Below are 143,056 nucleotides of genomic sequence, written 5' to 3' on the forward strand. Positions count from 1 at the left end.
CAGGTGTTTGTATGGGCTGCATTCCACAGCCTGGCCCATGAGAACTGCAGGAGTTCAAGGCTCCAGTGGACAGCACACAGCATACCCTAAAGGAATATAAAGGAGTGGGACTCTTCCTGGAGTACGTCTGGATTGGATTTTAGAATGAGCTTTTTGGAAGCGTAGGGCCTGCAGCTGAACACTGTTCTGGGGAATGGAGGAGGGAGGCAGTGCCTGCAGGGCTGAGGCCTCACCTCGCTGTGTTCCACCTTAGGCTGCAGAGCCGACGTCAGCCTGTTTTCTCTTGGAATGCTTGACCTTGTGGCTGAATGGCTGAGAGCTGATCCAGATACCACGGCCTCCTCACAGTTAGAGAATCACAGAATCATTGAAGTTGGAAAAGACCTCTAAGACCATCTACTCCAAGCACCAACCCATCACCGCCATACCCACTAACCATCTCCCTTATCTCCCTTTGCTTGCAAACCCAGTCAACAGCTGCACAGTGAGAATTCTGGCAGTGCCAAAGTGCCAGTTGGGCACCATGGCAGCAGCCGCTGCCCCAGAGGGCCAACAGGGCCACTGTCACTGCTGCAAGGAGCCTGGCACAGAAGAACATCCCTGGAGCAGGTGGATGGCACCATTGCCATGAGGATCCCCAAACAGACAGAACAAAACTTGCTTTCATGGGGCCACTGCATCTCCCAGTTAGAATGAAGGTCAGGCATAAATTACAGCTCTGATTCCCTGGGGATTCCTGCCTCTCGCTGTGTTTTGGCAGCTTAAGGCCTCTTTGATATTTGAGCGAGGCCTTTCCCTTAGCACATCTGATCCTGATTACGGTTTATGGCAATGGTAATTCTTTACCTCCCCAAGGCAGCAATTTTGAGAAGAGAGAGGGAAAACAAGTACAGTGTGATCATTTAGGAGAGGGGGCACACTGCACAGCATTTTAACCATTTCTCTCTTTCACAGCCATGGCTCTTCCACACAGACTACCACTATCGGTACCAAGCACTTCCCGTGGCAACACCCCATATCCAGCAGTGAAATCACTGCGCGTGGAGGCAAAAAAAGAATGAGGTTGTGTATATATGTATCCAGACACTGAGTTCTGAACAACACAGCTGTAGCTTGGGTAGATTTTTTGTCACTTCTGTTTTCTGGTGAGCACAAAGCGAGCAGGCATTGCTAAGTGCCAGAGCTCTTCTGACTGCAGCAAATTGCCCAGGCCCCAGCGGGTACCACCATCAACTCTCTCCTGCTTTAGACTTGAAGGGGAGCCCTGCTCTGTGTCTGGCAAGCACTGGGCACATCTGGGACAGTACGGAGGTGGCAGGAAATAAGCACTGCTGATTTGCTTTTGTGATATGTCAAGGCAGCGTGTGATATAGGCACTTGGGCACACAACAGGAGGTTTCTCATGCCTGTTCGTAACATGCTTCATTCCCTTGTTGCTTTGGCTTCTCTGCCTTGGTTACATCATGAGCTCCCCAGGTTCACTGAGGCTCTTTAGAGGCCACACAGGGGCTTTACAATGTGGAGAGCTCTTGACTATGAATAACCACTCCTGAAACATGAATAGCCTCTCCTGAAGCTGGCACCATCAGCTTGCCCTCAGACAAAACATCACAATTCACAAGAAGCACCAGAAGCACGATTCACAAAATGATTCCATTACCTGTCAGCGCTGCAAATGCCTCCAGTTAGCAGAGGGCTGTGCTGGGTACAGTTCTTTGGTGGAGGTGACCATAAACACCTCACAGGGAAGTGCACTGTATTTGCTCCTGGAGCTAACAAGGAACAGAGACATTAATAAAAGACACTTGTAATATCTTTGCTAAAAAAAGGACATTCATAAATCCCAGTCCAGAACCCTTTCCAAAAAGTAACACAAAACTGTCACAGCGCAGGAGGGGAATGAAGCAGCACCAGCTCTCAGTATTGCTGTGATGTAGTGAACCCCCTCAGGGAGCGTTTTACAAGACAAAATTTCTACTCAGTTAATGCTAAGGAAGGGTCCAACATGAGATTTTTTTCCCCTTACCATCAGTATTTTAATTAGACTGTCATATTATCTTGGGATGTACAGCTTACGAGGAAGGGGAAAAAAAGCTTTATACCTGTATCTCCCTGTATGTTTTCTTTGTGTGAAACAAGCAGAAATTTGAGAGCCCAGGTGGGCAGCGGGTACCCCAACTCAATGGTAACACCGCAGCCTGCGAGCTGCATCTCACGCTCATAAATCAGCCCAATTATTCTAACGAGGAGAGCTGGGTCCTTCTGCTTCGAGCCCTGCTGGTTTACAGAGAGAGGAGAGCAAATAAGAGAGAACAATGGCAGCTTCCCCCGGAGGGGGGGCAAAGGCATGAGGGTCAGTGGGCGATGCTTCTCACCACTGCCACTTCAGGAGGGCAGCAGGGCAGCTCTGCATCAGCCCCAGGAGTTATTCCAGATCAGAACCAAAAGCGGTTCCTTTTCTTGCCCTGTATTAAGTTTTCTTGCAGTGGTGAAAACTGGAACTTGTTTTTCTGCAATGACAGTGCAGGTTCTTATTTACTCCATGAATCTGGGAGCTGAAGCTCCAAGAAAACCACAAACTACCATGAGATTTATTAATGAAAGATGAGAGCCAAAATTATGAGCGGCCCCATTCATTGTTTTCTATGTTTTCATCCTAGTCCCTCCTATTGTCCCCTCTCAGTGATGACTGAAACAAATCATTCAGGTCTAGATCTCTTATTATGATGCCCACAGAGCCTCCTTGCTATTGTTCTGGCCAAATGAAAAACATTTGTCAGGGGTAATTGTGGAATGGCATAAAAATTCATCTCTATTTTGCTGACGAGGACCTAATTACTTCTATTCTATTGTGATAATTTTTGCACTGAGTTCAGATATTTTTTAATACAAAACATTTTTTGAAATGGCCAGTTTTGGCCTTCCTTGGGACATCCTCCTCTCAGGAAAATTCTTCTTGATTTCTATGGATGTTCTCAACGGCTTATCCCTCTTTTCTAATGTCACTTGTCCTAAATTGTCTTCTTATTCCTGCCCCATACACAGCCTAAGTTGTGTCCATATTTTCAGCCTTTCAGGCTCCAAAGAAAGCTCTATAATTACTTGATAGTCGTCATTCCCTCTGTGTTCCCTGTGTTGATTTCAGTGAGCTAAATGCATTGAGATGTCTGGAGATGCCCCCACCCCATCTTCAGCCTGAAGCACCACAGAGACCCCCAGCTGCTGCAGAACAGAATGAAGCTGCCAAAGCTGCCCCCACTAATGGGGGAGCTGAAGGGTTCATAGACAGAAAGTAAGGGGTGTGCTGTAGTGCCTACAACCATGGATTGCAAGAGTGCCCTTCTTAAAGCCAACAAAATGGCATCTTTTTTGATGGAAATATAACAGTGGGACTTCAGAGCATGACCAGCATCCAGCATTCAAAACAGCATGCGTCAGGCCAGACACAAACTGTGGGACTATCTTTTAAGTCATTACAAAGATCCAGAATTAGTCATATTTACCTTTTATTTCCGAGCCTTTCATGTTTCCCTGCTTTTGTGTTTTCAACCTTTCCTTTACTGGGAGCAGGATACAACTTCAAGGGAGAAGAGGAACAAAGAAGACACCTGGGTTTGGGGTGCTGGGCCTCTGTGCACCAAGAGCCACAAAGTCCAGAGAGCCAGCAGAGTATGAGACCCACAGACTTTCAGTAAGCCTTGTGATATCAAAAAACATCTCTGGAATTCATTAAATCCTTAGTATTATCTCCAACTTTACCACTCATGTTTTAAAATCAGCTTTGTTATTTCCTTCTTTGCACCACAGGTGTTTCAACAGTGCTGCCATGGGGGAAACACCACCAGAATCAGAAGTTACAGGGGGGAAATGTCACCTCTTTGAAATTCGGTGACAAGGCACAGCTACTTTGTTCTGCTGTTTTTAAGTACTTCTGCTTCTGTTAGTGAGACTATTTTAACTACATGTTAAATCAGAACCTCCTGATGGAGCAGAATCAAGCAGCAAAGGCAGCGCTGAATGGCTCAAGCAGCCCAGACGTGTGTGTACCGACCTTTACTCTTCGCACAGAGCAGAAACAGAGATGAGAACCCCAGCTGCCCTGACTGCCTGTGTGCCCCAACTACGTGCAGCATCACTGTCTTCTCTCACTACCAGATTGCTGTGCTTGCCAGCACCATGCAGCACCTCATCCCACATGCTCACCTGTGTCAGGTGGGATTAAGGGGTTGGGAAGGCTGAGCTGAGAGTTCCTGGCTCAGAACAAACACTGTCCTTAACACACCTGGCAGGTGAATTCAAAGACAGAGCTTGGAAAAATGTGAGAAAATGATTTCTTCATGTCCAGCTGTAGCAAAACATTCTCTGCCTGTGTAGCCCTGGTGCCTTAGAACTCCCTTCTGAACAGTAAAGCTAAGGAGAAGACAAGCCATCACCTATTGCCATATTTAAATCCAACCACTTTTTCTTAGAGCTTCCACTTCAGATCTGAGGCCAAACCACAGGCACGGATGGTCCCAAAACAAAGAGAAGCTTGCAGTGACCAGAGCTCCATGGGAGGCAGAAATTAGAAGTGCTTTCGTAGAATCACAGAACAGCTTGGGTTGGAAGGGACCTTAATGCCCATTCAAACCCCAGCCACGGGCATGGGTAGGGCTGTCACACAGTGGGTCAGGCTGCCCAGGGTCCCATCCAGCCTGGCTTTGAATGCCTCCAGGATTGGGGCACCCACAGTTTCTTCAGGCAAAACGCTGCTTTACTCAGGACACGTGCTGTTAGCCAGAACAAACGTCTCAGACCTCTTTACAGCATTTCCCACCAAATAACCAAATGCAGAAGTTATTTTAAACAAAAATGTTCCTGCAAGGCAATGAGGGAAGATTTAACTGAAGTCCATGGGAGCCAGCTCACACCTCATTGTGTTTCCTTGCTGCTGACTTCACTAACATCTAAAACTATAAAATGCACATTGGTAAAGTTAAAACGGCCATCGTAATGCTTCAGAGCTACACCAATATAAGAATACATGGTTTTACTAACAGCTATGGATTTATTTCATAACTAAATCATCACCAATAAGTCTACTGCATCACCAAGCTCACTTAAAATAAATAAAAAATGGATTTTAAGATAAACAGGCTCAAGGCCAAAAATCCACATTCTTTGTAACCAGGGAACTGCACATATGAATGCAGCTATTGGAAGAATAATTGGTCCACAGTTACAGGCAAACACAGCATTTTGTTGTTTCCCCTTCCCCTTCAATGGCTGCTGGATTTTAGAATTTGCATGATGACTTTTTTTTACTGAAGGAAAAAAATAGAGCTCCCATGGGGCAGCTTTACCCACCTCCCTTATGGAACTGCCTTTTTTTTCAGATTATCCCATTTATTATTATTCATACCTTTAAAGAGAAAGAAAATTCTTTCCATACTCAGACCTATAATGATGTAGGGGGGAGGGAATTAAAAAATAAAAAGCCCACTCACTTGCTACTTCTGCCAGCAATTGAGATCAAGGCCAGCGATTTTGTCCTTTCATGCTTTTCCTTCTGTGTGATGGAGGCCGGCACCAGACACCGCTCTGCCTTGGATTCCTTCACAGCATATAAGTCTGCTCTACCCTCATCAGAGCTGCAGTGATGCATGCTAATAAAAGAAAGGAGAATTTTCTGTGGTCCAGAGGAACCAGTTTGTCACCAAATCTTTGCTATTAATTGATAAAAGTAGAAACCTACGTGCAAACCTGTAGGGTTTTAGCTGGTGTGAAAATGATTGAGCTGCTGTCCTCTTTCAGAAACTGCATTTGGTCAGCCCATATAGCAGGAAAACCAATTGCTCCTTAAAGCATTATAAAATTCTGCTCAGAGGCTGTTGGTGCCCAGAGATTTCACAGCATGCCATGCGTTAATTGCCTCTCCTTCCACTCTGTGTCTGGAACATTTATCTCTAATGCGCCTTACTGAGGATTATATTAGTTTGTAAAGTGGAGAAGGACCACAAAGAAAACTGCTGAATACATACAGTGCCTCAACGTAACAATTTGCAAGTAGCCTTACCGTGAGCATGTCCCGCTCTACCTTTGTACAAGTTTTCTCTTTTGCAGTATAGGACGCATTCAGAAAACTAGGTGACCTTTAAGGTCCCTTCCAAACGAAATCATTCTATGATAGAGCGTGTGAAGAATTACACGGCTTCATCAATGAGATCATTGATTTGCAAGCTCCAACGCCGTGCTCCTTTTTCCTCTTTTTAACCCAATTATAGCCTTTTCTGAAACACAGTGTAGTCATTTCTGGCACAAACTCAAGTCACCCCTGCATATATCAGTGCTATCAGCATCTCTTCCAGGAGGATCTGCTCCATGATCTTCCCAGGCACAGTGGTGAGGCTCACTGGCCTGTACTTCCCCTGATCTTCCTTTCTTGCTTAAAAATGGGAGTAATGTTTTCTCTTTTCTAGTCACCAGGGACTTCACCTGACAGCCACAGCTCTTTAAATAAGGTGGAGAGAGGCCTAGCAACCACGTCAGCCAACTCCTTCAGAACCCTGGGACGCATGTCATCCATCCCTGTAGTCTTGTACATATTCAGTCTCACGAAGCAGTCTTGATCCTGCTGCACTCATACAGTGGGAGGGACGTTGCTCCCCTGCCCCCCACTCCCCTTTGAGATTCAGGGACACGAGATGCATGGGAAGCCTGACTGCCAGTAAAGACCAAGGCAAAGAACTCACAGAGTACCTCAGCCATCTCTGTGTCTGTCGCAGCCAGTTCTCCCTTCTCATTTATCAGAAGGCATATACTCTCTTTGGCTATCTCTTTTGACCAATGTACAATGGAGCCCCTTCTTGTTATTCCTCACATCCCTCACCAAGTGCAGTTTGACCTTGGCTTTCCTGATCCCACCCCTGCACGTCTGGATGGCATCCCTGTATTATTCCCAGGACATGTGTTACCACATCCCATATTTACTTATTTGCAGATGTCTTTAAATGAAGTCCCAGTCAGCTGGTACAAGGATATTCTCACTGACAGAAAAAAAACATCTTTTCTTTGATTTCCAGAGTGCATCAGGAAGATGAAGAGCAAGGTTCCATCCACCTACCCCCCTCAGCCTAAAAGCCAATCTTGTTAGCATGGGTTTTTTCATAGCATACAGCTTTTCTCAGATCAGGTGTCTGTCATTTCTTTGCCAAATAACATTCTTACTCTGTCCAACCTTCGTGGCATTATCAAATGAAGTGAAATCCATTTATCTTTGCAAACAGGTGGCTTTTTTGGCGTGTTTTTTCTTCCTCTCCAATATGCCCAAACACATCTGGTCAACATGAAGATAACAAAAGTATCTCCAACCCACACGTGGCAGAAGAGCCGTGTGTTTCTGGTTGGCAGATTGGGATAACCAAACATGATTAGTGAGGGGCTAGGGACTGGGAGAACTGCAGGAGGAGAAACAAAGCAGCTGACAAAAGCCAACACAGCATGAAAAAGAGGAAAGGGCTACAAGTGAGCATTTAAGCAGTAAGGCTATAGGGATTCCTGAAAGCAGAGGTCATGTTACCTAATGAAAGTAATTAATGACCAATCTATTTAAGTTGCCCTGTCTAGTGGCAGATAGTACTGAAATACCAGGCCAGTTTCTACCTAGAGCATTTGATACTTAGTGAAATACTTTACATATATATGTGTGTGTGTGTGTGTGTGTTTATATACAACTATATATTTACTGTAATGTGCGAAATAAGAGAATACTGCTGTCAGGTGTCATCTGTCCTGTAGCAAAGTTTTTAATCTGTGTTCATAGAACCAACTTATTTTCTCAGTGGAAGAGCCATATCCATCCACATCACTAGCTCCTGACTTGCCAGGCTACTCCAATTCCACAAACCCAAAGCAAAAGCTGTAGTGGAAATGGTTGCCATACAGCCTGCTGCTGTTACATAAGGTCAGAACAGTGCTGTAAGGGACTTGAATGCAGATCCACTACTGAATGTAAACATCAAAGAGCCTCAGTGCTCAGAAATCCCTCAAAGGATGTTGGTACAAATGCCTGGTGGCATTACTACACTAACAGAAGGTACTAAGTAGCTTGTTGAACAGCTTGAAAGATGGTGGGATCTATAAAGACAAGATATCCGAACAAGGTTAGAGTTGTGAAAGTAATCAATTAGCAATGACTGGCAAGTCTTTCTGTTCTGTGACCCACATCCCATAGTCAGCTCCCAAAGGTCTGCGAGCAGGGGCTGGAGAAGACAGCACTGGGAAGTGTGAGGGGCTGCTCTGGAACGGGGGCGGTTTGTCATGCTGGATGTACCCATGTAGAAGTGAGTAATACTTTGAAATATCATCATGGCACTGTATAAAATGTGAAATAATAGCAAAAAGCACGTGCTTGTTCTGTTCTTTCTGTCCTTCCCCCTAACACACAGGTTGAGAACGTATAATCCCACATCAAATGCTGTAGGCATGGCCCTGCAAGTCCAGTGACTCCTGAGTGCACAAGATATCATTGCCGTTCATCCTGCCAACTGTGTTTTGGCAGGGTAAGGTAACCCTTTCTGGGCCCATCGCTGCAGCTGATGCACTGCTTTTGGTTATACCTGGGTTCCTGCTTCTAAAGCTAACTTGGTTGTGATCAGATACCACATTCCTTGTGACTGACAGCATGGACTGGGTTTGCTCTTTTTCAGCTTGCTTTATGAAATGTGACTGTTATAACCACACGCTTTGAATTGCCCCATAACCCTTTATGATGAGCTGCACTAACAACAGTGCCCCACTCCTTGGCCCACACCCCTCAGGGTGAGGCATCTCTTCCTTTAAGGCCAGCAACTATTCTTGATGAAGGACTGATATTAAATGAGAAGACCCTCATGTTTGTCCATTCCGTCAAGCACTCCCCTTAGAAAGCAGCACAAATCTCTAACAGGATTTCTGCTACTGGACAATTGTATGAAGAATTGCTGCTACTTTCTTTGTTTTTCAAACATCTTAGAATACAGTTTAGCTCTGAATAATGATTATATAAAAATGCAACCCAGGAGCTCAACTATCGTGCTGGTTTTCATCTCCAGCGCTCTGACTGTTCAAGAAAGAAAAGGCTTTAGACATTTTAAAGCCCATAGAATACAAAAAGAAAGAATTTGTCTCTGGAAGAGAGATTCATAATCACATTTGATCAGAATGGGTCTCTTCTATCAACAGGTTCATAAAAATATAACAGCAAAAATAACACTAATAATAGTAATTTGAACATATTCTGAGGATAGATAGGGAGATGACCTCACGTGCTTTGGGGTGAGATATGCCTGAGAAACCAAAGCTCCTGCTCCCAGCGGTGGAACCATCATCAGTCACACCTCCAGAGGGCGATGGTCGGGCTGCTCTGCGCCTCTTCTCCGATGTGGTGGATTTGACACCACTATTTTCAATGCTGCAGCTAAAAGAGATATTCAAGTCCATGCTACAATTTTATGTCTAATTGACTGTAGAGTGGTAGCTGTGGCATGCCTGTAGCCTTGCCTTGCAGAAACAGACCAAATGCAGTGATTGTACCATCCCACAAGATCTTGTGAGACTGCTTTTGAAACTGCTGCAAAAATGAAACTGCTTTTTATGAGCCTTTACCCATTACAAAAATGTGATTTTTATAAGATCAAACCAAACACCTCCGACTCCTTTCAGCACAAATCCCATCAGATAAAGCTATGAAACAACATACAACCCCCTCTTCTGCAGGCCTGAATCTCTCCATCACATGACTCTAACAGTTAAATACGTCCCCTGCACACATCTGGTTTTTACATAAAGCTGGATACTGCACGGAACTTTATCTGAAAACCAGCTGAGAAATACAACAATCAAGCAACACAGTGAGACCACAGAAATTAAATACAGGTTTATAAAGCAGTAAGGGGCAAAGAGCAAACTAAGGGCTTCTGGTTTTAAAAAAGGTATAAAGCAGTTATTGGAAGTGGTACACAAAACAGCTAAATGAACTCTTTGATTTTAGGATATAAATATATATATATAGGATGCATATCCATGCATCAGTTAGCTTAAAAAAGCAACCAAACCAATATCAAACCATCTATTCACCCTCACTCACAAGAAGAAAAGCATTATAAAAAGAATAAGTGTTTTATCTACTTCATATGTAAAAATCCAAGAACTCAGGATCTACTCAACATTAAGGGTAATTTCAGCCATTGATGCAAACTACATCTTGAAGTTAAGGATAATTTCAGCAACTGCCTCGAGCTACATCTTGTAACTCAAATTTCTTCCAACAAACAGAACCCTCTAAGGAGTAATAGATACCAGTCTTCTGCGCAGGACTCATCTAGAGTTGAATTAACAGTAGACATTCAATCCTTTCACTAACAGTCTTTTGAATACTCTTGTTCCAGCATAGATGTCTTGTTCCAATTTAACTTAATCCACCTAATCCATTTGGAGTACGGCTCATTTATACCTCAAAAACTCAATGGAATTGAGATACTAAATTCTGGAATTGCGGTCTAAGACTCACTTGTCTGGTTAGATTACAGCTTGCTTCATCATTTGAACAGACAATTCTTTGGGCACCTGAAATTCTATGAAGCCTGATGAAACCTCATGCAATCACCATGTTCAGAATCAAAAAACCTGACATTCCTCAAAATCAATCTGAAAAACACACTGAGTGCATCTGATAAACTGGCAGGATTTTGCGTTCTTTGTCAAAGCCAATAGTGCACCAACTGCTGTTCCTAGGAGCTACCGAGGTAGGAGACAACAATAATGAGTCTGACAGCACATGTACCCAACAAGCTGGAAGCTCAGGCTCGGTGCTCTCTCACCTTGCAAGGTGCCAAAGCATCACCTCTCTCAGGACACTGCTCTGCTCAGATCCTCTGCTGCTCTGGACAACACTCTCTGTAGCCTCCTGTTGGAGCTGGCCACTGCAGAGCAGAACCTGCCAACTTGTTTGGCCAGGAGAATAGAAGTCCAGAAAGAGGGAATATAAGGGAGGTGGTTCTGACTTATGATCAGCCTTGGTTGATTTCCAAAACTGGATTTATTGGGTAGCAGCAATTGCAGGTTGTGGCTCAGCACAAGTGCACTCACAGCTGAAACAGAAATTAAGAGGAGGTAAACATCAGTTTCTATCATACACTCTTAGGACTTATCCTCCCGGACTAGGACATAATCTGTAGTTTCTCCCTGCTTTCCACCCCTAAAATTAGCACTCGTCCCAGTCCATTCACTCCTGTTCCTACAAAGCAAGTAGCAGAAATTCCATGTGGGGCCTGAATAGAAGCATCTCTGCAGCCAGTTATGGATGGAGTGTGACTGTTTGCTCTCAGCTCTTTATCCAGTGGTTTGTGTAACCACCTCCATTCAGAAAATTACTTTCAACATAGCACCCAAAAGTTTATTTGGTAACCACCAAACACCACATAAATCATAAACTTAGTTTACTTGGCAGGAGTTAATACTCCAATGTTTTGAAAAGCCAGCTGATCACTGGAGTTGTCTGTGGTAATTTCATACTTAGAAACATTGCTTCAAAGGTGGGAAATCATCACCTCTCCTCCAGTTTCACACTGTTACTTGGAAGCCAGGTGGAAGCACCATGACGTTAATTCAGGAAGTGATCCCAGTGCTCTGGATGTATCTGAATGAAGCTCTGAAACAATCACAGATAAGCATTTCAAAATCCACGTCTCTTCACTCAGCAAATAAGGCACAACACACCCAGCACAGTGCTTCTGATCCAGCACTGCAGCTCAGTAACCCAAACTTTGCCATTAAAGCTTCTAGCTTGCAACAGACATGTATTACTGGGTCTAACCCTCAAAGCCATATAAAAATCAACAAAACAAAACAAAAAATTAAGCTAGGAATAAATACGATGCTCTAGATTTATAGACTGTCTTATTATTTCAGGCAAACTTTCCTTTGCAGGCTAACCTTACACAGCTGCTGTCACCACCACATTACCAGTTCTATATTCTAGCAATGTCTTTGTTTTCTAAATAAATTAATCTAAATAAACTTAAGCTTTAAGAAAAACTACCTGTGCCAAGATTTACAATATACCTGACTTCTGATAAAAAGACAGAACACCTGTGCACTTGAAAAGGGCTTACAACTTCAAACAACAAATGCATTAAAATAATTTGGGTCAGTACAAAATATAAAGGCAGGAGGCATTTCTGAGCTACAGCTCCACTGGTGCACTTCACAACGACTGCCAGGCTGCAGTCATTTGACAATAGCCCCGGAGATAGACTACTATTGCTCTCCATTTATGAATCTGAACTTAAATTCCCTTCCAACTCGCACGATACTATGATACTATGAAATACAACATTTCCAAGCATACAGCTGCACTTGGAGGCAATCAAGGTTGTGAGATAAACATCTGTAAAGACTTAAAATGCTTTGTTTGTTTTGTTTTAGCATCCTAATCAAAACAAGGAGATACATTATTGTATACAATGTATTGATACATTGTTTAGCTTAGAGAAAACTCCTGGGAGACCTCATGGTGGTCTGCCAGTACTTGAAGGTTAAACAGGAGGGGGAACACCTGTTTACTAGGGTGGACAGTGACAGGACAAGGGGGAACGGTTTTAAACTGAGACAGGAGGTTTAGCTCAGAGATTAGGAGAAAGTTTTTCACTCAGAGTGTGGTGGCACACTGGAACAGGTTGTCCAAGGAGGTCACGGATGCTCCATCCCTGGAGGCATTCAGGGCCAGGCTGGATGTGGCTCTGGGCAGCCTGGGCTGGTGGTTGCCAGCCCTCATATGGCAAAGGGGTTGAAACTCGATGATCATTGTGGTCCTTTTCAACCCAGGCCATTCTGTGATTCTATGATTATTTATGGCTCATGATCATTTGAAGACAAGCAAACCAATAGTCATTAGATAATACAAATTAACTGCACTGCTCTGTCAATCTGTAAACAAACTTCCCATGATATAAGTTTGTTCCTGTAGGTAATTTCAAACTCCTTTTTCTATAGTAAGATGAATCAGTTTACATACTGTTTTTTGTTGGTTTGTTTTTAAGTCCTTGCTGTTTAAATCAGTACCTTTTCTGAGATATCCTATCTTGATATAAACTAATGACTACTGTAACCAGACTAAGGGGACAGAGACTGCCAAGAGGCAACCCAGCCAAATCACCTTTTTGCTACTAAAAGAAAAACAACATTTTGGCTTTTGTGTTTCACTTCAGTATAAACAAAGCTGCCATGAATCCTGTGGCACTACAACAATAGCAGTACTCCTGAGATTATCTAATTTTATTACCTCAGCATTACTCAGGGGAAGCTGGTGGCAAAGCTATACAAGTAAATTGTTGATTAGCTCGGTCTCGCTAATCCCCGCTGCAGAAGATGTAGCATGGCAATCAGGATATAAAATGTTTATAATTATTGGTGAAGAGCTATTACTGAAGCTATTCATATCTGCATACTCTATACTTGCACCTGAGAGACACAGTTATCAAGAAAAGAGATTGCAATCACATTTCCTCCAATTTAGCGAATTGTTATGAAGGTTTGACTTAAACATAAAGCTGCTGTCATGATACATGAATGAGCAGGAAAAAATGCATGCGCACACATATTTAGTAACTACCAGAAATAGGAAACAAGACTGAGATTTCTGCCATAGTCTTACCTCCTCTCCATTCTCTGACTCGGGTTCTATTTAAATCTCACCTACAAGAATGTCTAGCAGCTGCATGTTTACTACTAACCTAATTCTAACCTTTCACATGCATTTATTTCTCTCCATTCCAGGTCGTTCACTATTCTTTCCAGCCTTACTGCAATATTAGTTGGCCCTCATTTATATGGTACAGCTCCCTGCAGCACTGTGCCCTGCAAGGGCATGCCTCCCACTTGCACTCAAATCCATCTCTCACCACAGTATAACTCCTTTCTACTCAAGGCTTTAGAGTACAGCTTCAGAAGATACATAAACCTGACATAGTCTGTGAGTTTAAGCTTTCATACCCTGCTTAAATCACATTTTCTCAAATTACTCCTCCAAAATTCCAGCTGAGTGAAAGATGATTGTAAACAGGGGCTGCACGTGGATCACGGAGAGAAGTCCAGACTCCTCAAGAAGGCCAAAAAGCTAATTCCTATTTGGTCCCTAAAAGTAAAGCAACAAGCATAAGCTACTTGCATTCATTAGTTCTACAGTGGTTTTCTTTCTACACGTGTAGATAGGGGAAAAAAAAGCATATGGGAAAAAGACAGCAGGATCTTAGAGAAGCCATGAACACAGCTTCGGGTAAAAGAGCAATGGAAAAAATGCAAGCATTCTGTCCAGATTTCAAGTAATATTCTATCAAAAAGGCATTCCACAGAAACCACCCAAAAGCTAACCAATAAAACATTTCTCCTGTTTTTCAGAAGAGCCTTGAAGCATAACCATGTCCAAACTGACAGCCTGAAATCTAGCTCAGCTATGTATTGGCCATTTAGTTTTGCAGTGATTTAAGAGCAATTATGATTATGAACTTTCTTTAATAAGAAAACAGCAACTTTATTTCATCTGTTCTATCTACAGTGCTTCTAATGTATTTAAAAATCATGGGAAAGTGGAAAGGTTGGAAGAAAGCCCCCTCAGCTCATACTGCTGTCACAGGGTTCTGTGTCTGACCGCTTCTCACCTAGTGGAATTTCAGAACTGGGAAGTCCAGACATTTAACAGCTTCAGGTTACATTACTTTTCAGTTCTGGCGTGCGCTTTAAGCTTCCCACTTCCTTCTTCAGGACACTAAGCAAAGTTCTGGAACTATCCAAAATCTTCATGTAAGCAGCTTCAGTTTCAGCAAGAATTTTATCAAGCTCATTCCGCGAAGCTACCTTCTGAGCCAGGTTTTCACACACACACTCCAACTGTTCATTGAGGATTTGAATTTCATGCTGGAGTTTACTTTTTTCCTCTTCTGCTTGCTGGATCTGTTTGTTCAGCTCCTCTTTTTGCATACACAAGTCTTCAATACACTTCACGAGCTCATTGTTGTAACCCTGAAGAACAGCTCCCTGCTGCGTCATCCTCTGCTCCCGTCCCTGAGCCCTCCAATGGCTTCCCGAGGTCTCCTCTCAGCAGCAGCCTTCTGCACATTAATACAAAAACAAGAACAGAGAGAAAAACTATGTAACACAGTTATTCTGTGATGCTATGTTTAAACGCAGTGTTGTGGGGAAAGATGTACTGCTACAGGCCAGTAGGCCAGTTCTGAGGTGTGCTTGTCACTTCCCTTATCAGAAAGGAGGCAGGACAAGATTCAGGCTCTGCATCATAGTATGGTTTGGGTTAGAAGGGTCCTTAAAGACTATCAGTCCCAACACCATGATATGGGTAGAGCTCCCACCCAGCAGCTCAGGCTGCCCATCCAACCCAGCCTTGAGTACCTCCAGGGACATTCACAGCTTCTCTGGGCAGCAGTGCCAGGGCCTCACTGCTCTCTCAGTGAAAAATTTCCCCAACGTCTAATCTGAATGTCCCATCTTCTAGCTTAGAACTATTTTTCCTCGACCAATCACTACCTGCATAAAAAGCTCATTTCCCTCCTGCTAACCAGCTCCTCTAAGCATTGCAGTGCTCCCATCAGATCTCCCTAGAACTTTCTCTTCCCCAAGGTGAACACTCCCAGCTCCTTCAGCCTTTCTTCACACGTGAGGTACCGCAGCCCTACGAACATCCTGGCCTCCTTCGGACCCACCCCAACAGCTCCGCACCGTCCCCACGCCTGGACCCGGCCCGGCCCAGTCACGTGACCGCGGGGGTCCCGCCGGCCCTCGGCGCCCCTCGCGCTCACCCGCTCCCTCCACGCGTGAGGTGGCCGAGCTCCGCCACCGCCGCCTCAGTGGGAGCTGCGAGGGAAGGAGGGAGGCGGCCCGGCCAGCCCGCTCCCCAGGGACATTTTAACAACCACTCCCTACCGAGCGCCTCTCGCTGAACCCAACGTACACAAAATGGCTTCTGCCTATACATCAAGGCGCCGGGCGGAAGGGGAGGGGGGAGGTGAGGGGAGACCTTCCCTTTCCTATCCCCCCCAACACCGCCGCTCCTCTCGCTGTCCCCCCCCCCCACGTCGCCCCCACCTGCCTGGCGCTGCCGCCCACTCGGCTCGCACCGGCCGCCCCGCCGCGGGACTCCCTTCGCGCGGCCCCCGGTCGCTCCCCTCGGCCAATCGGCCGCGCCCCGCCAACGGCCGAGCAGAGCGGGAGCGCCGCCGAGCCGCGGGGTGAGGGGTCACGGAAATAGCCGAACAGTTCCGAAGGCGGCGTCACCCTGACGGGAGCGTGAAAGCCTCTGTACGGAAATAACCGATGTTTTCCGAAGACAGGTAGCGTTCGGGAGAGGAGGACGAGGCGGGCCGGCCGGCCGGAGGGGGGGGGAGGAAGGGGGAGAGTTACGGAACGAGCCGATGTTTGCCGAAGGGAGAGACTGAAGGGCGTTGGGCTCGGCGGAGACTGCCGATGTTTGCCGAAGGCAGAGTCGCCCGAGAGCAAAGGGGACAGAGGGGACGGAGCGCGTCGGAAAGAGCCGAAAAGAGCCGACGTTAACCGAGCGCGGCGTCGCCCGAGTTTCCCGGATGTAGTTGGAGGAGCGGCGACGGCGGCGGCGGCGGGCGCAGCGGGGGGAGGAGGCGGCCGCGGCGGCAGCGACGGAGTCCGCGCTCCCGGAGCGCCTCAGCGGGGCCGAGCTGCCGGCGTCTCCCCTCAGGCTGCGCGCGGCGGAGATGGGCCCGTGAGCGCCGCTCCCAGCCCAGCTGCCGAGCCGCCCCCTCCCTCCCTGCCCCCTCCCTGCCCCCGGTCGGCGGCGAGGCGGAGCGCCGCTCCCCTCCTCCCCCCTCGGCGCCCGTGGCCCGGCCGCGGCCGTCCCTTCCTGGTCCCCTCACACTCACACACACAGGCCGGGCATTGATGGTAATGTATGCGAGGAAACAGCAGAGACTCAGTGATGGGTAAATCCCCCTCCTCGGCCCCCGCGGCTCTCCCCCCCGCCTCCGCCATGTTTGGGCCCCTTCCCGGCGGCCGGTAACGGCCCTCGCTAACGTCTCTCTCTCTCTCTCTTTCTCTCGCCTTCTCCGCAGCTGTCACGACCGCAGGGGGGACTCGCAGCCCTACCAGGTACCGCCGCGCCGGCCGCTAGGCCCGGGAGGAGGAGCAGGGAAGGGAAGGGGGGGGGGAGCTACTCCAGCCCAGGCTTCGGCCGTCGCCGCAGGCCGCGCTGCCCCGCGCGGCTCCCGCCCGGCCCGCGGTGCTCTCTCGGGCCCGAGGGGTGGGGAAGGGGAGAGGCGCCGGCCCGCAGCCGGGAGAACGGAGCCGCCGCGGCGCTGCGCGGGCCGGGCCGGGAGGAGAGGCCTAGCGCGGGGCCGGGGCCTAGCAGCCGGGAGGGTGCGAGCCCAGGGGCGGGAGAGCGAGGCCGGGTCACGGGCGGAGGAGCCGAGAGCCGGGGGAAGGCGAACGATTTCTTCCTAAAAACAAAAGGCGACTTGTTCGCCCCCCGCCCCCCTCCCCAAGGCCCTTCTCCCCAAAACTGCTGCTGCGGACTGTAACCTGAGCAGGGCATGATTTTAGACCCTGAACTGGGGTTGCCAGTAGGGCTTCGTCTCTACAGTTGCCAGTCTCTACAGTTGCCAGCTGCTAGGCGTGCTCAAAGACATCTAGATCCTCTGGCTTTTAACAATAACTTCAATTTAAGTATGATGAGCCCCATAGTCTTCTGCCTATGAAAAATAAGGAAGAATAAAAATAAGAAAAATAAAATTATACCATAAGGAGGGTGTGAGTCTGGGGAATGCAGTGTGTTGTGATACTGCTCTTCTTAGGGCACGTAACTAAACCATTTTATTACATTTCTGAGTGTTTCTATCACTGTGAATTGTCATCTGATGGTCCGAGGCAGCTGTCAGTGACAGTTCATGTAATATAAACACTTGCCACTCATAAGCTTGCTCTGCAAAATCAAGCAGATCAAAAAGAGACAGAACGTGTTAGTTTTGGTAAATGTTCCCAAATGAATTGTCACAATATGTTTTGCCCCCTTGCACACCCCTCAAAATTCTAGATTTTATTGTATCTGTTATGGGGTCGCTAGTACTGTAGTCTATCTGCAGAAGCTTAAGGTAGATGCAAAAGGAAGTGGCCTCCATTACAGTATGGATATTTACAGTTTACTCTGTTTCAATGTAACTGTCTCTTTATTTCTTTAATACCAGCTGCACTTGTGCTTGTTTTGAGTGTCAGAGGTATTGTGCCCCACTTACTGCTTAAAGTATGAAGTCCTTCACTGAAAATATAGGAAGAAATTAGGCTTATCTTAACAGCAAATGTCACGTTGGATGTCGTGGTGAGAGCAAATGGTTTCAGTCCTAATTACAGAACTTGTTGCTCTAATGTAGGTAATTAAAATTAAGCGGATGAATAGTGGTTGTTTAAATGGGAAATAAAAATTAATTACTTCAAAAAGTGTTTTAGAAAAAAGATCTAAAATTTATGACTGATGTTAAAATGTTCTTTCTGTAACTTTATATCTAATGAAAACGCCTGTTCTCTTGTGATCTGTTTCAGGCTCTTAAGTACTCATCCAAGAGTCACCCAAGTGGTGGTGATCATCGTCATGACAAGATGCGAGACACCACAGATCCTTCACCACCAAATAAAATGTTGCGGCGCTCTGATAGCCCTGAAAACAAATACAGTGACAACACAGGGCACAGTAAAGCAAAAAGTGTGCATACTCACAGAGTTAGAGAGAGGGATGGTGGTGAGTTATCTTTAATTAACCTTTATTTGAGCAATTACTATTTTCTCATAAAATTACACAGTTGTCACTCAGGTGAAGGGAGCATTGAGCCAAGCGATGTTCTTTGATGCTTGGAAGACTGCTGTGAAACCAAAAACCATGTTTGCTTGGAAGTAGGCATTGTAACACCTGTTAGCTGTCTTATTTTTACAGGAATGAGAGTTCTTGTTTAAACCACGAAGATTAAATTAACTTCTTTTTTTTTTTTTTAATGAATGTGTCTGACTTATTTCAGACATACTGCAACGTTCAATGAGATGAAACCATATTCTAGAGTTTTAGATATCGGCAATCTTAGACATTTAAGTTGCTATTTTATTAAAAATAATGTTGTGTTTCTGTAATGTAGTTATGTGCTTCCTGGACTACACTCTGAGAATGATAAAAAGTAGCTTTAGATCTGGTTGCTGTGTAGAACTCCTAACAATGTTAAAATCAAAGATAGCTCTTAGTATAGTATCTCTTGGCAGAAGCTTAGTCAGGTAGCCTCCCATCTTTTTACAGTGTATTTTAAATGATAATAGCATGCTCAATAGTTTTATGCTGGTGTTATTTTCTATTTCTACCTCCTAAAAACACCTAAGAGTAGGGTTTTCCTTTTGGTAAAGGATAGTAACAGCTGGAGGTTTATAAAGTTTGTTACTGACTGAGTTTGGAAGCCTGTTTTGTAAGTATTCTATTTGTTCTTTGTACCGGGTTATAAAGTATTCAGGGACAGAACTTGAGACAAAGAAGCACCAGGAAAAGTTCTCTATAAAGTTAACAACCTGTGATGTACAGGTGTGTTTATCACTGCAGTATTGTTACTTGTTAAAGTAACAAATATAATATCTTTGTGTCCTTTAGAATATATTAGTTCCATACCACATGTACATTTATGGCGCTCAACTGTTCTTAACAGTTCTTACATTTTCCCACTTTTGGGGATTAACAGTAGACCACTGATGCTGAGATGTTACTTAGTAGAAGGTTTGCAAAGACTTGCAGCATTTTTTAGTACATTGGTTTTCATTATATTTGCCTGTACTTGAAAACACAGTAATCTCAGGATGAAACGCAATGTGAAACTGGTAGACTGCTATTCCACATTACTTTCCAATACACAAAAGTGCCTTCTCTTCCTTTTCTACCTATCCAAAGGTACTTGTCCTACCTCTTCCTCTAATTCTTCTGTGTTCTGGTACAGTCAGTAAACTGATTTCAGTGAAGCTACATTTAGTGGAGTTATGCATATATGACAACGTTTGGAGGATGAGCCTCTATGTGGGGAGCATATTTGCTTATTTTAGTACTAAAAATGTTTTTGAGGGTAGAGAACAGATTCTGAAGCTCTCGCTGAGTCTGGACTGAATAGTTGGTGAGTGATCTGAGGTGTGGATGTAGACAGTAATGATGGAGAAGGAATTATTGGTAGCTTTGTAAGTGTAAAGAACACTCTCCCACTGCTGTTCATAGAGTGAAAAATGTCCTTTATTCTATCTGAGAGTGGTCTTGTCTAAATTATATATCAGTGGGCTGGGAGAAGGAGGTCATCTTAAACAGTTTGAGGGAAGTTACAAATTTTGAAAGAGCATCTATGTTATTCTATAGAAAAGAAGAAATAATTTTTCTTGTGTGTTCTTCATAAGTTTAGTTTGGCGGCAGTTTCAGTGTTCTAACATATACTCAAAACAACCAAAGAACAAACCAAAGTTAGTACTGTATATTGCTGAACCCAAGATAGCCAGATGTGAGCCAGGAGAATGCCAGCCTTGTCTTCCAGAGTAACTCCTTGCAAGTTTGAAGTTGTTGCATCTTATTCTCTATGTCCCACTAAGATTTACCAGATCTTTCTCTCATTGTAAATTAAAGGTAGGTGTTAGAATGTAGGTGAATATGGACACTTGCATGTTGCTGATGCCCAAAAGACGCAGTCTAATAGTTTGCAGTGTTCTCTGTCAAATTACTCTGAGGTACTGTTTTGTTTTATAATATCCCCTCAGTTTTGCAGGTACAGATGTACCTTGGGGGGAATAAGAAAAATCTTGCTGTGTTTAATTGAGTATATGGCAAGTAAAAAAAAAAAAAAAAAAAAGAATGCTAAAAGTTTTCATCACAGTTGTCCTGTGATTTGTTTTTCAACACATTGCAGTGACTTCTTGGGGAAAGAAAAATCGGCTTGTTTGTTTTTGTAATTGTTGTACATTTCATTATTTTAAAATGAGTAGTGCTTGATTTGAAGCTGTTAGAAAGGTATCATTGCCTTCCTGTGACCTGGCTGAACTTAGCAAAACAAACCTCATTCAGAAATCTGCAGTAGTCATTTCCCCAGAAAAACCTTTGTTTTTCTTTTCTCTTAGAAATCAAATCAGAAATGTGGGGTATTACTGCTAAACATAAAGATGAATTAACCTGATCTTCTCCCTTTCAAGTTTGTGTTATAGAAAGTGCTCTTAATGTCACCTGTGCTAAATTTTGCTCTGGATTGCTACAAAAAGATAGCTTCATCCAACATGCTGATAGGTGCCGGGGACTCATTTAGTCCTGATTGACTCACATTTTTGTGGTAAGGCCGGGAAGGGCTAACCCTTGTAAAGATTTAAGTACACACAACGTGAAAGGGCTGTGATTCAATTAGTTTAAAATGAATAAAGAAAGAAATGCTAGAACCCTCCCACTGTGAAAAGCTTTGCTGCCTATATAAAGGTATTTATCATAGCTTATACTGGGAATCTTTTTTAATTTGTAGAAATAGATCCATAAGAAATTTTATTCCTGATAATAAATATCAACAATTGATAATTTGATCAATAATTAAGGTTTTAGAACTTGGGCTAGGAGTAAGCCCTCCATACCAACACACTGAAAACAAAGCATTTTTCAGAGTTGCTTCCTACATGGTTTCTGTGGAAAGAGAACACAGAGAGACATTAGTTACTCTGGAGAGAGACCTCCAAGTTTATCTTGTGTTAATGGTAAAGTACATGCAAGTTTTTGTCACATCCCTTATTTTCAAAGAGTTCTTGTAAGTCTAGCATATCAGAGTGCTGGAATAACTTTGTTCTTGCTTTCAGGTCCCTGTGCATGAGGATATTATCTGTATGTGCAAGGGTTTGAAATCTAATGAACAACCACCCCCTTCTCTGTATCTCTTATTTCTAGGTCAGCTGCTATAGGCAACATGGAGCTGTAAGAGATCAGGAGTCTTAGGAGACCAACTCAAGTGCGAAGTTCCTGAACAGTAACAAATAGGGAGTTACAGCCAGCATTGTTTACAGGGAGCAGAGCTATGAAGGGCCTTGTAAATGTGGAAGAGTGTTTCCACTAAGGAGAAAAGGGAAGTACAAAGATTTTAACATTATAGTGCCCAGGGATGGTAGATGATCTTTGTAAGCCTTTTTGAGGGTACAAACAAGGTAATGATAATGCTGAAAGTACAGTAAAGAAAAACCAAAGCGCTCAGATATGTAGGGTGGAATATGTTGGGAGTGCTGTGAGGGGGAGGTGTGTGCATATATGTATACCAATCATTTAGGAGTAAAAACAAAGAGATGGCCTTCAGAGTTTTGTTTTGTTTTTAGAATGCTATTTCTTTTTACTTAAAGGTTTATGTGCCAGGATGACCAACAAGTGATAGCAAAGAATTGTAGCAAAACTTCATGCAAATAAAAATAATTCAGTTTAGTTAGTTGATGTACACAGTTGTTCCGTGCAGTGCAGATACTGAGTTTTTCTCTACATTTATCGCTAGGAGGCTTCAAAACAAATGTGTTCTTCATGTTGGGATCTTAATGGATTCTTTACAAGAAATGGAGAGCATAAGTATATACAATGTGATTTTTTCTTTTTAATTTTTTTTTGCTGGACAGTATGCTGTGTGTGCTGTTTTCATGGAATTTGATTGTAATTTGTTACTTAAATTCCAAAATATGACCAACAGTGAATGTTTCTTTTGCCTGCTTTTTTAACTGGCAATTAAGAATACTCTCATTAATGGCTCTCTCTGCTCTGTCCTAAGGTTCATAATTTTATTGCTGTTGGAGCCGGTGTGGAACATTGCATGCGTTCCTAGTTTTAAAGAACTGTTGCTGGGAACTTGTGTCGTGAGTTACCCTGCATTGCTTTTAGTGGCTCCTGAAGGAGTCTGCAGTCCTTGTTGCAGAAGGAATGCTCAACAGTTGGATGCAGGAAGTGAACTTTTTCCTGTGTTAGCAACCCTTGTGGCAGAGGAGGGCAAGAAACAAACTGCTGGTTACATTGGTATCATTGTTAATTAGCTGGCAGAAATAAATGGCGTTAGGGCAGGTGGAAGAGAGTGGAAGCTGCCGTGGCAGCATGCATTGCAAAGAGGAAATTAAAGGACTGCTGAAAAGAGGGAAGTCTGAGAACAGCGAAACATAGTGCAGAGCAAAGGGGTTGTGGAAGCAGGTGGTGTAGATGCCGGCTATTTAGTCAGTGCTAACTGCTATAAGTGGTCAGTTTTCTTCACAGTCACCACTCACCTGGAATGAGTGAAGTTTGTGATTCAGATGAGAGTGTGGGTCATCCATGAAACAGGCTTTGTAAACTGCACCTCATCCCCAACATCAGAGCAGTTATTTATTTATTTATGTATTTATTTGTAAGTGTAATTTCCAGGACCACTCAAATCTTAAAAGCTTTTTTGTTGGATTACAGGGAAGAAAAAAAAAAAGAGATGGGAAAAGTATTCTGTGATTTTCTTTGGGTCTCTAATTTGGAATAAAAGCTTTCTTGTATATCTCGCTAGTAGGAGAACCTTCGGTTGGGGATAGTTCATTTTTAAGAGTTTGCTATAAAAGTTTGGAAATTACAGATAATACAGTTGTAAAGAATGGAAAATAGCTTTAGATCTGCTCTGTATGCTCAACAGTGTTTCTGAAATGACTTCTTACTGGCTCAGTTGTATTAGTTTTTTATTACGATTTGGTGGTTAGGGCTTGGTTGGCTTTTTTACTCTGCTGTGAGAATCTCAGGAAAGAAAGGGTAAGTGTAATAATAGTATCACAAATATGCCTTGTGTGTACACTCCTGTAGTTTAGATGTTCGTAATGTTGATGTTCAAAATTACTTTTGAAAACTACCTGCAACGCTTGCTTTTAAAAAGCATGGGATGGAAGATGCTTTTAGCTTCTTCTGCTAATAATAGTTGGTAAGAATTGTGCTATCAAGATGACAGTATTAAAAGCTATGGCTTTAAGGTGTGCATTTAGATGGGTGAAGTGCTCTAGTAATGAAGTTAAAGTATCTGATGCAGTTTGAAAGAGAAAGGCAATGTACTAATGGGAGACGATCCAAAGTGGGAGCTCCAACACATGGCAGCAAGTGATGCTGCTCGTTTGCAAGCTGTTGCTGCAGCCAATTCCCAAAATCCGTTGTTGTGAGGATCATGATGCTGGGAATGTTATTTACCATCCCCATTTACTAGTATGTGAAATACAGATCTGTAAATAGATGAATTCAAGGTTTCAGTTTGGTTGATGGAACATGTATCTCTTAGTGTTGTAAGAACTCATAAACATTTTGGATTGTAAGTGTAATTTGTTTAAGCGATTCTAATAGCTTGACCTGATAGGATTTTACCTGCAAATGTAGTATTTGGAGAAGAAAAATATTGTCTGTGAACAAGTTTTGTTACATTTGCATATCTCTGGTACATAGAAAGGACACTCCCCTGTGATCAGTGTACTTAACTGTCGTGCTTTCTGAAGGTTTGATTCCAGGCTGAGTTTGCGGAAGTAAAGTTTTGCAGCCTACAATCTGAGCTTCTGTACTTCTGGATTGCTCTTCAGGAATTGGGAAGTGGCAATGAAAATGGGTAGACCAGTTGTCTGCTTCCAGGCAACAGTGAAGAGAGCAATTTGTAAAATGTGTGGCATTATTTACTTGAATTACTCTGTACTCTCTAATGGCCCCTGATTAAAGATGGTTCCTTAACTGCTGGTTGGGACACAACTCTTTTCTCTGAAGAGAAATACTGTTTCTGACAACTTAGATTTTTCTTCCTTGCTGTTTCTGCCCTTTCTGTATAGACTATCAAATAAACCTGCAAAAGTCACTACATTATGCAGGACTTGCTGACAAAGCCCGGCCTCTGTTCTGGCTGAGGGAAGAGGTGGTTTCATTGAAATGTGATTTCTTTTCTATATTCTGTCTTTTAACTCAGCGTGCTGTAATATCTTTGTGGTGGAAAACAGTAATTCAGGGGTACTGAGCGTGCAGTATTAACTACTTTTGTTTTTGAAGTCCACTTCTGTACAGCTTCCACAGACACTTCCTGGGAAGATCTTTACTGTTGAAGTAGAAAGTATTCCTTGTACAAGTTCTTCAGTTAAGGGGAAAAAAAAAAGCACTCCTGTTGAAAAGCAGTTCTTAACAGTGATGCTTGGAATGCTTTTGTTTCGCTAGCGGTTGGTTGCAATGTAAAAATGAATTTCTGGACTTAAATGTAGCACTTGAAGAGGGAAGCATTCCGCTGTGTTGAAGATATTAGTGTTTTCTCTTGAATTACAAAGGATGCCAAAACGCGGCTGTACTGATCTGCAAATGCTTCTGTCGCAACTTCAGTACAAGAAGATTCAGTTTCCTTTCTTGAAGGCCTTTTGCCGATTCCCTGAAATGTCTCTGGAGAAGTTCTGTTGGGGAAAGATAACTTAAGAATGAGTTTGGTGAAAGAATACTGGCAAACGCTCACTGTGCTCAGGTTAGTGAGTCTGAAAGAAACACTTTTGTATTCATTCCATTTCTCTTGCACAGTACTGGATTTTTCTTCAAGCTTGGGAGATTGAAATGCAAGTTTTAAGATGATTTACACTTTATTTCTGACTAGAGACTGAGGAGAAGCGGACTCTTGGAGCAGTATTCAAGAATAATGTCCAGTTGGAATGTCTGAATTCCAAGTTAGTGGAAGGGCTGGAAAATTGTTGAGTGGATGACTGACAAGAGACCTCATTATTCATTTTTATGCTGTCTGGTAAATGGTTGTGGCTTCAACATGATTCCATGCATGCAGCCACCGTACTGTGCTGGAAAAGAATGAAGATACCTTAATGCCTTCTGGTGACTGGGTCTGTTTGGAATAATGAGCTCCTTTCTGTGACTGTTGTAATGAGTTGAACAGCATATCAAAGTTTAACGCTGTAGTTTTTCTGCTGCATTTTAAAAAACATACCTAATTTTGTTTCTGCAGCAGCAATATTGATGAAATGTAACTTAACTGCTTTGCCATCGCTCAGAAAAGGGACATAGTGTGGACTCAGAGCAACACAGGCAAGGTACTCAGATATGAACAGCTGGTTTCCAGAGCTAAATTCCTCACCTTAAGAGTGTCTGAGGTGTGGCTGGAGTCTTGACAATGCTTTCCTAAGCTTTTGTTATTGGTATTTTGATATGTGGAAGCTAATTTCTCTCTGGTGTTTCTTACCAACTGAGTTTAAACACACAGAGATTTTGAACCAAGAAAATATTATTTACATCATTTTACACATTGAAAACTGAGAACTTATTTCAAAACTGCTTCCAAAAGTATCATTAAGTATGTCATTTGATTGTTTTTGCTATGTGCGAGGATTTAATCTTGTACATGAATAGAAACATTCTCCTCTCTGGGGAAGGAATTGTAGGATTGCTCATGACTTATCAGTAATCTACAACTGAATGGCAAATAATGAAAACTATTCAGTAGTACAGAGCTAGCTAAGTTACACTAAAGGGAAAATGCTGATTTCTTTGCAGCTAGAAGTGGTCTGTTGTGTGAAATGTTACAGGAAGGAGAGTAAGCATTAACAGAAGGAAAACAGCTATGTATGGTGATGACTCTTAAAACAGATGTGAAACTCCTGACACAATTAAGAGCATTAACTGCTGAGTGCAGTGCTAGCCAGAAAGTTACATGATCAGGGGAATATCGAGCAGCACCAGGCAGAGATTACCTCTCAGTGCTGATGTGACAGCTACTGGAATACAGTCTCTTGTTTTGTTTTTCACAGTTGAGAAGAGATACTGATGTGGAGGTTTTCAGAAAAAAAAGGCAAGGAAATGACTGCAACTGATACTTGGACATTTACAGGGACAGATTTGAAGAGCTCTCGATTTAGTTACAAAGGAAGCATTTAAGGGTTTATTTAATGAATAACTGCAGGGAAAAAATATGGAAAAATACGGAGTTCTTTAAGGCTGCAAACAGAGATGCAAGCACAATCCAGTTAATTTAATAAGTATTCAGTAAATAGAAAAATTGGCACAATTTTCAGTGTTTTTACAGCCAATTGGAGTAACTTAACTGTGGCAGTTTTTGCAGGGCTGAAAGTTCTAAAGTGGAATGACTTGGTTTTCTAAGGTTTCTCTACTGCAGAAAGCTGAACTAGCTGTTCAGAGGTCCATTGGTAGGTAAAACATTAACGTGAATATTTATAGTTTACATCTTCTAGGCTTGTGGCTTGTTCAAATTAGAATGGATTAACAATTGTTGGTTCACTTCCTAAGTATCCTTCCAGTGGTAACCCTTTGTTTTTTTTGGAGTGGTAGAACTTGGCTCCTGGAATGTGAGGATTATGAACCTGTGAGTGTGCTTTGCATTGCACTGTAGGATTTGGTCATAGAGAGCGTGCTCTTTGGATTGTGGTTCTGAGATCGAGTGAAACTATGCTAGATCTGGCAGTGTGTGCGCAACTTGCTTCACTGCTTCATATGTTTGCCAGATTAGATTTTAGTTTGAGTTGGCCATAACCACGAGCTTTGTCTGCTTGAACACTATAAGTACTGTGAAATGGCTTTTCTGTTTTAGACCTGCAGAATGTCTTCCTCGCCAGAAGAACTTGTTGCAGAGAGGTTGTCATGCTTGTCTCAGTTGCTTTCTGAAGACCTGCTTATAAGGCCCTTCTGTTTTCCCCCCCATGCCATCAAACGAGTTCAAAATTAAATTTAGCAATATGAAGCTTAAAGAGTAATTGATACATTCTGTAAATAAAGATTTCTGTTTGGGTTAGGGATAATAGAATCATAGAATGGCTAGGGTTAGAAGGGCTACCAGCTCCTCCAACCCCTCTGCTGCAGACATGGCTGCCAACCTTCAGGTCTGGTACCAGACCAGGCTGCCCAGGGCCCCATCCTACCTGGTCTTGAACATCTCCTAGAGGTGATGCTACAGATGTGCTGCACTCCTTAAACTCATCATGTGTAAACCATGCTTTTGTAAAATAATCTGAATTTGAAGAATAACTGGAGTTAAATTCATCTTCCCCTCCCATTTAAAAGCTTTTTGAGGTGTATCAGTTCCTAGCGTTTCCTGTACTTTTTTTGTTTGCCATGATTAACAATTTTAGAATCTTTTTGTTTTCTGAATTCTGCTACAAAAGTTTTCACTTGCTAGAAATGTAACCTGTAAGAAGTTCTGTGAGATGGAGTAATCAAGTTACTTCTTGTAACCTGTAAGAAATTGTTGTCTTTCCTTTAAATGATCAACGGCTTTTGTATGTGTAAGACGAGGAAGTGAAGATATGCAATCAGTTATGCAAATTAAATTGTTGCTGTTTTTCCTCTCTATATCAAGTGTGCTGGGGTACCTGTTTGGGTACTTGCCTGGGTCTTTGTGACCCTATAGGAAACAGAGAAGGCATAGGGTGATGGCTTGGTATAGTGACTTCTGGTTCCTCACCGTCCTGTTTTCTGCTTTCTGCCCTTAGCATTAACTTTGAATGTGGGACACAGAACTGGGCTTAGAGACTGAGATGGCTACAGGATGAGATGAGAAGCAGCATAAACCAGGCTACCTCTGCTTACCTTAAGATTTATCAGTTTTCTTTAAATATTAAATAAGTCAATATTGAACATCATTTTGCATTGATTTTTCTAGTATTTGAAGTTTAAAAAAGAAAAAGCCTAGTTATGGTTAAATTCGTACAGCTTATTGCAAAAATTATAAAGGAATTTTGAAGAAATTTCTCATAAAATTTTTTATTAATAATTGAGTTATTTTTTGCTCCTTAATTAGTATGTGTTAGATGACAATAAGAAATGGCAGTATTCTGATCTTCACATTGCAGCTGTTAGTGTTTGATCAGTCCGTACCTTCTGTGCTTATACTAAAGTATGTAATGCTTGAATGAAGGCAGGTGATTTTTGTGCCTCGGGAAGCTCCTGCCATAAAATCTGTGCAAGTCTGCTTCATTTGATAACCTGAAATTCCTTAAAGTTTTCCTAACTTCAGCCCATTGGGAGAGCTACCAGAAATGCAGACAGAAAAGACTTGTCTGTGCCTCCTCAAGGGTGGGTGACTAAAACCCAAAGTGTTGCCTTGTTTACTGGGGAAAAACAGAGCTTGCAGGCACACTGCCTGTTACATGAGTGTGAGCTCACTCAGTAGAGGTTCCTATGTGGCAGGATGACCCTGAATGGGAAAGGTAGAGTCACGTTGGTGATTCAAAAGGAATAAAATGCGTTTGTGTGTGTCATCTTTGTATGTGTGTTTTAATCCCCAGTGCTATCGAGCTGCTCTTGTTTTTAAACAAAACAAGTTTGGCTCTTGCTGAAGTAAAATAGCACCTTGGATTTCCTATTTCTCTATGAAGAGTGTGTTAGAGCTGGCACTGTCATTATTCCATACGGCTGTTCTGGCAGAGAAGCTGCTTATCAAAGAAAAGCTTGCGAAAACTGAACGTGCTGGTGTATTGCTGCAGAAACAAAGCACAATTAGGTAATACGTACAAAGGTTGGTTTGAGACGGGATTTTTAAGTAAGAAAAGGAACCATTTCTGGCTCGTGTTTAGTGTAGTGAAGGTTTTATGTTTATTCTGTAACTCTGTGTATGGATTCATGATTTCAGCGCTTTTGGCTTGGGCTCCTGCACTCTTTAATCTGCTTAATGCAGGAATCTGAGGATCAGCCTTTTTGCTGAAGGAAAACATGGAGAAAATATCTGTAGTAATGGGCGTGTTAATATTAGGTTCAGTGGGTAGTGAGGGAGTGTGTTCAGTTGCTGTGGAAGTGATCTCAACAGGTAAACTTCTCCAAAAAAAACTCTTTCCCCTTTTTCAAGCCTGTTACATCTGTTGCTTTAAGAATGTCAGTATCTCACGTAAGACTTAAAAGGCGTGTTTTTGTGGAAGATGTGAGTGTCATAGAAATCTGATGCACCTTGGCAAACACTGGGCACGTCAGGCTTTTTCAGACTATTTTTAAGAAATGGCATTTTCAGCTGTGTCCCAGTTGCACAGATGGGCTGCTTTCCCCTGGTTTCCTATATTAAATACTGTTCTGTTTTACGTCCTTCACAAGCAGCAGTTCTTTTCCACTCCTCTCACTGGGTTTGTTACCCAGTTTGTCAGAGTAGCAGTTATCAATTATTCATATCTCTATCAGTAGCAAAAGCAGAAAAAGGAAGTCTGTGATCTGCCTTATTCATCTCGCTTGTATTTCAAACATACCTGCTCACTCGCAAATGAAAAAGGAAAAATGTGTTTTTTTTGTATTCCTGACCTTCATTAAAAAAAAAAAATAGTGTACGTTTGCATAAACACTTCTATCCAGATGAGGTAATGCACCTTGCCTCATTTCTTCCTACCGTGTTTATTCCATGTGTTTACATTCCTCTGGATGATGGGTGATTTTGTGTCAGGTGTCACCCTTGAGTAACATCAGTGGGCGTGTGGATCCCTCCTCGCTCAGTACTTTGCTCGCTCAGACGCCTGCTGCTGACAGGTTAACACGCGTAATTTTCTAATCCTCTCATTTCTTCTGAAAGAATACTGTATTTACCTGATTTGATGTGAGAAATAATTTGATCTTTTTCAAATTCAAGTGGCGTCAAGTGCATCTTTCTGGCAAAATGCTGTCTAAACTTAAAACCGCAAGCTCTCTGTAATCCTTTGGAGTGTTTACTTGGCTGGGGAAATAAATGAGACGCTTGAGCAATCGGATAATCCTAAAATGCTTTTTCAGTTTGTGAACATAACTTGAGCGTTTGTGGAGAGGTTTGTTCCTCTAGTAAAGAGATTCTAGGAAAGCTTAGTTGAATTTTGAGTATATATTTAAGAATTATTTAATTGGGAGGTGAAAGAATTGTGATGTAGTGTGCTCCATATTTTTTGGCAGCCGTTGCACGTGCCTTTATTAAACTGTGCAGAGCATCCAGCCTGACATAATGGCTATGAATCCATTACAATGAAAGCGCAAAGATTATGTATGTAAAATGTGTGTGTATATATACATGTAAAGAACATTTTTAGGTGGATCCTAAATTGATTGAATACTGAATGTAACTGTACTGTGTGTGTATGCTGTTTCTTTAATACAGTGTATATTGAACTAGATTTTACTTGATTTTCACATGTTAGTCTCTGTGTAGCTGCTATTTCTGTGTTCTTGCAGTTTTTTTGGAGCCAGTTCTCTTTGTGTATTGTGGCAATTTTAAGTGGTCTGATCATCTCTGAACTAAAGAATCTTAGGCTTGCTCTAGAGAGGAACGTAATTCTAGCAAGCACTGTGTGATCAGTCTGTGATCAGTCTGTGTGCCAGTAACCATGGGTAATGTAATTTTATGGTAGGATACAAGAAGATAAGTCTACATGCATGCTGATTTTCTGAAAGCGAGCTTACTTTGCTTTCTTCTTTCAGTAGAATGCTAGCAACATGTTAACCCAAAGAAATAAGGGGGAACAAAAACTTAGAAGCTTAAATTATTTTAATGACTTCCTTTAAAAAGTTACTTTTTGGCATGGGTTTATTTTTGTTTTTTTAATGAATTTGAGCATTGAAGTGTTACTATCAGTTCAGCTCATCCTCTTTTTCCGAGTGGAAATGCTTAGTAGCTTTAACATAGTAGCAGTGCGCTCAGCTTTGAGAAGTGGTGGTACTTTAAGACTTTTGAAACCAACATGGACAGTAAGAAATCTTGCCTTTTTAGAGTGAAGGTTTGAAAATACAAGTTGTGCATCAACTTGAATTAAGTGATGCTTTTTTTTCTTCCTTACTGTTATTTTTTTTTATTAGTATGAAAAGTGTGGTGTTTGTTTTCTGAGTGATCTTCATGGGTCATGCGTCTGCACCTTAAAACCTCAAATGGATTAATGTTTCTAATGAGATTGTCCCAAGTGACATGGAATCTAACTCTTCCTCTGTTATGTCAGCTTCCCCTGCGTGTTAGTGAAGGCGTGGATCAGTCGCAGACTGTCTTCTGTTTACTGAGTCCATCAGGTCTGTGAAAATGTGGTTCCCTGACATGGAATAGCACGTGGCCGAGGTGCTGTCAGACCTATGTTACCAACCTTGAATCTCTTGAGACTGTATTTCAGCACCTTGTTTGTGGGAGGGCTGTTTACTTGGGTTTCATGGCATGGCCTTGGAAGGGAGAAATGGAGTCTGTTGTCCTTATGCTGTGCTTATCCACTTTGGAGTTGAGGTAATGTCATCTTTAGTTTGTGGTAAGAGTTCTGGCTGTCAGTTTAGCACTTCCCTTGCTTTGCATGTCATTATTAAAACCTCTTCCTGTATGAAGTACTTGCTTGAGGTTGGCAGAGCCTCTCTTTTGTGCTGTCCTTTACTGTATTAGAGGTAGAAAAATTTACTGAGCTGTAGTCAAGAACAAAAGCATGGTTTTGCTTTATTCTCAACTATGTCTAATTTCTTTTTAGAGTAATGTTCTTCTCTTAAGTAATGCAAATGTAATATATTAATAAGTAGAGCAGAATTAAAAAGACTTGCAATCAGTGATGCTGTACTGGGATCTTCTGGTGTCGTGAGTCAGAGGGACCAGGACTCTGAATTGCTGAAGTTCACAGTCCCTTCTCATACTTTCTGTGGGTAAAATGGCTTAAGCTTCTTTTTCAACTTGATGAGTCTCAAGGTAGCTTATTGTTAGTACCGATGATGTTGCTAGCAGCTGTCTGTATTAATAAATGCCCTAAATCCAAAGGGAGGGAAAATTGAATGAAAATACGAGGAGTTTAGTATCCACTTAGAGTTCCTCATTTCCTTTAAATTCAACTTGTAGTTTTCAAGTCCTTCAGTTGTGTCTCCTTCAGAAACCTCTGGGTCTTTCCAAGGTGTTCTAACCACAAAAAGTTCAGAAGGTGATTGGATGTTGCCGTATTATAAGAGAAACAGGCACATTCACTCCAATGTCATTACTTACTGATCTTCAGAAATGAATAGTATCTATGTATGTTTTTACAGATGACTTTAAAATCCTTTGTACAGTCTTTTGCCTATTCTTGTTTTTGTGGACGTGCTATCAGGAAAGCTCCTGCTATCATAGTTTTCTGTAAAGAAGAAGACTGGTCAGGTTTTATGACGTGAGAGTCTCCTGTGGTGGCTTCACATTGCCCCAGAAGTGTGCTATGTTTCTGTAACAGTACTTATGTTAATTTACCCACCCTCATTACAGTGTTGAATTCAGTTGTGATCTGGGTGGATGACGGTGTTAGCTGAGGCAGGGCTGCCTGTGGGAACATATCTGCACATGTCTAACTATTTTTACTTTTTAAAGAAGTTAAACTGTTATGTGAAGCAGTTTGAATTTTGGGTTGTTAGGAATTTCACCTTTCATCTAATGAGGTATTTATCTTACATATATTAACTCAAAGTTGGTCAAAGAGAGAAATCATTGAAATATGTATAACTTACTTGCCAAGAGACTTGAGGATCTGTTGTTTGCAGTATTCAGAATTCAGTGTTGTGAACAAGCCTAAAAAAAACCATCTCCTCTGGGAAATGGAAATACCACGTTATGCACTTGCTTTTTCCAGTTATTCTCCTTCTTTGCTAGTTCACGTTCCTTATTCCTGTTTGTTTGAAGTCAGTTGTTGGTTGTTGCGAGAAGACCTGTTGAAGACCATCTGCAATTTTGTTTATCTTCTCTTCTCCCCATGCAAATGTGGTTGGAACCCCTAATTTTTTGGTAGAGCACCTGAATAAAACTTTGTTCTACATGTGAACTAACATATAATTCAAGAGATAAAGGTAGAAAAAGGCTGCAGTGAGGTGACTTGTCTGCCGCTTTGTTTGTGGTAGTGCTACGCATCTTCCAGTCTTCCCCTTTCTTGGTACCCGTTTATGCTTTTCAGGAATGCAGTGGTAATGCACGTTTGTCCCCTTAGCCATTTTGCAGAGAATGGCTTTTGGAAGTCAGAAAAAGAGCTTTGTAGAATTCTTTTCATCCTTTTTAGTAATTTGTCCTGCTTTATGTACAGCTGCATTCATAGTGGTGTCTTAGGCTGGTTCCCACGAAAGCGTGTGTAAATGGTAACCTGGAGAAAAAGATGAAAACCTCCTTCCAATGGGAAGAATGTCCCAAGAAACAGACATTACAGAGCAGCACCGGCTTTGCTGTTCCAGGTGGGGCAGGAGTGGAAACGAAGCTTTGTGAGTTGTTTTGCTCATAGTGTAAATCTTTCAGTTTGAAGGATATAACGAGTATTTAATTGGACAGCAGAGTGATCAGGCTCACATTTTCTTTTGGCAGAGCACTGTGCTTTCGGCTTAGTGTGTAAGGATTTTCTGGAAGGTGTTGCTGACCAGTTGGTATATTCTCTGAGGCTGCTGCTCTGCTAGAAAAATGAAGGTTTTTTTTAATGATTTTAATCACTTGTGGAAGGCAGTCCTATTTTTATTTATTTATTTATTTCAGTACAGCAGGCCACATAAAAATGCACTGGAAAAAAAAACAAACACTTTGTATTACTTTTATATGCAGCAAATAAAAATAGCTGTGATCGGCTGTTCAGTTACTGCTGAGGCTTGGGTATTGCATTCCCATTATGTTACTTTTATTCCTTCCCATATGGAGAATTTCAGTGAGTGTTTTGCACATAGACCTCCATCAAGCTAACAAAGCTGGGAGCTAAAATACACTTCAGATATCATAGTTCAGGTGTACTTTGATAAGGCTGATTTCAGTGTTTAAGTCTGAGTTACCTCCATACAATGTCAGTACCACTGTCTGTCATATTGTTATTTTTTCTCTGATAACAAATAATTAATGTCTGTCTGTGCTGCTGAGGAAGTTCAGATTCTAGTAGCATCTCTAGCTTAACACATTTGAATACAGATTAGCTAAGAGATGGAAAGGAGAGTCACTGAGATCTGTGTGAGTGTAAGTTGAATGAAGTTCCTTGCTTTGCTGCTGCTGCCCCGTATTTCTTTCCAAATACCTGGTTTCTGAGCACAGAAAACTCTCAGGTCCCTTCCTGAATCTCTGTCACCATTGGAGACAGTGAAGGGAAAGGACTGGACTTGAGGTTCAGCTGCAGCACTGGTTTTTGCTAGGGAGCATTTGTACCAGCTGGTAAACATTGGCAAACTTTTGTATTATCTACACTGATACTTCTTATTATAGTTACAGTAAGAGTTACAGTATTAACAGAGTAACTATCTTGGGAGAGTAAGTGCTCTGTGTACTTTTCAACTGCATGAAGTTAGGGAATGTATAGTCCAGTGCCATACAAAAATATGCTGCTGCAGCTGCCGCCAGCTGATTCTTTGTGCCTGGCCAAGATCTTGGATGTTTAAGGTGGTTATGAATAGATGCTTTAGTTGTTTCTTAATTTCCCTGAGTTGAACTGATGTTAGGGGAAACATTAGTTAAATGTGAAAAGTACTGACAAAGTTGAAGGTATACTGTGGGATGAGATATTCTTTCTTCACCCTATTTTGTGTCTGCTTTCCAAGTCCAGCATGGTGCTGAAACCTCATTGCAGCTCAGACTGTATTTGCTTCAGTAATTTAGGCCTGGAGAGCACTTAATAAAAATTGTGCGAGTGAATGTTGGTGTAGCTGAGTTTTCCAGTCTGTAGTAGGCATTAAGTCACAGCCTATTTTTTGAATTGGTTCCCAGAGCCGTGCTTCGTACACTTGTGCTGATTTTCATGCATGAGTGGGGAAGATGTGATATTTTTCTTGTTTGTTTGAAAGACTTGAAGAAAATGATGATAATTTAACCTTAACCTGGATGGATTTAACTGCTTCCAAAGTAATGACTGAGCTGAGAAAAGTCACAGTGATGGTGCTGTAGATATTTCCATAGGAAGCTCTGTAACTATTGTTAAATCGTAGGGTATGCCAACAGGTATTTGGAAAAATATAATCTCGATTCATTTATTTTATTTTATTTTTTTTAATGCAATGAATAGATAAAAACAGTAAGAAATGTTACAAGGGAATATCTCAAGGGGCGGTAGAGTGCTGTCAATCTTAGCAGGCCTTTTTCTGGAGTATGAAGTAATCTCAGCTATCCTCTGTGATTTGGTTCTCGGGAACAGTTTGCCATGTGTGCACTTGCAGAGATACAGCCATATGAAATGTATGGGGATTAGGCATTGCTAAGGGTATAGCTGGTATAGCAATAAGAGGAACTGCTCTTCTTATTTGAGGTAGGCTTCCACATGGTGATTGCTTTTGGCCGACCATTTTCACATAGTAGACTTCAGAAGCTCCTGAGCTGTTATTCCATGGAATTCTGAGCTAGCGGTGCTTGCTGGGCTGGGCTGTCAGAGAATTCTCTATCAGCGTGTACCTTTTTGTACTGAGATTACAAGGTTTTGGTCTGTGGTTAATTTGGTGGGTCTTTAAACCATTAATTTGTATGAATTGCCTAAAGCTCTTGTTCTTCAAAGTGTCATTTGCTCCACTCTTGGAAACTTCCTAACAGCAAGCATCATTTTGGCAGCTCCCTTCGTGCTCATTCCCTTTAAATTCTGGCACTGGTCCAGATGTAGAGCAGCATTAACCATAAAAATAAATGGAGGTCTGAGGGGAGAACTTGCACCTGTGTCTGCGTTGTATAATAGCTCTAGACACCAGGTCTAGACATCAGGTATGGAATTATTCATGGCTGTTCCCAAGGCCTGAGCAGCATTGTCCTGGTGACCCAAGATGGGGTCTTGCTGGAGAAGCCATGACAGGCCCTGGTGAAGAAACTGCTGCAGAGCAGTGCCAGGGCTGCTGTAGGCAGTGTGAGTGTCACAGGTACTGCTGAGGGGCTTTGACTCACTGCCAGGACTGGGAACACCCTCAGGAACAGTGGGAGGTGCAAAGGGAACTGTGGAGCTGTGAGACTGATGGGGGCTGGTGGATGTCTGTTCAGTGAGCTTGAGGGATCTGTTTAGGGGATGGATAGAACAGGCTTTAAGAGCTTTTAGTGGTCTAATGCGTATGTTGCCATCTTATTCGTGTTGAGATAATATGTAATGGATTATTTGATGTGGCAGTGTATTTAGACCACGATTGTATTTAGAAAGTCACGGACGACATCTTGACTGTGCTGAATGAAGTGCAGAGTAACTACATATACATCCATAGGATGGGATTACAGTAAATTAACTGCGTGGATGTTTTCTGAAATTTTGAAGTGAATGATATCAAACTGTTCTAAAAAACCATATGGAGCATCTCTTCCCCCCACCCCCATATAAAGGGAGATGGTTGTTTTACCTCATAGTAGAATTTAACTACTGTGTCTGTGGTAAACAGCCTACAGAAACGCACAGAGATGTTTAGCAGCTTTAGCTCCATAGAATTTGTGAGGGGAGTAGCAAATAGACTGTTAACAGAATAATTTATTTAGAAATATTTAACTACTGTCTCGTTCTGTAACAAGTCTTGAGTGCGCAAGGTGGAATTGGTGTGGGTCTAACTCTTACTTTTGGAAGGCTGTGCTTGTGGAAAAAACGTCCTTTTTCCTCGGCCCATGCTTTTTAAAGTGAATGACATATACTAGTCAGCCAGAAAAGGTTTAGAACTGCTGCTGATTCTGGTAGTCGATAAATAGTGTGTGCAAATCTGTCTTTATTCTTTGTAGGGTAGGAACAACATTGATCATGGTGTATTTCCTTGCTTGTGTGCCTGGCTGCGTTTATATCCTGCATGGGGAGTCAGTGGAGAATTTTGTAGCAATTTTGTCAACGCTTGCATTAGGTAGAAGGATCAAAAGACATTATTTGCATTATATTTTCTCATATGCTGCATCTGATACACTGTAATCAGTCATTTTCTGCTTATGAGCTCTCAAAGTTGTAGAAAATCTTATTTTAACAGCTCAGTTTGCTCCCACCTATTAGTCCAATATCAGGCTCCTGAGTTTTTGATGTGGTTACTCATGAGATTCAGTTCTTGGTATTTGCAGAGCCTTCTTATTTCAAATTTAGACTACGATACAGTATGTGAAGCTAGTAGTTCCTGTTGTAGCAGTAGTTATGTACTTGGGGGAGAGAGTAAGATAGGATCATTGCTGATGTATTGCGAGTATTTAGTTTCTCCTTGAAATCTGTAAGAAAGTATTTTTTCTTAGCATGGTGTGGAAAAAAAATGGGAAGAATGGAAACATTGACGAGATTTCTACTTGTTTAGAATTTTTCAAGGAATAGCAGTCTGTAAGAGCAGGGCATCTATACGAAGTTCACATAGGGTAAATGGGAGGGCTTATTTAACTGGAGTTCTGAACAGTTAATGTTGAATTGATGATTTGAGTGTGGACACAAATGCAGATGTCAAATGCTGAGATATCTCTTCTCAGTTCTCAGCTATTCTTTTGAGTTCAAGTGTTACAGGGAAGAAAACCAGGTAACCTCAGTAAACAGTTGTTTGGGGTCCAGAACCATGTGAACCTCTGGGAAATGCTGCTTTTAATATGTTGTATTGCAGAGTCTCTGCTGCAGGAAAATTAATTTATTTTCATAAATAGAAATAGTTACCTACGACCAGTTACAAAGAAACTCAAGGGTGAAGAAAACAGCATTGCTTCAGTGAATTTGAAAACTGATTTTGTATATCAAATGCTGTGGGCTGATGAGAAACCCTTTTAAACTTTCTGACTTTACAGGATAAAATGGTTTCTAATTTCCGAAGTAGTGCATTCAGACTCTGTCAGCATACTAATAAAATAACAGTAAAGGATGTGTATTTTGTGTGTGGGATGGGGTTTGGGAGTAAGAACAGTGCAGGCTACATAATTGTAACTGGAGAGTCAAAGGAAGCTTTATCTTATATGCAACAGAAGAAATACTTGTATGTCTCCTGAAACCATTTGACTGATGTTGTGATGCAGGTGAATGATGTGCCCTCCCTGCTTTTTGCCTCCTTAGAATTCATTTATGCAATTTCTTTGAAAACATATGTGGTAAGCTGTTGCTTTTTTCCTTTTCCTTTTAGGGACCAGTTACTCTCCACAAGAAAATTCACATAACCACAGTGCTCTTCATAGTTCGAATTCACATTCTTCTAATCCCAGCAATAATCCAAGCAAAACTTCTGATGGAGTGAGTATTTATGATTGGTATTTATCTCTGTATCACTCCATTCATATATATGCGGTATTTTTGGCATTGTCTGAAATGGGAGACATGTACTTCCTCTTATAAGAGTTCTCCAACATCAGTTTTTATTTTATAAACACTCTATGCATCTGAGCTGCAGTTGTTAAATGTTGTAAAACTGTTCTAATTGATAATCATTGGAGGTTATCAGTATGATATTACTATGCGCCAATAAGTATACTGGTAGTTTCTCATATATTTTTTAAGGTTAGTGAGAATAAAACAGAAGAAACTATTGTAGAATGCAGCAGGAATATAGTGGTCACATCTTAACGCTTAACAACAATGGAACAGGCATTTGAATGGGATCTAAATGGAAAGCAGTTAAATGGATACATATGAGGACGTGACATAGTTTTCAGTGTGTGTATTAAAACTCTGGGGTAATCTTTTGTCCAACGCTGTTTGTATTTTAAAGGCTTATGATTCTGCGGATGATTGGTCTGAACACATCAGCTCTTCAGGCAAAAAGTACTACTACAACTGCAGAACAGAAGTTTCACAGTGGGAAAAACCGAAAGAGTGGCTGGAAAGGTATGATATATATGTATCTGTTCTCAACTTATAAAGAAAAGTGTTCTTAAATTCAACCGCTCTATAAATTATGTTATCTAGTACTGCTGTTAAAGGCTGTGGTTCAAGTTTGTGCTTCTACCACCCGTACGTGACCTCTAGCACCTACTTTATCCCTGGGTGATTCCAGAACAGGGGGAGGGGAAATGTATGTTTTCTTTGCTGTGTTAGTGAGCTGAACTGATCTGGTGTGGTGAGGGCTTGGAAAGATGTTAGTGTAGGGAACAGCTGGAGTTTGCCAGCTGTAGCAATGATCTATTAAGAGTGTTTCATCTTATGTATCTTACCCTGTAGAAAGTATTGTTAGGTGTTGAAAATTCTTATTTAACTTGTGTTGTTTTGGTTTTTCTTTTCTTCAGAGAGCAGAGACAAAAAGAAGCAAGCAAAATGTCAGTTAACAGTTTTCCAAAAGATAGAGATTACAGAAGAGAGGTGATGCAGGCGACAGCTGCCAGTGGGTTTGCCAGTGGAAGTATGTGGTCTTGTGTTTTTACAGCAGTGTATTCTTGCCTTGTTTGCATTGCTCTTTTCTAAACTTAAAAAATTAAAAAATAAAAATGTTTTTTAAGCTGTTTTTCTCCTTCGTATAAACAAAGCCAAACTGATGATGCAGACAGTTATCCCGAGTGTTGTTCCCTAAAATAACTTTTGTTTACTAGGACAGCACTTTCTTAATGCAGTCTTTTGTGGTACTTCTAGCAGCTTTTACTGCCGGATTAAATTCTCTGTAGGTAGTTATTGATACAACTTGCACAACTAATGGTACAGTTTGAGTGTTGCACTTACCGAGACTTGGTCATGTTATATTCTGAGCATGAAAATAGAAAAGCAGAAAAAAAATCTGAAAACTTGATTTCACATCTGAAAAATACAAACTAATTTAATAGATAATGGTATCAGGGTTTTTCAGAAACCTGTATACTTTACTGAAAGGATATTTTTACAAAGCCAATGCTAATAACAAAACAAATTCCAGACCATGAATTTCTGTAGCTTGGAATTTTTTTCCTGAGAATATAGCTCAAAACTTTGCCAGATTTTTCTAGGAAGTGTACAAACAATTCCTAGAAGCATGTGAGATTCCTCCTGCCTGCTAATACCGTTCTTATGATTTTGTAGCATTAATCTCAAGATAGATTAAAAGTAGAAACCAAACTATGTATTTCCAAACTGTGTTTTTCTCCCCTTTCTGTGGGACTTGGCTAAGCAGATGTGTGTAAAGGAATGTTTTTCTGTATGTGCTGAAACATACTGCCATGCTAGAACAAACTGTATGGTATGAGAAGACAGCGTACTTGCATGTTTCAGTAACCACTAGTTTTGTGACATGTGAAAATCAAGGAAAAAAATCTCAGTGTTTGCTTGATGTGTTTTCGGTGCAGTGTAACGTCCATTAGCATGTGACAGATGCAGACTTGTCACTCATTTTGTATGTGGTCTTCTGAAGTCATCCAACTGAAAGTAAATTCTTTGTGGCAGTATTCAAGTGACTTGGAGTAGAATTCCTTGGAGGGTAGAATCTGAGACTACTTAATTACGCATGGTGCTCAGGATTTCTAATGAACAAAAGAAAAAGGGCACAGATTATCTCTTCATGCTAAAGACAAGTGGAAATAATAGATTTTATTTAGATTTTTTAGGAACTTCAAAAGTTAACTTTGACCATAACGCTCATTATAAAGCAACCTTTCATCAAAACACAGTGCTTAACTGGAACTCTAAATCGAGCAAAGGTCAGAGAAAATGCATTTTGTCAGTGAGTAAAATTGAATTTTGCCTTTTTTGATGCTGATCTACTTGAGGTTGTTTTTTGTTTGTTTTTTTTTGTTTTGTTTTAAACATAAGAAGTTTGGTCAGCTCTAGTTATTGATGTGCAGCTATATTGATCATTGTTACTGTAATCTTAGAGACATTTCTAATTTAATCTTCTTTTTTTTTCTTATTGCAACATTACTTGGGGAATCTTGAAAAAAGTGGAAGACAAGCATTCCAGTGACGCCAGTAGTATGCTCCCACAGAATATTTTGTCTCAAACAAGCAGGCACAATGACAGAGACTACAGACTGCCCAGGGCAGAGACTCACAGTAGTTCTACTCCAGTACAGCATCCCATCAAACCAGTGGTTCATCCAACTGCTACCCCAAGCACTGTTCCTCCTAGTCCATTTTCTCTACAATCTGATCACCAGCCAAAGAAATCCTTTGATGCTAATGGAGCATCTACTTTATCAAAACTGCCTACATCTGCATCTTCCATCCCTTCACAGAAAACAGAGAGAAAAGGTACGTCTAATAAAATTCCTTGTAGTTTTTAAAACCATGTATTTCATTTGCTTTGCTGGTTCATTGTTACTTCCAGAACTTAAATGTACTTCTTATGTTGATTGTGAGTGCTTAGAGCCCAGTTAGCATTTTGATGGGCTTACTACTTCTTCCACAATTTTAAATACATATTGTAGTATTTACTGTTTACTGGCTTATTCTGCAGATTGTTATTTTAATTCATCTTTTAGTAATGCATTCAGATTTTTTTTCTTGCCTCATGTTGTTTTGGATGTTTGCCATTTTTTGAGTTCTTAGCAAACGTAGCTACACTGAAAGTCATTTTGGACAATTATATTTTTACTGCTCTTACGGCTTGGAATGCCAGTGTCAAACTGGAAGTGCCATTCATACAGAAAGCTACAAAGTTTGTATGTTTTTAACAGCTGCTCAAAGGTCTCTGAAAGTTTGTATTTCTGTGTGCCAGAAACTTTTAGAATCATCAAACAAAGATCAGGACTTCGTGCAGTGTTTGTGACCTTAAAAAATCTACATGTTGATTGGATTTAACTCGTTATTAGGGAAGAAGAGCTAAAGAAGATTGAGAGGATGGGGAAGTGGTACTTTGATAGAGCTGAGCTCATTCAAATGAGTAACATTTTGTTAGAAAAAGGTGTTTTGGAGGTTTGGGGAGTGGGGAAAAAATATTTTTTAATAAGAATTCTGGTTTTAATATAAAGTATTACTGAACTGTTGTGACACTGGATTCATTTTGGAAAGATACTGAAATTTGTAAGTATGTCAATTAAGAAAGAGTAATACGGTCCTGAAAAGCACATCGCGACTCAGGTCTGATGTTGGTCTTACACTCTGCATTTGTTTTCTTGCCTTCTAGTTTTCTTTATTAAAGAATTCCAGCTTTTAGTTGGAAATTCTCCTGGCTATCCAAAAATTCCCAATGGTAACATTTCTAGCAGTGTAAGAAAATTGTACATGAAGGATTTTCCTGTTTTTCGTGATATCTTGGGCAGTTTTCACATTATCTGGGAATGTGAGTGTTGATGGTAAATATAGAGTAACAGAGGCAAGTCCTTTTCTATTCAACATTGTAAAGCACGAAGGATGGTGTGCTGGTTTTCATGTGGTTCTTGAGCAGAACACCAAGAAATTAGCTGCTAAGTCTCTGCATTGAGTGCAGTTTGATACACTCTTCTTAAACACTGACAGTGCAAATCATGCATGTGAAATATTCTCTCCTTAGACTCACAAAATAATTAAGATTGGACAAGAATGCTGAGGTCATCCAGTCCAGCCATCAACCTAACACTGCCATGCCCACAAACTGTGTCCCTCAGTGCCACATCTAACCTTTTCTTGAAAATCTCCAATGATGATGACTTCAACCACTTTCCCCAGCAGCCTTTGGCAATGCCTCACCACTCTTTGAGAATATTTTTTCCTAATATTAAGGATAACCTCTTTCTTTCCATTGCTATCTATAAAATGTTCTTAAAGAAACCCTTTGTTACTCCATTCTTGCATATTCCATTCCTGTTTGGTGTCCAATTGGACTTCAAACTGGATATTCTTTTCCTGTTTACTGCATACCTTTATTAGTTGCTTCAAGTTAAACTGAGCAACTGAGCCTTGCTGGAACTGAATGGATTTCCCATTGGGACAACTGCTAGAAACATTGTCAGGTGGTTCTGGGATTTCTTAGAAGTGACGTTTGAGAACTTAGCGCATACAGTTGGGTACGTACAGTAGAGATGACTGTGTAGAGCAGTCTTGACACTATGAATCTTACCTTAGAATCCGTGTTAACTTAGATGCTTCTTTATCAATAATGTAATTTCTGTTTTCCTATATAGGGGCTGTTTAAGCTTATAGGAATGAAATGGATAGATTCCATAATGATGGGTAGTTGATGTGACTGCTTTATGACAATAAAGTATGAGCAAATACAGCACTTTGGGAACTTCAGGCAGGGTGAGTCACAGTTTTAAAGTTAGTAAGCAGTTGAATTAGAGTAGAAGGAAGATAGACTTCGAAAAGTTCTGTGTGAATTTTGATGTTTTGCTTGAATTTTCTCCTTCAGAAACAGAAAAACTCATTTGTGTTATGATAAAAGGTTGTTCATAGGGTATGCTCAGTAGTCTTGCCTTTTTCTTGCTTTGTGTTTATTAAGGCTCGTTTTTGACCAGTGTAATATCCGTAGAACCTTGTGTATTTTAACAGAGGGAGTAAACTATTGTACACTGCAGTGGTTCTGTATAGCTTTCCTTTGTTACTCACTCTCCCAGGTGCGGCTGTGAACCTGTAGTGTTGTAGACATGCTGTTTTGTTGTACAAAATGAAGAAAATCTCACCCTGTCACAGTTTAAACAACCTCCTAAAAGTGTCTTTGTAGAACAGGAAAATAGTTACGGAGGTTTGTTTTTATGGTAGTAAAGGAAACAGCCTTTGATTTTTATATATATATTTTTTTCCTTTGTCGTTGTTGTTGTTCTCCCTGTTCTCTAGTTGTACTGCTGTACCATCCCTCTCCCTCTCTAAGAAGAGGTAAAGCTGTCTTTTAGCATTGCATGTTAAAGGACTTTGGTCCAAATGACTGAATAATACATGCAGTAACTTGCCTAAATTAATTCTCACTTCTTGTCATTGTGTTGCCGGTGGCCATATGCCATCTGGCATATGCCATATATATACCACTGTTTTAATAGTTATGTTATAGTGTGTATTTTTAAAAATGCAGTAATAGTTATGAAAAATAAAACAACATCTCCAAAAACCAACAACGCTTCTTTCAGCTCAATCTCTTTTGCTGCAGGGGTATGTTGTAGTCCCACAAGGAGATTGAATAAAATCCCAGGCTGAACTCTAGCTCAGCTGTTAGCAGTAGTCCTCTGCCCTCATGGCTGGCAGTAGTGGAGAGTTCCTGGGGAACTATTTGACCTCTACCCTTTGATTTGAATGTTCCAGTCAGAATCTGCTGCTTCTGTTTGTGCTCACTGTGAGTGCTTTATGCAGGTAAAGTGTGCGGTTGCGTTTCCTACTTTTTGGCTGCTTTATCTGTAGGGCACATCACATATTTTCGTGTCTCTTATCCACTTATTGAATGAAATGTTGTACTGTCCGTATCTTAACAGCGTGTCTATCCATTGGGTACTTCTCACACCTTTCCTCCAAGTCCCATCAAGCAGCACTTCTGTTTCTAGTGCAGCAGTACTGTGAAAACCCTCCAGCAGAATTCAGCAGGATGGCCGGTGGTTGTGTGGGTTGTGCTGCTGATGCTGCCAGCTTGAAGTGGTTGGTCAGTGGTAGCTGAGCTGCTTCCTTCTTTCCTCACCTGTTGTTTTGTACTTGTAACACTTCCTAGACTTCAGTGGTCAGTTATTAACATGGCTCCTGAGATCACTGCATCTTCTTCGGCCGAGTTCTGCAGTTCTAAGTTTATTGCTCAGTTCATACAGTGGTTGCAAAAATTACATTAGTGGGACTGTTGGAGGTTACTTTCCTTATTTCGTACTTGTTTGCTCAGCATTGCTGTTACATTCATTTTGTCAATAAAGCTAAAAATACAAAAACTGCTCCAACACTGCAGTGATTCAACATGAGTAGAGTACAGGTTGGAGGTTTTTTGTTTCTCAGAGGTTTTGAGCACAGTCGAGAGCCCAGTTACTGTTGCTGTTGCATTTGTCCAAACGTTTTCGAAATGCATCTTCTTAAAATATCGATGTATCTTGCTATAGCTTCATGTCCTTCATAGGTGAAATTGAATTAAAAAGCTCAGTGTGACTCACACTGCACAGAGAACTTGGTGGAAAACACTCCATTAGACTGTACACATGAGTACTTCAGGTGAATGTGTTACAGTTCTTAGTCATTAGCATTAAATCAAGTAGTTTGGTGAGCCTAATTAATAGAGCAGCAGCAAGCTTTATGGGGCAACGAGGCATGGGTTTTCTGAACATTTTGTGATGGTGTTTCCCTCCCGTGGTGAGCACACTGAGGGCACGTGTGATTGTTTCTAACTGAGCAGAGATCTAAGGCCAGCTCGCAGTGTGCTGAGTGAGCAAGGATGAAGTGCTGAATTCAGAGGACTTTGAGTGCATTTTGTTCTACTGTTCAAAACAAAACTTAATAGGAAGAGCTAATTGGAATACTTCAGGGGTCACATTAATAATTTGGAAATTATGCGGGGTCAGCCCTAAGTGGGAAATTTCCATGTCATTTAAATAATAAAAACCTTTGAAATAAATCTTATATATGTGACAGAATAAGAAGCAGATACCTACAACAGTCTTGTGAAGCTACTTGATGTTTACAGAATACCAGCCTGTGGGTTGTCAGGCAGAGGACTGGGAGAGAAGTTGGCGAGCAAAAAAATCCATTCTCTCATCTCCCTTTTTCCCCTGGGAAAGCTGAGCCTGGACAGCTCAGCAATAGCAGAAAAGGGAAGGAAGAGTGCTGCAGGCACAGATGGGAATGTGGCTGAGGAGCTGGGGAGGCCTCTGGTGAGACAGGGTCTTCACCTGTGCATTAACCCTGGTCTGATAAGCTGCTTTTCATCTGAAGCATTGTATGCTGAAAGTATGTCTCAGAATGAGATACACTGGGTCCTACTTCGCTGAGGAGCAACATAGTACTGTTGTGAAGGGGCCATGATTAATGACAGCAAGATTCAGCAGTGTTTTAATTTACTGCCTCCAACTTTGAGAATAGAAGTGTTTGCCTTCTTGTCCCTAGGCTGTCGTTGGAGAACTCTGTGGTGCAGTCGCCAAAATTAATCTGCCATATTTGTCTGAAGGGATCTCTTGTCCTTTTTGTTTAAGAATCCACACTGCTTTGGAATACCCATTGGAATGTTTCAGCTCCAACTGGAGATGACTTTTCAGGGACAAGCAGTGGCTTCCAGTTACTTACTTTCAGCTGCCCCTTTGTGAAACCTGCAGCAAGGATCACCTTTGTTGTATTAGTTCTTGTCACAGGGAATACTGCCTTATGTCTCGTGCTTGTCTCCTTTTATGCTAAGAGATGTGGTCACAGGTCACAGTCCAGTAGAGTAATTATAAACATAAAACCCTTTACTAATGATGGTTGTCTTTAAAAATGCTACATTCTACTGTATAGCCACTACTAAGCTCTTCATGTGGCTGTAAGTTAAGCTCCAAGCTTAATTGGTTTTTCTTTGCCATCTAGTTTGTTTTCCTGTTTCTTTGGACAGCTTCACCTCTCAGCCTCGTTGTTCAGAAGCTTGTTTTGGTGTCAAGGTGTATGTGGGCTTTATCTAATCATTGTTGGTTTGTTTGCTGCTTTATTTCAGAAAGCACACTGCATGTTTCATATTGTTACAACAAAGTGAATTGATGGGTTTTTTCTTTTAGAAGTCTTCTTCAAAGCTCTTGAAGTCAAAAGGTTCTTCCCTCCTTGGTGGTGTTTTTTGCTTTGTTTTGGAATGGTGACCTTAAAGGAAGAGCTAAAGTAATGAAACCTTCAACAAGGGAAAAGATAACAGTAGATATTGTGCTCTTGGTTTTAATTCTTATTCAGATGTTTTAATTATAAAGTCCCAAATGAAACTATTAAATGATAGTAGCTGACATTGTATGTGATGTTAGGGTCATTTGCCTAGTATTTGTTAGGAAGTTGGTGTTGACAATGAAGGGACTGCAGAATTATTCTGTCTAATGCCAGGCAGTTTTAGCTCATCGTTATCTAATACTTTTACAGGCCTTGCAATGCAGTAGATCTTTCTACTATCTAAGAATACTTCTAGCAGACACAAGGTTTGCATTTTCTGCTTGTAAAAATATGCTTAGGTTCAGAGTTAATCTGTGTTTGATGTATTAGTAGTTAAAAGCAGATTTATAAATGGCTGTCGTTCTAGATTAGAATAAGAGTCCTTATTTTGCAGCAATACTGCACATAGCTTGTTTATGATTAAGGTCTTGTTTTGATTCAGGTACAGACCAGTGTATCAGAGCTGTGAAACTGACTGATGTTTGTAAAGAAATGGAAACATTCTCTGTATTGTGTTCTCTTCAGATGCGTTTTGTGATGGTTGAGATCTGAAATGAGAGTTACAGGTCTGTGTAATTCCAAATATAATATAATTCCAAATTAAGGTAACAAAAAACACATTTTTACAGAAATGGCCCCTATTTCAGGGTTTTTTTAGCATGTAGGGTTTCGTCATGAAAAATTTTCCCATTGTACAAAAGAAAATGGCTTTTCAGGCTGCTTGAAAAGGACAAATGCTTTCACAGAGCATGCCTTTCTCAATTCTGATTTGGCAGAAACACTTTGTGCCCTTTATTCTATGCACATTTAGATGGTTATGAACACAGAGATGTACTCCTCTGTTACATCTAGGCTGCTGTTTTTGTAGGGTTAACAATCTCAAAAGCTGGCAATGTTAGTGTTGGCCATGAACTTTTTTTTCCCACATCATTTTCTCAAGGCGTTTAATTCATGTGATGGTACAGAAATTCTGTCTTCAGAGACGTGTTTTAACACAAATGTAAAACTTCTACAATAGTACAATTGCTGAACAGTGTTTCCATATTGTCCAAAAGGAATCAGTTTGATTGTGTCATTTTGGTTAGTATTCTCATAGTGGAGAAGTTCTCCCAAACTTAAGTACTTCTGAAGGTTCCCTGGCATTCAGTGTTTTTGTATGACAAATTCTGAGTCCTTCTGGAGAAGAAATGAGCAAATATCCAGAACTCATTGAAGGTTTGTCTCCACTGCGTTACTCATTCAACTTTGCCTTTAATTCCGGTGTTTTTTTTGGTGTACAGCATGAGTGAAAGATACTTGGAACTGTTTGCTGTGGCAGTGTGGTTTGAAGCTCTGGAACTGCTAATGTAAATTAATAGTATATTAGAGAGCTTTTCCCTCGCTTAAAGCAGTTAATTTCGTCTTTAAACCACTGGTTGTACAGAAATGTGGTTGTTCTGATCCAATGCTAAGAGAACTCAATCTAACTGTGAAGAAGTCTTCGCTACATCTCGCTGTTAGTCTTGGTAGTTGCTTGGGTGTTTGGTTGGGTTTCAGTTGGTTGATTTTCTGTTCTTCTTGGAGTGTTTTGTTTCTTTTTAAATTAGGGTTGTCACAACCACCCTCATCCCCTTCCCTCCTCCAGAGGTTCTCAGAGTCACGGGGTGAAAGATTTAGAAGCACTGACCAACCCCATTCTGATGAGTTCCCTTGCGTTTGTCTGCCGCTGCGTGTATATGATAGATAAAGGTTCTGTTCAAACATTATAGTGTGAGAAGATTCTTGCTTACTTGATGTATCTTGAATTCCTGTAATTTTGCTAAACTAACTTGGCACACCTTAGCATTGTAAGATTTTGTATGTAATGTTTCTGCAGCAGACTGCTGACTGGGTGCATCCATGGGGAGGGCTGGTACATGGTTGGTTTTCCTGGTCACGTTACTGAAAAATGGATCAAGTTTTTTTAACTACTTCTTTTTTTCTCTTCAGTCTTTGTAACGCTTCTTGTCCCTTTGTGTTATTTCAGGTTTTAAGTTCTTCTTAGGAAAGCTCCTGGCCAAATAACCAGTTCCCTTTACAAATACAATAAAATCAACCTTTTGTCCCGATGTGTTTGTAACTACACAAGGCTGCGTCTTTGTTAGAAGCTTGCCTGAAAGATCAGGCTGTGTCTGTGTGCCCTGACCTTCACGTCACATCCTTACAAGCAGTCAAATTGGAGTTCTTTAGCATTTCTTCTAGTATTCTCAGTTAATTAGCAACAAAGCTATTTCCAGTTCCAGTATTTTTTCTTTCTTCTTTTTCGTTTTAACTGAGAAGTATAACCTCATGGGACTTACATATCGATGCTCACTTCAGTCTTTCTTTTAAATTCTTTTTAGGGTTTTTCTCCAATCTAGAATCAAAGTCAAAACTTGTAATTAAGGCTGTCAGAAAATAACAGCTGCTAGGAATTGCTTGATACTTTATTCTCAAGCGGTAGAATGAAACAAGACCTTTTGATTTTTCTTCTCTAATAGAAGTCAACCTCTCTTTACCTTTAATATCTCTCCAAAAGAAAAACCAACCAACCAACCAAACAGGAAATGTTTAGAGTGCGAGTTTCCCTCCCAGTTACTTTAGCTTTCACTTGGATTTTTTTTACCTGAAGTGTGGAATGTCTGAGTTGATGTTCTCTCCCTAATCTGAGGTGGGTTTACAATCCAGGTTTTCAGTATTGTGTGCAAGCACTGTAAGTGAGATCTTGGATCATCTTTACACTCTTTGTCTGGGCTGTTTGGTACTATAGGAACACTGATCTGACAACCTGGGGGTGGAGACCTCAGGTGGAGTTGAAAGGGAGTGAGAGAATGGGAAGCAGGAATTGAAGCAGTGATCCAGGCTTCTAAAAGGAAGGGTATTTGAAGAGACTCTATACTCATAGTAAGTGGAAATACTTTCAGTGCAGGAGTTTCTTACGGCACTGGAATGCAGGAGAGACTTTCATACTAACTGGAAGTCAAATTTAAAACTTTTTTTTTTTTTTGAGGAATTCAGACTGTATCATGGTATTTTTCTTCTAATTAAGCCCAATTTAACTTAATAATTTGTACAGTATAACGAATAACTTAAGCACTAAGCAAGTATATAAGCAATTACTTACAAAAAAGAGAATAAGAGAGTAAAGGAAATAGATCTTGATGTTTGAGAAGAAACTGATGAGTTTGAAATTAATTATGGGTAGGTACATGTTCAGTTGTTTTTCTCCTGTGCAGTGGGGATGCTAACAGCTCTTGTTTTAAATTTCTAGTACAATTTATCATCCTAACTGTAATCCTGAGCACTGTAGCTGAGTTGTACATGACAGGCTTGGTCTTTCATTCGTAGCTTTTGAAATCTGGTTTCTGAGTAAATGAAGTATGTCTCACTCCGTCTAATTCTGACATATTAACCAGTCTGGGAGTCCATGGAATTTTAATGCTTGTTGTCACTGTATATCTTCCAAAGGAAGTTTGGAGTGGTGGGTAAAAGCTTATCCCAGGAGAATATGTACTGCTGAAGAGAGCATTAATGAGAAATTTTGGGCTTAAATTTGTCACAGTAATTCAGAATATATTGGGGGTGGGTAGAAAGCATTTGTTATGTTGGCAGCATTCCATCCAGTTCTTTGAAGTAAAAGTGTTTCTGAGTGTGTACCTAATACAACCCAAATGACACTATCAGGTACCTTCAGTTTTTGTTGCGTGAATTTTTGTATGCATCTTCTTTTCTTATAATGATATTTAAGAGTTTGATCTCCTGAATTTAATCTGAATATTTTACTAGTGAGGAGTAATGAGGCTGTATTGAGGCATATGAAAATTATTCTTTGCCTTCCATTTAGAGTCTACATCCGTGGACAAGACTGTATCCCATTCTTGCACAACTCCTTCCACATCTTCTGCTTCTGGACTGAATCCAGCTTCTGCACCTGCTTCATCAGCTCCTACAGTTCCTGTCTCACCTGTCCCACAGTCACCAATTCCTCCATTACTTCAGGACCCAAATCTCCTTCGACAGTTGCTGCCTGCTCTGCAAGCCACATTGCAGCTTAATAATTCTAGCGTAGATATATCCAAAATCAATGAAGGTAAGGATTCTTTAAAGTTGATGTTATCCTTTATTGATGCACATTAGTACTCTGTAGGGGGTTAAATTGTAGTAAATTCTACTGTTACCTGAAATGACAAGTAAATAAATCCCTACCCATAGTAAGGGTTGTTAGTTACCTTGTTTTTCTGTTCAGCCTTTTAAAAATAGTCAGATGATGTTTAAGATGAGTATGCTTGTGAATTCTGATGTACCTGAGTGGTTTTCACTGAGGCCAGGGATGTATCATTATATGTGTTCTCTTGCCCAAAGTTTAGTTAGTTTTTCACGTGTTGATTTCATGCAGTGTTCTTCGTTTTCTGTAGTTTGAGCTGCCCTGCTAGTAGTGCTTGCAAATACCCAAACTTCTAGAGCTTTTGGAGTCTTGTTGCTTATCAACTTTTTTGTTTAACAGAATATGTTGGTCTCACTGAGTAAGATGGTGTGTCAGTAATTTTGCTGGTGAGCTAAATTTAGTGCATCTGATCCATTTTTGCTGGATAGGCTTTGTTTGTTAGAAGAATTTGTACAATGAGGTGTCGTGCCTTTTATTGCAGGAACAGGTGGAGTTGGTGTATTTTGAGTGTTGTTTTATCTACTGGGATTTCTGTGCGTGGCAGTTCATTAAAAGAGGAAATGTTGTGCAGTGGGTTTTTTGTTTCAATTTGTTCTTCACTGATCATCAATTTAAATAGAAGGCAAAAGATTTGCGTGTTGTGCCCAGAGATCTTTAACCTTTTAGAAGTGTGAACAATGAAAATGCTCAAATTTTACTTTGAACTTGGGAATTTTTACATAACAATAATTTCTGTGGTAAAACATCTCAGTTGGTTTCCTTTTAATCAACAAATATTATGGTTTCATCAGTAGTCCAGTGGGTTATTATCTATTTTTTTTTCCTGTGCTGGGAGGAGCTTTAAAAACCCTTATTTGTATAAGGTTGGACTGAAAAAGTAGGAGAATTATGTTTGGGTTGAAAAATGACAGGTCCTATTATGTATCCTGCTGTATTCTACTGGAAAGTCAATGACTTAAATTCCCAGTCTTCTTCTTTGGGTGTACTTGAGCAGCATCTGTGTTCAGTACTGCTGTGATAGCATGAGAGCCTGGCTGACATGCAGATGGGCACTGTGACTTCACCTTGCTCAGTGGGGCTACCCTCATCATGCACATAATGAAGAGAAAAATGAGAGCTTTGGGGTTTTTAACATGAAAAACATCTCCTTTTTTCTCGAGCAGGAAGTTTCTTTTCCCCTGTAATTGGTATTTTAAGTATTAGCATTTCTTGAATTGGGAATAGTGTTTACCCCTACCTTCCTCAAACCTCTTTTAGTGTGCTGAAGTGATGCTGGTTTATTTCTTCATTACTATTCCTATTTTTAAAGTTATAGTCATTTTATAAAAAATATTCTTATTTACTCTAATAATAAATTGAATAAATGTTTTCTTTATTTATAAGAATTATAATTAATCCATAAGATTAAGCTGAAGAGTTGAACTTAGTTTCTAAAAGATTTTTATCTTTTTTCAATGATTGTCTTAAACCACTAAATAAAGGGCTTGGTTAAACATGCCAAGCATTCAGGAGATGAATTTATGTCATTGATCATGTGGCTCTCTGGTCTGTCATGGGTGTGGGGGAAAAATAACAGAAAAGCAGTTTCAGATTGGCTAAATACGTTTAACAGTTTAAATTTTCGTTCTAGACTCATCAGTAAAATGTAACGTTTGCTTTTAGTTCTAACAGCAGCTGTGACACAAGCCTCTCTGCAGTCTATACTCCATAAAATTCTCACTGCTGGACCATCTGCTTTCAATATCACTTCCCTAATTTCTCAAGCAGCACAACTGTCTACGCAAGGTATTTAAAGTTATGTTTTTTTTTTACTTGTGTAAAGAAGTGAGGTTGTATTTGATAAAGGCTGATGTAACTGAAACTTTAAGAAGCTGTCTCATATCTTTGGTCGCACGATGTAGAGTATGTCGAATGACTTCTTTTTCCAAAGGTATGATAAGATACCTTTACTCAGGGAACCGCAAGCTGGCAAGTAACAAAATAAATGTACTGCTATCTTGCCTTTTGTTGTTTTCTTTGTGTATTAACTAATTTAATACGAGCAATGTGAAATGTGCAGGTTTATTCTGAACCTTCATAAGACTTAATGTTTTTTATTATATTAAACATAACCCTTCTGTGTTTGAATGTCATTTTGTAACACTGTGCAGCTGTGACAATTGAGGCAGGCCTTGAATTCTGGAAAGTGAGTTAATTCTATCTCATGTTATCTGTAGATTTTTGTTAAGTAATTTTCAGCTTCCAGGCATGGTATTACTTCAGATATCCTTAGTACCTTATGGTTTGTAACTTAGTAAAGCTAAAAACTAAACCAAAACAATAAATGCAGGGTTTGTACTGAGTAGATAAGCAGTATTATACAAGTAGTAACTTTTAAAATATGAGTTCTTGGTTGTTTTATTTGTTTGTTTTGTAATTAGATGCTTAGAATGAATGAACACATTTCTAAGTATAGTGTCTGTGCATTCTCTCAGTTAAATTCAGTTGAGCTCTCTGAAATAGAAATCACAAGTGCAACTAATTTAATCTCTTCAAGCGTAAAAAGGCATTGTACAAAGGCCTCTTCCTTGCTTTCCCCTTCTGCCAGGTTTTAGAAATGAATGGTGGGGAAAATACAAATCTTTAGCTGAAGTTGTTGTTGAACATTTAATTGTTCCAGTTGTTCATCCCCCTCTTTGTTTCAAATAGAATCTGATTGTGTAATATCTAATACACAATACTGTGAAGCACTGGGAGAAAATCTATTTCACATTGAGATATGGTTTTATAAAAGGAAAATGTTCTTCTTCACAGCTCAGCCATCTAATCAGTCTCCAATGTCTTTAACATCTGATGCCTCATCACCAAGATCATATGTATCTCCCAGAATAAGCACGCCTCAGACTAACACCGTTCCACTTAAGCCTTTGATGACTACACCACCAGTATCATCACAGCAGAAGGTAAGTTCCTTTTGATTTGTGCCATACTGCAGTGAGAAACCACTCAAGGTAATAGTAAGTATTAATGCTGCATATTCCAGGTACTAACTGTTACATGTAGGATGATAATGGACACGTTATCTTTCTCAGTAGAAATGGAAACAATTAGAAGCAACTGTGATCAGCTGTGTTTTCTGAGTACAGCTCTGGCATGATTTTGCAATATACTTTTTTGTTTATTGAAGAAGATCTTGTGCTTGCTTAAGATACTATCATATGCAGTAGTAGTGTCTGGAAATATTACTAAGAGATCAGTTTTGTAGCATATTCAAAAGAAAACAAAAACTTTCTACAAAGTGAGCAGTTCTTCATAGTTTAGCCAATATATGTTTGCTAGATTGAGAAAAAAGCTCTTAACAAATTGAGTTTCCCCTGGTGCAGTCTCAGATTTGATTCTAGGTGTTTACAAGGTCAATAACATCATTTCCTTTTCCTCCCTACTCCCTCTACCTTTGTTCTTTCTGAACTTCTTAATTGGATTAGTGGCAGGTTCTTTCTAGAGGCGGGATGGACATGTGAAAGAAGAAAAAGCTGTCTTTTTTTCTTTCTGTCATTTCCTCTTGTTCACTGCTCAAAGGTAGTAATGTGTCTTACTGTGAATAGTGTAGGAAGGTTAAGAAGCAGTTGGATGCCATGTGTAGCATATTATCAGTGTAAGAAGCATGGCTGTAGGTTTTGGGATGTGAACAGATTTTGTGTGGCTTTTTTTCTTCCTCCTAAAATCTGTTTTCTGCCCATCTTCATCCCTGCATTTAGCGAAGATACCTTTCTTTGGAATTTCTATTAGGAAGAGGTCCTCTTACAGCCTGAAGGCCTAAAAGAAATGCTTCTATCTTCAAGAGGAAAAATTGCATTCCTTATTTGAATTTAAACACTTTATTTTCTTATGCTTGAGTTGCTTCATGGGTATAAAGAAAACCAGTTATTCCCACAGGTGTTTTTTGTGATTGGCAATGATTTGTGAAAGCCCAGTGTGTACAAATCCTTCTGCTTGTCTTTGGTTCTGTCCTTGGATAGCATCTTGAGTCTGTGTGGTCACATCTGATATCTAACCAATGAGTACTGAAATGATCATATAGCAGACTTACAGCTTAGAAGGGAACAGCATGTGTGGTGTTTTCAAATCCTAGGATAAGAAAAATAATAGTTATTATTGTGCAGGTTTCTGTTGTTGTTTTGAGGTTTGAGAGGAGTTGGTCTGAGTCGTAGCTGTAGCAGTGGTGCCGCTCCGGGATGGAGTGGTAGAAGTGTCAGTAATTTTATGCTTCATTTGCTATGATGATATCTTCTTCCTGGCTGGGTTTCGTGATTACCTGTAGTGACTCGGCAGGAAGGTTTTCACCTTTTCTGATATAGGGTATTGTATGTTTTATTGGTGTACATATATAAATTCTTCTTCAACTCTTATCTCTGTTTTGGTGAGAATGCTGGGGTGTGTAAATTGAAGTTGTTTGATTTTAATCCAGTTTTCTTTCAAACAGTCTGGTGTTTTGTGTGTGTTGTATGTATTGTATACATGACAAGTTTTGTGAAAAAGTTTCAAGTCCTACTACTCTGGGATATAAGCAGTACTAAGGTTACCAGATTAAGGTAACACCTTGAGTAACTTTAACAGATCTTCTAAGAGTTAGTAACAATGATTGACAACATGAGCCTTTTTGAGGTTTGGTGCTAGCAGCAAAGCTGTTGAAATATTAATGTGAGCTTTTAGTCCCAGAAGTAGCAAATTCTGGTTCAGCGACAGATAACTTTACCAGTTCAGTAAGAGCTTTCTTGATGTTTGTTGTAGTCACGTAATTATGTTCTGGCAATTGGTATCAAGATGCAAACTTTGGTTATAGCTCCAACGGGAGCCTGTTTTAGTAGTTGGGATTTTTCAGTCAGGCTAGTTTATCTTGCTCTTAGAACTTGATGTAAGTCAGTCCAGATGTGGTGCTGTGCCAGGACACTGTTCCAGAACGCAGGCTGGTTGGTGTAGGTGCGTCTGTGCAGTAGATGTTGGTAGAGCTGAAGTGGTACCATGCAAGCAGGGCCTGGTGCTACATGGGCAGTTATGTTGGCTGACTCTGGAGTCAATGTTATATGGGTTGCACAATCAGGCTTGTTCCTTAGGGCTACACAGACGTCATACTGCTTTTAAACTGAAGTTGGTGTGTCTGCCTGGAGAAGTGTGTGGGAAATATGGAATAGCTAAAAGGATTTGCAGCTTCTTTAATAGTGCTTTTTCCCCTCCCCCCCATGAATCTTTTTTTTTTTTTTTTCTTACAATCATTTTAAAATTGTATTTTATTTCTTTTTACTAGTTAAGGAGCTGGTTAGTATCTCACTTTAGATCTGAAAGGTGATGGTGCTATCTCTTACTAAATGTCCTTTTGAAAATATTTCTTGTGTTAGAACAACTTCAGTAGTTATGTCTATTAACGGGGTAAGCAAAATATAGATGACAAAGTTTTCTGTGTTGCATGTTTCATGAAGATATTGGGTCTTCTCAGAAATCAGTGTATCAATTACTACTATTCCATCTCCCTTAGCTGTATAGTTCTACTGATTTCAGCTGAGGTGATCGCTGAGTATTCTTACAGTAATGTTGATTTTTCTTTACCAGTCTGCTATTCGGACTGTTTTGGCTTTTTGTGATAATATTAAAAGGTAGATTTTTCTCTTGGACATAGGTTTGAGATTGCATTAGTGTTTTGCTTGTATTTAAATAAATGAATTTGTATCCTGAATTTATTTTAACAGTGACTGTCTGGTTTGTTTCACTGATGTCTGTTCCTGAAACTGAGAGAATATCTGGAGGTTCTGATAACCATGAGCTGGTAATCCACACCATCTTGGTGTCAGCAAATGCCAGACAGATGCCCTGACTTGCATTATTGTCTATATGGATCTCTAGAATCTGTTTTTCTCCCTCCCTATTTCTTAAAATTATTAGTTTGATTTTTCAGGAGGAAGGCAGATGGGTAGATTTTGCAGCCACTTCCTCTCTTGCACCTTCTTTAAAAAGGACATGGGTTGCACATATGGGAGGAGAAAGAAACTTGACCTCCAGATACTGTAACTTGAGCATACAGTCATAAGTTACAGTTCTTTTTTTCATCTTATTGTAGCTCAGAAATACACAGTAAGCGAACAAACAGAACCACTTGAAGAGAAACTTCCATCAGTGTTAAGATGTAACTCCCCTGTTTTTCTGATAGTTACTGTGCAGGAAACCTAATGAAAGTTTTGAACTTCTCAGGTTGCTACTCCAGGAGTGAAACAAGGACCAGCCTCACAGTCAGCACCTCAGCAGCCGGTAATAGCTGACAAGCAGGCAGGTCACGAACCTGCCTCACCTCGAAGTCTTCAGCGCTCAAGGTATGTTGAAATACTTCTCTGTACTGTCTTGTGTTTCTGATCTGAATCCATTGTGTGTGAAATGCATTGCAGTTTGTGGATTTTTCTTGCCTTCTTTATTGAACAATTTAACTCTACAGCAGCTGGGAGGAAGTGTCCAACATGTGTTTGTTACAGATCTCATGTGGTAGGCTCTCTGCATTTGGACTTCTCAGAGTTGTGTTCACAGAAGCAAAACGAAATTCTTATTTCTGACCTGTTGCTCAGGAGTCAATTCTAGAAGTTATTCCTTGTGTTCTGATTCTGAGTTTAGACATTTTTATTTTCTGTGTAGTTAAAAGATTTAACTGTGTGATTGGCTTAGTGTTAGGTGGTGGTGATGTCCTTTTGTAGTGTAATTTGTTGTTGTTTTGTTTTTTAAATCATTGAGAGCTTTTGTCTAGTGTTGGCTGCCTTAAACTTCATTCTGATCTTTGTCAGATGTGTAACCTAAAACTTGCATTCTTCTGTGGGTGGAACAATCACACAGTGTATCAGCTTCAGCATCTAGTAATTACGGGTATTGCTGTTTGATTCTTTCTTAGTAGTAGTACCAGTGATAAACTGATATTTTGCAACCAACTGTATCTTTTTGGTAAGGGAAGTAAACTTTTTTTTTTTAAGGAGTAGAGAACAGCTCCTAATCAGCTCATTGTTGATGGCCATTTCCCAATAGGAAATCTTGCTGAAGAGGGATAGATACTTTCTTAGGCAAATTTGCAGTGGGTTGGATTCAGTCTGAAGTCATCTTGGTAGGTGTTTTTCTGCTGTTCCATACCCTCACCTTTTCAGGTTCTAGGACTTCCTGCTCTGGCATATATGCACTACCCACATCCAGCTACCTTCAGAGATCTGCTGAGCCTCTACAAACCATTCCTGCACTTGGCATCAGCATTGTGCTGGAGAAGGGAAGCTGAATTGGACCCAACAGCTATACAGCTGGGTCAGAATCACAGAATGACCCAGGTTGGAAGGGACCTCAAGGATCATGAAGCTCCAACCTCCCTGCCTGGCAGGGCCACCAGACTTCCACGTTTACTAGGTCAGGTTGCCCAGGGCCCCTGTCCGACCTGGCCTTGAACACCTCCAGGGACAGGGTATCCGCAACCTCCCTGGGCAGCCTGTTCCAGGACCTCACCACTCTCCTAGTAAAGAACTTCCCCCTAACATCCAACCTAAATCTTCCCTCTTTCAACTTAAAACCATTTCCCCTTGTCCTGCTATTATCAGCCCTTTCGAAGAGTTTACTCCCCTCCTGGGTGTAGGTTCCCATCAGGTACTGAAAAGCTGCAATGAGATCACCCCGCAGCCTTCTTTTCTCCAGGCTGAACAAGCCCAGCTCCCTCAGCCTGTCTTCACAGGGGAGGTGCTGCAGCCACCTGTTCATCTTCGTGGCCCTTCTCTGGACCCTTTCCAACAGCTCTCTGTCTTTCTTGTACTGAGGACTCCATACCTGGACATATTACTTCACATGGGGCCTCACAAAAGCAGAGCAGAAAGGGGACAAACCTCCCTGTCCCTGCTGGCTACCTGTCTCCTGATGGAGCCCAGGGTACCATTTGCTTTCTGAGCTGCAAGAGCACACTGCTGGCTCATGTTAAGTTTCTCATCCATCAGGACCCCCAGGTCCTTCTCTGCAGTGCTGAAGGGTCACACTGGAAGCAATGTCCCCTGTTTGAGTAGGAGAGGCACAGGGAAACAGTGCACAAGTAGGTGAGAGCATGCAGCTTGTTATCAGATACAGTCACAGTATTTTCACCTAAAATCTTGACTAGTAGTTGGTATCCTGTCTCTTAAATGGTTGTATATTTGTGACAATGATATGTTGTCACAAGTCTGTGCATTTCTACTTCCTTGGAAAGTTGCAAAAAAACAGAAGATGATTAAGGAACAGGTTCCAGTGCTGTGGAATTGAACAGAAATAGACCAGTTGAGATGCAGATTTACTCATTTCCAAAAGATTTCCTCTGACTGAACTAGCGTAGAACAATTTTTTCCTTTGCAGGAGAAAACAGCCTGATTTGGGATGCTCCCGAGTCTGACTCCCTTTTGTCTTTTTGTTCAAAGAAAAACAGCAGAACAACCTGAACTGTGAACAAGTGGTCCAAAAAGAGGCTTTATCAATGAAGGCATCACTTTTCTATGGGGTGTCAGTTTAAATATGGGTTCTTTGTGCAGAAGCTGGTAACTACATTTCATTTGCTTTGATAAGTATCAGAAGTCTTAAGTAAGCAGAACTAATACGTATTTTCACCTTTTTTTTTGGAGAAAGTGCTGTCTAAGAAACATTGGAATGGCTATTTTGAAAGAAAAGGCACCATACAGTTAGCTTACTTGTAAGACATACTATAAATTATCACTACTTCAAAAATAGAACTAAATGAGTACCACATTAATTAGTCAGGATAGTGGTTTCTCATTATAAAGAACTGGGAATATTTTTCTCTTACTCTAGAAGATGAAAACCAGCTGGAGGGATGCCTTTCCTCCCCATTTTTACACGCTGTAAGATTTTGTAGTGGTGTGTTTCACAACCATCCTGTTTCCATGTTTGTGTACAGATGCTTTATCCTGTCTGGAAGCGTTTTATTACTTGTGGCACAGACAGTCTGTAATTCATTTAGCAGGTAAGGGGGGTATTTGGTGTTAGTGAAGCAATACAAAACCTAACAGTAGTTTTGTGTCATTGCCGCATTAGTAGCTCCCCCTGCTGCTGACATAGCAGTACTAGGATATTTTAAGACAGTCTGTTTTATTCCCAGTTAAGATGCTAGTTTATTTTTCAGAAGCTCACAGGTTTTAATTATTTCCCTGAAACACTGTGATATGTTGAGGAGATTTCTACTCATTATGTAGGAGTCAAAAGTTGGGATGATAAATGAGAAGGCAAGTCACAGGGATACTTTGATTTCACTGCAACCGAGGCTTAAATAGACGTTGAAGATCGTGTGTCAGTTCTACTTAGTCAACACAGCCATTCTCTAAGCCATTTATATGCTGATGCTGTATGGATACATAAAGTCATGGAATAATTTAGTTGGTAGAGATTTCCAGTTATGATCTAGTCCAAGTTCCAATTTAAATGAGAACCAAAATGACCTTAACAGTATCTCTGAAGAAGGGGATTTTTCAGGCTCTGAGCATCTCCTTTTGAATGTTTGACTACTCTTGCAGTGATTTTGTTATTATTTTTTTTCCCCCATTCTTTCAATTTGTTTCTCTGCCTCTTGGCTTATCACTGTGCTTCTCTGGGAGGAGTCTGGCTCTATCTGCTCCCCCTGTAGATAGCTGAAGATATTAAGAAGATTCTTCAGCTCTTTCTCCCAGCCTCTCTCTTTTTTTCCAGACAGAACAAATCCAGTTCCTCTAGCTTCTCCTGACATGGCATGTGCTTCAGCCCCCTTATCAGCTCTGTGGTCCTCTGCTGGATTCCTTTGGTATGGCAGCTTTTCTTGCCTGGTTTTGAGCTCCCCACTACACAGCACTCCAGGTACTGTGTATCTTACAAGCTCTGAAGAAAGAGAAGGAATGCTGTATTCAACCATGTTCTTGCTAATACAGCCCAGAATGTGCTTGGCCGACTTTGCCACAGGAATACATTCCTGACTTGCATTTAACTTGTCTGCCAGGATCCTCAGTTCCTTCTCTGCAAAACTGTTTTCTACCCACTCAGTGTCCAGCCTCTTAGATTTCTGTGGGGTAATTCCAGCATTGCTGCAAAGGGTTATTCCATAAATACAGGACTTTGCATTTGTCTTTAAAAATTGATTCCTGTCTGCCCTATTCCCATCCCTCTGACTGCTCCTCCCGGTTTGCTGTGATCTGCAAACTTATTGAAGATGCACTCTGGATTAGCATCTGTGTTGTAAATAGAGACACTGAACAGTATTGACACCCCTCCCCCCGAGTGCGGATCAGCAAAGGCCAGCATTAGCTTCTTGCTTTCACCTGGACTTTGCACTGCTGACTTTGTACTGCTGATTCAGCCCTTTGAGCCCAGCAATCCAGTCAGCTTTTAATTTATCTTGCACATGAATACAGACATGGATAACTGAGGAGTTAGATGGTAAGAAAACTGAGGAAAAACCATGTTAAAGGCCTTGTTGAAGACAACATCACTGCTTCCCCCTTCCTTTGAGGTTGGTCTGGTGTAATCTGTCCTTGCCAGATCTATGCTGGCTCTCTATTTTGCTTTTTAGCCTTTAATGTATTTGGAACTGGATTCCAGGAAGACTTATTCTATAGGTTTTGCAGTGACTGTGGTAAGGTCAGCAGGCCGTGGCGTCCATGCTCCCTGTGCTTGCTGAAGATGGCTGTACCATTCACTTTTCTCCCCATTATCAAGAAACTTCTCACCATGATGCTTCAACATGATATAGTATCTTGGTCATCCTTGCCAGTATCCTCATTACCCTTGAGTGCACGCTGTCTGGTTTAACTGCTTCTTAACTTATTTCACTGTTGCAGCCTAATACTTCCCTTGCTTTGACTCTACTGATGCACTCAGGCACTTGAGGAGCTTGAGAGCAGGCCATAACAGTAAAATAAAATGAAAACAAATAAAATAACCAAGTATTCTGGCCTTATTCGTGTCTTTTGTTACTGGATTCCCTTGCCTTAGAGATGGGAAACCCCACCTGTTTCTTGGTCATTCTTTTGCCCTTCACATTCTTGGTTAGTTTCAACTCCAGCTTCAAAATTTAAATGCCACGTTTCCTGATCAGCAGAATGTTTCTAATGTTAAGTGCTTGCACTTCTAAGTGGTTTTAAAGTGGTTAGGCCAATTACTGAGGAGAATACATTGCAAAAAGAAATGCGTATTTTTTCCAGTTATGTCATTTTTGCAATTTCTGCTGTCTGAAATCGGAGGAGATCTGTGTATATAACTCTAAGAGTGCTACTTGCCAAATCTTTCTGCATAATTGTTTTTAATATACTAAAGCTTTTAAAAAAGTTTGGGGGCACTGAAGGGAACGAGGTTCAACAAAGGAAGTTCTGGAGCAAGAGCCTTTGCTGTATAGCAGTGTGCTGTACCTGATTTGTAGACTGTTGGGAAAACTCCTGTTCTTTGCAAGAGTGAGTGATTAGGGTAAAAGTCTGGGCGGTGGACTGTGAAGATAGTTGCACTGTGCTAAGATGTTGTGTCAGTCTTTGAGTTACTTGTTGAGTTATAGTAGTTGTTCTTTGAATTATTTGCAGACTCTTATTGTGCTCAAGGTTGCTGCTCCCTTAAGAGGTTGGTGTGGACAGAGGCAGGCTGTTGTCATCCTGACCTGTCCTTGTCTATATTGACATGCTTTAGCTGGCACTACTCCTGCCTCTTAGGAAAATGCAAGAGCAGAGCTCTGCTCTGTGAGTGGAGGGGCAGTGGGAGTGATCAGGAGAATACTGGGAGGGGATACAAGCAAGCAGAAACCTTGTTTTGGCAAGACAGTAGGGGAGTAAAAAAGGGCATGTGCTGGAACTTTGGCTATTACGCTTTCCCTGCCCGAATTATTGCCCATTGAAGGGAAAGTTCTTCTAGAAGATCAGATCACCTGGACAGAAGCATTTGCAGGGGAGAGACAGATCTTGGTAGTAGTATACAAGGCAGCCACCTCAGGTTGCATGGGAAGGGTGGTTAGGCATTGAGCTGACTGTTCATGGAGCTGGAAGTCACCATCCCTGGAAGCATTTAAGAGATGTGTGGATGTTACACTTAGGGACATGTTGCAGTGTTAGGTGGATGGCTGTGCTTTTTATGATCTTGAAATTCTTTTCCAGCCTTAATAGTTGTATGATTCTGATCCTTCAATTGATAAAGGGAATAAAGCAGTTTTGATGGTGGCGGAGTTGTCTGTTTTTATAAATGTGGAAATGAAGAATAGTGATGAACCCCATACATGGTGAAATTGTGTAGTTGCAGCTCTGGCAGATGTGATTAGGTTGGATCCATGTGGTGTGAGCATGGTCTTCATGTTGGCCTTGTCACCTGGGCTTTCAGACACATCCACATCCTGGCTTCCACACACAGTCCTTATGGATTAGCCGGTCATAATTGGTTTGCCAAAGATATATCTTACAAGTCCTCACCTCTTTTAGATGTTGCAACAGGAGCAGGCTTTTATGGAGAGGTGGGATTCTTAGAAAGGAGCTTGATATGATCCCATACATGCAGAGTATAATGAGGCAGAGGGGAAAAAATGTTTTCTGTAGCTGAGCAAGGGCAAATATTAGGGGAATATGGTTTAAAAAAATAATAATAATAAAAAAGGAAACAAAAACAGAAACAAAAATCTCGACAAAAACCCTGATGTTTCTTGAAGCAGTGGCTAGAAGGCTATAGAGTACTTTGTAGGTATTGTAATCGTGAATGTGGTATATGGCAAAAGACTGCAGAAATCAGCTTTAATGGGTTTTTTAGAAAAAAAAAAAATAGCAGCATTTTTGATCAAATTATTATAGCTGTAATGTAGATTTGGAATTGCTGTGTATTGGAATACTGTTCTGAAATGTGAAAGTGGGTTTGCTTAGAAATGGAGATGTGAAAGAGGAAAGTGAAATACAGATATGGAGCCTTTGATTTGGCATATGATACAGTTAGTAACTGAGTGTCTTTCACTCCTACTGGATGTGTTTAAGAGCCATTTGGATGTGGTGCTCAGGGATATGATTTAGCAGAGGGTTGTTAGTTAAGGTACTATGGTTAGGCTGATGATCTTCGAGGTCTTTTCCAACCGGGGTAATTCTATGATTCTGTGATGGTATTTTTTTATTTTTTTTGCTTCTGTGAACAAACTCCAGCAAACGATTAACACACCCACCAGAAAACCTACAGTGTGAATATGTTCAAGTAAAGCAGTCAGAATGTACTGCTGTTATATTACTTCTGTTCTCTTCGGTACCTAAAGTGAGGATGTACAAAATTTAACTGTCACTTAAGGCATTTGTGTTTTGGCACTGGTAAATGGTTAAACTTGCCAAAGTCCATACAGTTATATTTTTAGACTGGGAGAGCACTTTTTGGACTTGGGAATTACTGTGACACTACAATATAGTCACAGCTTTTATTTCTTTAAGTTAGGTAGATTGAAAAGAAACAATACAAAAAAAGAACAACAGCCAGAAAACCTGCCACGTGGCACTCAAACCATTCCCATAAACCCGAGAGGTTTGTGGATAAGTGTTTCACATTTGACATACGAGAAGCATTTACCTTCTGTTGATTTTATATGCTTTATGTGGCTGGAAGCAGGGGACTTTGAGTGTTAGTTTCTCTCTGTGTTTACAAATGTTTTTAGGTCCTTATTTTTTAAAATTACTTTCTTCCAGTAGTCAAAGAAGCCCATCACCAGGTCCAAATCATACCTCTAGCACTAGTGCATCAAATTCAACACCTGCACCACCGAATCCATCTGTACGACCCACTTGTTCGTTAACACCCACGCTAGCAGCGCACTTCAATGAAAACCTTATAAAGCATGTTCAAGGCTGGCCTGCAGACCATGCGGAAAAGCAGGTGAGTACACCTGTGCTGTTTCTTGAGAGGATGCTCAGTGGGTAGCGTAAAAACTCTGTTTTGTTGGCCACGTTGCTTTTTCTGGAAATTAGAAGATCTTTAAGGGAAACATGCTGTTCCTTAGCTAGAAAAAGGGAAAAGGTGGGAGGTTAGGCCAGATCTCCAGGTCTGATGCTTGATGGCTATTTTCTAGCTGAGTATTTTCAGTCTTGCTTCATGTCCTGGTGCTTTTGAAATCCTCTCTGATAAAACAATGGTCATCATCGTAAATATTTTCTCTTACTGACAAAGTTCGTTTGAAATTTGCGAACAACATAAATTTCAACAGATCTTTTATTAAGATTTTTATGTGAAAAACATGAAGAATTAGGTGACAATGTTAAACTGTTGAAGAGCGATCCGTAGTTTGAGTCACTGCATTGTTAGCTCTTCACAGTGAAAGAACTGTACCTTCTTTGTTGAATCCAGTTTTCAAGTTGTTGTAAAGAGTGGATATAAGGCTTTTTTCTTTTTTTCCCCCCCCTTTCCATAGACTGAAATCCATAGAATTTGTCATTCTTATAAGTACGTGGTGGCAATATAGGGAAAGCGGATGCATGTCAGGTACTTAAAATGTATTATTCAAAGAAACCATAGGGGTTATTGTGTCCAGTTGAAGTCCTTTCTGTCAAATGCAACCCAATATGGCAGTCTAGGTCAGATACCAATCTTACTTAGCCCATCTTTGGTCTTCTGAAGTACAACTGCACACTGCCTCAAGTCTACACTGGAAGCTTTTGGCAAGTAACTTGCAGGATTACTCTTAGAAGTGCCATTTCTGTTGATTCTGTTTTGAGTTTTTAGTTTGTTGGCTTTTTTTTCCCCCCCTATTGATTCTTGAATACGATTTTAAGATATTGGCAACCTGTATTGAGTAAAACCGTGATTGCCATGGAACGTGGAAATGATGAGTACAGTCATTTCTTGCTGTGTCTTTGTCCTGATGCTCAGAGAATTTAAGTTGACAGGGCTATTTTCACCATGTACTGAATTGCATATATCTCTCAACATAGAAAATGTAGATTCATACAGGTTTTTTAGGTCATTTTTTCCCCTCCAATATCAGTAGTAAATGAAAGCAAAACAGCTAATGCTGTGGAGTCATGTACCCTGTGCTGGATTCACTTAACATTGTGCTGAGTGTTTACATACTGTATTTACATCACGTGAAAGTGTTAGTAGACCATTTTGTAATAGTCACGCCTGAGTAAGCTGGAGTCATGTACCCAGTTCAGTGACAAGAAATGGTAAGAATGTAAGAAATGTGCCAACTGTGGAGAAAGGCCATTCTTTTGAATTTGCAAATCTGCTCATCTCTGCTTGAGTAGTGGAAATATTGAAGTGAAGGAGTTCGTCTACAAGAGAACACCTGAAAAAGGTTGAGGTTTGTTTTCTGCATGAAGTTGCTGAAAAGAAGAAAGCATTTAGCTGTTTTTGTCAGCGGAGCTTGGAAGAGAAATTAAAGTTGGTCACGAGCCCTGTTGTGTGCTAGCTGCAAGATGGTCGAAGAAACATTTGTTTGGGTTAAGGAAATCTAAATCACCCCTTTCCAGCAGCAGCCTGGGTTATGTAATATATTAACATCCAACATTGTTCTTTTCTGATTCTAAGTAAACGTTTGGAGAGGACCTAGAACATTTGTAATATACTTCAGATTTGATTTACAGTAAGTTCAGAATTCGCAGCACTGTAGAAGTCACAGTGCTTGCTGTTCTGAGACGCGCTCACCCAGCAACCTTCTGGCTACAGCCCGTTGTTTCCAGTGTTTGACTCAAAATTCTGACTTTTCTGTTTCACTGTTGTAGGCATCAAGATTACGTGAGGAAGCCCATAACATGGGAAGTGTTCATATGTCAGAAATTTGTACTGAATTAAAGAATTTAAGGTCTTTAGTTCGAGTATGTGAAATTCAAGCAACTTTGCGTGAGCAAAGGTAAGCATACTTGTTTTCAGAATGGTAATTTGGTGATTTTCAAGGTGGTATTAGAATTGCCATGTTGTTTCATCTGAGCAATATTGACTGATGGCTTTGTAAGTATGCTGATGCTTAGCAAAACTTGAAAGCTGTCTTTGCTGTATGTGGCCAGCCTGTTATCTACACAGATACCTCTTGACAGTGAATAGGGCCAGATAAGCTTACACGGATGGAAAAGAAATATGTTTCCAGATAGACTAGTTCAGAATTTATATATGGTATCCTTCAATACATGATGCAGAGGTCATAGGCGCACATCTACATTGTTTATATTGGTCTTAAATGTTACAATTTGCATGAGGCACCGGGTCTAAAGCTGCAACAGGTTTGAAGAATTCTTATTGATACAAACTAAGGTAAAATAAGTATTTGTTGGTTAGGTAAGAGATACTTGAGAAAGTCTCAGGAGTTATTCAGGGAAAACAGATTTCTGCTTCTTAAGTCACTCAGGCTTAAGGCATTAACAGTGTGGCTGTTATTGTTTCTAAAATGTTTATTCTTTCATAGCTTCATAACAGAAGTTACAATTCCTGTAGGATATTTAATCAGCAGCTTTGTTTCTTACAGGTGAAATGAAATGTCTTAATTTTTCTGTATCTTATAGGCGCATTTTATCTGACATAATATCAGGTGTCATTGTTCAGCTCGCTGAACGGCGCTTTGTTTCCCATATATTCCCATATATTCATATATTTGGGGGTTGGACTCGATGATCTCTAGAGGTCCCTTCCAACCCCTACAATTCTGTGATTCTGTGATTCTGTGTCTTTAAGGCAGCAGTGGATAATGGTTACTATGACTTTGAACCTGCCATAGCGCATTTCTTTGGTTTTTGCTGCTATCCCAAAGACGTGGCATAAGTAACAATTTGTGGGACAAGAGGGAAGGCTTTCACAAAGGTTGGGGATATCAGGCCAATCAATTTGAACAATGATACAATTTGCACAGAATAGATCTATTTAAATTTGTTGTAAAAGGGAAATCAAAGAAAGTATATTGTTTCAATCATAAATGCATCATTTAATCATAAATTGTTCAGCATGCAAAACGGCAGTCTTCATTAGCTGATGGATTTTATATGCCTTCACCTTTTGAGCTTGGTGTGTTTATTTTCAGCGTGTCTGTCCTGATTTATATTATTTTAACTACTTTTCAGTAGAAAATTCCCTTTTACTGAATCGTAGAGTGACCTGGGTTGAAAAGGGCCACAATGATCATCCAGTTTCAGTCCCCCTGCTATGTGCAGGGTCACCAGCCACCAGACCAGGCTGCCCTGAGCCACATCCAGCCTCTCCTTGAATGCCTTCAGGGATGGGGCATCCACAACCAGCTGAACTAAGGATGTATTTGAGAAGTGTTCAGTAAACATCTACTGAAGTGGACATGCTGTGCTATCTGTATCAAAATTGCTGTGGACTTGAAGAATATTTTTGCATATTTATGCATTATTTCAGCTTTCTCTTCAAGTTTTCTTCATGTGCTTCAACATTGGGAAGAGTTGCTATAAAATACTCATTACAAATTCTGGGAAACTGTCTGAACCGTATGTTTGTTAATTGAAATAACTGTTTATTGCCAGTTCAGTAGAAGGAAGAATTTAGCTAGAAATGTAATTGATTTCTTAGTTACATGTTGCAGCTTTTTTCCTTCAGTGTCTTTTAATGATCCAATACTTTGAGGTAGGAATTTACCCTGACTAGAAGCTGCCTTTAGGATGTTTTTACTTCTTCCTGTCACAGAGAGAAATGCTAGAAAGATGAGATGCTTAGAAGAAAACTTCTTTGTTTAAAACTTGTTCACTGATTTACATATGAAATAAATGTATGGCACTGTACATGGCTGATTCAAACTAAAACGTATCAGGCCATATTATGGAGTTAATTTTTTTAGGGAAACAAAAGCATGTTTAACTCTTCTGCTTGCACTGCTATGTAAACCTACTGGAGTATAAAACCCTCCAGCGCAGGGGGAGGAAATAAGTAGAAAGATTTGTGTCTCTTTCTAGTTGCACTGCATCTCCAAAACCAGGCAAGTTTAGTTAGAAGACAAGACTGTGAGAAGAAACCTTTAACCTCTTTTCCACCGAAGGTTCTGGGGTTGGGGTGTGAACAGAGCAGCTCCATGTTTGGTGAGAACTTGAAGAGTGTTTTGAGTTGTTGCAGTTTGGAGAACTTCATGACACAGCCGTAATATCATTCTTCAGAATGTTCACTGCGTCTTCTAGTGTGTCCTTTTTGTTGAAGTGACGTTCAGATGAACAGTAGGCTTGAATGTCACACTGCTTCAGCCATAATGAAGCTGCAAGGGACCAAGCAGTGTGGGTCTCTGTGCCTGCGCAGGGAATCTGTAGGTGATTATCGATTTGAAAATATATAAGTTTATCAATGGAGCTAAGAGGCTTGGCATTTTTCAGTGAAATTCTAGGCACGTTTCTGTGTATCTCCGTGTGGTAAAAATGTGTGCACTAATTAATTCTTTTTTCTCTTGCAGGATACTATTTTTGAGACAACAAATTAAAGAACTTGAAAAGCTAAAGAATCAGAATTCCTTCATGGTGTGAAAAGTTGTAAACAATTGCACATGGGTTTGAGTACAGGAACTATTAAACTGATGTCCAGTCTTAACACTTTTGAGCTGCATTTGAGTAGACTTTGGACCGTTGAGCTGGGCAGAAAAAAAAGATGACATGGGGAAGGGGACAGGAGGGAGTCAAATTCAGGGGGAAGATACAAGAATGATTTGTAAAACCCTTGAAATGTAGATTTATTGTAGATGTATTCTTCACGTTGTAAATATGTTTTGTAGAGTGAAGCCATGGGAAGCCATGTGTATCAGAGCTTAGACATCCAAAACTAATCGATGCTGAGGTGGCTAAATACCTAGCCTTTTACATGTAAACCTGTCTGCAAAATTAGCTTTCTTTTTTTTTTTTTTTTCTTTCTTTTTTTTTATTATTATTTTTTTTTTTAGTTAATTTATCATTCAGAAATCTTTCGTTTCCTAAAATTCAATGCAAGCGCCAGGCGATCTGTGTCTAAGGCTGCAACGATTGGGGTAATGTACAAAAATACCATGAAACAGCTGTTTCCACACTTGCACCGAATCAAGAGCAGTGCTTCTCCATTTCTGTTCTGCAGAGAAATGTTTTTCATTTTCTGTGTTCCATTTTCCCCGTGAAATCCCAAAATCTGATTTATCAGTTTGTTGTTTTATTTTTTTAATGCTTCTAATTTTCTCTTTTCTTAAGGCACTGTTGCTATGGCACTTTTTTCTATAATCTTTTCATTCCTGTGTACAGTAGCTTAAAATTGCAGTGATTGAGCATAACCCACTTGTTTGTATAAATTATTGAAACGTATTTCCATTTGCACCCTGTAAGAATGGACTTATAGTACTGCTGGGCATGTGTGCTGAAAGTACATTACTTGCTCAAAGATAAAGGAATAGCCCAATGAACATGTTAACATGGTTGTGGGAGGGGAAAGAGGAAAAAAAAGAAAAAGAAGCTAGTCAGATGTGAATTGTATCTGTTGTAATAAACATGTTAAAACAAAGAAACACTGGTTTTCATTTCCTTTGGTCAACACATGAAATTTTGGTCTGTTTGGGGACTCTTTATTAGAACTGTTCTTGTTGAACGTTTTTTGTACTTAAATAATTCCTCAAGGGAGGTTTTGTTTAAAACTTGTAAACAGGAAATTGTGTATAAAATATTTAACAGAATATAAAAATTCAACAAGAATGATTTAAGACGCCTCCTCCGACAGTTGTCATATGTTAACTCCTGGTTTACTTGTCTTGCTATTATGACATTTCATTTGGAAGGATGTTTGTGTTGTAGCTAACTGTTCAAGTCTGGTGCTGACTGCTGTTCTTAACCATCACAAAACGCTGAATTTGTGTAATTGGAGCAACCCGCCGTTTGAAAATGGCGGCGAAGCTCAGCTTTGTATATTGTTTCCTAAAGTATATTAAAAATAAAAAAGAAACTATTGCTACTACAAAATAAACGTGACTTTTTCTTTGCTTACAAACAACAGCGCAGACAGCAATGGTGCTACTAGCTCAATATTTGCAGCAGTTTGTGTCATCGTAGCTTGTTGAGTAAGAAAGGTTATGGGCGATGAAATAAAAGAGAACGACAAAGGTATTGACGTGCGATGCTGCGTGTTTTGTTCGCAGAAAATACCGTCTTTCAGCACCAGAAACATCACTTGATTTTCTTCTGCTTTGTCTTGTGTTGAATGGCCTTGGGCTGATTTTTGTTCTGTCTTTATAAGTAGACTTGAATTAGTGGAGGCTGAACGCCCTGTGCTAACAAAGCGTCGTAAGTGGAGCAAATGTAACCAACAAGAAAGAATAAGAACCTGTAGTTGTTCTTCACTTCTTAATCTGGTTTGTGCTCGAGTGTTTCATACTGTGCAAAAATGTTCAGTTTGCTCAGAAACTGGGAGTAGTCAAATCTTGATTTCCTTAGTTTACCTCATTCCTGCCTTCTCAGAAAGTGAGGGCAAAGCAGCACGAGGCTTCCTCAGACTTAGATTTGCCCGTCATCTCAGTTGTTGGGGTGCTTGTGGCCTTGGGAGCGAGTGAAGCAGCTGGAAGTACAGGAGGGTTTCACCATTGCGCCTCTTCAGCTTTGCTATATTGCAGTTCGATTGTTCTCTAAGTCAGAGTTTGCCTTAATCGTAGTAGATTCATGGTGCCTGCCTTTTTTTTTCTTGAGTTTTTGTTGCTTTTTGGTACATCACCTTGTGTAACATACCCTGTATCTACGAACCTCACAAGTTAGTTGTGTGCTGTTTCAGAACTCTGTGACTTGTAAGACCTACATATACGTTGACTTATTTTGCAAAGTAAGTTATGTTAAGCTGTGATAATTTTGCATTCCAGTTACGTGCTGCTCTTGTCAGCTGTCTGTTAATGACATGAGCATGAATAAAGTATCTTTTCTCTCTTCCATCTCCAACAGGCCTTTGGAAAGGTTGGCTTTCTTAGCTGTAGGAACTGGCTCTGCTCTGACTTTCCTGGCTGCCTGCATTGCTGCTGCCATACTCATTCAACAGGAAAAGCTCCTGGAAGATGCTCTTTCCTATGGATTTCTGCATTTCCCAACCAACACATTTTGGCTGAAGATCCCATCTGGAAGAAAGGACATAAGATCTTGTACCAGTTAGGGCTCCAGCTGGCTAAGGATCAGGCAGTGGCAAAGCACTTCTATCTGCCATAGCAACGTCACTAACTCACTCACTTGTTGTGACACCTGGGGAGAAGCTGGTGAGTTTTGTCTCCCAGGGGAGCAGCCTGATACAGGCCTGGATCTGCTGGGTCGTAGAGCAGCCAGCACTGCACAGCTCTGTGTATCTGACTTTGCACACCAGCTCCGCAGACACGGCTTGAACAACCTGACCTTTCCAGATGGTTTTTCGGTACAGCTGACAGTATTTTGTTACCTGCAGCATCACAAGTGCCAGAGAGAACGTGCCAAGGGGTTGTTCACCTGCGTGCGGCGCCTTGCTGAAATATCAGGATTGAAACTGAGTGCTCAGAACAGTCTTACTATCATGTTAAAAGAAAATCCAGTTAATTATGGGTAGTAGTCAGAATCATCCATACCAATGGATAGAATCGCGTGAAGACTTTTACATTAATTCTATTCCTCTCCTTCCTCAACTGTTCTTACAGTTGTCAGCACGTGGCCGTCTGTTGCTGTGCTGCCTTCCAGTGCTCTGAACAGCTTCCTTCTGCTGGCCCAGCCTGATCTGCTGTCAAGATCGTATGCGCTTCTTTGTCCAAGATTCGGCGAATGGGTCTTTTTTCAGCATAACTGGGACGCTGTCAGAGTTCAGCCGAGGTTCCTGTCCTTCTGCTCGATGCTTCCTCCTTAGCAGCAGAGAGCTTGTGTACTGGGAAGAGCTCTGGCAAAGTGACGGAAGCCTGTGGCAGATGGTGCTACAGAAGGTGGATGTGCTGCCGGTCATCCTGGACTGCAGGACGGTGCCAGCGGGTTGTCTTGTCCCATCGCTTCCATCCAGGCTCATGTAGCTGCTGCTCTGTGCCCAAAGAGTGAAGGCTTTTTCTTTCTTCTCCATTTTGAACTGTTGGGGATTCAGTTCCCCCAGTAAGTCGTCTTATTTAAATGGGAAAGTTATTAAATTGCTGGCAGCGTGTCTTCGTCTTCACGTCTGCTGTTACACGCATTACGTGTCTGCTGATGGAGCAAGCTGGAGGGCCTCAAGGGGCTGAGCGCTGGGCTTGTCCTTCCAGCGGTGAAGAGGAGGTCTGAATAACACTTGGGGCTGCGGCTCAGGTGTTAAGCCAGCAGTTCTTACAGCTCAGGGGAGTGTGTACAGAGAGAAGGATTCGAGATGGAGAGACTGCTGTGTGTTTTACTGAGGTTTGAAGGTTTGAGGTGTGCTTTCATCTGAAAATGTCACGGCAAATGTCACATCTGTATGTACAAATGTTTACCTGCAGCTGCAAAGGATAAATAAAAACAACCCTGACCCAGCAACCAAACTGCTGTGCTGGTACATGAATTATCAACTGAGCATGAATAAAGGTGGAATTATAAACCATGCTCTCCATAATACATTTAAAACAAAGCACCCATCCCAGAGCAAACAATGCATCCCAGTAGGTTTGGAGTGAGAACAGAGGAATGTCATAAAGGTGGCTCTAAGCCCTGAGGTGCGGAACCCCCCCCTGCCATTCGCAAGGGATCTTTCCCAATCTGCTTACAATTCTAAGAGTAATTTGTATTAGTTTATTAGCATAAGGCAGCGTTCTGGTAGCTGGTTCATGGGTTTGCTGCAGTGTGCTTTTGCAGTTTCACATGACTGATCTTCATGGCGTTGGTAAAGCATAGCTGCTCTCGGAGGGGGTCTGATAAAAAGGAAGAACCCGTGGAGAACAGGATGATAGATGTCACCCCAGAGCAGCACTCACTAAAGGACTCCGCGCTGTGTGTGCTGCCCATCAGTTACTCCCTGTTTTGCAGCCTGAAAGCAGGCGATGTAACCAAATGCAGATAGAAACGTGTTCCTCTCTTCAGGCAACCGACCCCCAGGAGTTCCTCAGACTGGCATTCAGTGTGCACCACTGTGGGTGCTGGGTGATCCGGTATGAAAACATCAGCATGTAGAGAGACTTAAACCTACTTTAAGTTTCTGAATGACTGGAAGAAAATTCAACTGGATCCACCTCACAGCATTGATCTAAAACTCGGATTGTGAATGAATTGTACTCAGCACAGGAGTGCTCAGCAGTGGCTTTATGGAGACTTCACCAGTCTCTTTGTGTTGTCCATTTTGAATGACCCAGGCAGTGATATTTAACGTGTTACTGCTCCTTTTAAATGAGACTCATTCTAATTTCCACCCCCACTTCTTCGTTTCCTTAGGTACTTTTTATGCCTTCTCTTAGTTAATCTCTGCTTGGGAATGGTGTGCCTTCTTCAGATCAGTAGCAGCCCCCACCAGCAGTGTCTGGCTGTGATGTCTCAGCGGTGCAATTTCTTTATTGCCAGTAGGTTTTTACCACACGCTGTCATGTCACAGTCTTCGTGCTTTAAGTTTTTGGCTGCTGTCTCCTGACAGCTGATACTGTTTCTCTGCTAATGAAGCCCTACTGCTTTCAGCTCCTTTAGCCAGTGCCATGTAAAATCTGAGCTCCTCCTGGTATCTTTGGTGCAATCCTTCAACCCCGCTCTGCAGTGGAAGCTCCTGCTGAAAACTCAGTATGCAGCACCTGTGTCAGTCTTAAATAAAAGTTCCTCCTCTCATTAATGTTTGCCAGCCCTTAAACCACAAACTCTTGTGTGCAGAAAATACAGTGATTGAGTTGCATGGGCTCATGGGTCACAGGCTGTCATCACAAGCACAGTTGTTGCTGTAAGTGAGCTGGCAGCACCTGGTGGGAAGGCGATGCTCTGCCTGTCGATGGTGCTCAGCCTCAGCTTTCCTCCTCACAGAGCTCATCCCAGTCTCCCCCTGCAGACCTCAACTTCTGCACTGTAACCTCGAGCAAAAACCTGCCAGGAGGAGCTGGGCTTTGGATACTCCTGAATCATCCTCATAAAGATTCTGGATCTGGAACTTGTTTTGCAGGTTTGTGCGCTTCTTTTTTTTCCTTGGCTTTCCTCCTTTCTTAGCTGAAATCAACAGAACTGTCATGTGAAACGTAATGAAAATGTATCGACACAGAGTTTGCTAAAATGTCCCTCTGTGCTCAGCGCTGGTGAGGCTGCACCTCGAGTTTTGGGCTTGGTTTTGGGACCTCACCGCAAGAAGGACATTGAGGCCCTGGAGTGTGTCCAGAGAAGGGCAACGAAGCTCTGAGGGGTCTGGAGCACGAGGCTTATGGGAGCAGCTGAGGGAGCTGGGATTGTTCAGTCTGGAGAAGAGGAGGCTCAGGGGAGACCTCATTGCTCTCTACAACTGCTTGGAGGGTGGCTGTGGTGAGATGGGGGTCGGCCTCTTCTCCTGTGTAACCAGCAATGGGACTAGAGGCAATGGCCTCAAGTTGAGCCACGGGAGATTCATGTCGGAGGTCAGGAAATACTTCTCTGAGAGAGTGGTCAGGTGCTGGAACGGGCTGCCCAGGGAGGTAGTGGAGTCATCAGCCCTGGAGGTGTTCAAGAAATGTTCACATGATGCACTAAAAGATGTGGTTTAGTGGAAGTGGTGGTGGTAGGTGGATGGTTGGGCTGGATGATTTTCAGGTCTCTTTCAACCTTGGTGGATTGTACAGTAAGAAGATCCATCCATGTAGGCTTTATTCCTCCTGCTGTCAATGGCCAGGAGCTGATGACACCCTCTTGCCTTGACTGGAGACTTCACCAGGGCTGCTCTGGCAGTGTTGCTGGGCCCCCCGTCTGGATGCCTTCTCTTCTGAGAACTCGGTGTGTTTAGGGACACGTAAGGGAAATTACTGGAGCATTTTCATTCTAGTTGCTTTTGTTGTGTTGACACATTCTGTCCCTTCAAATCTCAGTGATTAAATGAGGAGGTTTTTGACCCCGGAGATGACAAATAAACTCACTCCATTTGCCAAACAAGAAATGAAGTGTCTTGTGACAAGAGGAGGATGATGACTTTTTTTTTCTGCTTCCCCTTCTCTTGTCTTTTCTTTCCCATGTCTGTCCTTCCTGCTTTGCTCCATAGCAGAGCTGCTTTGTTCCCTCCATCTGTATCCTTTCAAGCCAGCTTACCAGCTGCAGGAACGCAGTGCTTGGGTCTGCCCACCCAGCCGCAGTGAGCTGGGGGTTACTGAGAGATTTGAGAGCTTTCACCTGGAGACAGAGATTGCAATTCCTGCTCCTTCCACTCCAGGTTGCTGAGAGCCTCCAGCACCATGCCCAGGCCCTCTTCCTTTGGTTGCTCTCATGGTGGGAGCAAAGCAGAGGCGCCCCACGAGGTGTAGTGCTCACCCTTCCACAGGCCCCACAGGGTGAGGTGAAAGGACGGGATGCGGTCGACAGGAAGAAATGCAGCTTGCCTTCCAGCTGACCTTCGGGCTTTTACAAGCTTAGAGGGAAAGTTACAGAATTGTTAACAGCTATTTTATTATGCTTACAGATCGTGCAAGCTGTGTTTTATTGGAACTGGTGCTTGGCAGTTTCTGCATCTGGCTGTGATGCAGGCAGAGGCTGCAGCCCCGCTGGCGTTAACCCCCTGGTGCCAACGCTCCAGTGGGGCAGAGTGAGCTGCCTCACCGTGCGGCACAAGGGGATGTGAGGCTGGGGCTTTCTGAATTGGGCCAAGAGATGTGGGTACGGGGCAACACTTTCTGGTCATCATCATGTACTAATGCATTTCTCATTGCTGCCCAGGGAAAACATGGTGTCACCATCCCTGGAGGTGTTAAAGAAATGTGTAGATGCGGCACGGAGGGATATGGTTAGGGCTGGTGGGGATGGGTGATGGTTGGACTCAATGATCCTAGTGGTCTTTTCAAACCTCAGTGATTTTATGATTCCATTGCTCATTGCTCAGCTTTAAGTGAGCATCTGCAGTCTCGGTGGTGCTCAACTGCTGCCCTGGTCAGGGTCCTGCTCCCCAGTGCTGGAGCTGCTGCTGTAGCACAAAGGTACCGAGAGATAGGTATGACAAGCTGTGTGGATCCCAGGAAATATTCTCATGGGGTGCTACAATTCAGGAGAGTAGTTAGACAGGGGTTGCTCATGTCTTGCAGAAAGGTTAATACGTGTTTCTGTGAGCTTTTGTGATTAATACTCACACAGGGTGTGTGGGATCATCCCCTCTGACCTTGACAGGTGGCTCTGCTCTCTTGGAGGTCTGTTCTCATTCGGTGCAGCTTGTTGCTCCAGGACATCAGCTCTACTCTGTAGGTCTCTCTAAATGTCCCTTACTTCTCAGCACGCTGCATAAGTTCATTTTACCTCAGGCCTTAGCAATTCAGGAGGCAGAAATTTGGATGAGAGGATGAGAGTGCTGAGACTGCTTGCTCCCTTCTCTCTGCTCCCTGGCCTGTGTCTGTCAGCACAAAGGAAGAGGCCCTGGCAGCCCCCAGAAGAGGTGAGATGTTGTGGTCTGCCTTGCTAGTCCCAGTCAGTGTGTGTTGGAGGAAAACCAAACTCTGTAGACCAGCTCAGCTTGGCAGCACAACCAGAGTGTTGCAATGAGCTGATTAAGAAGTCTGATTGATTGATTATAACATGAGAACCAGGACTTGGCTCCTGTACGTTTGACTTCCCAAATCCACTTGGGAAACAGATTCTGGAGATGTGGGAAATACGTATATATATGGAGATTTACTGGGAGCCTTCTGACTTAAATATGTAGGATTGTTTCTCTCACTGTTGAGATGACTTTGAGATACAAATTGGAGTCATTTATTCAAGTTTCTTTGGCAATAATTTTAAAGCACTGGCTTTACATTGCCAATACTGATTGGGAATAACCCCGTTTTGTTAAGCTTGGCCCTTGGTCACCCGTTCCCAGTTGGTTACAAGCATTAAAGTATAACCTCAGTCTATCTCCCATCCCAGGAGGACTGGGTTGAATTGGTCGTCTCAATGGGATAAAAATGTGAACTGTCTGAAGAATGGACTGAAAAGAAATGGGAGCAGAGCTACCCTTTCTTTCGCAAAGTCCAATACAGGAAGAACAAAACTCATTTCATTTTAGGAAATATCAAAGACAGATAATGCACGTTCAACAGAATAGCTGGGGGGGGGGGGGAAGAAAGCTTAAAGTAAATTGTTGACACAGGTGAAGCTTTTTACCAGCCTCCTTTTGAACACTGCTGTTTCTAAAGCCTAGTACACATGCTAACAAACTGGTGGTACACGGCCAAGAATCTCTCTCTAGAATTGACACAGTTGGCCCAACTGCTGTTGTGTGACAAGCTACATTAGCAGTCAGAAGTTCCAACCTTGATCAGAAACAGATTGCAGCTCTGTTGCTCCTCTTCACCTGCGTTAAGACTCCTCATACAGTCTTTCCAAATGGTGAGAAAACTGGTCTGAGTGACCTGTGTTAGTGGCAACCCCAGCACAGATGTAATTCCTCCAGCCAGAGCCATCTGCTGCTGCTTCTTCAGATCCATCAGTTTAATTAGAGGTAGCGTATCTGCCCTCGTTCCGTAATTTAATAAGAGAACAGACCCCAGCTGGGCTGGGAGAGGGTTTGTGAACCCTCAGCCCCAGCAGCCGTGAATGAATAGGGGGCAACACAGGGAGTCTCATAAGGGTAATGCCTGGGGGATGTGCTGGGATCAAAGTCTGCAAAGCAGAAACGATGAAAGATCAGTGCAGTGAATGGTGAGCTCTGCTTTGTCCTAACCTTCGTAATGCCTAAAATTCTGAGCGACTCATGGCTATTACACCACAGGAGAAAGAAAAAGTAAGGAGAGGACTAAGTGTCCCACTGCTGCTTTCACAGGGGTTACTGGCTCTGTTAGTGGTGACAAAACTGGAAAGGAGGAGCGCAATGACTGCACAGGGCTCTGCAGGCAAACGTGCCAAGAAAACCAGGCAGGCCAGATTGCAACCAGCCAGCACCCAAAGAACGGAGAGCAATGCGGAGCGGGATGTAGTCACCTGTGTGCCCGCCGGGAAAGGATGCAGAGCTGCAAGAAACTCCAGCTCTTGTTGCTGTGAGTTTCGTGCATATGTATGTGCATATTCATACCCATGTGAGTTAGATGAGAAATTAATGTTTTCCGCCTTCTTTATATATGTACAAAGTAATTGCAAAAAAGAAGTTCCAAGACTGAGCGTAACTGGTAGTGCAAAACAGGTTAAGTGAGAAGATAAAAGGAAATGCTTGCACTGCTCAGGAACACAAAGTGCGAAAAGAACAAACTAAAGACAAAAGACGTGAGGAAAATTAGAATTGGTGGGTAATATTGGGGTGGAACCCTAAAGGAAAAGAAAACCATTAAGCAGAACCAGTAACTCCTTAGAATTAGAAAGAAAAAGAAAGCGCTAGGAGGGCCAGTGGGAGTGGTCACAGCCTGTGTGAACGACAGTAAAAGAAACTAAGGAGCTGCTGGATAAAACATCATCTCTTCTTCCACGGGGCAGGAGTGTATGGAAAAGCAAAAGGCGGCTTCTTGGAAAAACATTGCACGAAACTCAGCTTGGAGGCATCTGACGGGCACACACCATGGTATATCAAGGGGCGTTGCAAGAAGGAAACAGTGTTCTGTGTCCACGACAAGTAGAACAAAGAGCAGGGGGCTTAGGCTGCACCAAGGAAGGCTTGGGTTGCTGTCTGCAATAAGATACAGTAAATAAGAAACTGGGAAGAGGGACCCTGGAAAGCTGTGGGGTCCCTGAACTGGGTGAAATAAAAAGCACGTGGGATGGGATCTGTGCAGGAGGAGCTCATCCTGCTCCAGACAAGGCGACCTTTTAAACTCCTCCCTGGCCTTATTTCTCCCTGATTTTTGTGGTAACAACCATCGCTCTTATTTTAACTTGTTCCTGTAGTGATAATGTATGTCAGGGTACTTTATCGCTGCCCGCAGCTCTTTCCTTGTAGTTTCCAGATGATTATAAATGAACTTCCAACATCTGTAGAATTTGGCTTCAATTTTGGAAGCTGAACAAATCTCACACGTTATTTCATGTACTGAAGCAGGAATCCGGTGTAGGGCAGGGCAGCACTTTGTGTAATTGGATGTTTTCTGAAGCTGGCTTGAGAAATACAGTTCATTCCTTTCCTGTGCTTCAGGGGTCAAACAGGATGGTATTCGATGACACTTCCATAGGGATATGCCTAATATTTCCTAACACTTTGCTGGTAAGGGCACAGTACTAGAGAAAGCCAGGAGGAGAGCAAGTCTTGTGTACTGAGGTCTTCTGGACTCCTGCAGTTTCTGTGGGGTAACACTGCCCACCATATCCTGCTTTCTGATGAGGGAAAACAGTCTGTTGAAGCTAAGTGTGACTTGTCTGGCAGGGATGCTTTCATGAGTGTTACTGCTGGGCGTGCAACGTCACAGACTCATTCTGGCTGTAGGAGCTGCATGGCTTCTACCCAGGACTTGCTCTGCTTCCCTCGTCTGCCACACTCAGGCCTGGTTTGTAGCTGTCACTGCTTGCTAATACGTAAGAACGTTTTCTGTGGTAAATGGGAGCTTAGCTCCATTAAATCCCCCTGAAGAATCCCAGTTGTTGAGGTTGGAAGAAATGAGCAGCTCATGAAGGAGTTATTGTGCTTTCTGAATCAGCTGTGGGGTTGCTCCTGGGAGTGCTGCAGTGAAGTTTAATATTGTGATAAGAGCCACGGGGGCTGGTGACAGAATTGCACGTTTCACAGTTTATAAAGAATCAATTGCCATTTATTTCCCTTGCTTCAGGGCTGGCACGCGCATCTCTATTCAGTATTGTCACCCACACCACAGCTGAGAAGGAACCGGTCTTTTAATCAAATATTGTGAGAACGGATCATTATGGCTGTGTTTTATACTGCACGGTGGGGGATTTTATAAGCAGAAGGTATCTGCCGACACACCATCTTGCCAGTCCTTATTACATACCGTGGTATTTTTAAGGAATCTGTTCTGAGAGCCTGAGGCAGCTGTGTAGCTTTAAGGATTAAGGTGGGATCCTGGCACTGTTTCCATCTCCAGATTTTTGACGGTCCCTTCTTTCAACACAGATGAAGTAAATCTCTGACACAAACGCAGCGTGGAGAACTGACTGCTCCAGATGTGCCAGCAATGAGGGGAAAGGACGGGCTCTCCAAGAGGGCTATGTCATTTGTGCTTTCTTCATTATGTCATTGAAATCTGAAAGGAAAAATCACGGTCAGCCACGGTGAGACATTCCTCATCCGAGTGCTCCTGCAGGATGTCCAGGAATGGGGCACGCCACAGGAAGACTTGTTTCTCAGACATGGCGAAAGCTCATCGTGCTGGAAACAACAATCCATTTCTGGAGTGAGGTATCAAGTACGGGGAATGAAGACAGGAGAGCCATTGCCAGGAAGGATGCAGAGGGTTCCTTTCTGCAGAGAGAGACCTGACAGCACTATCCCACACAGGGCTGCTGCCTCACATTGCAACCAACCTCTGCCCCTCAGCCTTTGGGTGCACTAGGAAAAAAATCTTCTCTGGAAGAGTGATAGATAATGCATTGGAACAGATTGCCCAGGGAAGTGCCGGAGACATCGTCCCTGTAGGTGATCAGGAAATGTGTAGATGTGGCACTGAGGGATGTGGGTTAGTGGGCATGGTGGTGGTGGGTTGATGGTTGGACATGATAACCTTAGAGCTCTTTTCCAGTCTGAATCATTCTATGAACTTGGCCCCTCTGCTCTCTGCAGCTGCCCCCAGGTCCCAGTTCCTCCCAGCACGGCTGCAGCCCTAGCCAGGTTCCCAAGAGCAGACAGCAGGGATGGTGCCTCATGTCTGGATGCTCGGCGATGCTGGTGTCTGTCAGTCAGCACGTCCTCAGCCTTTGTCACCGCACCCCTTTTCCTGGCAGCATGGCGCTGCGCTGCGTTCCCTCAAAGCCAAGATTTCCTTTGGATCCACTCAATGCTTTCTGCTCTGGTGGCTCGTTTCTCATACTTCCTCCCCTGGGCTGCTCAGGCTCCTCTCCATTTTGACCTGCTTTCACTCGGGTTCACCTTTTTCGGCACTTTTGGCCATCTTCTCTTTGTTACCTTCTCATCTCCGCTGTAAACACAGTATCCTGCCCTACATTGTAGCAAATGCTCTGGGAATGGTCAGGATTACTCTCACAGAATCATCGAATATCCCAAGTTGGATGGGACCCATAGAGGTCATTGAGTTGAACTGCTGGCTCCACAGGACCACCCAAAAATCAGACTGTATGTCTGAGTGCATTGTCCAAACGCTCCTTGAACTCTGGCTTGGGGCCATACCCACAGCGCTGTGCAGCCCGTTCCATCCCACTGCCCTCTGGTGCAGAGCCATCCCCTGACCCCCAGCCGCCCCTCCCCTGGCACAGCTCCATGCCGTTCCCTGTCGCTGTCACACACAGCAGAGCTCAGCGCTGCCCTCCGCTCCTTGTGAGGAGCTGCAGCCGCCATCAGGCCTCCCCTCGGCTCCTCTGCTCTGGGCTGAGCACACCCAAGCACCTCAGCTGCTCCCCATGAGCCTTCTTCTCCAGACCCATCACCATCTTTGTCATCATCCTTTGGACACACTCTAATAGAGTTTTTTTCCTTTCTTACTACTTTCTTACTCCTCTCTGTTATGATATGTATGGATTTCCCAACTGCCATTGACTGCCTTGTTTCTCGCTTTTGGCTCTGAAACATGTGGCTCAGAAAATAGAGATTAAGCAATAAATATTGACTAACACTGAGGAACGCTGCTGGAGTGAGCCTTTATCTGGATCAAAAGCTTTTAGAGCTGCGGTTGTGGAGAGGCTGCTGACGTTTATCTGCAGGAGCAGAGAAGGCCTCGCACAGCCACAGAGTTTTCAACCTCTACTGCCATTCCACCAACACCCACCTCTGACACTGCGGACCGACATAATAAAACAGGAGGCATTACTTTTGGAGCATCTGTGGTGCACGACTGCTCACCAGCCGCCCTATCTCCAAGCCATACCATTCTGTAAGCGATGCCCCTTTAGCTGTATGTCCTGCCCAACTCCCATCATGTGCAACTTTCAGGCTTTTGGGCCAAGCCGTGACCCCACAGCCAGCTCTCCTCTCCTGAGCTGTGCTGGGTCAGGACAAAACTAATGGTTTCTCATGCTGAAGATCTAAAGAGAATTCCTAACATTTGCCATACCTTCTCACCAGACACCTGATAACTCAATCTGATAGCAGGTGCTCGGCTTTCGGGGTACGGTTTATGGATTCTGACACATCGCACCTTGGCGGGGATGTTTCACAAGGTGACGGCTGAATGCTGGACGTTAACTCGAACTGGGGCAGCGATACCCGCCGTACCCCTGGTGCTGCGCTGCTCCGGCTGCTTGGGTAACGTCAGTGCCCTTCAGCCTCCGCACCGCCCCAGCTCCGCCCTGGGGCTGCGCCGCTCCCCTCTGCTGCTGCCGGGGCCGCTCGGCCAGCAGGGGGCAAGAGGCGCCCGCTGTCGGGCCGGGATTCGGAGCCGGGGTCGGTCCGCCTCTCGCCCCGGCGCGGCTGCAGCGCTGCCCCCGGTCGGTACTCGAGGCACGGCGTCACCCCCGGCACAGTTAATCCACGGAGGGTTCACAAAGCCCATCCCGCTGCCGGCAGCTTGCTGAGCATCCCCGTTCTGCTGGAGCTGAGAGTAATGCTGTGCGTTGGGGGCCAGAGGGGGGGAGTGCAGTTGTTTCTCCTTTAGAGCCCCTACCAAAAGCTGGCGTGAGTTCTACTGTGATAAGCAGCAAACGTGCAGGCCAGGTGCAGGGTTAGAGATGTAGAAATGCCAGCACAAGCAGAGGAAAGGTGCAGTGTGACAGAAGCCATCCTACAGTCTGTGGGCCTTTCCCTGCGCCCCAGAAGACTGCAGAGAGGGGCTGGAGGGGGCAGCAGCCGGGCTGGGTCAGCCCCTGAGAAGGGCTGCCGTGCCACAGCCTTCCTGCCCATCCTTGGCTGAGTGATTTGGTGCTCAGCGTGCAGCTTTCAGTGCCCAGTGGGGATAAACAGCGAGGATACCCAGACACAAAGTCTGATGGAAAGGCAGACCCTGTGACCCCGGGAGCGGCCCGATCCAGAGTGATTTTCCCAAACGTAACAAGTCTGGTTGCAGCTCAGCTATGGACACGGGAGAGACCCACGTTCCAGAGCACGTGTGCTGCAGTGGGCCAGGGGCTGCAGCTGGGAGATGAGGCTGAGCAAAGGCGATGGCAAAGGGCAGGGCTGGTTGCGGGCTGCAGGCAGCGGCAGGGCCGGGCCCGGGCTGTCTCCTTCATGTGTGTCTCGGTTTGTATTGAATGATGTTAAGCAGAGCTGGAGCTGGCGCCTCGGCCTCATTACCTTCAATTACAATAATTGTTGCCTCTCTCCAGTGTTTTGCATTTCTCCCCGGGGGAATCTCTCTGCTGCTTCTTTTCCAGCCTCGCTCCAGCTTCCCTCTCTATCGATTGGATCGCTCTGGCCCTGGTCCTGGCAGCGATGCCTCCAGGAGGATAAATGCAAACTGTCCTATTGATTAGGAGGAGTAGCTCGGCTGGGGGGAGGGAAGGATTACTTTTAAATGGGGGGGGGGGGGGGGGGGGGAGGCGAACCGATGAGCATCTCATCAATGCTTTGCTTTCTGAGCCCCTTGAAAATGTCTCTTTCAGGGTCGGCTGGGTGATATGGTCACAGATCCTTGTGGCTCACAACCAGCCTCGCTCCCTTGTTTGTTTGATGTGAGCAGGTATTGCTGCCCATCTCCAAAAAGCAGCTCCCCTCCCGCAGTTTGCAGGTAACCCGGTTTCACTGGGGACGCGCTAATTGCTCTGAAAGTGAGCAGGCCTCCATCTGCCCCTTTGAACTGCCCCACTTATGGGGGATCAAGCTGCCTGGGAGTTTTCCACCTGCGGGAACCTGCTCGGCAGCCTGTCTGTCACCGAGAGGGCTGGGGAACCAGCCAAGCTCCGGGCTCTGCACAGCCTCAGCTCCTGACATGCTGCGTGGTTCGGTAAATCCACGACCGGCCCCAGAAGTGGGAAACCAAAGACACTGCACTGAGTCATATTGCGTTCCCTGCCCCCTGGGCTTTATGCTCAGCATAGCTACTTTAACGCGAGTTTAAGCCTTAATTATTTTTTAAAGGCAATAATCATCGTAAGTAAAGGCAATTCAGTAGAATTAGCTTGTGTGTATCGCGGCCCGAACGTTAGTGAAATAACTGGAATGGCTGGAGTCGAGTGGTTAATAAAAAATACTGTTCTGATTAATGCTGCTCCAAAGATGCTTAAACAGCCCCATTTCCAAATGAGAATTTCTCAGCCCAAGTGCAGCTGCAAGGTGCAAAACAGAACGGATATGACCTGTGAGCATCACTTGTCGCCTGTTTGAAAGGGCTGAAATGTAGTACTGATCTTTCCTTGCTGGTGAAGTCACTCCTGTGTGGCAGCGTTGGCAAGTGCCGGTGTGCACATCAATACCCCAGCGTGCAAATGCTGAGCAACTCGAGCTCCCCCAGGACGGGGCTGCTGTGGTGCCCTGGGTAAAGCTGAACAGTTGACCGCAGTTTTCCAAACTCCGGTTCTTCTTTTACTTTTTTTAAGGGAAGAAGGAGCTGGTGGAAGTGTTCAAACAAGCTGATAATGTTATGCTAATGCCGCTTTTGTTTGACAGAGGCAGACTGAAAGGTTACATCCAAATATTTGGAGAAACAATGGCTGGTTGCCAGCGGGAAATCCATGATAATGTTCAAAGCTCTTCACTCACTGCAAAACGTTCTTCTAGGAGTGGCTGCATAGACCTGGAGTACCTGCAAGCTGAGGTTTCCCCCCAGTTCTGCCAGTTGTGCAGGCAGGCTGCTGTGGTGGCAGATCTGTTCTGATGCTGCTTCATGTGAAAAAGAGGCAACACACGAGAGAAGCAACACAGAGGGAGGAGGCTGATTTTTTCTGGAGTTGGTTTCCCGGAGCCAGAGAGGAGCTTTGTCCTCATTCAAAGAAATGCTCTCAGCAAGTGCTGCCAGCTCAGCCTCTGCCTTGCCTTGTCTTGATGAGCCCCTCGTGCCAGTCATCCTCTAGAGCCTGTGTTGGGTCTCTGCAGCACGTGGGGCTTCCAGAGATGGTGGTGGATGTGGGATTTCACAGGGGGATTTCTACAGCTGGCGATAGGAGTGGGACTCGTGTATGGCTGCACAGTTTGTGCAATGCTGGTGAAGGACAGCAGGCCTTCTCCCGGATGTGTTTATCAAATAGGACAGCAGGCACCAGCAGAGCAGTTTCCAGCCTGCTCTGGGTTTGGAGTGGTTCGGGACATTGGGTGCTTCCTGTTCAAATCTTTCTCTAAGGAGCGCCTTTCAGAAGGCCTGATGGAAACCTGGCAGCTGTTGGCCTGTGAGATGAAGTTGAAGGACAAAACCAGCATTTGAATGGCCCACAAAGCCTCTTTGGATGGATCTCTTCTTTTGACTGGGAAATTTATCTTCCTGGAAACAAAACTTTGTGTCTGCTTTGGTTTGGAGTGGATGCAGAAGGGAACACGCTCCCGTGAGACGCTTCCCAAGGCTGTGCCTTTCTCTGAGGTGCCAAAGGGCCGGTTCTGCAGGTGGGACAGGCCCTCCATGATGGTCTCACAGGGCTTCACTGTGCCTGGTGGTCTGCGTGTAGGCCCTGCACCTGTGGGGCCACATACTCCCTACAAAATGGAGCCTCGGCACTGCCATCCCACAGCTGCTGGAGCTGTGGCCTCGGGCTCCTGATGCTCTCCTTGCTGCAGTTATTAACCCACATTCCTTCTGGTTGCAGAACGTGCTGGATGCGTCTCCTGTGCCTTTCTTGAAAGCCAGTCTGGCCCTGTTAAGCTCTCACCTCTGAAACAAAAGCAAATTAGAATTGCAAGAGCGGAATGGTTTTATTTGCGCTGTGGCCTGATGGAGGACCCCAGGTGATTGTCACACAGCAGGTCAGACAGACCTTGGCAGCACGGCTTCACCCGGACATCCTCCAAGGGATGTAAGTTAGGGGGATACAAGGCTGGGGAGCGATCCCTTCCCCATCCCCGTGCCGCCCCAGCTCTGCCTGCAGCACACACCATTTACCCATTTTTCACAATAAACTGTAGCTCCCAATTCTGACTTGACAGCTGTCAATGAAATTTGCTGCTGAAAACTGATTTCAAGCACATTGCCTCCTGGCCAGTCTGCCCGCGCTCCCCGGACAGGATGTTTATGACATTCAGGAGTCTCTCATGTTACTTAGTGCAGTAATGTGGCTCCACGAATAAAAGCCATTTCCAGTCTGTCGGTATCGCATGTAACAAATGGGATCTGCTAAATGCACTTGTCACCAGCGGGAGGGAGGGGAGAAACGATAACTGCAGACTCGCACACGTTGCTGTAATGATTATAAATTATAATGAATGATATTTTCCTATGTTTGCAAATGAGCGTCTGACGGCGGTGCCAGAGCAGGAGATACCGCTTGGCTGGTCCCGGCGTTTTGGTAATTTCTAAACAGAAACAAGAATTAGAAAATTACTTTGTGGTGGAGCGCAGCGATGTGTAACAGGAGCGCAAAGGCTGCGGTGCAGCACACGTGTGTCTATCTTATGCATATGCAAACGGCAAGACTGGCAGTAAAACCATTATAGTTTGTGATGGCATCAGCACTCATTAGCTGAGATCCAGCCTGTTCCTCCCTGCCAAAGTAAACCCGAGTTATCTCAACCTCAGACTGCACGTTTCCTCCTTTCTCTTTCAGGGCAGGAATGCTTCTGTCACAGGGCATCGCATCTTGGATAGAGCACGTCTTGGAAGACGTGTGGAGCGTTTCATATGAAGGCTGTAATTTGTGCTATTGATTTGATACCTACATGCTGCCCGATGGCTTTGACCATAAATGGGAAACAGTGGGTGTGCAGATACTGCAGAAATCAAGGCTTATTAAAAGTAACGAGATGAGAACAAAGAAAAGCAAATTAGCAAAGAGACGTTAACGATGCGGCACGCTGTGTTTGGGACCAGGAAATGAAGGAGCCTCAGCTCTGTACGAGGGGTCTGAGCTGGTGGTACCATCACCTCCTGCTTCCCATCCCCGTTGCTGCTTTTCCAAAGCTGCTATCAGGGCAGAAGGCTGCGCTGGTGGGGAGCAGACATCTGCTCCATCCTGCAGTGACAGGGGCCTCAAAGTCACCTGAGTCACACAGAGCATCCCGGCCCATGGGAGCTGGGCAGGAGTACAAATGTGTGCTTTATATACCCACGAAAAAAGGCTGTAATGACACTTGTGGCACCGCGGTGTTGCGTGACTTTGGCTTCCCACCCATGAGCACCAGCGCAGAGCGGCAGGAAGGGCAGCAGTCATTACCTGCTGCAGGCCCCATGGCACTGCCATCAGCATGGGCGTGCAACCCGCTTTCATTTCAGCTGCACCTTTCATCATGAAGAAAGGGTTTCGCGTCGTTGTTTATTCATTAAACACGTCTCCACCAAAACGCGGGCACAGATATTACATTTATGAATACATTTATGAAGCTCGGCGTGTGCTGTGCCCCATCCCATCTGCAATGGGAACGGTTGGTGCCCGCTCTCCTCTCTCCACCGGGCCCCGAGCTCCGCGGGGCGAGCTGCACTGCACTGCACTGCACTGCACGGCCCGGCCCGGCCCTGCGCCGCACTGCCGCCACCCGGGGGCGCCGCGGGCGGACTCGCCGTCCGGGCCCGGGGTCGGCGGAGGCGGCCGTGCCCGCGGCGCTCCCCGCCCGCCTCCCGGCGGCGCCGCGGCGCGGCCAATGGGGCGGTGCGGTGGGCGTGCCCGGCCCGGCCCGGCGCCGCCGGTATTTACGGAGCGGGAGGCGCCGCCGCCGTGTCAGCGAGCAGCGCCCGCCGGGCCGCCCAGCGCACGCCGAACCGCCCGCAGCCGGGGACGGGGTCGCAGCCGCAGCGGTGGCCGCGCGACGGCCGCGCCCGCGGGCGAGCGGCTCCTCGGTGGAGGCTGAGGCGGGCGGCTCGGCCGTGCCTGCGGGGCGGGCTGTGGCGGGCGGGTAAATGGATCGCCATTCCAGCTACATCTTCATCTGGCTGCAACTGGAGCTGTGCGCCATGGCCGTCCTGCTCACCAGAGGTGAGGGCGGCGGAGACACGGAGAGGCTGCGTGGAGCCCGGCGGGGTCGGGGGGGGCGCCCGGGGAGCGGCTCCGCGCTGCCCCTCGGGGCGGGCGGCCGGACCTCCGTCGGCGTCGCCGGGAGCCCGGCCCGGGGCAGCGCGGGGGCGGCCGCCCGGAACCGGCCGCGCTCGGGGGGTTGGGGCAGGGTGAGCTGCTGCGCCGCGGTACTCGGTTATTCTGGAAGGCAGGCTGTAATTAAGGCTAAATAACAGCCCTGGCGGTGCGGAGGGAGCCTCCCGGCCCCATCAAAGCGGGCAGAGCAGGGAGGGACTGAGTGATGTGAAGTCGCAGATACTGAAACTATGTGCCTGATAATGATATAATGAGGGGATCACAGGCTGCTGGCTGCCGCCGACTTCAAACGCTCCGAGAGAAGCCCGCAGTCTCTCCTGTAGCCATCTTGACTAAAAGCAGACATTTTTCTTTAATAGCTACATACAGTAACAAGAAAGGAGGGAACAGAAGGGCATTGTTCGCCGTTTCAAAACACCGAATACCCTTTCTGGCCTTTTGCGTAGCACAGGAAGAAACTTTATGAATTGACAGAAATACAGTTTTAACAGAGTAATACAGAGTCCGTTCTGTTCGGCCAGAAACGTGGCTTTAATTAAAAAGCAGTTGCCATAACGCGATGATGGCCCGTCAGGTTTGCTTATAGGATTGTCTCGGGTCCATAAAGCGTGGAGCGGGGCTGCGGGCGGTTCGGCAGTGCGTGCACCGCTTCAGCCCGTCGGATCGCAGCGCTGCTGCTGGTGTCCCCGAATCGCTGCTTATTTTTAACACCCACGCAGTGAGAAAATGACAAAAACCGACTTCTTTTCCCCCTCCCCACGCTCTCTGAAAAGCTTACATAAAACGCTTAGAAAACGATTGTTGCTAACCGCAAACACAAAGGGGCTGCTCCATAGCACGCTGGAAGGGAATGTATGTGAATTCAAGAGAAATTAGGTTACTTGTGCTGAGAGCCCAAGGGAATCGGCGCAGACTGGAGACAGTGAGACACTCCATCATTTGGCTTCTATTAGGCAGAGTTATTGCAGAGCAGCGGGAACTGCAGGGCTTGGAGCCGGCGGTGGTGTTCTGGGGCAGCAGAGGTGGGCAGAGGGCTGCTAACCTGGCTGAGTGGTGTTCGCATCCCTCAGAACAACTTCTGGGTGTGCAGGGGGGAGGAAGAAAGCATTGCAAGAAAGGGTGGCAGCAGGAAGCCTATGAGGGTTGAGCTGTGGAAGGAAGGTCTGACGGTTCAGTTGGCTTTCTGGTGCTGCTCTGATGACAAGCAGACCAGGTGCATTACTAGCTCGACTCTTCTAAGGATAGCTTCAAAAACATGACTAAACCCCGGGCTGGTGGCACGCTGAGTGTGTCAGAGCTGCAGCTTGCCTAGAAAGAGTGAGGTTTCCCTGCAGCAGGACGTGTGTAACTCACACCACTGTGCTTTGGAGAGCACAACGGGAAGAGCTTTTAGGAAGGGAACGTTTTTATCGCTTCCTTCAGGAGTTTTTGAGGCTTCCTGAGAGATTTTGTCCTAGTGCTGGTAGAGGATTTCCAGCCGGAGTGTTTCCCTTCTGACCGTGTGTTGGACTCCACGCAGAATTTGGGGGAGCGCTTTGAAGCCTCCTAACTTCACTCCTTCCAATAACTTCACATTCGGGTTGGAAGGCTGTGATTGGTTTGCCAGCATTCACCGTAAGCTGCACTGTGTCTGCTTTGTAATACTGAGGGACAAAAAGAAGCCTTTTTGCATGAATGCTTACTTGAAAAAGAATTTCTCTTTCTGTAGAAATTACAAATAGTTGCCCAGTTTCACACAATAAAAAACTTCCTGACCGGGAGATTTGAGATGGTAATGGTTCTAGCTAATAGCTTTATAAGGTGTTAGTTAAACCTTTTAAATTCTGGCACAGTACTGAGAGGCAATAAACAATTCAACAGTTCCGTTTTGTTGTTGTTGTCACACAGATATTTAATGTAGAGCTTTTTGTGTGTTAATGCCCAGCGAGGAGAAGTGTTCACTTCATAAAAGTAAAAAGCTACTCCTGTAGCAGTGATTTAATGTAATATAGATGCGACTTTTTGGTAGGGCTGTAGGTGTGTATTGCTTGTAGAGCTGGGATTTCGTTTTAAACGCAGTGTAATGCAACTGCTGATGAGGAGTGGAAGTAGCTATAAAATGGTCCTGTTAGTTTTTTACCTGGGAAAAAGTGCCACTTTGACCTTCCTGCCCCCCCCCCCCTCCCCATCCCTGTTTTAGTGAAGTGTTCTTGCTTTAATTCAAAGGGCCACAGTACTACTAATTAAAACAAGTGCCTCGAGGTATTTGCTGGGATTAAAGTTACAAGGAGACAGGCAGTGCAGAGCCATGGAAGGGAAACAACCCCCTGCTCTCCTGGATTTACAGTCTAGGAGAGTACCTTGAAAGTGCTACCAAGTTTGACTTGCTATGTACGGCTGACAGCCAATAAGAGTACCTAGCAAAGGGTTTCTAAGGGACCACATTCTTAACTGTATCTTGCACAACTTTATTTTCTAGGTGAAATCAGATGCTACTGTGACGCCGCACACTGTGTTGCGACTGGCTACATGTGCAAATCTGAGCTTAGCGCCTGCTTCTCCAGACTGCTTGATCCTCAGAATACACATTCCCCACTTACTCATGGCTGCTTGGACTCTATTGCAAGCACAGCTGATATCTGCCAAACTAAACAGGCACAAAACCACTCTGGCACCACCGTGTCCACGTTGGAGTGCTGTCATGAAGATATGTGCAATTACAGAGGACTACATGATGTTTTGTCTCCTTCCAAGGGTGAGACTTCAGGTAGGGCGAGGAAGCTTCTGTGAAATTGCTCTTGTAGCCTTCAGGCTGCTGACGGTCAGATCTTGAAGGTCTGCAGTCGGTTTTGTTATTAATGTAAATAGAGACAGCAGAGGGAGAAGCGGGTGGCTGGGTGCAGGGGAGCATCTCAGCTGAGTAGCTTTTATGTCTGTGTTAATGTTAGAGGTCTGTCTTGCTTATCTGTGGCATTCCTCCTTATATCAGCTGTCAGGGTAAGAAATTCCGTGTCATAAACACCCCTGGCAACATCTCTCTCAGTGCAGCACAGTACGTAGCTGTGACTCCTTAAACTTGTCAGTGTGGACTTTCAGGGGGTTGTTGATATGCAAGCTGATTGTTGATGCTGAAATAAACCTCGCATCTTTCTCCCTCTGCAGGACAAGGGAGCAGATATCAACATGACAGCAAGAATCTTATCACCAAGGTACAGGAACTGACCTCTTCGAAAGAATTATGGTTCAGGGCAGCTGTAATAGCTGTTCCTATAGCTGGTGGGCTAATCTTGGTGCTCCTTATCATGCTGGCCTTGCGGATGCTCAGGAGTGAAAATAAGAGACTGCAAGATCAACGGCAGCAAATGCTCTCCCGTTTGCACTATAGTTTTCATGGACATCATTCGAAGAAAGGACAGGTGGCAAAATTGGACTTGGAATGCATGGTGCCTGTAACTGGTCACGAGAACTGCTGCATGACCTGTGACAAAATGAGACATTCGGACCTCAGCAATGATAAGATCCTATCGCTGGTCCACTGGGGAATGTACAGTGGACACGGGAAGCTGGAATTTGTATGACCAATTATTTTTTAATCTGAGCTAAACTTACTCTCTGGACTCTTGAAGGCCTTTGGGTTCTGCTGGACAGGAGCACTTTATCTTTAAAAGAAAAACTCTCATAAATCATCTTTGAGAAACAAAGGACCTCTGCAAACAGAATCTTGGATATTTCTTCTGAAGGATTCCAAAAGTTGTCTTATTTGCACAGAGTAAAATACACTCAAATGTATTGTTTGCTTTAAAGTTATGAAAGCAAAAATTAGAAGTTGTAAACACTGTCACCAGGGTTATCTGAACTGTAGGGAGCTGAGAACTGAGCTATTATAATAAACTGTATGCAAGCTCCTATGTTTCCTGACTTATTGTAAAGATTTTTTTTTTAAAATATATATATATTTTGTCTGAAACTTGTTTGTGACTTTTTGTTTTAGAAAGCAATTTTTTTGGAGGGAGTGGGGGTATAAATCGGGGTGGTACACGTGGTAATGCTGTGCAGAATAGTTAATGCAGACATAGCCTGTTTTCTTCCATGCCGTGGGGAATTGGGTAGTTAGTCCTGAATGAGTGACAACTTCACTGGGTACTTCAGGGACAGTGAACTTGTGTCCTCCATTCTTGACTGATGGTTTCTTTTTCCTTGTGACTGTGTGTGTTCTTTTGTAACTAATGTGATAACTTTTTCATCCTCTCTGCTGGCAAAGCTTGCCGAAAAGTTTCTTCTGATTCTTACAGTTCATTTTCCTTGCTTGTCTCACAATACTTTTCTCTAACTTTTTTTTTTCCTTTTGTATGGAACTTTTTTTGTTTGTACCTTCTACTTGCAGATGGGGAGGGAGTGGGAAGGAACCCAGATAAACCTCATGACCTCTGCTGTGGGAGTTTGTGTGTGTGTGTGTGTGTACTATATATTTTTCCTGCTAATAACCCCTCTGAGCACTATGGAACACAACATCTGCTCTGCTCTTTTATAGTTTGAGTATCACATGCTGCCACTTCTGTGTGGGACTGATTAACTGGAGAATCAACAATGAGCTCACTTCAATCTCTGTGTCTTCATGCTATTCTTGCATAGGTTGCTTTTTGTCCTAGCCTATGTTTATGCATTTCTTTGTTCCTTTTTCTTTCAACATGTTGGCTTTCAATTATTTCTTTTATTCAGTATCTAGTTGCTACAGTCAAACACAACTTCTGGATTATCCAAGGAGCTTATAGTATTTGAAGCTTACAGTATTTTTCTTGCTTTAGTAAGCAGAATTAAACTTTGTTTAAAAGTAGGTCCTGCGTAATGGCAGAAGTTCAAAATGCTGCTGCTGGAGACAAAATTTAGTGAAAGCTTTGCATGCATCTGTGTTTAAATGGCTTCAGCAATGCTTGTCTCCCCTGCTTGTTGTATAGTTGAGCTTGTATCCTCACAAATGAGGAGATGGTATGTGCAAGGGTTACAAAAATTTGGAGCAATGTTTGGATCTTGTATGCTACTTACTGTGATTGCTTTGGGATAAGCAGCCTGAAATACAGGGAGCTGTAAGCAAGGGAAATCTCTGGTTCCATGTCATGAAATTTTATTCCTGAAAGTATAATCTGACTTGTTTGGTGGCCTTGCTGGAGATGATCATTGGGCTGTGTAAATAAAAGTGCTGCAGATTCATTCACAGTTAAACACATTGGCCAAGAACCCCGTGAACCTTGGTCCCACCGTGCCCAGGTTTACAGTGTTGAGCTATAACCTGGGGGAGCTAGCTTCATTACTGTACATGAAGTTGCTGGCTCTTACTTCCTTTAAGTGCCTGAAGAATGCATTGTTCTTAATGCAGCTCAGATTCTCAGAATTTTACCTTTTCTTGCTGCTGACTGCATGGCTGCAACTGCTTCAGGAGCCTGGCTGTGATCGTTCAAAATGCTGCTTTCCTACAGGAGCTCATTATTTACACACATACCAAATTCGAGGGCATCTGTCTGCTCTGCCACATATTAGTTTGGATAATCGGCTGGGAATTTGGTGTTCAAAGTCACAAACCCAAAGTAGTGTCTGTCAAATGCAGCTGCAGCGGTGGTGATGGTGTCTGGGTGGGTTGTAAGATCTGATGGCTAAACTTTCCTCTGCAGGTCTGCAGCAGCACTATTACCATCCTGTGACCTTCACCACTCATTTGCTGCTGATTTGAATACGTAAGGGCCTATTTATGTTTGCCATTGAAAAGCTAATAAGAGCAGGAGCCTCTAATTGGCACCTCGCTGTGGGGATGTTTTAGAGAAAAGCGCCCATCCGCCATCCCCGCGGGCCTAGCCCAGGGACAGCCTGAGTGGCTGAGGTGACCTGGAAGCTTCTGGGCTCCCGAGTCTTCTCGGGCTGGAATCTGGGTTTTCAATTTATCTCAGTCCGTATTTCCAGGGATCTATGGTATGAGAGCTGTGTCTGTCTGGCAGCAGCTTTTTGAGCTGCGAAACGAGCCCTGCCTCTTCTCACAGCAATTCGGGCCTGCAGAAGCGCAGGGGGTTGGAGCGCACTGGGCCGTGTGCGCTGTCAGTGGGGGTTCCAGAGAGGCTGCGTCCTGTGCCTGCAGAGCTCAGCAGTCCCAGTTTGTCATTAGTCCTACAAGATAGGTAAGTTATGATTCTGTAACAAACAGGGACCTTTGTGCTCTTCCCCGGGTGCTGCGTCAGCGTGCACAAGGCTGCGTGAAAGCTGCAGGGCCTGGCTGATGCTGTGGGCAGAGAGGCGAGGCTGCGGCTGACGGCTGTCCTCTCAGAATGGAGCCCGGGTTTGTCATTGTGCCGTGCACTCTCGGGTTTCCACTGCAGACAATAACAAACGCTCCTTTGAAAGTGCAGCGAGCCCTGGAGCATAAGGAGGACAGCCCTTCTCTACGGCGAACTGAAAAGTCTCTCGGATTGCAATAAATGAAGTCAAACATCCAAGATGCAATTTAGCTTTCCCCGTGCCTCTCTATTTCCCCAATTCTTTCCTCAAAACAATGATTGCGGCTTTTCTTCCGGCTCTGCTTCTCCAGCCTTGGGAGCCATTGAGTTGGTATGTCTCCTCTTAACTCCTGCTGAACTGATTCTATTAAAACCCCCTTACACCACAGGGGGCTTGACCTTTTTCTGAAATACCGAATGTGTCTGCTTTGGAAATCACAAGCTTCTCCTCCTCTAAAGAGCTTGTAAATCTGGTTTCAATATTGGGTGATTACAGGCTGTGCGGAGAGCTTGAAAGTAAGCGGCCACTTCTGGTAGTGGCGTTGGGGCCAAGCTGAGTCCTCGTGGCTGCCCTGCATGTGCCCAGAGTGCAGCCCCTGACAGCAACAGAGCCCTGGATTAGCAGCCAGTGACTGACCAGGCTCTAGTCTTTTCTACCTGGGATCTTGGGGTCCACTTCTTTGTCTCTGTACAACCTCTTTGTTATAAATCCAGCAACCACTTCAACTGGGGAAAAGGCAAGTTTTTCCTTAAGTCCAGTGGATGCATCTTCACCTTCCTTGGCAGCTGTCATCACTGTTAAAATAAGGGAAAATCCATTGCCAGGCTGCCTGGGATATGCCTGTTTGCTAAGCAAGTAAATGAAAGCAAAAGTTGGCCTTCCCATTCAAGGGTTTGCGGGGAAAATAAGATTGTCACCTGAGGAAAAAGTATCTATGGCCAAAAAAAGACCTCTGTAATAAGGCACATGTTGAGTGAATAAAGAAGGCCTCTGAGGTAGGAAAAGTTGTCCTTATTTCTTTTTTTAGATGTTTTCCCACGTGGAGATCAATAGAAGTGTGTTTGTTTTGTTCCAGTGGCTGGCCACTTTGCAGGAAAAATGCTCCTTGTTTTGGTTCTAGGAGCTACTCAGGGAAATGGTATTTTGGATCTGTCGCTGTTTTATTTCTGGAAGAAAGGTTGTGGAGGGGTGCTGTAAAATTACGGTTATCTCTGGGGAGGAGCCCGGTGTCTCCAGCATTATGAATTCTGGCTCCGTCTAAATAAACAAACATCCTTGTTTTCTTTGTTTCACCTCTAACCCTTGTCTGCAGCCTTTATAATCCCAGTGGGTGAATCCTGAGGTAAAACAAACTGCAAGGGAAGGAAGCCAGGAGGGAGCCGCAGTGCCTGCACATTAACAAAGCTTTGTGCTGCCCAGCCAACCCTGACAAAAGGATTCAATCCTGAACTGACCTTCCAGGGGAAAAACAAAACAAAAAGCACCTTGACTTGAACTTTCAAGACTGTAAGATTTTAATGCTCGGTTTGATGTCTCCTAAGAGGAGTGGGGAGTCAGAAATGCCAAACACCTGTCTTGGAAGCCCAAATCCTAACAAGTTATCAGGAAATCAGAACTCCAAATCAAATGGCTTTGTAAAACTTACTTAGGTTTTGCTCATCACTATTTCCACATCATTCATTATTTTTAAAAGAGACTAGAAAAGTTGTGGGGTTTGTTTTGTTTTGTTTTGTTTTGTTTTGTTTTGTTTTTCCTCCAGCATGACTCTGGGCAGGTTTACAACATCCAGTTAACAAACACTGAGTTCTGCTGAAACAGCAGCCTTAAGATGCAGCCTTTCACTGAGTATTTCTGCCTCAGAGCCCAGCCTCCTTCCCCATTGGCAGCAAGGGCATGAATGAGTCAGTGCTGCAAACCTTGTGAGCAGAGAGGGGCTGGTGCAAATTTAGGACGAGAGTTTCTTTTTTAAGAAGTCTTTATTAAAATGGGAAGGATATTTTTCTCTGTAGTTTCAGTTTTTATTGTAACACATCAGCAGCCGTGCAGTTGAGAAAAGTTAGCCAAGTGTGTTTGCCATTTCCCCCACCTTGGCTATTGGATGCTTTTAAAAATAGTGACTCGAGACAGCTTTTAAAAATGAGGCCCCAGCTTTAATGGCATTTTCTCATACTCAAGCACTCCTACAGGACTGTTTCATTGAAGCAGCAGGAGGATGAGCTCCTTGTCATAGTTTTGTGCCTTTCTTTTAGTTAACATTTCCATTTCTAAAACTAGGGCCACCAAACAGGTAAAATCTACATCCTCACAAACTTGTAGCATCTACATGCGACTGACCCCAGGGGACCATTAGCAGGCCGGTGCCAGCACCGATAGCAAACACAGACCGTGAGGCCAGTCTGCACTGTTAGCTTTTGGGATCGCTTCACCCTAACAGCCTATGGATTGCAGAGGCAAATCCCCTTCCTGTCACTTGGAAGGAAAATATTTGTGCAGTAAATCTCCCGCTGGCACTTGGTTGTGTCACCAGGGAGGGGGACAAAATGGGCTGGGCAGCTCAGTGCTGCTGCCCGGAGTGTCTGGGGGTGTGTATTTGGGTGCAAATCAGGGCTGGTGTCAAACAGGTTGCTTTGAAATGCTCAATTTGTTTAGTTCTGGCTGTGAAGCAGCTATTTCATCAGTGGAAGAAGATTTATTAACCAATTTTTTATGGCTATCAACAATGGCTTAGCTCCAGCAGGGTCCCTAGCATTTTTATTAAGTGCTGTGGGTTACAGAGGCAGAGGTGTTTTATATTGCTCTGGTATTTTAACCCGATGAACTAAGGCCTCTATCCTGTGCTTGCTTCAGGATGTGCATAACTCACCCTGGGTCCCAGGGGTGATGTTTTGCCGTGGAGGCTTCAGAGGCTTTTGCTGAGCACCTGCATTCGCAACAGGAGCTTCGTCTGGCAAAATCCCCATCACACCCTTCATGAATGGCACCTTTCTGGCACACGACTCTATCAGCGTAGTGCCTTTTAGTGACTGATTTCCAGCTGATGGGGTAATGGTGATGTGTGTTCTTTCCACCCCTCTGGGCAGCTGTCCTGGGCTGTCTCTTCATGCTCACGATACACAAAGCAGCAATGAAGGTGTGTGGGTGCTCCCACTGCAACCTCCCAGCTGGCAGGATTCCTCTTTCCCATTGCTTCTACAAAAAATGTTTCTATCACCAGCAGCCTTTTTTCTTTATTATTATTGTTTTTTCATTTTGCCCACAAGAAATCACTTTATGATTGCTACAACTGAGAAAGAACAACTCTTAGAAGCTACTGTATACTCAGGCTGCACATTCAGCTGTAACTCACCTCGTTTTTGCACATGCATGATGATAAAGGTTTTAGTCACGTGAGCATCTAGCATGTTTTCTCTCCCCTGAGCCCCTTCCCCAGCCATTCTCCTGGCCCCCTGCCCTGTCAGGTTGCAGTCCCTCCACAGCTCCTCACCCAGCCACAGTTCTGTGCTCTGGGTGCCGCTCTCTGCCCTCACCCCACAGGGCTGCAGGCACAGAGGGGCTGGAGGAAGCTTGCCCTGGCAGCAGGTGCTGCTCCCAGCCTCCTTGGCTGTTATCTGTCTACAACAACCTTTCCCTTGGTTTTCTTTCCATTTTTTTTTCCCTCAGGAGGACTGTAGGTTTGATCAGCGTGTAGTGACATTTCTCAAAACCAAAATCCACTCCTGCTTGGGAAGTAGAGCCCAGATCCCCTTTGGGAGCTCTGCCAGCCTGCACCAAATCATGGCCTCACCATGGCATGAGATGCCAGGGACTTAATAAATAAAGGACGTAATCCCAGCTCTCTTGGGAGTGACTTTTCACATTTCCATTGCTCTTATGGTGGAAGCTGACAACATTTCTTTCTGTATCAAGAGAGAACAGAAATAAGTTCTGCTGGACAGTCTTGTTGTTCATCAGAAACTCACCAAATTCAGGAGCTGCTCAGACTTTCATGAGGCTTTCATTTACAATAACACCAATGACACCTACTGTAAGTTTTATTCTTAAAGATCCTATCCCAAAGCATTACAGTTCTGTTTGGAAGCAAGCTTTAAAACCTGCCAGCAACAGCTTCGTGTTGCGGGTTGGGTTAGCTGGGAGGTTCTGTAATCTCTGTCTTCATTATAGGCTGTTATCTGTGGCTGATTGCCGTACACTGTACTGAAGGCAGGACAGCTTTGTCTGTAGAAAGGTTGCTACCCTTTACTTGTCTGAAATGAACTTCGTCCCCTCATATCTGCTGGCAGTCACTGGCACTCCTTTCTGTCTGCTGCAAGAGCCACTCAGCCCCTGGGCCCCCCGTGCTCCCCAGCAGCTCCATCCCTGTCCCCGTTCTCCTCCTTGCTGTCCCCACGCATCCAGCCAAGTGCTGTTGGTTCTGCTGGCATCTTGCGGCTCCCCGAAGGGACGCAGCGCACAGCAGCCGCCTTATCGCAGGTTATGACTGAACATACACAAGCACTACCAGTGACCAGTGCAATCCACTTTTTACTGGTATAATTTGACTCAATTTTCTATTTGCACAGGGAGGCTTGGGTGGAGTGCTGTGTGCACTATCAGAGAAGCAGGCTGCTCCACCTCAGGGCTGGAGCCAGCACCTGGCATCGCCCCCCACACCTCAGCAGATCTCTGCGCTCACATGCGGCGGGCAGACTTTCTCCTGCCTTAGCAAGCAGGTTATAATGGCACGGTAATCTGCAGTATGTGGCCAACTACTCAGTGACGTTTCCTGATTCAAATGGCAATCGAATGGGTGTGACGTGTCAGGGAGTGCAGTGGTGGGTGACTGCCCGTTGAGCACAGCCAACCCCTTATCAAAGCGGTGGATCTCCTCTGATAGCGCACCATATCTGCATATTAACATTTGATAGGTTGTGGACAGTTTGCAAATTTATAAGGAGTAAAGAAAGAGCCTGAGAACTGGCTGCTTGCAAATAGTTTCCAGAGTATTTCGTTATGTATAATACATTTTTAAGCAAGTCATTGCCAGCATGGGATTCCTGAGTCTATTCTTGAGGAGAGCACAGACACAGGACAGGCTGCTGCTGTCTGTCTAATCACAGCTGGGGATGTCTCAGTCCCAGGACCATCTGATAGGAACCTTGACCACAGTGAGACTGCAGGAATCTACTACCTGTAGGAGTCAGTGAAAATGGATCAGAAATACAATATGCAGCTGTGCTTTCTAGTCTTTATTCAGTGTCTGATCCCACATATTTCCTCTACAGCAAAACATAACCCTCTTTTCAGTAGAAATTGTCCACCTGGGTCTACAAATGCTAAAGACATCATTTTCTTAATTTTTTCAATGCCAATCTAAAAAGCTGACATGAAACTGCAAACCAGGACAGTGGAGTCTTGCTAGAGAAAGCCACTGGGAGATTTTCCCTGAGCCAGAACGGAAGGATTTGGCACAAAAGGAAGGTCAGAGTATATGAAATCTAATTTCTTCCCTGAAAATATCAACAGTAGCTGTAATAGTAAGTGAGCCCCTTAAGATGTAGAGGGTAGAGAGGGTGATTTCATTGTTAGGACTACTAGGACGCGTTATATTGGAACGCCGACCAGAAGATGCAAAGGTCCTGTGAGCAGGAAAAATCAAGCAGCAAGGGTTCAGCTCCCTAAAACAGCCAGCTGCTAACCTTGCAAACAGCGCAGGGTTGAGTTTTAAGCCAGGACTGCACGTCCAACTGCAGCCTTTGCTCCAGGCAGCCAGGGTCAGGGTGCCTTGCCAGGGCAGCGGCACTGTCCCCGCTGTCTCTGTTACCAAACAGCCTTTGGGATTTTGTGTGAGTGACAGCTTGACCAAAGGTCTCCTATCGCCCCGGAAGGTGTCCTACCTGTTGAGATTTGGGTTACACGTATTCCAGAGGGAATAAAAGGACATATTTATAAAATAAATGTAAATAAAATCTTCCGAGTCTGAATCTTCTGACTGAGGTCAGGATTATGTGATTAATTTATAAGTAGATATTGTATAAGTCATTTTACTGTTGTTGTGTTCTTATACATAATGCTGCCCATAGAAAGAGAGATGGTCCTCTGGAAAATCCTTTGAGATGCTTTATTCCAGGAGATGTCCTTCCAAGGGTGCTGTGTTTCTGGGCTGTGTCCTTAGACATCATCCTTGCCACTGGTGTGCCTGTAGCTGCAGGTGCTGGGAAGCAGCCTCTTGCGTGTGCCCAGGGCAGGCCTGCCTCCTTCTGTGGATGGGTTGCAGAACCATTTCCCAAAAGCCTGTGCTACAACAGAAATGGTTCACAGAGTCACAGAATATCCCAAATTGGAAGGGACCCACAAGGATCATTGGGTTTCCTTCCTTCTTTTCCTACTGGCAAAGAAAACATTAATACTATGTTTTAAAAATAAAGTAAAAACCTTAAAATTCTGCTCTAAAACTGTGCGTGTGGGGGAAAATCCCTACTTGGCCAGAGGAGGAAACAGTAGAGACATAGCAACAACTGCTGCTAAGCCTGTTTATGTTTGTTCTCCCCAAACCACGAAGGCTGTAAGAGTCCTGCGAGTAAATACCATTAGTCACCAGCGGCTGGTGGCAGACCAGGGCCGTGAGTCACGGCCACCTCGGCTCTGTCCTTCAAGGCCTGCCTGGTACCGAGCCCACACCACAGGGCTCCTCAGCCCCCTTCTTGGGCACAGAGTGGTGGCTGCAGTAGGGGCTGGATGGCGGGCTGGACCCAGCTGGGATGTGGGGTGGAAGAGGAAGGGTTGTTCTCCAGTGCAATGGGAGACCTTGGAGTTTCACTGCAGCTCTTCTCTAGCTCTGCTGCACAGGCCCCTAGTGACCAGAGGGCATTACCTGTCACAGACTGAACCGCTGCTTTTTGTGCACCTTGTGCAGAAAAGGAGATCAGAGGCAGCAAGGGAGCTGCCCTTGCTGAGGTTGCTAGTTACGCTGGTGATGGATGGCTCTTTAGTTCTGGTAGGCTTCCCAAATGGAGCATACTGCTAGGACAAGGACTGGCAGTTACATAGGAGTTACTTCCCATGGAAAACATAACCACCTTTGGGCTAGGACACAGACTCCCAGCTTAGCAATCACACCTCAACAAGAAGTGGATTTGAAGGAATCTTTCCAGTTTTGTATAATGTGTTTTTTTAAGAACCTATATAAGTTGGAGACCAGCATGACTACTGATTTGCTTCTCTGTGCTCCTCAAGGCAAACAGATGGAAGTTTTAATCTTCTACCCTCAGTGTCTCTGGATTGCAAAGCTTTTGTCAAAATGGAGCCTGAGATCTTAAAACCTAATGTTTTGTCCTGGATATCTAGATAATTGCTGTGGACCAGACACAAGGAGAACAAAGTGGTGAGGTTAGGCAAGCAGGAAATGGCAGCAAGTGAGAGCTAGATAATGGAAAAAATAATTCAAAATGATTTTCTTCATCTCGCTATGTACTGATTTGTTGCTAGGACAAAGACAGATGGAAACAAGCTTAATGGATTCTTCTCTGCTCCAGAGGCTTCAGACTGGGTGAACTGAATTCCTGCCAAATTAGGGAAATATCCAGGCATTTCCTATCCAAAAGAAAAGTAAAACAAAAGTAATAAGGAGACTTTACCTATTCCAGATTTCTATTAGAATAAGCAGTGATTCAGGCAGAAGTGGCAAAAACTGGGCCAACTCTTCCATCTTGCTTCTTGCTGCAAAGCAGCCTGGGTGTAAGGTGCACACAGCAGGAGGGAAGCGACGCATAACTGCATGGGGTCAGATTGCCTCTGGGGAGGTGGTGCCTGGCTGACCTGGCCTGGTGCTAGCCATGGCTTTCTGCAGCAGGATGCTGAATCAGCTGATGTCCTTCCCAAGTATTCACAGAGTGCTGAGGTTCTTCTCAAAGATCTCTTGAGCCAGAGAAGAAGCATCCTGTTATGGTCCTTTGGAAAGCAGAGCCTGTGTATACTCATGTCTGTGTGGGCCTATGGAAGCCAGGAAAAAAAGGAAAAAAACGAAAAAGCTTTATGAAGGATTTGGCTTTCCAGGCAAAGCAGCTGTACTGATTTTGTTATGTTGAATCTATTGATTGTATAGATCTTGCTAAGAGAGGAAAAAACCCAAAAGATTACTGTAGGTGGATGTAGGATGGTGTTTTCTCCAGAACAGGAAGAACAGACTTCCTGGGGATGCTTGATCAGATATCTGTTGCTGCAAACCAGCTTTGTGGCATTGACTTCAGCAAGACAGCACTGATCCTTATCTCTGATACTCTACAAGTGGGCATTTCCTTATGCGTCATGGCTGTGGTTTTACTTAATCCTCGCTGTACACAGTCAATAACAGGTAAACTCTTGTGACATTTTTAATTGGCAGCAAGAGCTCACATGCTTGCAGAGAATACTCTGTGCAAAACCACTTCTTGCGAGAAGTGTTTGTACAGAGGGAAAGCGAGGGGAGGGTCACTGTGTCTGAATCCCCAGCCAGGAGCTGCATGCCACCTGCCCTTTTGCTTTAGTGACAGCAATCTTAGATTGTCTGCTCCCTAAGAAACCATGAGTGAAGTGGGAGCAGCTAATTCAAGTGGTTGTTGATGGTATTGGTAGGGAGATCATTTTTGTTGGATGGAAAATAGATGATTGATTGTCCCTTTTAGATTGGATGTACAGTGTGCGTTCTTGTGATGTGTCACAAACAACTGCTTAAGCGTGGCTCCCAGTCCCAGCAGCATCAAGGCAGAGATCAAATGTAATTTCTCCTGGACAGACAGAATGCTCATTGCAATTTCTGTCAGCCACAGGATAAAAAAATTAGAAGGCAAACTCCACAAGCCATTGATTATGCTAATTACAGTTCTCAATGAGGGATATAACTGCAATGCAAGAGAAAGTAAATACTTATTAGTTCTAAGGAGCATCCTGTTATCTGAATGAAAAATAAACCCATTTATCTAGGCATCACTGTAATGGCTCAGGCTATGAAGAAGTGGTGTGCCTACTTTGCCCAGCTGCTGGCCTGATTCACCAGAAGTAGTTCAGGCGATGCTACTGAACATAAAACTGATCTGGATGGCCAAGCAGACCCTTGTAGTCACCACAGCTGGTGCTGGGACAGCAGTCTGCTGCCTAACAGCTGTGGTAGGTGTTAAGCATTACTTTGAAATAAGCTATACATTCTGTATGTAACACGATCCGTTGTACAACCCCCTTCCCTTCTGGCCATCTATAACCCTTTTGAAGATCTCATTAGCCCTAGTGCAAATGCAATGGACATTTAGTTTAAAGGTAGGTAGATGCATCAGGGGTCTTGTGAGCTAAGATGGCACAGGGCTTTAAGTCACTTATTTGAGATCCACATGAGAGTTCTGCTGAAAGCTGTTGTGGTTTGATGTTTGGAGGTGCTAAAAGTCCCAATGGTTACAGGGTGGGTGGGAGTCACTCAGCATCTCCCAAGGTCAGGGCACTCATGTCCTTGCTGGTCACTTCTCTTTAGCCATCTCCAAATAATTCCCCAGTTTATTGCCCCTAAAGGATTCAGCCCTGTCTCAGAATTCTCCATTAATGGCATAATGAACTGATACAACTCTAACTCATAAGACTCAGAGCTGGTGTGCAGTAAACATAAACATATGTTTAGCGTTCTGTTATAAACTACTGTAGCCGAAGTGGGCAAGTGTTATAAACTTCAAACACAAAACAGATGCAAGTTAATTAGAGGCATGAAAGTGATGACAATAGAAGTGAGCTGTTGCAAAGAAATGAAATGTTAGTTTAGGCAGAAGTTGCTGCAGTGCTGCCTTATGCTGCAAATGCCTTTGGTCTCTGCTGAAGATGGGAAGGGACAGACTCCTTTTATCGGAAGTCAGGCGCATTGCCCGTAAGTGTAAGTCACTACTAGGGGCAAAGGCCCAAATGGAATGCAATCTACCAGCCTTTTGAAGCTGGGAATTTCCTTTCCACAGGGTTGGACTGCAACACATACAAAGACCCCATCTCCAAGGTGCCTTGTGAGGCAATGGCTTCCCAAATAAATGTCTAAGTAACAGGAGCTCTGGCGTAGCCACGGAAGTCCTGGAGATGTTTGTTCCCTTAGTTCCAAACTAATAAGTGTGTCTTCTGGTCCTGCATACAGACTGCCCTTGTCCTCCACCTCAGACAGAGTTGGGAACCAAAAGGGCTGCCAACAGAGTTAAGGTGTCTGGGGCAAGAGTTGCACCCAAGCACTGTCCAGCCCTGCTTTCTGCTCTCACCAGGGAGAAGTCACTGATGGAGGGTGAGCAGACAGCAGAAAATGAAGACAGGAACAACAAAAAAAGTGGAGCTTCCTGCCATTTGTGGAGATTTAAATTAAAACAAACAGGAAAAAAAGAAAACAGAAAACAAAAAACCACACACAAAAAAGAAACAGCCCAGGGAAGGTTGTAATTACTGTACAATTGGCTATTCATTTAATGAAATCACACACCAGCACAGAGTTGAGGGGAGGGTCTTGGCTGATGGAGGGGTGCAGATTAAAGGAAGGAAGCTCAGATGTTGTTGATATCTTTATTTGGGGAATGCTTTTCCTCTTTAATTATTTCAGATAAGATGAAAAATGGAAAGGATTGGAACTGCTGGGAATGGCTGTGCCTGTTGGGAGGGGGAGGTGATTCTGTGGTTCCCCCATCTTTTCACAGTCACTCCTTTTATTCCTGGTAAAACTCTTTGGTCATTCCCTCAGTTTTGCACTTACAGCAGCTCCCACTGATGAGCTCAGTCATGGCATGGCAGTGTGTGAGCTGTCACACTGGCACCAATACATGGGGCAGTCAGACTGTTCAGACGAATGATAATGGGGAGAGATGTCTGGCTCACAGAGATTGCTGATGCATTAAGCAAATGTTGTGGGTCAGTTACATCCTAATAATCTTGGGGAAAACAAAAATAAATCCAATAGAGTTCTTAAAGCTTCCACTTCTGTGTGCTTGGGTAAAAAGTGCAGCAATGACACCTACAAACCTATGACACAGCAGATAGTGACCAAGCACAGATCCGTGTGTCACCTTTAACTGGGGCTCCTTACACAGGGAAGGGTTACTCACACAGGCAAGGAAAGGACTGGAAATACTCAGCCACAACAGTGCAAGGTCATATTTCATTTCCGTAGTGTTTTCTCTCCCCAGGAGGCAGCCGGCAACCAAAGCAAAGCTCCAGCCTCTGAAGAATTCCCTTATTAAAGATTACCCAGCTCCCTTACAGCTCCAAGATGTCTCTTAGGAACTGCTCAATTCACACAGAAACTATTTTGCTTTGTGTATGGGTTACTTTTTATTTATTTATTTTTAAATTTAGAAATATCTCTCCTCTTCCTGCCAACCCTCCAGGTCAGGATAGATGTTCTTTGACATTAAAACAGACTTTTTTTGGCATGTTGAATTGAATGTCCTTAATTTTGACCAGAAAAGACTGCAGGGCCGAGGTAATTAACTGTGCTGATTTGGTGACTTATCTTCCCATTCAGCCTCAGCAGCAGTGCCTGCTTCAGACCTTTGATTCTCACTGCTGAGTGCCCCACAAAATAGGAGAGTTTAATTGCCCTTCAGGACCTTTTTTCTATCAGGCATACATCATTATTTGCTTTTCGTTTTTTTTCTCATATGCTTTTCCAGCCAAGGAGAGCTATTGGGCTATTTTCTACTATAAATCTGAAATTTCTCCTTGGCCAGAACTGAAGCCTGCACCTCACCAAGCACTACTGTGACCTGGAGCACTACCCATGGTCCTAACCCTGGGACAGCTGCCTGTGCTGTCCCATCCCTTTGGAATGGTGCATTACGTGCATTGTTTTTTTGTATACTGCTTTCTGTGAGAGCAACAGCTTAGTATTTTTCCTCAGCCAGTGGAGATGAGCATCATGAGCATCATCTTAGACCAAAAGTCTAAGAAGGTCAACATAAACACCAGCCTGCTTTCTGACTTGAATTCCCATTCCCCTTGTCATTGGTAATGCTACTTGAGCATTTTTTATGCCAGCTTTCTGAATAATCTCCCGCCTACTTCTAGGCATGGCAGAAAAAAAACCCAATACCTGCCAGGCTTTGTATATTGTTCTTAGCTCGTCAGTGCTATTAAGTCCATAGTAAATGGACATGAGCTGTGTGGGCCTAAAGCACAACCATGCTCTGAAAAGAAGCTGATATGAAACTGCTCAGACTGCAGTGCTATATCCTTTTCATCTGCAGTTTGACAGGTGCTGTTGCTTTGGAAGAATGCAGAGCTGTCAAGAAGCAGGTCTGAGTTTGCCCTTGGAGAAGGACAGGAACTTGTAATCTTTGTAAAGTCTACTCATGAGATAAATACAGAAGACTGTGTAGACTCTGCCTGCATTAAGGAAGGATGCTGAAGGACTGAGTTTAAGAACACGTAATGTGAAAGACAGTAACAAATAAATATAGTGGCCTTGATCAGGAAGAATTTGCTGGAACGATGAATAACTGCTCTATTTTGAATATATATATATATATTTCTTTAACATAGGGAAATACAAGAACAGCAATTATATATTGCCTTCATTTCTTTGTATGATAACCTGACAACACAAATGACCAAATTCAACATGACTGGATTTAAAATCAGCCTGACTTGGAAGAAACCAATTTCTTCCAGCTCATCTGCTGTGCAGCTTCTGCCTCCACTGCATGCCTAGAGACTCTGTCTCTAGCCTCCGGTCTGCTGGACAGTATGGTCAGAGCACTTTTGCAGGGCATAGCAAAGAGGGTTTGTTCTTCTCTGGGGGAGCTGGAAACCCCCTATGACCATCTTTTTCTAGAGTGCCCTCAGAAGACTTTGAGGAAGGGACACATTTCAATGTCACATTGAAACTATTCCACAGTGGAGAAAATCTTTGTTGGTGAGCCAAATTCTGTGCATGCATCAGGAGGCCCCTTAGGTGAACATGTAGGATATGAATCCCTCTGTCAGATACCTTTATGACCTGGAGGTCCCCAGTGGCTAGGCTTTGGTGTGCATTTTCAAGCAGTATGTGCCTCCAAGATCTCTCCATTTCTGCAGTGAAAGAACAGCACAGATTTGGTAGCATCCTCTCTCTTGCTCACCTGTGGGGTTTCAGTCCTTACCCAAAGGGAACTGTCTGAAGGACTGTAGGGAAGTTTGCATTCCCCATCCATCCTTATTCCTTTTCAGTGACAGCAAGGGTATCAGCTACACCACAACAGCCTTTGCTGCTTGGCTTTTTGCTCTGCAGGCATCATGCCTTTCTGCAGCTACTTCTGGGTTGTCATCAAATGGGTCACAGTCACTTCTCAGACAGACTGGACTTATGCAGCTGATGTAAGGGCTCCACAGCTCATTACCATTCCTACCCAGAGGTAGATCTGCACCAGTTTTGGCTGAACATGAATGCTGAAAGCTGAATTTAGATCTACTGGCCAAGGTTTTGATGTAATGTTTACGGTGCAATAATGCCTCTGATATAAACTGAGCGAGGGTGTCCTGTTTGGCTGGGTACAACAGGAGAAATGTTCTGTGCAAGCTGTGTTAAGCTTTGGTTTACAGTCCAACATAGCTCTTAATGTCTCTCCTAAGCTTTGCTGTTGAATGTTTTCATCATTTCAGGAGAACGCTGGAGAATAGTTAAGTGGGACAGCTTTGAGAGATTTGAAGTCTCAGAAGATCAGCTGACTTCTACATGGAAAAGGGAGTATTTAAAACCAAAGCAAGGGTTACTTTGGAAGTCCATTCTTTATTTGAAGACAGCTTAGGAATGATTTAATGGGGTTAACTTCAGAAAGAAGTCTCCTAAAGTCCTCTAGGAGACATATTCTTGCAAGATTGCCAGCTAGTTTATAACTGAGATTCCTCATGCTCTGTGGGGGTAATTACTGCAGCTGGGTTGGAAAGGATTTGGTATTAAAACAGCAGTCAATGAGCTACTGAACAGACTGAAATCCACTAGGAGATTCTAAAAGCCTGGGCTGATTAGAGCAGAATAAATCTTGGGCTGGACTGCCTGTCTCTGCCTCAGTGTCTCACACCGAGGGAGATGCAGTGTAGAACGGCGCAGGCTGTGTGAGCAGGTCATGCATTGCATCTGAGAAATGAGCTTTCCTTTCTCTGGGAGGTGAAAGAAGCACTTAAAGTCAATGCCAGAAGTAAGGAATTCAGCACTGAGTTGTGCAATATCCAGTAGCAGCATGACAAAAAAAAAAAAAAAAAGAAGGAAAAAAGAAAAGCTCTTCTCTGCCAGCCGTGACTTTGTTTAAGCAGATACAGTGCTCACTGCTTGCAGGCCCTCTATGCCTTCCAGGCTGGATCCAGTCCAGATGCCATCTACATCACCTCCCTGCTGTCCCCACCACCAACCTCAGCAGCCACTGCTGCAAGAGGTGAGGCCTCTGTCTGCGGAGCACCCAGCTGTGGGCAGCCCCAGGCAGAAGACAAGCAGAGAATGGCTGTATCAGCCATGACTTGTGGGCTGCTCAGTCATTCTTAATATACTTCATCTTGCACAGCAATTAAAGAATGATCTCCTGGGGTTGTACATAGCCTACATCACTGTGGCAACGCAACACTTCACCAGGATCTTGAACTTGCTTATCCTTATAGACCTGTCCCAAGGGAAGAAGCATTATCCCTCCTCTCAGGAAGTCTGGGAACCATACAGCCAAGTCTCGTGGAGCTGGGCTGTAGTTTTAGGGATCCTGAGTGAAGCTGAGACTCTTCTAGTAGATGTGTTTCCACATTAGAGCTGGCACCCATGAGTTATTGCATTGCATGTTGGGATTTGAACTCAGCGTGCTTCAAACATAAAAAAGATGTGAGTCACAGGAGGTTTTTCAAACCCTGCTGCTGCATGCTGCTTGCTGGTATTTGTGCAATTCAGTAATAAATGCTCTCGGAGAAAGAACACCTTTAACTCTTGTGGCCTTTCCACTCTAATCTTGCTCGGAAACATTGATTTGCCATTGTATTTAGTACTAGCAACCACAAAAGGGTATTTTTGCAAGTTGCTGGGCTATCTGTTTTACCAATCATATCCTGAAAGAAGCAGTTCAATGTACTTCTTTATTCTTGTTTATTAAATGTCATCAATCTGGAGAAATCTGAACATATAGTTGTCTGGAGTTGGACAAAGTCCTTTCAAATCCCATTTGAGGGTTTTTGATGAAGAACGTTGGTGAATTCTGACAATTCCAGCTCACCATGTGCCAAAATGGGCAGCAAGCTGTGACTGCAGGCTGTCTACTCTGCCAAAGAGCCTTTTATTTGGGATCCTTTGGGTTTTTAAGACAGACACTGGAAAAGCCAGAAAGAAGAGTGAAAGATGAAGCAAGAAATGGGTTTGCTGGATGCAGCATGGCAACTTGATGGGAGTTTGGAGTGTCCATCAATGTCCATCCCACTTCGGTTGTGGGTGAGCAGGTAGAATTTACAGCCTCTTATGTCCTTAGGGCCTTTTTGGGCTCCTCTCTCCTACTTTCTATGCTGGCCCTAAGAAAAGGCACTTTGCAGGTGGGGTGGTGCTGGCCACACTCAGTAAAGCCCTGCAGACACACCTGGAGCCAGGTCAGCAGGTGGTACCAACAGCACAGCTCTAAGTGCTGAGAGGCTTCCCTGAAGTTTTGGCTGCTGAACAGCTCCATTCCCTTGCTCTTGCTGTGGGACTGGGAAGCAAGTCATAACAAATACGAGTGTTTGAACAACTACTTGTTTTCAAAAGCTAACATGATTATGATGACTTGAACTTGTCTTGCTGGCTAGTGGATCCCAGGACAATCCTGGTAGAAAGGAAAGGTTTTCCTCTCCAAGGCTTCTAGAAGCACTGGGTGTGCAATGTCTGCCAGGAGAGCTGCCACTTACGCTCTGTTACAGGACTTGGCAGGCAACTTGTTGTGCTGTGTCAGGTTTGGGTCCGAAGAGTGAGAGCCTGGGCCTTTCCCTGAACCGTGACCTGTGCTGGTGAGGGGCATTCTGAGAGAAGGGCTTTTTTATTCGTTGTATAAGAAAGTTTTGGTTGACAGTGTGTCAGTTTTGACAAACGTGTGCTCAGGGAAATGCCTGGGAGGACGCCTGGACAAAGTCTCTCTGTGGGGTGGGTTGGACTGTCTTGGTGGGATGGCCACGCCTGGCCCCCAGTGCTGAGGCTGCCAGATCTGCCTCCCTCCAATCCTGCTCTCAAAGCTGTTCCTCCCCAGATAAGCAGTAAAAATTTCACACAGAAGGAAACATGCCCGTATCACACCTCAGGGCTTACCATGACTGCTGGAATGTCTCACTCACATGAACCCTCACTGCACTGCGCTGACTTCTACCAGTACTTTTTTACAGGCATGCGTAGAGTTTTTTCCCAAGGTCTCAGCTATACTCTGATGCTGCATGAGAACATTTCTGAGCTCTTAATATTGTTTACTGAACAGGAAAACCATTTCTTACTCGGTTCCAGCTCTGCCTGGAGCGCTGTGGAGGCATTGCCCGTGCTGGAACAGCTTCACCTTGGGGAAAGCACACCCGTGAAACCTCCTTTGTCTTCTTTTTCTTCGTTTTTCCTTTCTCCCCCTCCCCCCCTTTTTAATCTTCAGCCTTGTCATCCTGTTTTGCAAGCTGCAAGCATGGTGTTTCCTTTCATATTAAAAGAGACTGTACATTGAAAGATATAAAAGCGTAAACAAAAAGTTCATGTTTGTTGGCACGGTTTTTAAATGCAGACATCTGGGTTAGAGATGTGAGAAAATTGTAAAGAATTTGGGAAGGTTCAAAGGCTCATGTTATTAAAGTTTTAATAATCTGCTTTTCTGCCTAGCCCCAGCCCCCTGCTAGCCTTTGAATCTTGAAGGAAAACGCCGTCTGAACAAGATTATACTTAATTAGGGTAGGATCTTCTCTTTGAAAGCCTGTAGGAAGCTGTCCTGCCTCTTTATTTTTCAGACTAGAACGAGCTGTGTGTAGGAGGAGATACATGGCAGAAAGCACTTTAGTGCAGCGTTTTAATTTAAAGACTCCAGGGGCTCTGTTAAGTTTCTATAACGCAGACTATGGTATTTTCACAATCACTTTGTTATGTAATCCCCGGAGAAATAATTCACCTGAGGTGAAATTCACACCTCATATTGGGGCCGAGGAGGGCTGCCAATAACCGTGTGCTCGCAGTCACAGTGCAGTGCCTGCCTCCATAGGGAGACGGGTTGGTGGAGCCCGACCTCTGCTGCCCTCCCACCCCCAGCACCCCAGTGCCAGGAGCAAGCCTATGGCACCTGCTTGGGCTGCAGTGCCTCCACCACCACTGCTTGGGCTTTCCCAGCTTGGGAAAATAGAAAGAAAGCTCAGGAGAGACCTGACAGTGGCTTTCCAGTGCTTAAATAGAGCTTAAAAGCAGGAAGGAAATCAACTATTTACAAGGGTAGATAGTGATAGGACAAGGGGGAATGGTTTTAAACTAGAAGAGGAGAGATTCAGGTCACATGTCAGCGGAAACTTTTCACTTGGAAGTCGGTGAGGGACTAACACAGGCTGCCCAGAGAAGCTGTGGGTGCCCCATCCCTGGAGGAGCTCAAGGTCAGGTTGGATGGGGCCCTGGGCAGCCTGAGCTGCTGGGTAGGAACCAGTATATGGCATGGGGATGGAACTGGCTGATACTTGATTTTCCTTGCAACCCGAATCATTGTTTTATCCTATGACTCTATGAAATAAGGAAGCACCCTTCAAGCCCCATCCCTGCACCACTGGCTCCTTCACCCACAGGGAAGCAGGAAAATAGCAGTGGAGCACCTTGTCACCCATCCTGCAGAGCTACAGGTAGCAGCATGTGGACAACCTGTGGCTGCTCTCTGCCCATGACTGGCATTCCAGGTCCACCTAAGCTAAGCCTGCTTGCCGTGAGAGACTCTTCAAGGATTCATTCAGCACTGAGTAACCAGAGGGTTGGGGGATGACAATTTGTGTTACAAAAGGAAACATCTTTTTGTCTCTTCTCTGAGCTCATTATTAATTAGTAAATAAAAAAAATAGAAAAAGCCAGCTATATTTCTGGTTTATTTTGTTTTTAGTGCTTGCAAGATGTCCCAAGAGAGCTGTTTTTTTAAAGAAAAATAGAGTGTTAAGAGCCATAATTTCCCTAACATAACAGTTCTATATTTATTTCACTTTCTTTTTCTTTACTCTCCCTGACTTATAGCAGCAATGCAATTCCCCATCTCCTTCTCTCTCTGGCCCACTAACAGCCCAATTAGCCAATGCCCAGAGCATGAAGCATTCCTGGCCTTACCTTGCTGCAGCCAGTCATTAACTAGGTGGAGAAGGTCTAACAAATCTTGGGGGGGGAAAAAAAAGCAAATTTGTTTTTTTTTTTAGAAGTTAGTTGAGTTTTATAGCATTAAAATAGAAAAGGCAGTAAAAGAGGGGAAGGGGGGAGTAAACACATTGCCAAAATACTAAGTCAATTAGCTGAGTTAAAGGATTTTCTGATGTAGCCCAGAGACTGGAATTGCTCTCACCAGTAAAAACACTTCCAGAAGTTCCAAGGAGCAGCTATGCTGCTTTTTTTTTACTCTAGGAAGTTTGGTATCCAGTCCCAAAAGCAAGATCCTAACAGAGATATTCTTTTGTCTGTCATGATATCGCTGTATCTTGGATGCTTTATGCTCCATTGCTGGGAATTTGCTTCATGTTCAGTTTCCTCCAAGATGCTTTCCTGACTCTGAAAACGAAGTTCCTCAGCCTAAACAGCACAAAATGAAAGACTCAGGACCTCACCACCAGTGTCTCTCAACTGCTTTTGGAACTTGTATATAGGTGTTCTCTGATGCATGGTGGCAGTGCTTGAGCTATGAGACTTCTGCTCCTCTCCCCAAGCCCAGACCTTCCCTGAGGTATATTCTCAACCCAGCCTCTCAAAGCTGCAGAGCTCTCAGCTACCAACCTCTGAAGAAGCATTGGCTCCTTCATCCCAGGTGTCATTAGCAGGGATCTTTACAACAGCTCCTCCTCTTCAAGTCAGACATCCCTGTGTCTGTGAGAAGGGCTGTGAGCAGAGTCACTGAATGAAAGAATGGCCCAGGCTGGAACGCACCTCAATGGTCACAAATCTACAACCACCCTCAGCCACAGGCAGGGCCACCAACCTCCCCATTTAATACTAGACCAGGCTGTCCAGGGCCCCATCCAACCTGGCCTTTAATGCCTCCAGGGACGGGGCATCCATGGCCTCTCTGGGCAGCCTGTTCCAGCATCTCACCACTCTCATAGTAAAGAATTTCCCTCTGACATCCAACCTAAATCTTCTCCCCTTCAACTTAAAACCATTTCCCCTTGGCCTGCTGTTATCTATCCTTTCAAAGGGTACAAGGGTAGTGAGCAGCGGCTGTCAGATGGATCCTTCCTTCACAAGTGCTTCTGTACTAATGGCACCACTTTGAGCTGAGTGCTTTCAGAGAAGAAGGTTGAATTTTCTTGTGGGGGGCTGAGGTGGGTGTAATGTTCTGCAGCCTTTGACTTCACTTTTGGCATGGGATTATCCCCTGAGAAGGATATAGCATGCTATTGGGTTCTTTGTAACTGTGAGGAGGAGCAGTGGCTGAAGAGGCCATACACTATATGGACACCTTTAATTCTCTTTTATTACCTCTTGGTTTGTGTGATAAATAAAGCTCCTGCAGAAGAAGGCCTGATGTTGAAAACAAGATGGGGGAAAGGGCAATAAGATGAAGAGAGCTGAGTAAATGCAGGAACATCATACAGCTAATTTAGAACAGGGTCTAGAGTTGTTTTCAAATACCGGAAAACTCATCCCCAATTCCTCCTGTGTAACTTTTGCACTGTAATGGGTTGATCATTGTGGAATACAAGTTTGCCAGTGGGTAAGAGAGGGACCTGTTGTTCCTATCACATACAACAATAATCGGTATCAAAATCTGTGCAGTAGAGATTGCTTGAGTTACATCTGCACAATTTCTGCATTAGGATGAGTGTGCCACATGTGTCTGCAGAGTTAATCTGGCTGCAGACATGAGAAAGCATTCTGCACTACTGAAGATTTTTTCCCCTACAGCTTGGAAATATAAACAATAAAACAAGCTCTATTGGTCTAAGCATGTTAGCGTAACACACTTTATCTAACTGAAATGGAACAAAGCCTTAGGCATAACTCGCAAAGGAGCAATACCAACCCGATGCCTGACAATATTATTTTATCTGTATCACATAGAGATAACATGAGATAGGGTCAGGTTCTTTCACTGTAAGATTCAGAGTTGAAATAGAGAAGAATTGTAAATGTTAATGATTTTTTGAATGAGTCATGGTCTTTTTGTATGTGTGTGTGTGTGTGAGGTGGGCAGTACTTTACAAGTTAGTTTTTAACTGAACTCGATATGTTAAAATAATGAAATACTGATAAATGATCCTTAAAAACACATTCAAATTTTGCACATTTCATAGCAGCTATTCCTTTACTCTTGTGGTCGTACCTCCTTCACTCCCGTGGCCAAACCACAGCCCAGAAGTCTGCTAACCTGAAATTGTGGAACATAAGAAAAATGAGGTAGGTTAGCTCCATCGTTTGCAAGAAAGACATATCAGAAAGGCAGAAAATGTTACCACAGTGATCATCAGAACTACTGGATGACAAAACTTTGCAAAAGAGATGTGACAGATTTACGTCATTCAGTAACAAGGACTTTTCAGCGTTAACTGTCATAGAAAGCAAGAGTGGGGATGCCAAAATGTGTTCAAGACCTGGCTTACAGTTCGAAAGCAGACTGTTAAAGAAAGGAAATAATTAACCATGAAAGGCACCAAGTGGTTTAATAATTGTCATTCCAAGAGGAGAAGAATCTGTACAAATGAGACCAGAAGGGAAAGCTGGATAAGCACAACTGAGATGTATGCGGTGTAATAAACTGATGGGGTATACACAAGAAAGATCTATTCATTAAATTATTTGCTAGGTAAAAGAGAGATGCGACATATAATATCAGCAAACGGTTGAAGTGAATCACCAGCAAATCTGGGACTTAGTGCTCCTCTCTATGAATTTCCCACATGCAATAGTGCTTGTTCCTCTTAGTCAAGTTTCCTCAACCAACCAGTTTGTGAGGGAGGGCTGATCATCCCCAGCTGTGCACTTGCTTTGGTTCACTTCCATGCAGTGCACTGGCTGGCTGGATAGTTTTCTTGGTCTATGGCACTGCTGAAGCAGGCTGAAACATAGTGCCTGGAGAGTGCCTGTTTACAGCTCAGCTTTACAGCTGCTGTAATAAGCAGTCAGGAAAAAGGTAATTGAATTCTCTGAGTGCTTAACGTACTTCAGAGAAAGCAATTGCTAAAATAAAAGGAATATGGGAATAGTCACTTCATAAAGCTTTACAATGAGTGCAGTTTCTAAACTAGAGTATGGAATGAAAGAAGGACAGGTGGGCTTCCCTTTTCTGCTTACAAATGAAAGGTAAAAAGAGGACAAGAGAAAAGGGCAACCAGACAGAATCTGTTGAGAGGCATATCTGATAGCCCTCCTTGGCTCACTCCCATTTCTCTTGTTTGCATTAGGCCAGAAGGGAGCCAATTAAACGAAAGGATAACAGCCACAAAGCAAACCAAGGAAATGCTTTGGTACCAAATTCACACTCAGCCTCATGGAGCTCATAATTCCAAGCAATTATGGAGGTCCTCAGCTAGTAAGGTATGGGGAGTATTAGGCTTTTCAGGGGATGATTGAACTATCCAGGATGGAAGTACTTGGATTTGAGCAGCTATGTGTGGTGAGAGGTGAAGTGAGTGACATGCTAACTTACCAGCAGTAGTTTTCCTCTGAGTAAGAATGCAAAACAAACTAGAAGAACTAACACCTGTGAGTGGAGAGCTGCTTTATTCAAACCATCTTCCTCCAAATGCGTGGCTGCTTCTTCAAACAAGACTGCATGAACATCAGTGATGGGTGAGCTGCGAAGTCTTTGGATGTAACATGGAACTGCTTTCTAGCAAAGAGCATTATCTTGTTAATTCTTTCGACCTCCATTTATCTGCATTTTTTGAAAGTTCACACATATTAGCTTTGAATTAATTCCAAAACTCAGCTGAAACTGTGTGCCTTGTTCTGAGTACAGACAAGTGCTACTCTAAGGAAGGAAAAGATTTTGCTCAAAGGGGAAGCACTAACGGTAGCTTGCAATAAATTTAGATTAATTTCTAGCTAAATTTAGAAATTTAATGTTATTATTTGGAAGCTTGCTGGCAAATAACAGATTTCTTTGTGAGATTCCCAGTATTCAACCAGCCAGTGAGATTCCCAGATCAACCAGTCTTTTCAGGCATGTTCTTCTGCCTTTGAATCTGGCTAACAGAACCACATGAAAATGTCAAGAAGACCATGAAAGTTGATGGTACTTCTCCAATCCTGTAATATTTCCTACTGAATTTTCAGTGGTGTTTTTCTAAATTTCTTATTTTGTCTGAAGAATCTCTCCCTGTGGTGTGGGGCTACAGTGATAGGTCTTGAAATTATGTGATGGATGGGCTAAGCACCAGGTTTCTAGAAAAGACTCCAGGATCCAAACTTTGTGTAGCAGAACTCAGAGGGCAGTGAGGCCCTGGCACTGCTGCCCAGAGAAGCTGTGTGTGCCCCATCCCTGGAGGCACTCAAGGCTGGGTTGGATGGGGCCCTGGGCAGCTTGAGCTGCTGAATTGCAACCCTGGCCATGGCAGGGGGTTGGAGCTAGATGATCTTTAAGGTCCCCTCCAACCTAAGCTATTCTGTGATTCTATGATTATCTTGGGCTAGTTTAGTTGAGCAATGGCTTGGTTTTTCATCCTGAGCCCCACCTCATGCCAGCCCACACAGCCCCAAGGAGCTCACCAGCTGAGATAGGTCAGGGACATGGATCTAATGAAAAAAGCAAAAAGACTTAATGACAGCAATAGAGCCATGTTTCAGGGGAGTTTCATTAACTTCTTTTGTGCATTGTATTTGGAAAGTGATTCCAAACTCTCCTACTTCAATAGGCTTTTCCTCTTTCCTTGTTTGTCTCCCTTCATGTTTTCCTTCATTTACCTTATTGTCACTAAGGGGATGGTGTCTTGTTTTCAGGTTTGGGATTGGTTCAATGGTATTTTGATCAGATGTTCATCAGTAAGACTCATGTATAGGATTTGACTGCATGAATGAGTGTGCACTCTGTTGATTTCAGCAGCATTGCTCTGACTTCATCAGCTGCGGACAGACCTCTTTAACTCCATTAAACAACATGTAACACATGCAATTAAAAATATATAAAAAAATCCCTTGCTGGCAAAGTGCATCTGCTCCAACCAGCAATGGAAAAATACAGTTATTGTGGAATTGGTCTCATAGTGACAGCAACAACAAGGCTTTGGTGAAAGCTTTTGATTCACTGTGGATGTTAGAAATACAAGGCGCACATCACAGGCTTGAACGAACGCTCTGCCTCCAGCAGCATCTGGGCCCAGCAGCACCACTAGCCAGGACTTGCCACCATGGGCAGAGGCTGCTGAGGAGTTGCAGAGCTGGATGTGGCTGGCTGGCCCTGCTAGAGCAGAAGGAGCTCTGGCCCATGAGCAGATGGAGGTGAGCTCAAACAATGGGATTGGCAGCAGCAGCTGCCTTCTCGCAGAGCCTCACAATGAAACCCCGTGGCCTCAGTGCTGCGCATTGTTCTCATTTGGTTGAGGCCCCTATTGAATTAGCAGACAAGAATCCCTTCCCCTGTGCCACTGCCGGCTCGATGCTATCACGCTGCTCCTCGGCTAACCACAGTGGTTTGACACAAGGCAGCTCCAGCTTGTGAGCTGTGCACTGATGTGGGCCTCCTTGGAAAGGGCCCGCTGACATCTGGTCTGAATCTCTCTCCCATTCACATCCCTGTCCCCCATCACTTTCTGAGGGACTATAAATAACTTCTGGGGTTGATGCTGCATGTGAGGCTGGGCCTTGGGAACTGAACCATTCTTTCTCTCTTTCTCCTCAGCAAGGAGGTCAGTGCGCCTGCCCCTCAGGTGAGGCATGGCAGACGAGGGCAGCCAGGTGAGCGCATTGCTCTCCTCTGGGGTCCTTTGCTGGAAGTGTCTCCCTTTTCACCCTGATGGCAGGAGAAACCGGCCTGTGGTTCCTTGTGCAGACATGAAGGATTAGATTCAGGAACAGCTGTTTTTGTTCAGTTCCTTTTCCCACTAGGATCCTGATTGATGTCTGTAGAAGATAGTGCTTCTTCATACAGGTTTAAGCATGGGAGATGTTCTGTGGGACTTAGGTCACATACAAGAGCTGGTTTCTTAAAACAATCCATCACATTTTGAATTGCCTCTCACTCTGTGAGGTGTTACCACATTTGTTAAAGGAAATCCAGGAGATGTGTTAACTCTTCTCCCTCTGCTCTTTGTGGTTTTGTGGGTAGGTTGATGGAAAGCTAGGTCAGAGAAACACATCGTCTAACATTCGTATTAGGATGCGTGGCTTCTGTTGTGATGTCAGCTCTGTGGCTGGGGGATTGTACATATCCTGGATGTGAAATTGCAGTTGAATTAGATGAAACTTTACTTGTTGCCTCTTCCGTTTTCTTCCTGCCCCATCACCTATAGGTCACAGAAGACACTGATGAGAGACAGATTGAACCAGGAGCTTTTCAAGCAAGGGAAGAAGAAGCCTCAAAAGCCAGGCTCAGATGGGTGACAGTGAGAAGAAACACACTGGGTGCTGGTGAGCATGGAGAAAAGGAGCCAGGGAGAAGGCAGATGGGAGTGGAACACTCGCTCTGCTGTTGTGCTTCCTCTCAGCAAACGGGAGGGTATGCACCTGACAGCAGGGCTGGGAGAACAAGAAATGAGACTGAAAGTCATTAGGTTTGTTGTCCTTCTTCCCTTCTGAAAGTGGTTTAATCCTCCCAGATCCTGAATGCCAACAACACAGAGCTGCTTTTGTGATAGATTATGTATACCAAGAAGTCTCTTACAGACGACACTTAGATGATGTGTCAGAGTCACTGTCCCTGGAGATTTCCAAGCAATGCATAGATGTGGCACTGTGGGACATAGTTTAGTGAGTATGGTGGTAATGGATTGACATTCAGATTAGATGATCTTAGTGGTGGTTTCCAGCCTTCATGATTGAATGATTCTACTTCTATCGGCTTTGCTTCCATCTGTTCATCAAACCATGCTTTCCTCTTCTGCAGTTGCTTTTTTGAGGCAAAGGCCCAAAACCCATCAATCTTGATGGAAGTCTTCAAGTCTGGCAAGATTTTTGGTTAGAAAGCATGAAAAGTTATTCCTATGGAGCTCTGGAAGCTACAGCTGTGGGGATTCTCTCACCCCATGTTCTCCACCAGCTTCTCGGTGACTTGGGAACAAGGAAATGCTTGGTAAATTTAGGAGAAATACTCAGAAAGTTCTCTTCAGAGAGTCAAAGGCTCTGGGCTTTGTAGTGAACAAAGTGCAATTCATCTGAGCTCCAGCTCTGGCTAAGGAGTAACTGCGCTGTTGTGAAGAGTGTGGTCAGGCCAGGTCAGATTAATGTCATTCAGAAGTGGTGTGGGGATGCTATGCCCTTCGTGTCTGGCATGTGGATAAATGGTGTCACCAGCTTAATCTTCATAATAAGTACATGTTTGTTCTCAAAAAAGATCAGCGGCTGGCTGGTGGCATGGCAACAGCCCATGAGGGGGAATTTTGCCTGTAGGAAATTAAAAATTATAACTACAGCCCACTTAGCAAATGTCTGACTACGCCCTTGTAACTACCAAGCTGCATCACAGGGGAAGAGCTCTTATTTAAATGTCAAATAGCCACTTTTTCCCTAATGGGTTTTATAGGTGAATGGAAAAATTCAGTGAGTTTGAGGATTTTTTTTGGTTGAATCTTTCCTGTTGTTGTTGTTCTTGTTGTTGTAACCATTTTGTTTTCAAGGGAAGGAACTGTGTTCAGAGAAACTTTTTAAAAAGCAGAAGGTATTTCAGCTTCAGACTGGATTTGTGCAGTGGCACCTGGGTTTCCCTCTGTGCTGGTTCCCAGGTGTGGATGCTGCTATAGGCCTGAATGCCAGGCAGAGTGCTCCAGACTCCTCCTCTGCCCCTAAGAGAAGTGATAACAGTTTTGTTTTCCTGAGGAACCAGCAAACTGCTGAGTCATAAAGCATGCCACTGGGCAGGGGGAGAGCTCCAGCCCTCTCTCCCTGAGATCACTGACCATGGCTTTTGGTCAAGATAATTACATATTTCCAGACATTATTGTACATGATTGGCTGAATATCACTTGGAAGCACAGTCAGCTTCCTAGATGACTCTCATGTTTTGACTCAGGAATAATTTACACATTTCAGCTCAGAGGAGGCTTACAGCTTCTTTAAATTATGATATGGGAATAACAAATTGTTATGACCTCTGGAAATGTAAGGAGAGTTTCAGGTTTAGCTGATGGGTAGATTATGCAGCTGAATCTATGTATGAGTTAAGCAAGACAAAGCTGGAATTAACGTGTGAGCCATTAGGTACAGCTTTCCCCACTCCTGTTTATCTTTGTCTAGTTTTAGACTTACCATTGAGATATTCATAAAAAATGTGTGCTATGCTTCCTGAGGAAGATAAGCTTCCCTAGGCCCCCTTTCCATTTAATTGCTCTTCATACTTGCTGAACAAAAACAGCAACACACAACTAAAGCTTTGTGGATCTCCTTGTTAAGACCTGTTTTCTAGTGTCTCTACTTAGAATGATTGATATTCTGGGTGAAGAAGTGGCACTGGCTGGAGACAAGGGTGCAAACCCAGATGTTGGCAGAATGAATATGGGTCTGTTTACATTCACTCATCCCAGCAGCCTCTGAGAGACCTACCAGAATCTGCTAATGATGACTTACTTATTTTGTGCATGTATGAAAATTAGAGGGAGATAAAGCGAGTTCAGACCAAGCAGCAGGTCAGGACTGTAGTATATCATGGCACAGCATGCATCATATTTTTCCTTTGGCCTGCTATAGATAGCTGTCACAGAAAACTAATCAAGTTTCTTCTTAAAATTGTTATTTTTTCCACTGTTCCCCCTGGAAGGCTGCTCCGGCACTCTCCTCTGGTTGATAAATGGGTTGTTTCTCTCTTAATTTACTGATGGCAAGTCATCTTTTTGTTGAAATATTTATTTCTAGTTCTTATTTATGCCAGCCATCTACCTTCTCAGCTTCTATGTTGCTAGACAATAGAAGTGCTTCTCATATCCAGTAAGATACTCTCCAGTTTTATCCTCACCTGAGCAGCCTTCAATTTCAGTGTGCATCAGTCTGGCATAAATCTGGGGCTCATGGTGATAGGTCCATCATAGAAAACTAAACAAAGCCAAGGACAACACTTGGGCTTGATTTTGGAGTTAGGAAAGGCCAGGGACCATTCTTAGAGTGGAGTCTAGGTTTGAATCTGTTGCCTATAGACATGCTCCGTACCATGCTGCTTGGCCTTCAAGCCAGGCAGCAGCCCCCAGCATGTTTTTTTCAGTAGCATACATACACGTAGCCTTGGTGACCAAAATGTCTAGAAGAGGTCCTGCCAGTGGCTGGCATTTATTGATTTCAGTAATACTTTCCTTCCTCTAATGGAAATACTTTACTTCATTCTAGATGACATTTACCTTTTCCAGCAGTCAGGCCACATTGCTGGCTTGGAGTCACATACATGACTGGCACAAGTTCCACCTCACTGTTTTTTAAGGGCACGCTCTTTTGCCTTATTTAGTGGCCTTTCCCTTCTTGTCTATTGTTTCTTAACACGACTTGCCTCTTCTTAGATAAATTTCAGTGACTTCTCTGTATGGCCAAGCCTCCCCAACACCGGTCATCAGAAGGTTTCATTGTACAGTCTTTTGTGCCAGACCTGTTGAAAAAAATACATAGGATTGATACTAATACTGACTCTTGCAAAGCTGCTAGTGGTTTTCTTCCTTTCAGCTTAACCCATTGTCACCTCCCCTTTAGCCAGTTCCTTAACTACTTTGCAATTCTTATCTTAATCCCCACTTTCTCTACTTGAACTAATAGTTTCCATCTGGCTCAGTATCAAATGCTTTATTCTAGTCCAGATAAATGACATCTTCCCATACCTCCTTTGTCTGCAAAATCAGATAAGAGTATTCTGGTAGACAGGCAGAATCTGCTTTTGTTAGAAGTATGTTGCATTTTGTTCCAGTTTTAGTTTGTTTCAACATTTTTTGTCTCTCCTTCCCTCACCATAGTTCTAAACCAGGCAGTTACTCCATGGAGCACGGAAGACATTTTTAGTACATACAACCTTTTTTTGTAGCCTGTAAGAGGATGGCTTTTCATCCAGAGTTGTCTCAAATTAGTAGCAACAAAAAACTGCTGCCCAAGTTCCACTCCAACATTACTAAGGCCACAGTGCTGATTACCACAAATACAAAGTGCTGCTTCTGTTGAGTCTGCAAGTAAATTGCAGAGCAGTTTTTGTTGCTTTCAGCTCGATAGCTCACCTGCTAAGTGTGTTTTGGCAAAAAAAAAAAAAAAGAGTCATAGAATCATGGAATATCTAAAGGTGGAAGGGACCCACGAGGATCAGAGTCCAACTCTGGGTTCCATACAGGACCACCCACAAATAAAAACCCCAAACAGTGGGAATGCATTCTAGAATCTTGCTGGTAACTGCATTACAACAGCGCTCTCCTGGTTCACTTGCCCATCCATTTAAAATCCTGACTGTAGCTTTGCTACTGTGCATCACACGGCTGATACGACTGCAGATAGATCGTTGTATAATAACTGTCCCTGTGCAAGGACTCGTCAGTGGATCTGAGGTACCATTTTGCTCTTTCAGCTCTGAGCCTGATCTGGTCACTGTGTCTGGTGCAAAAAGGTGCTGGCTTTATAGCACTTTTTTTTCTTTTTTTTTTTTTTTCCAGACCAGAAGTGGTATTTTCTGTTCTCATGGCTTCTTTCCATTTGCAGTGATGTATTTACAGCCTAGTTCATGTTCACTGTCATCAGCCATATTACAATCTGAAGAAAAATATTAAAACTTGAAGCAAATAACTGTCATGTGTTTGTCTCCCCAGGGGCACACGAAGGGCCTGCTGTCTTGTGGGTGAACAGCATGAACCAACAAGCTGAGGCCAAGGACACAACCCACTAATCGATTCTGTGCCTCATTACACTTTCTAATTCAGGTAGTGTAAATTAGACTGTTGTGTCTTCATTTTACCTTGGACTGTCAGCAGCATAACCACCAGCCAATGCAGGGAGTTGCCAATGTGGTGGCAAGTACATGGGCCAGCAGGCCACAAACATAGACTGACACTGCTGCGTTCTGCTGCCCCTCTTCCTTGGCCAATAAACATTAATTGGCTGTGAAGTTGCTTCCTGCTCCTCTGCTCATATTCAGTGTAATGTAATGATAAAGCACAGTCAGTACATGAGTTGGTGCTGGCTGGGATATGCTTTCATGCACTACCATTGCAGCTTCAGGTACGATTTATGTATCTGCTCCTGGCATGCAAGATGTAAAAATTATTGTGGTTCTAATTACATGATCTAACAAACGTCACTGCAAATTAATGCAACCACAGTGCAAAAGATACAAGCCTTCTTCATGATTATTACATGCCTCTAATGCCTATCTCCTGCAGTAAAGAGTAGATTCCCTGTGGGTTGATGAAGTTTATACTCTGGAGTTAAGAACAGTAATTAAAACTATGTAAGTACACTTATTAATTTTCAGCTTCTTAGCTGAAGTGATACGAGCTGTCAGTAACAACTAAACCTCTACTGCTTTGGTTCCCCGTTTTCTCAAGCAGACTGGAGTATGAGAGGTGCACTAAGCCAGGCTCACTTTGACTATTTGTTTTCCTTTTTGCTGTTGTGCTTCTTTTCATTTTTAATTATGAAAGATGGGCTCCTTCCAGCTAAGGGTCTGCACACATGGGAGAGCATGCAGATGCATGCAGGCTGCTTCTGCACAATTTGCAGAAGACAACAAAAGAAAGCAAGCCTTCAGGTGCCAATACAGGGCTGCCTGTCTGTGCAGTTTCTACAAGGGTCCACCCCTTCTCTGAAACCTTTTAGGGGCTTTCAGGGTGAAAAGGGGCAGCGAACCACAGCTCTGGAGTAAGGCTTTGTTCATAGTACTCTCAGCTCATTTCTGTGTGCTTATTTATTTGTACAGCCTCTCTTATCTCTTGTGTGCCTTGCCACTTCCTTAAGCTCACATCTCTGCTTCTTGACCTATTCAACTTCTTTTGCTCATGACCTCAGTGTTTTTTCACATTCTGCTTCATTCTGACCCAGAATAAAGCCTGAACTCTCCCCTGCATGCCTCCTGCAGCACTGGCTCATTTCTGTGTCTGCTCTGGGTCCTGCCTTTGAGAAGAAAATCACATCTGTGACATGGGTGGTTTGATAGTGGAGGCCTGTTTGGGAAAGGGCAGTACAGCCCTTTCCAGAGAGCTCTTTGATGCTCTGTTTTGTGCTCACAAATGGTTCCTGGTTTCATGGGCCTGCTGTTTCCACAGCTTGACTCAGATAGCTGCAGTGATTTTTTCCTTACAGTGCATGACCACAATCCTCCAGTAACAGCCAGCATTTTGCTGGGCCCCCATTAGGAGGTGTTTGCTTGTCTGATGGTCACAGCTCCAGAGGAAACTGCACCGGAGAGCAGGGCTGGGAACCTCCATTAAAAGATCTGTGCCCTAAAAGAACCTCTTGCTGTGACCACCTAATCCAGCCCTGGGCCACTTCTGCTACTGCATATAGCACTACATGGGCATGTGCAGTGGTATCCAAACTCTCATTTAGGATGAAAGGTAATATGCTTAAGTGGCACCAGGGGAAGTTCAGGTTGAATATTAGGAAAAATTTGTTTTCTGAAAGAGTGGTAATGCACTGTTGGAGTCACTGTCCCTGGAGGTGTTCAAGAAGTGTGGAAATGTGGCACTGAGGGATGTGGTTCAATACACATAGTGGTGATGGGTCAGCAGTTGGACTAGGTGATCTTAGAGGTCTTCTCCAACCTTAATGGTTGTATGATTGTACGATTCTATACTTGGAGCAGGAGATGCTCTGGGCCATCCCTCACCTTGCAGCAGTAAATCCCCTGTGTCTGTGGAGCAGACGTGTGCTGCTCCAGCTTGGGGCTCTGGACCAAGAGGGATGCTGTGCTCCATCTGAGGCCCCTCAGAGTTCTCCATCCCATCTATGATGTGACCACCTGCACAATTGTGCCTCTTGCATCAGCCTGACAGAGCAGTTGCCCACTCATTTCTTAAAGCATTAAGGGGAACCAGGACAACTGCTAGGAATTTTACATATAGGTCTCATTGTTACTGAAATCTGAAAGAAATACATACATCTTGATTTTTCTTTAAGTCCACCTTGAGACAAGTCAGGATTTTGACTTAACACCTCATACCATGTTCTTCATAGTATATGGCAAGTTCTTGATTGCCCTTCCAGATGTCATGCAGCTCCTGTCCCCCAAATAAAGTACACTAGAATTAATACTTTAGTACTTAATTTATCTTTTAGCAATTTAGCCATGCAAGCTGCTTTCTTTGATCAGTTGGAAAAAAAATACTGATAAAATAAATGAAAACTCTTGACTTAAGTTTAAAAACAACTTCCTTCTCATTAGGCTTTCCACGGGAACCATGTATCATATTTATTTAAGCGTCGAAGAAAATATTTAGCCTATCCACAAAGGTTAAGTAATCAGCTGATAAGATTTGTAGCTAAAGTATGTTTAAACGTACTCATTAAACATAGTATGTGTTAGGTAATTTTTCAAAAGCTCTGCTTCTACATGTAAACCATTAGGAAGTGGAAGGAAAAAAGTCAAAAGGAACCAAGGCATTCCTTGTGAACAAATACAGTTGTGCATTGTATAGACTGCAGCTAGCGAGAGTCAAAAAGTCAGAATAACAAGACCCAGCAGAAGGCTATAATGATACAATTTATTCTTCAGCAGCAGAACTAAGACTGGCATTTTGCTCTAAAAAAAAAGGACAAAATATTTTAGCTCACCTTGTAATTTATGTCTATAATAATTGGAGAGGGAAGGTTGAATGCAACCTATAAAAGCCTTAAAGCCTGTGGAAACATGCTTTTCTTGGAGAACTGAATTTACTTTCGAGCTCTGGCAGAAAATATTTTTTCATCTGATTGGTTTTACTGGTACACAGAAAATAAATGACTCTATGCTAGTTTGGGCAAAAGTGAAAGTTGCTTTTGTTAATAAATGAAGACTTCTTGAAATCAGACTATTTGGAGTTTGTTCTTTCTATATGTATTTTTCCCCCGATTAGAAGTTCCACTTTAAGCACAAAGCAAAAACGTCAGCCATTATCTGAAATAATCAGACAAGGAGAGATCTTCTTTTGTTTAAACAAGCCCTTTTCTTTGAAGACTCCCAGCCTGGTCTTTGCGATAATGTGGATGACATCACTGGGCAAACAAATGCGGGAGCGAAAAGACACCATTTCATACCATCTGAAAAGCTGAGTTCATGAGATAAAGCAAATGCTGCCTGGAGGATCTCTATTAAGGATTAGCTTCTGCTGCCTTTATTAACTATTTTTCTTATACTTTGGTTAGTCCCACTCCTTCCTCCAGTCTGATGGTGGAGAGCAACTCGCAGTGGGACCACTCAGGGATTTGGTTGCTGCTCAGTAGATGTGTGGCAGATTTGTGACAGAGTTGCAGAATAAACTAAGGGATCAATGCTGCAGAAGGGGAACACTGTTGATTTGCTGTTTGTGTTCCAGTGCAGGAATTACTGTGGAATTGCCCATTTTTCTATTATGGGGCACTTCTGAGAGAGAAACAGCCAAGACTGGTTATCTATTTTGTAATTAATGGAGAATAATGCCAGAGTATTATTTCCTTCTTGCTCCTCTTCTTGGTCTTGCAAACAGCTGTATTTATTGTGTTACCAAAACCAGACACCCTTGTTCATATTACAGCACACTTGTCATATGGTGAGAATATGTATATGCAACATGTCACTTGTGTGTGGTCTTATGGCTGGGTTCACCACGTCATCATGTCCCACATGATGGGACATGGAAGCAAATTCCTCTCTCTGATGTCTATTGAGCTGTGCTCATTATTTTATGGATGCACGTCTGCTACAGGTAGTTGTGGATCACCTTTGTCCATGAACCTGGCAATCTACCGCATGTAGCGAAGCACAGTTCAGTGATCTCTTTTATGGTGTGATCATGGAGGTGCACGTGGACTTTTAAAGAACAAATGTGTTTCTTCAACTCAGGGGCTTTGTTTGCTTTTGAAAATCATTATTTGTCAGCCTCAGTGACCCTTCTCAACCTTCCAGCAGTGTTGTGATGTTTCTCAGAAAACCATTTGGAGAGGCTGAGAGGGACGAGCGCTGCCTGCACCCGTGCCCTTTGTGGCTGCTCCTGATGGCTTTCACTGCTGCTTGCAGACATGGTGCAGAGATATAGAGTTAATGATGAGGTTTAATAATATTTTACAACACGACAATCAATCATAGTGAACTGGTTGTCACGTAAGCTGTGTCCTCACATGGCCTTTCCTGACCTTCAGACCTACTCTGAATCACGGCATAAATGCTTGAGCACCCTGGCGGCTCCTGGGCATCACGGAGGGCCTTTGACATACCCAAATCAGACTGGCAGAATAATGGGGAAATACACAGACACAATACACATACACACACATAAACAAAAAACATTTTAAATACTAAGCTTAGATCAGAGGTTTGCAAATCTGTGGTTAAAACTGGGTTGTTTGATGTGAGAGGGACTGCTTTCCTAATACAAGTCTGATTGTCATGTGTTGCCCGAGGAAACATGTTCAGTTCAATAGCTGAATGACTGGTATTTGGTTCTGCACAAAATTTTGCCTTTTCATCAGCAAATTAGAAGCTGCTTTAACCATAATCTGTATACTTTGCAGTGCAGCTAAATTATTAGTTTTTCAGGGGTTCAAATTTTTGTCAAGAGCTCAAACATCCCTGTGAAAAGCAGAAATTTATGACCTGTTTTTTTATGTTTTTTTTATGTCTGTTTTTTCTTTTTTGCCTTGCCTTGCCTTGCCTTGCCTTCTCCTTCTTCTTTCTCCTTTCTCCTTTCTCCTTTCTCCTTTCTCCTTTCTCCTTTCTCCTTTCTCCTTTCTCCTTTCTCCTTTCTCCTTTCTCCTTTCTCCTTCTCCTTCTCCTTCTCCTTCTCCTTCTCCTTCTCCTTCTCCTTCTCCTTCTCCTTCTCCTTCCCCTTCCCCTTCCCCTTCTCCTTCTCCTTCTTCTTTTCTTTTTGAGACAAATTTTTTCATCGATAAAAATGATAGAGAAGAAAACTTCACACAACACTTAACTGCACGTGGAGTGCTATATGGTTTAAGGCACTTAACTGTTAACTTATTGACACCATTCCATAGACTGCTGGTTTTCATGGACTCCTACCACATTCACAGAGAGAAAACAATTTGGAATTGTTTTCTGTCCAAGCTCTTTGGACAGACCCAATGAGACACTCGAACACATGCTTAACATCTTGGTGTGGGAGCTGTGCCATTGACTCCAGTTAGTGGTGTAGCTCATGTGCTTGGGCTTAAGTATGTGCTGGAAAACAGAGATTAGAGGGACTGAGTTCAGAACAGCAGCCGTGGAAAAAGAAAAAATCATTTGTAATCAAAACTTCACTGGGGCACTGGGGCGAGCACAGTGGTGCTAGGAAGATTTGTTCTTTTCTTCTATTAATTTTTTCCACTTGGCCTGCTGGGTGACACCACTGCCATCACTGGCCAGCTTGATAGAGGCCATCTCCTAAATCCACAGATCCCACTGCGCATTTCAGAGAAAGTGAAGTGTTAAATCAGAAATTACAGGGAAGATCTCCCTTCCTCCCCCCCCCCACTTTCTCCTCTGTTCCTTTTGACATCTGAGAGGAGCGACCACAACTGCATACCATTTATAGATTTGCCTGATTAAAAACAGTTTTCCCTATAGGTCACATCATGCAGAAGACACAAGGTTTTTGTCAAGAGAGCTGCTACTGGCAGAAACTGTTTTGCTGCTCTTGCTAGTAAGAAATTAGTAACTAGATACATGTCCTGTTTTATGCCAGCTTTATAATTATACTATTTCAGTGGTAAGGCAGACTTCTGGGCCAAGGGTAATTTAGAAATTCTAGATCCCTATTCAGTTTTGCTTTTTATGTTCATCTTTACTGTAGCTAAATCTTCTTACAACATATAATCTTCCTGCATTTTCCTCCCTTGCTATGGTTTCTGTGACCCGCTGTCATAATATAACAAATGCATTTTATTCAGCACAGCTTTGTGAAACCATAGGAAACAATTACTGGCTTTAAAAGGCATTATTTTCTTGTTCTTTATGTTTCTGTCCTCAGATAATTATGCATAGTTCACACTGCGTTCCTTGACCGGCAGGGCAGGATTTGCCCCTCCAGCTCAGAAATGCTTTTGCTTTCCTGTCATTTCTGTCATTTTGAGAGCTCTGTGGAGCCTAATTGACTTTCTAGAATGCAGTTTTGTATAACCTACCAGACTGTGGTTGGCTGGGTTATCCTTTTGGTGTGGTAATGGTCTCTGCAGTCTTTACTCGGACCATGATTACACAAAGTATATATTTGTCTTTCTGAGCTTATATATGCTGTGAAAGTCCTGAGCTAATAGTATCTCTGAGATGTGGTTTTTGGAGCACTAGTGCGCCCATTATGTAGTGTTTGCTTTCTGCAGTGAAACATACAGCCAAAAATAAAACTTGCACATTTCCTTTTGCTCAAGCTTCCCCCTTGCTGTTCTTTATCATATTCTCCTTGTTACTTTATTTATTTGGCATGACTTTTCCCACTTTTTTATTCTTCAGACCTCTGAGAAGCCCCGGTTTCAGCTGAGGGCTTTCCAAACCACGTGGATTTCAGCTGAACCATTGCTCCTGCTGCCTACAATAAACTGAAGACCCATTCATTGCTGATCACATTCCTTTGCAACCTACCTGGAAGCCCCATCTCCCTCCATCTCTGATATTACACCATAGCCCAACACAAAACTACCTTCCCATGCTGAGTGACAGGATTTGGTTGATGACCCACTATAATAACAACCTTATGCCTTCTTGTCTTGATTCATCTTTCCACTTCTTTTGGGCTTGTGTAGTTCAGGTCAAGTATGTACAGTGCTGCACACACAGCTATGCATGTATATTAAGGAAGAACGAATATCAGGACAAGGGAAGTGACTTCTGCCTCTCCTCTCTGTAGAGAGCTGGGCCATTTGTCTCTCCACATCTCACTCATGTTGTGCAGGCGGGGCCTCCTTTCAGATAGATGTTTGCTATTTCAGGATCTCAGCACTGTGGCTTTGCTGGTTGTCATTTCATCTCTAGGTTTAGTTTTAGGTCCTGATAAAACACAACTAACTGTTTTCATAAGTTACCGAATGCCACAGGTCGTTGTGTCCCTCTGGGGGATGCAGTACCTGTGTATGTACAGGGCTGTTACTGTGGAGTTCGTCTTGTGCATGTGTTTGGCACACAAGGAGGAATAAGGCTTGAAGTAATTTTCACCACCAAAGCTGGTGAATGAATTACTTCCTTTTGTCTGTGTCTAGGTGTGTATGCAAAGAATATTGGGAAAAACAGTCCTGAGATGCACCTCCCAGTAAGTACAGCAGCTTTTGTGTCTGCCTTCTCTCCTCTTAGCATGCCTCTGGCCCAGTTCTTCCATGCTTCAAGTGTAGCATTAGTCCAGGGGAAAAAATCTGAAGCAGCTTTTTTCTTGCTCTCCACCACAGCCCACAGCCCCTTAACTAGTTTCTTCCCTCTTTCAAGCAAAGAGGCTAACAGTTACTTGTCCTTTCTGCAACTCTGCTTTCTGAGAATCTGGAGCTTTGTCTTCTCTGTCATATTTACCTAAGCTTCCAGCAAACTACATGCTGAACTCCAAACCATGCCCATGACAGAAGGAGAGGTACTGAGATCTTGATGGCAGGGCTTTCTTCAGAGCCCCAGCCAGGAAGTCCTGTGTTAACCGCAATTGTTTGCTCAGGAAAGATTACCATCCCACCTCCAGGGAAACTTTCTCAAACAACCCAGGACAGTCTCCAGCCTGAACTTTTGATGTTGCCATCACCAGGTTATTGCTTCTATTTATACATTTAATTCTTCTGGCTCCAAGATAATAGACAATAAAGTCTACTGTGTGCTATCTGCTGCCTAAAGGTTCCATTTGCAGCACTCTCCTTTTGTTCCCAAGTAGTCGGTGTCAGCATTTTGGCACACATCCCTTTCTGAGAGGTGGGCTGATGAAGGAGAGAAAAACCACTGCTTTTGCAGATAAATATTTCTCAGTTTGTATGCCCTCCCTTCATGTCAGCCTCAAAGTATTTATTCAGGGCTCGGCTGAGATTCTCAATAGCTGATTTCTTTTTTCCAGAATGACTCCAGTGTTTTAGATGATAGCAAAACCCAATGCACAGAAAAACTCTTTTGCTTTCTTAAGTCTAGGATAGTTTGATAGTTGATAGTTTCTTTTACTTTTGCTTATATGTGTCCACAGAGAGCCATTAACATGACTGGAGTTCTGGCAGAAAACAGCAATGCAAGAGGGAGGGGAATCAACCCCTTTGATTCCATGGTTTTTTGGGATAAGCTTCATCTCCTGGGGGAGAAAGTCTTTAGATGAGTGCTCCACATGTATGGGTTCAATGAGAAGACAGGAATGAGAAAAGATTGGACTCCTTGGTTGCAGTCTTCTTACACAGAGGAATTTCTGTCAGAAACAGAAGCAAAGAATAACTGTCTGAACATTTGCTTATTTTTAATGCTGTTTAAGCTGTTATCATTTGGGCAAGTTCTGTCCTCTCCAGGCCTGGAATTCTATTCTAGCATCAGCAAAAATAATAGATGGTAGAATGCAAAAGTTGTGTGATGTGTGTTGGCTGGAAGGTTGGGGATATAGCAGGTTCCAGTGAAACCCTTTAACTTGGAAATTCTAGGGAACTTTTTGAGTCTGAGTTGTGAAATTCATCACTGACTGATAGCCAACCCAGATGATATGTACTGAGGAGGCTGATGTTTTTGAATATGAAATGTGCCATTACTCTTTTTTTGTTGTTCTTTCTTATCATCCTAATTTTCACCGAACTCCCCCACCCATTACAAAAGGCAAGCAGAGCTAAGCGCTGGTTTGACCTGAACAGCCCCGCTCTGCCCTTTCAGCTCATGACTACTCGAACTCAGTCTGTGATCTCTGGCACAGGACCTCAAGAGCTGGACAGGGTCAGAGGCGCTGTGGGAACTTCTGTCAAGCATTGCCCAATCTCTGCAATTTTACCCTCCCCTTTTCATAAGGATGTGCACCCTGAGATCAAAGACCCTCCGGTGCTTTTCTGGGAAGCCATCTGGAACCATGTAGGCTATTTTGGAGGGCAGCAAAAGCTCCAGATTCTTTGTGGAAAACTGGTCATCTGTATCCACAAAAATGTGTCTGTCTGCACTGACAAATTCTTCTCCCTCTTTCTGACTTTTTCCAGGATCTCTGCTTAATGTAGAGCTGTTCTTCAACAGAACTGTGATAAGTTTTCTCTATTGGTATCATGGGGCTGAGATATGGGAAGAACCAGATTAGGAGAAGGAAGAAGAAAACACATCACTGCTGCAAGGCACAGCTGTGTTGCTGTGTTCCAGGGAGTAAGGGACCTGCCGACGTCACTGAAGGTCCACCAAGAGCTGCATCTGACCCTGGAACAAGGTGCAGCCCTTCCAGCGCCATCCTCTCCTTGCTCACCTTCTTGGTGACGCTTTGTAAAAGATCCCAGTGATGTTTCCTTTCACCTTGGCCAGTACAGCTAGTGTCTGGTGGTGACCAAGCAATCTGCATGACCAAGCATGGGACAGGTGGCCAAAGTGTCCAGCCCTAATCCTTCTCTTCTCTGCCAGCATGGGAACAGCTTTCTCTATCTGATGCAGACCTCAGCAGGTGTAGGACAATGAGAAAGAAAAAAATGGGTATGGAAAATGCTAAGGTGAGATGGATCTAGGGGAGGAAGTCAAGAAGAGAGTGGAGTTAGGGTGCTGAACCACTGCATTGGCATTGTGCAACTCTGGCACTGCTTCAGCCTCTACTTGAGGTCAAGTTCCACCATTACAGAAGAAGCCATAAACCAGGGCTAACACAAGCACAGCCACCACACACGGTATTTCTCCCATAGTCCTCCTAGTAGTTCTGAAGACCCCAGGAAACTCAGTGGAAGATTTTGTGACTATTACTCTTGGTTATTTCATTGCCTAGGAAAAAAAAATCCCAACCCCAAACCAGACTTACAACTAAGACGGCTGGTTTTAAGAACACTACCATATAGTTGAGCTGGGTTTTGCCTCACACTTTTGTGGTTAAAAAGGAGCAGGTTTTTTTCATTCCTTGTCTTTGTTTTTTCTTTATGGAGGTAGCAGAAATGAACTGCAGTGTAAATTGCCTCTGACTATCAAGGGACCAGCAAAAAGCTGATTGCTTCAAGGAGGTCATTTTCTAGCAGAGTAGAGCTGCAACTTGTAAATCTGAGGATCTCCTAGGGGTGGTCCTTTGAGATAGGTAGAGATGTAACACGGTATGCTCTCACACAAGTTTCACTGCATTCTTACAGCCAAGTGGAAGCAGCAAAGAAAATGAGAATGCAACAGTAAGAAATTACCAGCATGAACCAAGGTGTATGGCAGTCCAGGTTGGACTGCCTATGCAAAAAGCCATGGCATTGCCTTAAAGCTCTGCTCCAGAGCATCTTTGGCTCATTACCTCCCTGAGCCTCCTCCCATCCCCTGCTGTCCCACTTCTCTTTTGTTTAGATCAGATATCAGCTGCCATGTTGGAAAGAAAAGCAACTCCCAGTGCTTTCGTACTGATAATGCAGCGTAGGATGTGATGAAGTAATTTCCTCCCATATTTACTTTTATTTTTTTGGCTGAATTATTTTTAATGTTTGTTGCTTTGTACATTCAATAACCTCTACATAACAAGTCCATCTTTTTAACTTGTCTTTCCCATCCCTGCTCAGTATCTTCATCTTCTTCAGTGCTCTGACATACCACTTGCTTAACCCACAAGCTCCTGGAGGTTTCTTCAGGCTCTTTAACCTCTTACATTCGGTGTGTCAAAGTGCAGTGAGAAACATCTTTGGTCTCCCTCATGAAAAATACGTCCTCCTACTCAGCACTGTGGCAGAAATTCAATCAAATATTTCACCCTGATCGGGAGGGTGATTTATTGGTGATGGAGAAAGGGTTATTTTCTGCGACTCCAGATAAGGCTTGGGCCAGGAAACAGCTTGCAGTCATCTCTTCAGACTCATTTTGTTCTTAACATGGTGTTGCATGATTTCCTCCCGCGCTATCTTCAAGTGTGCTGTCAGGAAGAGGCAGCTCAGTGTCCTCAAATCAGTCTGTTCCCATATCCTGACATGCCTGCCCAGCACATCAAGCTGAGCTGCAGGCATCCCGCTTTCCCCACCCTGGCAGCACATGAAGACATTGTCCTTTTCTCCCACTCAGCCGGGAGGGCTCCAAGAGCTTTCTAATCAGCTCACTGTCAGCCTGCTTCCTCTCATCATTTAAAACAAGCCTATGATAGGTTTACAGCTGCCAAAGCTTTTGCTTGGATTCAAAACACAGGAGTGCTGGAGGGGTAGGTTTTAGCTGCCAGGACAGATTACCAAGGAGGCAGCAATTTGGGGAATATGGCCCCTTTCCTCTTGCTGGAAGTACACTTAGAGGATAAGAAATCAGCAGCCTGGCTAGCCAGTTCTGCTTGCAATTGCTCGTATTTCACTGACCTGTTTCTGCTGCTCCAAAAATGAATACTGGCATGGCTGTGATGCACCCTGGCTACAAAAAGGCACAGTTCTAGCTCTTATTCACATGTGTTCTGGGTGCCTGCGAGGAAAGCCAGGCAAAAAAAATGTCAAAGTAGTTTTGGGAACTACTTGCTTTGTGTCAGCTCAGTTTTTCAGAGGCTGTGTCTTTCTTCTCCATGTACAACATGCACCATGGGTATCAAAAAAGAACAGTAACATGCAAAATCACCTTGATATAAGCCATTAACTATTACTGCAGGCACACCTCCATAACACTGAGAAAATTAGTCATCTATGACAGACTTCTTTCTAGATTAAACATGTTACAGAGAGTATACCAACTTCTGGTATTCAATAGTGAGCTTTTTTCTGCCTCCTCTCCATCCTTCCCTTCATCCGAGGTTGGAAGTGGCCTGTATTGATGAAGAGCAAGAGCAGGTAATGTGTGGTGTAGCCCTTTGGAGAACCTTTGTGAAGAGTGAGTGCCTGGGGTGGATGAGAATTGGACAGCAGCCGAGGGCCTTCCTCTGAAAACATCTGAGATTTCCTGGCAGGACCAGTCTGAAGGATAAGAGGAGCCAAACATGTTCTTCCCTTCTAACAGGTAAAGCTGCACTCATTCAATGCAAGATGTGATGCTTGACTTTTCTGGTGGTTCCCTACTCATCCTTGATGTGGGAAGTGAAGAGTGAAAGTGCACCAGAGGGGTACATTCCTGATTTGGAGCCCAGGAGATATTGACTATGAAGGTGGTGGAGGTTGTGCTGGCAAAGGGTTGGGTTTGAGATGGAGGACTGTGGAAGGACTCCTGGAGGTAGGCTGCATGGGCCGGAGGGAGGAGGTGAGCAAGACTGGGGTCCCAGGTTCATGGACAAGTGAAAATATCACCTTTTGAATATTTTGGAGCCACATAGGATCTGCCTCCAGTTCTTTCTTGGGGCTGTGTACCCTCCTTACATGTTAATACATGCTTTTAGGGAAATTGTTGCGCTATTAGAACTCTTAAACAAAACCCAAATGCCCTGAAGACCATAGCTATACAGAGTACACAGAAAATGAGGAGATGTGGGCTCTTGTATTGCTTTCAGTACTCATCAGAAGACATGTGTTCTGGAGTAATGGGCTTTGTGCTGTAGGCAATGACATTATTCCCAACACATTCCACTCATACCATATTCATGTGGAAAAAAAAATCCTTTCTGCTGGTATGTCATTGATATTTAGCATCAATTATTGAGTGTAGTTCATGCGTTAGGTAAGAAATTTCATGAAAACCAAAGTAGATATATTAGTCTTCTTTAAACCACTGGACAACTTCACATGCAAAAGTTGCTTGTATACATGGTGACCTGCAGTTTACATAAGATGCTGCAGCTGAAAATACGCTCTGCTTTTTTTGTGTCACTTTTGCTCTACTTTGGCTGTCTGAAAAATATATGGAATCTATAGTAATGTGGATTTTAAAATGACGATACCAACACTAATAGGACAAATTATGATGCAATATCTAGGTTTCATTAGTTACTTTAAAGCACTTCTTTCACATTACAAAATTTCATTTAGGAAAACCGGTTCTGGTTTTTGATGTGGGTTAATTCCCCTCCACCTGTGATTATTGAGTTTACCATGTAAAAGAAAGAAGTGCTCTTTCTAACACCAGACTACTTTCAGGATGAGCAGGTTGGCTTAATTTCTTCTGGTGCTGGAAATACATAAGCTTTAATCATGAATCAGATACACACCCTCTGAGATGTATTAGCTCATCAAAGACAAGGGCTCACTAGCCTTTAAAAGAGAAGACATTATTATACGTGCTGCATAATACCCGATTCTTATATTATATTGTTTGGTTTTAGTTACGCAGTTTGATGTGTATATACTTGTGTTTGATGTGTGTGTATGTATATACACTGGTTTCAATCCAGGTGTAATGCTGACCTACAGAAGGTCAGGCTGGGCCTTCTGACGTTCCCTTTTTGCCTTCTCCACAAGTGTGGAGAAGTAACATGGGTGCTCTGCTTATAACAATTTCTCGTGGATTTTATATTTTCTCAGTCTTAGTAGTGCCTGGAATTTATTCAGGGCCATTTTTCACAGTGTCTATTAAGAAAATATTCTTTACTTCCCTTTGCTATACTATTGTGTCAGGAAAATACTTTCCTCAGTTGCATCTGCGAAAAGTGCTGCAAAGCACTGTCCATCTTGTCTCACTTTGTGCAAAAAGGAGAGTGGGTTTTCCTTGTGCTTTGGATTTATTTTCTATTTTTTTTAAAAAAAATTGGCCCATTGTTTGCTTCTACAGCAAATCATCAGAGCGTCTGAGTCCATCTGCTTTTAAGAATCCTTATTGTTCCTCCGGGAACAATAAACAGCATGCTACCAAGAGCCCATGAAGCCGGATTATAATTTTCATGTATTTCTGTTCCCAAGCACACAAGCAACTGAAATGTTTGAGTGAAGTAGAAGTGCTGCTCAGGGTTTGCCTGAAACTGTTGGGTATCTCTGGCATTCTGTGCCGGGCTGGAAATGGAGTCCCTCACACAAGCCTGTACCTTGTGCAGGGAGCTCCTCCTCACTATGGGCTGTGCATCGGTAACTCTGCTGCCGGCCCTGGTCAGGTGGCAAGGAGCTCCACTGGGTCTCCAGGGGCCCAAAGCACTTCTCCTGGGGAAGGGCCTCCCTTGAGCTTGGTTATCTCCAGACAATGTCCCTGTTTGACAACCTCACTCATGGACCTCCAGCACCAGACAAAACTAAAATGAGGTGAAGTTTTATTTCTCCAAGGTGGGGTCTTATTGCAAAGTCATAAACAAAGGGTCAGAACCCCAAATATGTGAATATTCTTTATGGGTCAAGGCTTAACCCCTAGGTTTCCTTGTGCTGCTTACCCACAACTTCTGAGACCTGCCTCGGCCCAGATCAAATGCAGGTGGGGCTCCTTTATCCCCACTCTCAGCCATGTACTGAAAGAATGAAATGATCTACGTGATCTAAGGGACTGACAGATGCTGAGATTTGTATTTATTTAGTTATTTAATTATTTTAGATAACTACACATTATTTAACCACAAGGACTGAGGGATGTGTGGAATAGAAGGGATTCTGCTGAAGGTCAGCACCCTCAGACATTCAATTAAACTGTCTGAAGTCACAATAAATTTTTCCAGACTAGCAAGATGAGGTTCCAAATAAATCAAATGCATCTTATCAATCACATTGTATCTCTGTGCACCACAAGGAAGCAGAAGAAGCTCAAACCTGTGCAATAATTCCTGGCTATCCATAATTTCTTTGGGGGTCTCTGACTTGGTTCATTTGTGAATGCCAAGAAATTGTGTCTGTAACGCAGCCAGCCACCAGCATGGGAGCAACTCTGCAGGCACAAACTGAAATGTGACCTAATCGGAGAGCTGTGGGAGAGGCAAGCTGATTAAAAAGGAAGCGCATTGGGTCTGACGGAGATCAGTGCTGACAGGAAAGGAAAGGGCAACGGGTAGTCTCTTAAAGGTGGTTTAAAACCTGTCCTGTCCAGCTGGGAAAGCTGGAACAAATACATCAGTAAATTCTGGAATGGGATGAGTGCTTTATGTCAAAATAACGCAAGAAATTCCAGCCTCAAATAAATGTAGAAACCCAAATTCTGTGCTGTGCCCGAGGCCCTGATCCTGAAGATGATTACATGCATGAAAAAGCCCAGTGAATGCAGGTCTATTCATGCGTGCACAAACGCTCACAAGATTGGGGTTTTGTTGTGCACCCCCTGCAATCCACTGGATGGGATAGTCATCAGCCTCCACTGCAGCCCATGTTTTCTCAGGGAGAGCTAGAAATCTAAACAAAACACATAACAAACCTGAGGCACATTTCACATCTGAGTCACTGAAAGTTTGTACAGTAAACACATGTATACAAAACTGGACAAGTTTATTTTCCACAAGACAAGCCGGTTTTGTAATTTTTCTTTTTACTTATATGGAAAGGGAGGAAATTCCTCCTCCCCCCTTCCCTGACCATACGTTTTGTGAATCTTTGGAAGGCTATGAAACTGCACCAGAAGCAAACAAGGACTTTCTGAATGAATAAATATTTACCGCAGCCAACTTGGATACCTAGGGTTGAGGCTGACTTCCCTGAAACATGCACCAGGGACTCTCAGGGCTCGATCCTGCCCAGACTGAGGCACGCTTCCTGCAGCAGCAGCTGCTCCTCATAATGCATGGCTGAAAACCTGGGCAAGACCACAGAGTGCTTTGATGGAGTTGAGTTGGCTGATGTGTGGTGGATAATTCAAACCTTTCTACCAGTTCTGTTTTAACTTTACTTGGTGTCCCTGATGGAATTCTGTATGTGAAGTTGTTAGTTTGTTTGGCCAATGAAGCACAATGAGCAGGAGTCTGCAAATGGACTTCTCCACAGATGCCCTTAAAAGAACTCCTAGTACAAGAGGAGATCTCCCTGTGACAGTGGAAAGAAAACACGTATCCTTCCCCATGGTTTTTCTTTTTAGGAAGTCTAGGATTAGAGAGGCGATCATCCTTCTGTACTCAGCACTGATGTGGCCCCACCTCAAGTACTGTGTTCAGTCTCAGGCTCCTTACTACAAGAAAGACAATGTGGCCCTGGAGTGTGTCCATGGAAGGGAAACCAGAGCTGAGAATGGTCTGGAACTCAAGTTTTGTGGGTAGCAGCTGAGGGAACCGGGATTGATCAGTTTGAAGAAGAGGAGACTCAGGGGAGACATTGCTCTCGACAGCTGCCTAACAGGAGGTTGTGGTGAGGCAGAGGTTGACCTCATCTCCCAGGTAACAGCAATAGGATGAGAGAGAATGGCCTCAATTTGTGCCAGGGCAGGTTCAGGCTGGATATTAGGAAAAGTTCCTCCTAAGAAAGAGTGGTGAAGCATTGGCACAGGCTGCCCAGGGAGGTGGTGGAGTCACCATCCCTGGAGGTTTTCAATAAAAGGGTAGTTGTGGCACTAAGGGATGTGGTTAGTGGGCATGGTAGGGATGGGCTGATGGTTGGACTGGATGATCTTAATGACCTTTTCCAACATTAATGATTCTGTGCTTCTACAAATCTTTCCAAAACCAAGTAGAGACCCATACATTGTTCCCAAGAAAGCATTGGGAAGGGGCTGCAGAACCAGAGTCCGCCTTCCTTGGGAGGTCCTTGATCAGACACAAGGCAGAAACCCATAAGCTGAAGCTGTGGGCTCTTAATGTGGTGCTACAGGTGCTGGTCAACTGAGGAAAAATTCCAGAGTACACCAATGCTTTTCCTTATGCCCTTTGTTAGTTCTGAATTATGGATGGTAGAAGCATTGGGATCAAGGGGCAAAATAAAATCTTTCATTTGAAGCAGTAGAAATGGTGAACAAACTAAGAACTTCAGATATGATTTTGATATAAAGTTGCTGGTAATTCACAAAACAGAAGATCATTTGGCAAGCCCAAAACTGTACTGCATTATGTTCCCAACTAAGGCATATTTGTAAGCCTACTGGAATGCCATTATATGAGGAGCCCTCCTTTTTATTTATGATCGTGACTTTCTACAGTGTACAGTTCGAGGTCTCATTGAGTTGTGTAAAGGGCACAGGATCAGCATTCACAAGACATGAGATAACTTCCCTGTTCCTGCAGCGGATGACCTTGTTGGCCAGCCCCTGTCACATCCCTCTGTTCACCCTCTGCTTCCTGAAGAGGAGGAAGGCAAGTGCTGGGCTGGGGCTGGACAGTTGCTCTCTGCATGGAGCTCTAGTTCAGTTCCCACAGCTAGATACAACTGCAGCCCACTCAAAAAACTCACACTGTGTTTCCTGTAGATTACTAGTACCCTCAGACCCTCTAGATCTCAAGCCTGGGAATGAACCCGAGAAGATAATGCATAAAACTGCCCATATATGACCAGAGAAGAAACAGTGAGAAGGCTACCTGCCTGTGCTGGAGGCAGTCTTTGCTAAAAGGACTAATTGCCCTAGTCTGAAGGTTATTGTTTCATCTTCTTTTTTTCACTTTTTTATCTCCTTGGAAAATTTTAGTAGCTTGATAGTTTAAACAACAGTGGCTTATGGAGAAGATAGAAACCCTTACCCCAGTTTATTATGAGGAAAAGAAATCATCCCAGATTTATTGCCACCTTTACTTCTCAGCTGCCTCTCCTCTGTGCACTCAGATGCTCTGATCATTGCTCAGAAGCTCAGCC

At 43.4% G+C, this 143,056-nt stretch overlaps 3 protein-coding genes across 12 annotated transcripts; 2 read left to right on the forward strand and 1 right to left on the reverse strand.

Annotated features, from left to right (window-relative positions):
• Positions 1 to 1,757: 1,757 nt before the first annotated feature.
• LOC140248604 (microtubule nucleation factor SSNA1-like) lies at positions 1,758 to 16,260 on the reverse strand. 8 transcript variants are annotated; one of them, XM_072329460.1, is made up of 3 exons: positions 16,121 to 16,260; positions 14,676 to 15,125; positions 1,758 to 1,772 (listed from the first exon to the last, which is right to left on the reverse strand). In XM_072329460.1, the coding sequence occupies exon 2, from the start codon at positions 15,061 to 15,063 to the stop codon at positions 14,719 to 14,721; it is 345 nt and encodes a 114-aa protein (XP_072185561.1). In that variant the 5' UTR covers positions 15,064 to 15,125; positions 16,121 to 16,260; the 3' UTR covers positions 1,758 to 1,772; positions 14,676 to 14,718. The 8 variants fall into 8 exon arrangements, with proteins under 8 accessions (XP_072185561.1, XP_072185559.1, XP_072185560.1 ...); XM_072329458.1 differs by lacking the exon at positions 1,758 to 1,772 and adding an exon at positions 5,631 to 5,645; XM_072329459.1 differs by lacking the exon at positions 1,758 to 1,772 and adding an exon at positions 14,063 to 14,152.
• On the forward strand, positions 16,254 to 72,621 carry WAC (WW domain containing adaptor with coiled-coil). 3 transcript variants are annotated; one of them, XM_072329456.1, is made up of 14 exons: positions 16,254 to 16,361; positions 17,112 to 17,148; positions 18,592 to 18,787; positions 38,963 to 39,069; positions 39,545 to 39,660; positions 40,059 to 40,171; positions 41,674 to 41,982; positions 51,326 to 51,571; positions 53,309 to 53,431; positions 54,440 to 54,588; positions 57,869 to 57,987; positions 65,317 to 65,503; positions 67,348 to 67,475; positions 70,008 to 72,621. In XM_072329456.1, the coding sequence occupies exons 1-14, from the start codon at positions 16,345 to 16,347 to the stop codon at positions 70,075 to 70,077; spliced, it is 1,917 nt and encodes a 638-aa protein (XP_072185557.1). In that variant the 5' UTR covers positions 16,254 to 16,344; the 3' UTR covers positions 70,078 to 72,621. The 3 variants fall into 3 exon arrangements, with proteins under 3 accessions (XP_072185557.1, XP_072185555.1, XP_072185556.1); XM_072329454.1 differs by lacking the exon at positions 16,254 to 16,361 and adding an exon at positions 16,375 to 16,982 and having other exon boundaries at positions 65,320 to 65,503; XM_072329455.1 differs by lacking the exon at positions 16,254 to 16,361 and adding an exon at positions 16,376 to 16,982.
• A 16,842-nt stretch (positions 72,622 to 89,463) lies between these two features.
• Positions 89,464 to 93,745, forward strand: BAMBI (BMP and activin membrane bound inhibitor). The gene is made up of 3 exons (XM_072329291.1): positions 89,464 to 89,688; positions 92,261 to 92,548; positions 92,944 to 93,745. The coding sequence occupies exons 1-3, from the start codon at positions 89,613 to 89,615 to the stop codon at positions 93,357 to 93,359; spliced, it is 780 nt and encodes a 259-aa protein (XP_072185392.1). The 5' UTR covers positions 89,464 to 89,612; the 3' UTR covers positions 93,360 to 93,745.
• Positions 93,746 to 143,056: the final 49,311 nt, after the last annotated feature.

The sequence above is a fragment of the Excalfactoria chinensis genome, chromosome 2 (genome assembly GCF_039878825.1).
Source record: "Excalfactoria chinensis isolate bCotChi1 chromosome 2, bCotChi1.hap2, whole genome shotgun sequence".
Taxonomy (NCBI): Eukaryota; Metazoa; Chordata; class Aves; order Galliformes; family Phasianidae; genus Excalfactoria; species Excalfactoria chinensis.

Excerpts from the sequence above, each read along its gene's own strand:
- LOC140248604 (XM_072329460.1), bottom strand. The coding sequence starts at position 15,063 with ATGACGCAGCAGGGAGCTGTTCTTCAGGGTTACAACAATGAGCTCGTG.
- WAC (XM_072329455.1), top strand. The coding sequence starts at position 16,942 with ATGGTAATGTATGCGAGGAAACAGCAGAGACTCAGTGATGG. Across the intron at positions 51,572-53,308 it reads TATATCCAAAATCAATGAAG|TTCTAACAGCAGCTGTGACA; the intron begins GTAAGGATTCTT and ends GTTTGCTTTTAG. Across the intron at positions 57,988-65,316 it reads CGAAGTCTTCAGCGCTCAAG|TAGTCAAAGAAGCCCATCAC; the intron begins GTATGTTGAAAT and ends ACTTTCTTCCAG.
- BAMBI (XM_072329291.1), top strand. The coding sequence starts at position 89,613 with ATGGATCGCCATTCCAGCTACATCTTCATCTGGCTGCAACTGGAGCTG. Across the intron at positions 89,689-92,260 it reads GGCCGTCCTGCTCACCAGAG|GTGAAATCAGATGCTACTGT; the intron begins GTGAGGGCGGCG and ends TTTATTTTCTAG. Across the intron at positions 92,549-92,943 it reads TTCCAAGGGTGAGACTTCAG|GACAAGGGAGCAGATATCAA; the intron begins GTAGGGCGAGGA and ends CTCCCTCTGCAG.